The sequence below is a fragment of the Molossus molossus genome, unplaced genomic scaffold (genome assembly GCF_014108415.1).
Source record: "Molossus molossus isolate mMolMol1 unplaced genomic scaffold, mMolMol1.p scaffold_m16_p_18, whole genome shotgun sequence".
Taxonomy (NCBI): Eukaryota; Metazoa; Chordata; class Mammalia; order Chiroptera; family Molossidae; genus Molossus; species Molossus molossus.
Window position 1 is genome coordinate 62,426,834 of NW_023425353.1, and position 137,526 is coordinate 62,564,359.

The 137,526-nt window shown below is 45.0% G+C and overlaps 3 protein-coding genes and 2 non-coding genes across 7 annotated transcripts; 2 read left to right on the forward strand and 3 right to left on the reverse strand.

The window, feature by feature from the left end:
• Nucleotides 1–4,356: 4,356 nt before the first annotated feature.
• On the reverse strand, nt 4,357–4,473 carry LOC118633652. The gene has a single exon (XR_004960210.1). It is a non-coding gene; the product is annotated as a small nucleolar RNA SNORA32 (small nucleolar RNA).
• A 6,371-nt stretch (nt 4,474–10,844) lies between these two features.
• On the reverse strand, nt 10,845–58,630 carry KIF9 (kinesin family member 9). Its single transcript, XM_036267217.1, has 21 exons — nt 58,611–58,630; nt 50,802–50,899; nt 48,579–48,744; nt 46,485–46,591; nt 43,735–43,959; nt 37,449–37,532; nt 37,243–37,335; nt 36,042–36,189; nt 35,300–35,364; nt 32,789–32,866; nt 27,260–27,328; nt 26,447–26,551; nt 25,097–25,152; nt 24,240–24,330; nt 23,638–23,771; nt 21,148–21,339; nt 19,706–19,920; nt 15,442–15,618; nt 15,037–15,152; nt 14,546–14,650; nt 10,845–11,153 (listed from the first exon to the last, which is right to left on the reverse strand). The coding sequence occupies exons 2-21, from the start codon at nt 50,892–50,894 to the stop codon at nt 11,103–11,105; spliced, it is 2,370 nt and encodes a 789-aa protein (XP_036123110.1). The 5' UTR covers nt 50,895–50,899; nt 58,611–58,630; the 3' UTR covers nt 10,845–11,102.
• On the forward strand, nt 17,334–17,443 carry LOC118633700. The gene has a single exon (XR_004960243.1). It is a non-coding gene; the product is annotated as a U6 spliceosomal RNA (small nuclear RNA).
• Nucleotides 58,631–59,048: 418 nt separating the features above from the next.
• On the forward strand, nt 59,049–108,443 carry KLHL18 (kelch like family member 18). Of its 3 annotated transcripts, XM_036266632.1 has the most exons (11): nt 59,086–59,199; nt 65,779–65,883; nt 89,508–89,638; nt 92,078–92,218; nt 94,725–94,923; nt 97,937–98,097; nt 99,345–99,481; nt 100,993–101,230; nt 104,967–105,071; nt 106,604–106,715; nt 107,405–108,443. In XM_036266632.1, exons 3-11 carry the CDS (start codon nt 89,574–89,576, stop codon nt 107,789–107,791), a joined length of 1,545 nt encoding a protein of 514 aa, XP_036122525.1. In that variant the 5' UTR covers nt 59,086–59,199; nt 65,779–65,883; nt 89,508–89,573; the 3' UTR covers nt 107,792–108,443. The 3 variants fall into 3 exon arrangements, with proteins under 3 accessions (XP_036122523.1, XP_036122524.1, XP_036122525.1); XM_036266630.1 differs by lacking the exon at nt 65,779–65,883 and having other exon boundaries at nt 59,049–59,199; XM_036266631.1 differs by lacking the exon at nt 65,779–65,883 and having other exon boundaries at nt 59,049–59,199; nt 101,008–101,230.
• A 13,950-nt stretch (nt 108,444–122,393) lies between these two features.
• On the reverse strand, nt 122,394–124,878 carry LOC118633106 (15 kDa protein B-like). Its single transcript, XM_036266633.1, has 4 exons — nt 124,642–124,878; nt 123,918–124,019; nt 123,243–123,323; nt 122,394–122,714 (listed from the first exon to the last, which is right to left on the reverse strand). Exons 1-4 carry the CDS (start codon nt 124,819–124,821, stop codon nt 122,577–122,579), a joined length of 501 nt encoding a protein of 166 aa, XP_036122526.1. The 5' UTR covers nt 124,822–124,878; the 3' UTR covers nt 122,394–122,576.
• Between the last annotated feature and the right edge of the window lie 12,648 nt (nt 124,879–137,526).

Consider the following 137,526-nt stretch of genomic DNA (forward strand, 5'->3'; position numbering starts at 1 on the left):
ATAACAGACTGAACCAAAAATGTTATTTTAACAGTGGTGTCCTGGCCTGGCCAGTGTGGCTTCGTGGCTAGAGCATCCACCTGCAAAATGAAGAGTTGAGGGTTGGATTTTTGATCGGGGGCAGGTATCTCAGTTATAGGTTTGATCCCAGCCCTAATTGGGGCAGTGCAGGAGGCAACCAATCTATGTGTTTCTCCCCGCCCCTTTCCTTCTCCCTCCCACTCCCTCCTTCCCTTCCACTCTCTAAAAATCAATGGAAGAATGTTCTCAATCAAAATTACAACTAAACTACAGAACAGCCTTTATTCAAAATCACCTGAAATCAAGCTGAATGAAAGTCCTACAATGAAATTAAATAAGCCACATTGAGACTGGTAGGAGATCTTAATTCCTGGTGGAGGCACAGTCGGGCTGGTCCCACACACACGTGTGGCAGATAAAAATCAGGAGGGATACCTCGGCTGTGAAGGTCCTCCCTGAGGAGTGAGGTGTCCCCGTCTCACACCAGGCCTCCAGCTCAGGGTTCCAGTGCCAGGAAGAAAAGTCCTATAACTTCTGGCTGTAAACTGAGGGTGAAGGAGGCCGAGGCTGCTGGAGTCCCAGGCAGCTTCTCTTAGAGGGCCTGCGCACGGACTTACTCAGACCTGCCCCCTCTGAGCTCCAATGTGGAGGGGAGGCAGCTTGAAAGGCACTAGAGACATACAGAGAAGAACTGAGTTGTTTGGCATCAGGGCGAGGGCTGGAGAGGCAGCTTTCTCCTGGACAGACATGCTAGTGGGGGCCTTTGTTCCTTTGGTGAGCCCTTCCCCCATGAGGCAGGCAGACGGTGTCATATCTGGGACTCCAGCAACCTGCCTCACACTGTTTGCCCTGCCCTGCCCTGGTGATTCTCTGATGCTCTGCCCCCCAAACTCTCAGGCCCACCCAAGCTGTTCCTAGTGGCTTTACCATAAGAATGGCCTGTCTTGGCTCCTGTTTCAGATTTTCCTAAATTCTCTCCAAAAAGCAGCATCTGGCCTCAGCGAGCCCCATACCTCTCACTAAGTGGCACTAGGAACAGCCAGCCTTGGTTCACAACTTGGCTTTGCCTGGGTACCTCCAAGCCCAGCACAAGAAGTAGCCACCTGCATATCGCTTTGTAGCTTATACCTGGTGACCCTGGGTAGAACACAGGCAGTGGCTAACCTTCTCAGAGCCAGGGCACCCAGTGGACAATGTCAGACCACAGTGAAGCACCACCAGCCAACCACTTACACAAGCCACACACTCAAGGAGTGGACTCAATGGGTACCAGAGCCCTGCTGAAGTAAGTCTTGCTCTGTGTGGTGGGCCTCTGCTCAGCTAGTCTTCCAAGGTAGTCAGAGGTCAGTGGTCAATGGTCACAGCCAGTCCTTGAAGCTCATCAGCCTGAGTAAATCTCTCCCATTGACATGCCAACAGCAATCAAGACTCAATTACAACAGAAAGGTAGACAGTCCATACAAGGGGTGCACGTTGAGCATATACCTGGGGTGACCAGGGAGGTTGTGCCACCCTACAGGACACCTACTACGACAGACCACCCCAGGAAGCCTAGGAGACATAGCAACTCTACCTAATACATAGAAACAAACAAAGGGAGGCAGCCAAAATGAGGAGACAAAGAAACATGTCCCAAATGAAAGAAGAGAACAAAACTCCAAGAAAGAACTAAACGAAATGGAGATAAGCAGTCTAACAGATGCAGAGTTCAAAACACTGCTTGTAAAGATGATCAATGAACTTAGTGAGGGCCTCAAGAGCATAAAAAAGACCAGTCAGAAATGAAGGATACACAGTCAGAAATGAAGGAGGCACTAACTGAGATAATAGTAGAGTAGGCAAAGCGAAACAGCAAACCACCAATTTGTAATATAAGGAAGAACAAACACCCAATCAGAAAAGCAAAAAGAATCCAAGAAAATAAGAATAGTGTAAGGAGCCTGTGGGACAACTTCAAGCATACCAACATTGCATCATGGGGGTGCCAGAAGGAGAAGAGAGAGCACAAGAAATTGAAAACCTATTTGAAAAAATGATAAAACTTTCCTAACTTGTGTTTCCTAAACAGACACACAAGTCCTGGAAACACAGAGATTCCCAAAGAAGATGAACCCCAAGAGGCCCACACCAAGACACATCATCAAAATGCAAAAGGTTCAAGGTAAAGAGAGAATCTTAAAAGCAGCAAGAGAAAAACAGTTAATTACCTACAAGGGAACTCCCATTAGACTGTCACCTGATTTCTCAAAAGAAACTTTGGCTCAGCCACTATGGCCAGTGGTTGAACTAGAAGAAAAAGTGGATAAGTTAACCGTTATAGTGCAGCTTTTAATACACCTGAAAATAGTAGATCTTGCAGATAAGAATCAGAAGATATTGGCAACATAATTAAGAAGACTGAATTAATATATATAAAGTTGCTGAACAGTTAGAGCATTCATATCTTTTTAATGCACATGTGGAAAATTTATGACAACTGACCATATATAAATCTATATAATAATTCTCAACAAATTTCAAATGATTGAAGTGATACAGGCCATATTCTCTGACCACCATGCAATTAAGTTAGAAAAATCACTAACAAGCAGGGAAATACATTTGAATATTCAAAAGCACATTTGTAAATAACTCTTGTTTTAAAAAAAACACCAAACCATAATGGGAATCACAAAATAATTGGAATTAAATAATGAAATAACTGAAATAGCAAAATTGTAGAATATTGCTAAAGCAGTAATTAGAGGGAAATTTAGAAATTTAAATGCTTATGTTATAGGAAAAAGAAAATTAACAAATTCTATGTCTAACAAAAATAATGGACAATTTGGTGCCAATAAATTTGAAAATTCTAAGATAATACAAATTATCAAAACTGACTCAGTGAGAGATAGAAAACCTATTTGGTCCTACAACCATTAAAAAATGAGTCAGCCTTGGCTAGTGTGGCTCAGAGGTTAGAGTCTCAGCCTGTGCACTGAGGGTTGCGGGTTTGATTTCTGGTCAAGGGGACATACCTGGTTTGAAGTTTTGATTCCTGGCCCTGGTCTGGGCAAGTGCAGGAGGCAACCAGTTGATGTGCCCCTTTCACATCGATGTTTTTCTCTCTCCCTTCCTCTCCCTCCTGCTCTATCTGAACAAAAAATGGGGAAAATGTCCTCGGGTGAGGACAAAAAACAAAACAAAACAAACAAAAAAAAGAAATTGCAGAGTTTTCATAGACATTATCTTGCATGATCTTTTTAGCAGAGGTAGGCAATAACAGCTGCTGACCCCAGAGTGGTGGCACATGGAATTGTATGGGGTTCTCACACCCTGTATTCCTTTTTCAAGTAGCCGGCCACATACACTGGCCACATTCTCTATGCTCTCAGCCTCTTTGGGAGCTTTACAGATCCCTCCTCCAGCCCCTCTCACCTTCTGCAGGAGAAAGCCAGGGCATAGCCCTATAGCAGAGAGTGTTCTTCCACTCTTGCCATCTCTGCCCTTGCTATCAATCCCAAATTCAAGAACAATATTATCTATTCCATACACACTCAACTTCAGCTTCCTAATGCTTTTTAGAAATTTTTTTTCTGGACAGAGCAGATTCTCCATCAAGGAACTTGTAATACAGTTTTAAAATCAGTGTCTTACAAGCCATTTAGTTATCGATTTACAAATTATGGCTTGCTCTTGAGGTGAGCCCCTTCCCTGCATGCAAGACTCCCTCTTTTTTCTTCCAGCCTTTGGGGATATATTTCTGCAAATGGGGCCCCTTTCCTTTTATTGTTGAGCCACTGAGCTGGTAGAAATGTTATCTGCTCATAGATAGGTTGTTTTCTTAATAAAAATATTATTTCTAAATTAAATGTTATTTTTGTTAATAAAAGCAATTCAAATTTGATAGAAAAATTAATGTGTGAATATCTATGTATATGATATAATTTTCAAATGATAAGTTTTCTACAACTGCTTTTATAGAATCACAGGATTTATTTATTTTAAAGTTAATAAATTTTTATTTAAGGAATTTCACATGTTCTGAGTCCTTTCACACACTGCCTTAGTTCCTCCTGAGTTTGATTCTTAATCCCTTTTTTTGCTCAATCCCGTTCTCATTTCAGTTAGTGCTATATAACAGGAATAGAGATGATCCTGTGGTCACAAACTGTCTTGTCACTAGTAACATAGAAAGATTAGCTAGACAAAGGACATCTGCAAGACTCCAGAGATCTAAGACAGCTATGTAAAATCTCACTGATTATCATAGCTATTGCAAAATCACATATAGCTTGTGTTATATTTATATTGGACAGTGCTGATCTAGGCAATGAAAATAAGTAAGGGTTAAGAAAATGTTCCCAGTGGGCTGAATGCTACCAACATAGCAGAAAGAAAACCTAGTGGGAAAATATTCTGTGGTCATGTCCACTACAATAGAATCACAGGATTTAGATTTAAAAGGAACCTAGAGGCGTCTAAGATATTTCTTCTGGTTTCTCTCACATAGATCTTGACTGGGGCTGCCCAGACAATGCTTGCATCCTCCAGGTATTACATACCCAGTTTGCATCAAGACCATCCATTCCAGAACAGAAAACTCTTGTCCCATTTTTTCCTCCCAAAATGACAGAAAATGTTCTATTTGGACTTCTCAGATGGAATGTCCCTAGTTTCTGTGATTATTCCTTGCTTGACAGGGTTTTCAGAGCCTCTTGTGATGCCAGTCACACTCCCCTGGGGAGTTTGTCCACTTAAAACACTGCCTTTAGCCCCCAGCATGAAGTTACAAGTGTGACCTGGCAGATGTGGTCAGCAGTGGAACTACTACTTCCTTGACCCAAGACACCTGACCTCCAGTAACACTGCCCAGGATAGCACTGGGTATATTTTTAGTAGCTACTTCTGTCAATTTTTAGATTGGTCTTAAAAAGCCATCACAGTCAGAATTAATTGGAGAAAGGTAATGTCAGTCTGAATGGTGCTTTTTCAAATCCAAAATCCCACTTTGGTTGGGGTGTATGTGTGTATATGTATGTTTGCTCACCATCTATCAAATGTAATGCACATTGATATCTTTATTATTATAGTTATTGTAACTGTCATGGCAGTTTCAGTTGATTGAGGTCCTGCTGTGCACTAGACATACATTAATTCCTTCATTTCACAGAGCCCCAGGATTAATTATTGCTTTACACATTAGGAAAGGAAAGCAGGGATATTGGACAACTTGCCCAGGGTCCATGCCAGTGTGATATAGAGTCCCGATTTAAACTTGGATGTCTCGCCCGGCCAGTGTGGCTCAGTGGTTGAGCATCAACCCATGCACCAAGAGGTTGCTGGTTCAATTCCTGGTCAGGGCACATGCCCAGGTCATAAGCTAAACCCTCAGTGGGAGACATGCAGGAGGCAGCCAGTCGAAGTTCTCTCTCATCAATGTTGCTATCTTTCTCTCCCTCTCCCTCTCTCTCAAAAAAATCAATAAAGAAAAATAAATAAATAAACTTGGATGTCTCAGCCCAACACCTGTGTTCTATCCCTATATTGTATTGCCTCAGAAAAGTGCAGCCTGCTGATCAACAGTTAAGTTCAGAGTGAGACTTCCTGGGCTCATCTGTGATGGGGCACGTGGACTGGAACCTTGATGCAGTGACAGAGGAAATAGCAACAGATGTGTCTGAGCCCTTCAGATTAAAGATTATGGAAGACAGGGAGGACTATCCAGAGCTTTTTGTTCTACCTTGAATCTCAGAACTTCAGAAAAAAAACTTGGGTGCTATATTGGTTCAACCTTATCCTTTTAATTATACTGTTAAAATATATAGTAATAAAAATATTAAGACAACTTTAAAAATTTTACATTCATTGACAATCCCATTAACTCAATATAGCAACTATTTTTTCCCTTAGTTCCATTTATATATGTGAATTTGTATTCATACTGGGAAGTCCCAGGAAATAGTGGAGAACATGACTCAGAATTATCCCACCCAAGGGAGAGGAGATTAGAGTACTCATCCATCGACTCATTGGTTGAGGATTGCTCCTAAAGGTGTTAACTCCCTGGCATTTGGGCCCACTTTGCAGCACTTGAAAAAGTACATATGATTGAAAAAGCCTTTATGTAGAACGTTGCAGATGCTTTCAGGAGGAAGCCATTAGCAGGAGTTCCAAGTACCAGTCAAGGCATGATAGCTTCTGCTACAGAAGGTGACATTTAAGTAATGACTTGAAGAAAGTGAGGGAGTGGCCCCACCGGTGTGGCTCAGTGGTTGAGCGTAGACCCATGCACCAAGAGGTCGTTGGTTCGGTTTCCGGTCAGGGCACATGCCCAGGTTGTGGGCCAATCCCAGTGGGGGGGCATGCAGGAGGCAGCCAATCGATGTTCTCTCTCATCGATATTTCTATCTCTCCCTCTCCCTTCCTCTCTCTCTCAAATCAATAAAGAAAAAACATTTAAACAAAAAAAAAAAAAAAAGGGAGTGAGTCATGTGGACATCTGGGGAAGAATATTTCAGGCTGAGGGAACAGCCAGTGCAAAGGTCCTGAGGCAAGAGCTGCCTGGCATGTTTGAGGGAAACTAATAAGGCCCGTGTGACCAGAGCAGTGCACCAGGAGAAGAGTAGAGAAGAGTAAAGTCATAGGAGGCAAGATCATGTAGGGCCTAGTGAGCTGTTTTAAGGACTTGGGTTTCACTCTGAGAGAAATATGAGCCATTAAAAGTTTGACAAGAGATATGATGTGATCTAAATTACATTTCAAAAGGATCAACCAGGCTGCTGTTCTGGAAATAGACTGTAAGAGAGCAAGGACACAGTTAGGAAGCTGTTGCAATATCTAGAAAAGAAATGATAGTGGCTTAGATCAGGATAGGGGAAGTAAAAATGGTAAGAAGTAGTCAGATTTTTAATATAGTAGAAAGGTTAAATCCACGGAATTTCTTGACAGATTTGATGTAGGATGTGACAGGAAGAAAGGAGTCAAGTACAAAATTAAAGGTTTTAGCCTGAACAATTGGGCTGAGATAAAGAAGGCTGTGGATAGAACATGTTGGGGGTGAGGGCTGGGGGATGCAATTAGGCATTTAGTTCTAAACATGTTGATTTGTAGATATCTTAATAGATAATCAAGTGGAGATGCCAAGTGAGCAGCTGGCTATGCAGGATTAGAGTTCAGGAAAGCAGTATAGGCTAGATATATAAAATTGAGAGTTGGCATATGGATGATGTTTAAAGCCACAGATTGGATGAGATCACGAAGATAGTGATCTCCCTATTATCTCCTTTGTGTCTGTGATTAGATGTATCCCAGATCTTCTCTTTCTGCCCATTATGTCTCTTATCTGTGCTTTCAGTTTTCTCTCTCTTCATCCCTCCAAACTGCAATTCTTGGCAGTTACTTCAGATCTAACATCCAGGTCACTGATTCTCTCTTTTACTGTTTCTAGTCCATCATTTTAACTTTTAGAACTATATTTTCTTCATTCCTAGAAATTCTGCTTTTTAAAATATCTGTAATCTATTTTGGTACCCTTTATTATATTTGTATTATTACTTTTGTATTTATTAAAAACAAAAATATATATTGTGTAGTCTTTATTCAATAACTTGTTAACTGAAGTTCTTATAAGTCTGATCCTACTTACATTGTGCCTCCATGATAGGTTGTTTCTGCACACACACATGCACATGTACACATACGTGTGCCTGCATGTATGTGTGTGTTTACTCTTTGGAGGTAGTGTTTACTAGGTCTTTGTGGGAATGCTGTATTGCTAGATAAAGGGCAGATACAGTAGTTTTTGTTTCGTTTTGTTTTTATTCTACTAGCTATTTCAGCCTTGGACTAATTATTTTTAAAAAATTTTTTCTTTATTGATTTTAGAGAGAGAAGAAGGGAGATGGGGAAATAGAAACATCGATGAGAGAGAACATCGATTGACTGCCCCCTGCATGCCCCCCACTGGGGATTTGGCCCACAACCTGGGCATGTGCCCTGTCTAGGAATCAAACCAGCAACCTCTTTGTGCATGGGTTGATGCTCAACCCTGAGCCACACCAGCCGGGCAGCCTTGGGCTAATTTTTATGCTAAATTCCTCAGCCCGGTGGTTCCTGGACCACACAGTGTAAATTTGAATCCCAAACCTGTGCATGGTTACAAATTCTCACAGGATCTGTGACCCCTTATCCTTGGGGAAAGTTTCCTTGTTATTTCTCCATGCCAGTGGAGGAACTTTTTATAGCTCACCTCTACATCAAGGATGAAGCCTTCAGGGTGCCAACTTTATGCAGGGGTGTCCCATTTCCAACTTCCTATGGGGCATAGGTCAAAGTCTTATTTCTCATACTTACGTTGACATTAACGCTCAAGAGCAACACCACTCACACCTTTTCCCCATCCCTAGCAGCCACAGCCAGTTCATATGCAGGCCACTCTGGTTCTCAGCTCTCCAGCTGCTAACAGTTCCCTTTCATTCCTGTAAATTTAGCTTTGCACTTAAAATAATGTTAGCCCTGGACGGTTTTTCTCAGTGGTTAGAGCGTCAGCTCGAGGACCAGAGAGTCCTGGGTTCGGTTACTGCTAAAGGCACGTACCTTGGTCGTCGTTTGTCCCTGGCCTCGGTTGGGGTCGTGTGGGTGGCAAACATCTCTCTCAAGTCAATGTTTCTCTCTCTCTCTTCCTCCCTTCCTCCTTCCCACTCATTTATTGAAGATAAATGCAAAAATGTCCTCGGGTGAGGATTAAAAATATTAATAATAATAATTTTATACTAGAGGGGGCAGGATCGGGAGGAAGGTGTCAGTGGGGAGAAAAGGAGAAATATCTATAACAAAAATAAATTTAAAAAATAATTTTATACTTTAACCATTAACATCTCTTTGTAAAAGGAGTGATTTCAGATTATTTTATCTGTCTCATCATGGAATAGGAAGTCTATTCAGGGGTGATTTTGATAGATTAGCTCAGCATAAACTACTTTCTAAAACAATAGTCCCATTTGAGTGGACACATTGCCCCCTACCTCCCTGTCATGTTGGAAGTATCTGCTCCTGTGAGGAGCTTGTGTGGGAGATGATCTACTGAGCACCATTCTGGCTTATTCCTGTGGCTCTGCTCACAGATGAATACTTGTTTCAGTTTGTGCCAGAACTGACCACAGAGGCCCTATATGGTGATGAGTGAGCTAGAGACATGTGACCAACTGCCACTGCCAGCAGGTCCTAGGACTGGCTGTCCAGAAACTCTGTGGAGGGATGTCTAGCATGCCAGATGCCATTCCAGCCAGTGATGGGGAATAAAGGGAAGGGGTGTTGGTAATGCCACAAATGGTGGCCCCTACAAGATGATGTATCCCGTTTGCCATGTCCTGTTTGCTGAGATGCTCCCAAAGACCCAGGAACTCCAAACAAGTCCTGGTAAGGACAGAGGCAGTCAAAAAGAAAAATAATCAGCATCCTCTGCCCAAGACCTCAAATAGCTGGGAGGGTGAGCAGAGCCTGGGCAGACTGCCTCTTTGGCCACAATCAAAAGAAACTAAGAACTGACCAATAGGGCTGTGTGCACACCATTAGTGCTTGTCAGTGACAGTCCCCATACTTCAAAGCTGCTCTGGGAGCCTTGGCACATTACGTGTCTCTAAAACAGTGGTTCTCAACCTTCCTAATGCCACGACCCTTTAATACAGTTCCTCATGTTGTGGTGACTCCCAACCATAAAATTATTTTTGTTGCTACTTCATAACTATAATTTTGCTACTGTTAAGTCTTAGGCGACCCCTGTGAAAGGGTCATTTGACCCCCAAAGGGGTCGTGACCCACAGGTTGAGAACCACTGCTCTAAAAGCTGTTTCAAGCCCTGGTCGGTTTGGGTCAGCGGTTAGAGCATTGGCCTGCGGTCCAGAGAGACTGGGATTTGGTTCCCACTAAGGGCATGTACCTCGGTTGCAGTTTGTCCCCGGCCCTGGTTGGTCGTGTGGGTGGCAGCCACTCGATGTGTTCCTTTCACGTCGATGTTTCTCTTTCTCTCCCTCTCTCTCCCTCCCACTCTATCTGAACAAAAAATGGGAAAATGTCCTCGGGTGAGGATAAAAAATAAATAAATAAATAAATAAATAAATAAATAAATAAATAAATAAAAGCTGTTTTAAGACCATTATATATCAGTCAATGAAAGGCAAAGGGGCTGGTACACCTGAAACCAATATAAAATAATATCGAATATAAACTGTAATTGACAAAACTTTTTAAAGAGAAAGGAGTTGGACAGGAGAGAGGGCAGAGACCTCAAGGAAAGCCTCTTTGCTCTCTCCGGTCAACAAAACCCCCATCCATCTGCTCATTGATGGCTTGAAGAACATAGTCATGGGTCTTTGATTGGACTGATGCCATCCAGTTCAACTTTCCATCTGGTTCAGGTTCTGCAACCTCCTCTCCAGACAGCCTCCCACTGTGGGGCTCTTGCTGCTAACTTCATGGTAGGACTGCTCTCTTTTTAAGGCTCTTCTTATTTTGAGATAAAAATCTTCCTTTCAGCCATTTCTACCTAGCTCGGTCATCTCTGGCTGCTGAGGAAGGAGGGCCTGGCCTCCTGCCTTCTCTGGCTCAGGAATACAGAGAGGATGCTCTGAGAAAACCTGAGTCTAAGGGAGCGGTGAGAACCAGGACTCCTCAGAACCACTCACCCCCAGGATGTCCATTCAGGAAAGGAAAGAGGCTGACCAGTGGGACAAAGGCGTGCCAGGAGGAGCCTGGCTGAGCTACTTTTTCACATTCTTACTGAACACTCAGTTTTGACATCCTCCCAGAAAGGAAATAAAACAAAGTTCTTGGATAAGCACTGTAAGTCCAGACTATAAAATTATTTTTATCTTGCCCCTGCATATAAGTCAGCGAATTGAAACCAAAAGTGTTCTGTGAAGATAAGCAAGGGTGTCGTCTGAAGGATGTTCCTCCTGGAAGGCAGGCCATTGTGTGTTCTCTGAGCTGGGCCCCAGTTGTGGAGCAGACTGGTTGGAACTGTGGGCAGGTGGTTCAGCAGCTCCACTAGAGCAGGCAGGGGTTGCTGGAGTCTTGTCCTTTAAGGCACTGTCAGTGAGTCCCTACTTTCTATGTGCCTGCTGGAAGCTCATCATAGTTTTCAAGTAACTGTGCTGGACACAGGAAAGGGGAGAAAACAGGAATTGATTAGGAGGTGCAGACTTGCACTCAGAAGCCATGCAACCTACATCCACCCCATCATTACTCCTGCAAACATCATAGTTTTGGGACAAGGATCCCCTCTGACTAGCCCCAATTCTGTGAGAAATAATGTTCCATTCTTTTATCCAAAAGAACCTGTGTAAAACTTTTTAAAGGCCCTGGCCAGGTAGTTTAGTTGGTCAGCGTCATCCCAGTGCACATAGGTTGTGGGTTCAATCTCCAGTCAGGGCACATACAAGAATCAACCAATGAATGCATAAATAAGTGTAACAACAATCGACCTCTCTCTCTCTCCCTCTCTCAATAACTAAATTAAAAACATTTTTTTAATGGCAGGCATGTTTCAAGGGCCCACTTGAGTTTCTGACGAGAATTAGGTTCAAAAAGAAAAGAAAAGCGTTCTATCTCCAGAGGGGTGGGGCCCATGTACTCTGAAGGACTCTTCCTCTGCAAATTAACTACATGTTCATGAATCCTACTCTTTTAAAACACTCTTAGGCTCCCAGAAAGTAGGTGGAAAAAGTGAACAGAAACAGTGAGCAGTGAGCAAGCAAATGCTAAAAACCATTTGGAACATGTAGATGAATCCTAGATTCCCCACAAGGTTGGGGAACTAAAGCCAAAGTTCTTACATTAGCAATTTTTTTTTTATTGTGGTAAAATACATACAAAATTTACCATCTTAACCTTATTTTAAGTGGTATTAAATATATTCATAATGCTGTTTAAACATTACCACCATCCATCCCTATAACTCTTTTCAACTTGTAAATATAAATCTCTGTCCCCATTGCACAATGATTCTCCATTCCTCCCTCCCCATGACCCTAGCAACCACCACTCACTCTACTTTCTGTCTCTATGATTTTGACTATTCTAAGTACATAATATAAGTGGAATCATATAGTATTTGTCTTTTTGTAACTGGCCTATTTCACTTAGTGGCTATACCATTTAACACTCCCACAAACAGCACACAAAGGTTCCAAGTATTCCACATTCTCACCAACACTTGTTATTTCTGTTCCTTTGAGAGTAGTCATGGGTGTGAGGTGGTATTTCATTGTAGTTTTGATTTGCCTTTCCCTAATGATTTGTGATATTGAGCATCTATTTATGTGCTTATTGTCCATTTGTATGTCTTCTTTGGAGAAATATGTATTCAAGTCTTTTGACCATTTTTGAATTGGGTTTTGTTTTGGGGTTGTAGAATTTTAGGAATTCTCTATATGTTTTGGATATTAATCCCTTATCAAGTTGGAATTCTTGAAAAAGATTAAAATGGTCCTGGGTTGGTAATGCCCCATGGTTAGCTGCAAAAGCAATGCAAACACTTTTAGGAAGAAAGTAGTTTCAACTTGTGCACTCAGGACTTCAGAGCTTAAGTTCCATCAAATATGAGCTTATGGCCCAGCCAATGTGGCTCAGTGGTTGAGCATCAGCCCATGCACCAAGGGGTTCCTGGTCAGGGCACATGCCCAGGTTGTGGGCCCAATCCCCAGTGGGGGGCATGCAGGAGGCAGCCAATCAATGTTCTCTCTCATCAATGTTTCTATCTCTCTCTCCCTTTCCCTTTCTCTCTCTAAGTCAATGAAGAAAAAATATTTTAAGAAAACAAGTATGAGGTTATGATTTAAACACACACACACAATAGAAGCCACCATGAGAGAGATTCAGCAACACAGGAAACATTTTGACCTTGACATTAATCCTATATATTTTATTTGTAATAATATATGTGAAAGGTTTAAATAAATATAAAATAGAAGGTTTCAAATGCAATATATATGCACAAAAAGTTTGTGCATGGGCATGTCTCAAATAAAAAAGTGTCCAATGTAGAGAGTTCTCCTAGATACTGGGGGATAGTGAGAGAATATAATATTGACCTGTACACATGCAGATTCTCATCGAATGATTTAGAATTTAAATGTTACCTGAGACCTTGAAAGTAATTAAAGAAAATACAAGTTTGTCTAGAATATCAAGAAAGAAATTCATGGTGGTAACCATGCAAATCATTTTGGTTCACCGTTTCAATGATCTTGAAGTAACTTGTACCAGTTATAGCAAGTTTAAAATAATTTATAATAAGCAATGATATTTTTGAAGCTATTTCTCTAAAGCCAAAGATCTTTTGTCCTCTTACTCAAAATACAGGATGACCTGAACCAATTGATCAAAATTAACCTCACCAACAGTGGAACAAAGCAACAGCATGTACCTCCATTTATAGATTGTTTGTGTTACCCCAAATGATATGTTGAAGTCTTTTTTAAAAAATATATATATATTTTTTTTTCATCTTCACCAGAAGACATTTTTCTATTTTTTGTTCAGATAGAGTGGGAGGGAAAGAGAGGAAGAGAGAGAGAAACATCGACATGAAAGGGGCACATTGAGTGGCTGCCACCTGCATGACCCATCCAGGGCCGAGGACAAACTGCAACCGAGATACATGCCCTTTGCGGGAACCGAACCTGGGTCTCTCTGGACCGCAGGCTGACACTCCAACTGCTGAGCCAAACTGGCCAGGGCTAAAAAATATTTTTATTAAATTTATTGATTTTAGAGAGAGGGAGGGAGGGAGGGAGAGAGAGAGAGAAAAAGAAACATCAATTTGTTCCACTCATTTATGCATTTCATTCATAGGTTGATTCTTGTATGTACCCTGACCGGGGATCGAACCCACAACCATGACACATCAGGACAACACTCTAACCAACCGAGCTACCTGGCCAGAGCTAAGTTGAAGTCTTAATTCCCAATGCAATGGTGCAGTGGTCCCGACTTATCTGCAGGGGATGTTTTAAGACCCCCAAAGATGCCTGAAATTGCAGATAGTACTGAACCACACACACACACACATGTTGTTTTTTTTCTTTACTTAAAGGAAGCACTTTACAGCTTCTCTTTGGCAATATCCAAATTGCCAGCATCACTGCTCTTATTCTTTGAGGCCATTATTAAATAAAATAAGATGACTTGAACAGAAGCACTGTGATACCATGACAGTCAAACTGATAAAGAAAATGGCTACTAAGTGACTAACAGGTGGGTAGTGTATACAGCATGGATACACCAGACAAAGAGATGATTCACATGGGCAGGCTTAGTAATCATCAGCCCTGTCTGGGCCTGGCCATGGCCTGTGGGGCCTTTATTGGATAGCCCCAGGACTCTGGAGCTGGCAGAAGATACCCACTAACTCTGGGTGACTCGATCTCCCTGAGCTGGCATATTCCTCCTCTGCCTTTCTAAAGTGGAGAGTGTGGTCCTAGGTGTCCTACTAATGAGGTCCCTGAAGCCCTGACTTCCTGGAGACATGAACCCCCCAAGTTACCTTCTGTTCCGTCTTGACTTTGGCATTGTAGAAGGAGATGGAATCAGGGCTCTTAGGGAGCATGGTCTGCTGCAGCTGGCTGAACTTGTCCTGGTCATCTTCTCCCTAGGGGAGGCCCAACTCAGGATTCATCCTGACAAGGCTTGTGGTGGGTATTAGGGAAGCCCCTTGCTGGGTTTGCAAATTCCCACTCATGGTAGCTCACAAACTCTCAGGCCCATGTTTGCCAGAATCATCACAGACACCCTGTAACTGCCACCTGGCTAGGCTGAGTCACCCAAAAGGGTGGCAGCAGTAAGTGGTTATTATCTGTAGCCCCATCCTCGATAACTGGTCAGAGACCTGTAGCTTCCCACCTGCCTGGGCAGCCCTGAGAGAGGCTGAGAGCAGCCCATACATTGCCATGTTTGTGGGAAGAACAGAAGACAAGGGGCACTGCCTACTGCCCCATGCTCACCCATCATCCCCACCCCTGACCTTATGCCACTCACCAGAGACACAATCCTGCTGGCAGGCACCATGCCTGGCCGAATGCTGCTACCTGACTTCAGTGCTATCTGCATGTCCTCGGGGATGAAGAAGGACTCATTGTACCAGATATCAAATTCTGTAAGGAGGAGGTGAGACAGCACTGTGAGGTGTGTGGGAGTCCCTGAGGAAGGAGGTAAAGGCTGTGTGTTTGTCACAGGTTCCCCTTGCCACTTCCTGCTCCAGGGTCTCACCCTTTCCTGTCTCTGTCTCCTGCCCACAAAGTCCTGGAAACAAACATCTGAAGCCCCTGCCTGGCCCCTGGCTCTGCCAGAGAGCTTTGAAGCTGCTTCTAGAACTCGGGTGGCAGCCCTGCCCTGTTCCTCCCAGAACCTCAGATGGCCAGCCAACCATGCCAAATGGCACACCCGTGAGCAGGCGGTGGCGACACTGATCCACCAGGTGCTGGCAGTACTGGATCTCAGCCCTGAGGTCACGCAGGTCCTGATACTCTGTACGGTACTGCTTCTTGAGGTCTTTAAGCTTCAGGATCAGCAGGAATTCCTCCTCATCGATGATAATCAGCCCCTTCTTCTCATACTCTCCTGTAAGAGGATGGAAAAGGTCAGGGAATAAGGTGCCCACCTGTGGTGAGGGGAGGAAGGTGGTCCAGAAAGAGGGGAGAGTGTGGCAAGACACAAGAAAAGAAACAAGAGGAAAGGCTGGGGCACCAAATGGCGATGAGCAAAGCACAGGGATGCCAGGCTACCAGGATATGTCTCACGGGGAGAAGGAGTTCAGATCAGAGGGCTACGTTGGCATTTCTAGGATAAACAGGAGGAGTGGGCGGGATAGGGGGTAGAAATAGCCCATGCTCCACATTTTGTTTTGTTTTTTATCCTCACCCAAGGACATTTTTGCATTTATCTTCAGATAGAGTGGGAGGGAGAGAAAGAGAGAAACATCAATGTGAGAGAGACACACTGAGTGGCTGCCACCCACATGACCCCAACCGGGACGGGGACAAATTGTAACCAAGGTATGTTCCCTTAGCGGGAACCAAACCCGGGATTCTCTGGTCCACAGGCGACGCTCTAAATGCTGAGCCAAACCGGCCAGGGTTCCACATTTATTTTTATCTTAAACCCTATCAGTCAAAAATACTCAGTAGCACCTCTATTATATGGATGTTTACCTTTTTTGTAAATTATATACACAAACTGCCATCACTGGCTAGTTCCACAAGGCACTTGGGCAAGGTTTCTTATTAATAACAGTGCATGCAAATTGTCTTCTTGATTATTTGAACATTCATCAGCTACCTTCTTGTTGGAGACAACTGAACATCTAATCATATCGAATAGCTGTCAGAGGCTCCAGGAGGAGAGGAGTCAGTTTTGCTATTAGTCATCTCCTCCATTCACGGTCTCTTTGTATGGACCTTTCAGGTCTGTGAGTTCAATGAGGGTTGTTGGGTTAAGATAAAATAACATTGCCCAGCCGGTGTGGCTCAGAGGTTGAGCATCAACCCATACACCAAGAGGTCATGGGTTCAATTCGTAGTCAGGGCATGCAGGAGGCATGCAGGAGGCGGCCCATGGATGTTCTCTCTCATTGATGTTTCTATCTCTCTCTCCCTCTCCCTTCCTCTCTCTAAAATCAATAAAGAAAAAAAAAAAAAGAACATGGTCTATGGAGCCACTTGCCCAGCTGTCCACTGCCCACGGCCCCTTGAAAGCTCAGCAAAGGTGTCATGGCAACAACCCCAGAGGGGGAAACTTCCACCCTATGACCCCTGGAAAGTGAGTCTGCATGTGACTGAGGTGTGAAGCTGGGGTGCATGAGGCAGTCCCCAGGTGCTGAGGAAAACATTAGCATCTCAAATGGTGTTTCCTGAGGAAAAGTAGGACATGTTACATGTCACTGACACCATTAATGGAGAGGCAAGGACCCCCATTCAAGGTGTCAAGGTGCCTGGAGTGGTGGTTGGTCCAGAGTCACCTTCACCAGCTCCCTCGCCTTCAGTGCAGAGTGACCTGGTCTGTGTGCTTTGGGATGTCCCTGAGGTTCTCAATTGGATACACACAAATCCTTACAGAGTAGAGTCTTTACAGGACTCTGTGAGATAGGGGTATCTCTGAACATCTTGGTTACTACCCAGGGGTTCTCTGAGTATCTCCAAGAAAAAAATTTAAGATGATTTGTAATTTTTCTTTCACAAAAAACTAAATAATGTTCTAAATTTGCTGACCTTTCCAAGCTAATAAGTAGCTGTCAATCAAGGTACCCAGCAGATATTTTAAAAAATAAATTTACTTAAGTGCTCACTTCGGCAGCACATGTACTAAAAAAATTGGAATGATACAGAGAAGATTAGCATTGCCCCTGAACAAGGATGACATGCAAATTTGTGAAGCATTCCATTAAGAGAGAAAATAGCCCTGGCCAGTTTGAGCATTGGCCTGCGGTCCGGAGAGACCCGGGTTCAGTTCCCGCTAAGGGCATGTACCTCGGTTGCAGTTTGTCCCTGGCCCTGGTTGGGTTGTGCGGGTGGCAGCCACTCGATGTGTCCCTTTCACATCGATGTTTCTCTCTCTCTCTCCCTCTCTCTCTTCCTCTCTCTCCCTCTCACTCTATCTGAACTAAAAATGGAAAAATATCCTCCGGTGAGGATAAAAGAGAGAGAGAGAGAGAGAGAGAAAATAAACAAATACATTTACTTGATCTGTCCCTTCAAGATAAAGGCATTCCTTTTTAAAAAAATATATTTTATTGATTTTTTTTTTAGAGAGAGAGGAAAGGAGAGAGAGATAAAAACATCTATATGAGAGAGAAACGTCGATTGGCTGCCTTCTGCACGCCCCCCCACTGGGGATCGAGCCAGTAACACAGCCATGTGCCCTGACCAGGAATCCAACCAGGACCTCTCAGTCCATGGGACCATGCTCAATCCACTGAGCCACACTGGCTGGGTGATAAAGGCATTTCATTTCATAACAACCAATGGGAAAAAAACTGCTTTGGGCAGGAAAGAGCAAAAAAAAAATTTTTTTTGAAATCCTCACCTGAGGATACTTTTCCACTGACTTTCAGATAGAGTGGGAGGGAGGGAGAGAGAGAGAGAAACACAGACCAGCCGCCCCTGGCACAACCCCAACCAAGGCTGGGGATCAAACAGCAACCAAGACACATGCCCCCAACTGTAATCAAATCTGCGACCCCCTGGTCTGCGGGCTGATGCTCCATCCGATAAGCCAAACAAGCCAGGGCAAAAATGTTTTTTTTATACTGATAGATAAATTTTTAAATATTTAAAAATAGTTTATTTCTTTTTCATCTCATCCTTTAAAAATATCCATTTTCAGGTATGTTTAGGAGTAAATGATATATATATTATTTAAAATATGTAAGTGTTTAATAAGGGATTGTATATTCAAAGGAGATGTGGGCATAGGGGACAAAGAAGTGTTTGCTGGTCCTGTAAGGCCTTCACCCTGGAGCTTGTGGGTGGGGGCATGTCTGGTGCCACCATCATCCACATTCCCGTTTCCCAGACCCAAGGAGAGCTTTGCCCTCTGGAATAGTGTTTTGTGGTTGGTCAATAGGGTATGAGTGCAGTGGCACCAAGAACTTGGAAATAAAGTTACTCTCTGAGAAGTGAATGAGTAAAACGTACCCTGTGAGTGAGATGATCCACCTGACCTGCAGAAATAAACCAAGTGACATCTAGAGATGTCCCAGGTCATCAGTGAGCTCATTCATGAAGGCTAGTCTAGAATGGCATTGTGATTTGGCAAGGGAAAGCCCAATGACCTTTGGTGTGCCCTGTCTGAAAAAAGACAATGGGACCAAGCCAGGATGTGAACAAGAGTGTGGTGTCTGAACCACTGGCCTTCAGGTTGGGATGGCCACTAATTAAAATACAGGTTCTGGGCCCTGCTACAGATCTACTAAGTCAGAACCACTGGTTGAGGCCTGGGAACCTACACTTCATCAGCCCTCCCAGATGAGTCCTCTGCACATTTAAGCTCAAGAGTTCTTGGCCAGGGTGCAGGTGTGAGCAGTGTCTGCCATTGGGACAAGAGCACCAGGTCAGGGTAATCAGTGAGCACCCTCCCCACATGGGGGAGTTCCTGCTCTCTGAGCCTGATGGCCCCCACACCACCTGCCTTAGGAGATGAGTCTTTGCCAAGCCAGCATGGGTGTTGGGGGTTTGGCATATGGGATGGTCTTAGTGACAGTGGCCCTCTGGTATTTACATTCTCATGGCCCTCCTCAGTTCTCATGTCTTAGCCAGTACCCCCACCCAATCAGACCACTATGGGCAGTGAGGAGACCACATCAGGACCCAGGGACCTTGTGGGGGTCACCAGCCACCCCTCTACCTGGGGAAACCTCTACAAGACAAAAAGCCTATTTCTCCATGGGCAGCAGTGCATAGAGGTGGAAGGCCTAGTAACTGGGTATGAGATAAAGCAATAATGGGGGACGCACAGGAAGAGGCTGGCTGACAGGGAAGGACTCTGTGGCTTCCCTGGGCTGACTACAGACAAGTGATAACCCAGGGATGAAGGCTGCACTCCAAGGTGACCCCCATCCATCTCAGTCTTCTAGTGCCCAAGGCTGTCCCATTCAGAGCAGGATGACTTAGATTGATCCCACAGGCCCCCACCATCTTCCTGTTACATTTACCTTGCTTCTCCCGCAGGGACTTCTGGAAATTTAATGCCTCCTTGGTCATGTCCATCTCCTTCTTGATAGCATTGATGCGCTGTGTGATCTCACTGGCCCTTTTCCTCCGCTCATTCAAGATGGATTTGTTTTCTTTGAAGATGCGGTTGATCTCACTACCTCGCTCATTCTTAAAGTCCTCAAAGGCCACAGGCTTGGGGGGCGGAGTGCTGGGCCTGAAGATGGAGGGGGTTAGGGGGAGAAAGGGGGCAGCTCTCTTGGAGCCACCAGACACTTCACCTTTCTTCCCGGGGCTTTGTGAGCAGGAAGGCCAGAATTCCTGGGCACCACCTCCCCTAGACAGGAGCTAAACGGTAGGAATCAATCCCTCATCTCTGGGTTACTCAGTACACAATGGCACATGACCACTGCGGGAAATGAGGAAAGCAAGGGAATGTGTAACAAACAGAAAACAAAGCAAACCACTCACACTACCTATTGGCCACCAAATGTTCACAGGCTCAGGAAAAAAATTCTTCATGCACATCCTTGTTCATTTCAAGGGAGGGGGTAATAATTCACTTAGAGCCCTTTCCCTAATGTTGGCTATTAAGGTGTTTTTATTTATTTTTTTATCCTCACCCGAGGACATTCTTCCATTTTTTGTTCAGACAGAGCGGGAGGGAGAGAGAGGAAGAGAGATAAAGAGAGAAACATCAACGTGAAGGGGACGCGTCAAGTGGCTGTCACCTGCACGACCAACCAGGGCCGGGAACAAACTACAACCGAGGTACATGCCCTTAGTGGGAACTGAACCCGGGTCTCTCTGGACTGCAGGCCAACGCTCTAACTGCTAAGCCAAACTGGCCAGGACAAGGTGTTTTTAAAAATTGTTTTTTTGGCCCTGGCCAGTTTGGCTCAGTGGTTGAGCGTCGGCCTGCGGACCAGAGAGTCCCGGGTTCGGTTCCCGCTAGGGGCACATACCACAAAAAAATAAATAAAATTGTTTTTTTGTTGTTGTTGTTTTGCTTTTTAAATGAATGATGCAACGAACATCTTTTTTGTCTAAATCTCTGTCTATATCTCTATTTCCTCAGGAGAGATTTCTAAAAATTCAGTTACTCTCTCACCAGGGAGAGGAACTATGTGACTGGAGGAAGGGGTCTAATACCTTGAAATGTTTTTTACTTTTTGAGTACATTACTTATTCCAAAAATATGTAAATTTAATTATTAAAAGAATTGCCATTTGGAGGGTCTAAATAATTCCATAATTGTGTATCCTGGATGACTCCCGTTTGGACATGTTTTGCATGCGTATAGCCACCATGTTTCTTCTTTTTGAACTGTGCTCCTAGTCTTTGCCTATTATCCCCCTATTTTATCTGCAGGTATTCTCTACATGTGGAGGATCACACTCTGGTTTTAGATGATCTGGTGCTGGAGCTAGTGTTAGATGATCACCTGGGTGGGCGTAGTTCCTCCTTTGGAGAGTCCGAGGGAAGGGTTTCAATGTTGGAGGTCTCCCGGTCCCGCAAAAGCATGTCTTTGACATCCCCATCCTTGGAGAGTGGGGTCAGCTGGGTCTTGGAGGTGGAAATATCCACGTCCTTGCCACTCACAGGGCTACTGGCACCTTCCTTTCTTGCCGACGAGCTAGAAGGAGAAGGTAGGGAGATCCCAAGGCTCAGTCACGGGAAGGGAGGTGCCTTCCCACATGACAGGAGTGACTTTTCTCAGACCTCATACACAAGAAGCCCCATCCCACGCAGCTTCTATCTTGACCATATATGTAGGTGAAAAGACAGAGTGTGGCCCTAAGCCATGCAGATGAGGAGAAAGAGGAGAGCACCTTTCTCTTATATAAGAATAAGGGACCCTCTCTTTAGCAGTCTTGGCAGGAGACACCTGGGAAGAATGGGCCATCTCCAGGTTTGAAAGCATATGGACCTGTGGAGTGGGCCACAGGCTCTCAGGAGCATCATGATTGCTGAGGTATTAGTCACGCAGGCATCTTTGGGAAGGAGCTGCAGAGCCTCCATCCAGTGTGGGTCTATCTGTGGACCAGTGGAAAAGCAGGACATGTCTGCCTGCTGCTCTGACCAGTCCATGACCTACTCTCTCCACCTATATCAGTGCCCAGCCCAGCCCCCAGGATAGTGGCTACCCGCCCTCTCCAAGTGATGATGCACAGGTCTTCCCTCCCAGAGAAGCACATCTGAACAGGCCTGAACTAACAGGAGGATATCCCAGCTCTTTCTACTGTTTCCTCCTCTTTTGATTTTCTTGCAACAAGTGTGCTTTGGGAGAGGGGGAGTGAAGCCCAGGTCTACCTGTTATTGCACCAATTACTCAGGGGCAGAGCAGAGAGGGCTGGGTTTTAACTGCACTTCCTGGAGAGCAGGAGGAGGCCAGGGGCATCGGCAACCCCTGCTACCGGATTCTGTTATCAGTTTTGGCCTACATCCTTTTACAAGTAATAACAGTAACAATAAACTCCCATTTACTTTCCAGATACAGAGACTGCATTCACTCACTTATCCTCACAACAACCCCTGTGACTTTGATGCTATTATTATTATTCCCATTTTATTTTTTTTTAATTGTATTGATTTGAGAGACAGAGAGAAAAAAACATCAATTTGTTGTTCCACTTATTTACACATTCATTGGTTGATTCTTGTATGTGCCCTGACCAGGGATCAAACCTGCAACCTTGGCGTATTAGGAAAATGTTCTAACCAATTGAGTTACCCAGCCAGGGCTTATTATTCCCATTTTAGAGATGAGAAACTGAGGCACAGAGAGGTTCTCATGCCTTACACAAGGTGGTCCCTTGGATGAAAAAAATATAGAGAAAGCAGGTGAATGCAGGCATCACCTGCAGAACCTGTGCTCTTGTCTACCAATGCACAACACAAGCGCGGCTTAGTGAGAGTGGCTCATTAAGTGAACCTTGACCCTCTTCCCACCTTGCATACACAAGAAAGTCTTGCCTGAAAGTTGAAAGGGTTTTTGGGTGGTGTGAGTGCCAGTCAGCTGGGTCACAGAAGGACCCTATGGGGAGGTGGAGTCCCACTTGAAATAGTAGAGCACAAGGCCTGGCCGGTGTGGCTCAGTGGATTAAGCGTCATCCCATGGATTGAGAGGTTCTGGTTCAATTCCAGGTTACGGGCTCGATCCCCAGTAGGGACTGTGCAGGAGACAGCCAGTTGATGTGAGTCACATTGATTTTTCTATCTCTCCCTTCCTTGCTGTCTAAAAAATCAATAAAAACATATTTAAAAAATAAAGAGTAGAGCCCGGCCAGTGTGGCGCAATGGCCGAGCATCAACCCATGCACCAAAAGGTCACTGGTTCAATTCCCAGTCAGGGCACATGCCCAGATTGTGAGCCAAATCCCCAGTGGAGGGTGTGCAGGAGGCGGCCAGTTGATGTTCTCTCTCATCAATGTTTCTGTCTTTCTTCCCCTCTCCCTTCCTCTCTAACATCAATAAAGAAAAAAGAAATTGTTTTAAGAGTAGAGGGCAAGCCCTGGCCAGTTTGGTTCAGCAGTTGGAACACTGGCCTACGGACTGGAGAGTCCTGGGTTCAGTTCCCGCTAGGGGCACGTACCAAAAGAAAAAAAAAAAAGGAGTAAAGGGCAAGTGCCAGCCTGGCTTCTCTCTCCAACTCTACTACTCAGCAGCAGTGTAACCTTGTAAGTGACTTCCCCTCTCTGAGCCTCGATTTCCCCATCAATAAAATGGAGACATTAACTCCCAATTCATGGGGTTGCTATGCAGATGAGAGGTGACCAGCCCCAGCCTGGGCCCCACAGATGTTGCTAGTATTGGCAGCAGTGACATGCACTGTGACCAGACAGTAACTAAGACACCAGGAGAAGATTGTGTACTCCCTTTCACCAAGGAGGGCCAGGTGCTGAATGGGCAGAGCAGCAGGAAGGTCACTTACCTGAACTGCTCTTTAAATGTCTTCCTGGACTTGGGTTTCCTCCCAGGTTTGGTAGAGAAAGGGGCAACCCCAAGTCCGAAGCCTTGTCCATCAGGCTCACCCACTAGGTGACCATCAGCATCCATAAGCCCTGCCTGGATAGAAACCAGCCACAGAACCAAAAATTAGATTAAGGGTTTGGGCCCCTTGGGAACCCAAGTATACATGGGCCATAGGCTTAGGTGGGCATGTTAAGTCCACACCAAGATGTGGCTGCTGCTACTGCTGTAAGCTTCAGGCTGTCCCCAACAAATCTGTCAAATGTCCACTTTCTACATCAACTCCTCTCACTGGTCTAGTGTTTCATTCCATACCCTGAGGATCCTAAGGCCTGTTTCCCAACCCAACTCCAGGAATTAGTCTTGTTTATTACTAGCCTTGTTTCCAATTTTGGAGATCATTTTAAATCATATGTAGTTTACTCTTGCATAGGCCACCCCACACTCATCCAGGTGTTAGCTTTATCTGTTCCAACCCTAGATCGGCTTTAATGCAGGACACTTGCTGCCTCTGAAAAGAAAAATGTGACCTGAATGCTGTCAACAAGAGGCAACCGTGCTTACCTTCTGGACAGCAGAAATGGCTGCAAAGTCATTCTTATCTATGAGGGTGTACTTCCGGCGCAAAGCAGACTCCACTTCCTGTTCCTGTTGGCTTGAGAGAGAGTGAGAGAATACTTCATACCTGGGGCCATGCTGAACCCACTGGAGAAAGAACCAAGTACGTACTAGAGTTAGGAGTCATTTGGGTGTGGCCCCTTGTGAAGGAGCCAGGCCCTTACCATGAACCAGATGAGACAAAAGAAGCCCAATCTATGCCCCTGTATCCCCAATGCACACACCCATTGTCAAGCCCAAAACTCTGCAGGGCCCACCCTATGTGCCAGGCACATCTGCTCCAAGATGACTTTAATAGGACTGTAAGCCTGTTTTGGGACCATGCTTCCCTATCTGGGTTCTGTCTCTAACAGGCCCTGTGGAATCATGTGACCAGCTTCTGATACCACCTAGCAGGAGCCACCGAGGCTACAGGTACATGTGCACCCAAATAAACTACAAATACCTGCTGAAGTGGGACTGGGGGACTGGGGAGTAATCACAATGCCCTGTACTGGCCACGTTCAGGGCACCCTGTCCAGTTGATGAACCCTGGAATTATCTACTAGGAACTGCCTCCTCTGAGTAGCCCTCAAATGGAGAGCTGTCTTCTAGGCTTCCCCAGGGAAGGGAGGGGCTAGAGGATCTGAGAGCTCAGGGGCAGAGACTTTCAGGGACACCAGGGGCCTGGGTACACCCCGAGGACTCTGTTCTGGCTCCTCACACATGAGACACAGGTGGTGTGCTTGAAGGCCGCAGCCAAACCATGGGAAATGAAATGGCAGCCTGATGTACGAGTAAGGTGGGTAGGGAGGGCCCCTTACCTCAGAACCACCCGGAACTGGTTGAACACCTCCTGGATCTGTCTGAGGTTAATTATCTGGAGAGAAGAGAGCAAGGCAGAGGTTAGACCTTGGCACCATGGAATCAAGGCTGCGTCTGTGCTAGTAGAGAAGCCAAGACCTCTGGGCTAACCAGATACCATCTATCTCAAGAACAGAGCATCTACAAATAGCCTCTCAAGGATAGAGGAACACCTGATTAATAGCTTTCAAACTAAATATTTACTGAGGCAATAAAAATCACCTTTTCTAAGTGAAGATCTCTATAAAATCAAATGGCTCTAGTTCTTGAAAATACTATGAAAGATATTTTAATGAAATTTGTTGTCCTCAGTTCTCTCTTGCTTCCACAGGTTCCGTTACAAACCTTTCTGTGTGGGCACAGACACATACACACCTGTGGCTGGAAGAAGGCCATCAGCCTTCCTCTTGGCCCTATAACCCACAAGCATTACCCTTGACCATAGATCAGCATGCCCCTCAGTGGTCCCAGCTGCCCACAAAAACAGGATGCTGGCCTGCACCATAAAAACAGAATGCATAAGAAAAATTAAAAAAAACAATGCATCTTTTCCTTTGAGGGCCCTTCCCTATGTGGCTGTCTCCTCCTCCTTGGCTCACTCCAACATGGGCCCTGGGGGGCTTCTTTGTAGACAACCAGAATGAACATCATTCTTTAATGGCCAGCATCTGAGGTGCTACAGGTCATTCATCCCAATTACCTTCCCCATTATATATAGGTGAGGCTATCAAAGTACACGAGGTGGAGCATTTTGCTGAAGTCACTCAGCAAGGAGACAGCTTAGCTGGGATTCGATCCAGGGTAGCCTGGTTCCAGGGCCTGCTTGTGTCCCAGTGATGGATGTGTGTTCTAAACTGTTCAGGCTGCCCTGGCCGGTTTGGCTCAGCGGTTAGAGCGTTGGCCTGTGGTCTGGAGAGACCCGGGTTTGGTTCCCGCTAAGGGCACGTACCTCGGTTGCAGTTTGTCCCCAGCCCTGGTTGGGTCGTGTGGGTGGCAACCACTCAATGTGTCCCTTTCACGTCAATGTTTCTCTCTCTCTCTCCCTCCCACTCTATCCGAACAAAATATCAAAAAATGTTCTCAGTTGAGAATAAAAAAAACAAAGAAACTGTTCAGGCTGCTGGCCACTCTGGGGTACCCACAGCCTGGTAACCCTAAACATGGAAGCTGAGGCCTTGGTGGGTTGAAGGGACTCTGAGACCAGGGCTCCACCACCACCCACCCTATCCCCATTGGACCCATTCAGTGTAAGGTTCCAAGGCCAGCATAGCATAAGTTGGACATGGGGATCCCGAAGAGGGGCTCCTTACATCGATCTCATCCAGCGTCCCTTCCAGGTACCTCCGCACCTGGGAGTTGATCTCGGCAATCTGGATTTCATCCATGGGGTCATAGTTCACAAGGGAGCGGTTGGCCTTGGAGAATAAAGAATGTGTCCATCAGCTTGAAGCACCTGAGCCCAAGTAGGAGCAGCAGGGGACATTCTGAGTACCAAGATGGGGAGGTTGGGCACAGGTCCTGGCCACCAAGCCTGTTCCCTTTACCATCAGGTCCTGGAGAAGAGGGCCTGACTCACAGGCCAGGTGCTCCAGTCAGCAAGGGACAACTGAGTCAGTGAGGGAAGGAAGCCCGCCCATCGTGGGCCTGCCACTCCAAGCAAGGGGGTTCTACTGACAGATCCTAGGATGAGGGCCATGGAGGGAGGTGGCTGCCTGTCTTGAGGCCCCTTTGGACCATGAGCATCAACCCAGGCAGGCCACTGGAGGAGTCCTATCCTGACCCCTGGACTCCTGGCTCCTTGCTGCTACCCCTCCACACCCCCACACCCCCGTCTGCCTCACCTCCCCTGACCTTAATCCATCATGTTGTCTGCCCCTGTACCCCAACGTGCCAGGCCCCTGGTCCTTGCCCCTCATCCTCCTACCTAGTACCTGCCTCTGCTCCCTAACCATCTGACACCCTACCCACCAGGCATCCCTAGCCCCCTCCCGTCTTTTTTCCCCCCAGTCTCCCTACTTGGCACCCCTACCCATGTAGCCCCCAGTCCACCCAGTCCTCCTGCCCACCTGACCCCAGTCCCTCTAGCATTCTAGTCACCCCCAGCCCCACCTCTAGCCCCTTACCAGGCTGTCATGGATAGCTAACTCCTGCTTGAGCAGTGCCAGCTCCTTCTCCAGGTTCTTGACCATTCGCTGCCAGGAAAGCATAGTTGGTGGGGGCAGGGAGGATAGTCAGAGAAGCCACCCTGCTTCTCCCACTTGAAGCCAACAATTCCCTACCTTCTGCTCGGACCCTTTAGCCCTTCCTGGTATGCCATGGACTGTGATCTCAGCATCTGGACAATTCCCTCCCCACTGGTGACTTTTCCTCAAGTGCAATGAGTTTAGGGTCTGAGGAGCCTCAGCAGAGCACAGGCACATGTAGGGCCACCTCAAAACCCAATTCCCAGGAGCTGCCGGGATATTTCCAGTACACCAGGGTGATGGCCCTATCAATGCAGCCCCTGCCTCCAGGATGCCTTCCATGCATGTCCATACCTTTCACCCTCTTCCTGCCTAATCACTGCATAAATGTATCACCATTCCTACTGATAAGCATGTGTCACCTCTAATTTTTGACAGCTATAAACAATGCTGTAAGAACATCTTTGCCACACTGGCCAGGGCAACATGGTGTTTTGATATACATATATACAGTGAAATGATTACTACAGTCAGGGTAATTAACATATTCATCTCACCTAGTTACCATTTTTGTGTGTGGTAAGAGTATCTAATATTTACTTTCTTATTGCGTTTCCAGTATACATCACAGTATTATTATTATAGTCACCATGTTGGACATTAGATCCCCAGAACTTACTCATCTTATAACTGAGAATTTGTACCTTTTGACCAACATCTCCCCAATCCTTGACCCTGCCAGCACTCCTGGTAACCACCACTCTCCTCTCCTCTCTGAATTTGACGTTTTTAGGTCCTACATACAAGTTGGATCATGCAGTATTTTTCTTTCTGTGTCTGGCTTACTTCACTTAGCATAATGTCCTCCAGGATAATCCATGTTGTCGCAAATGTCAGGACCTAGAATTTACCTGTTTCTTATATTTATTTTATCGGTCTCTCCCAACCCCAGCAGACTGTCAGCTCTTCAAGGACAGAAATTTGAGTTTTTATTTGGACACTAATGCATCCCAAGTGCTTTAGAAAGTGCCTGGCACACAGTGAGCACTCCATAAACTTTAGGGGAATGGGTAAATGATACATTTCCAGAAACAGGATTGCTAAGTCACTTTACATTTTACCTCACTTGAGGACATTTTTCATTTTTTGTTCAGGTAGAGTGGGAGGGAGAGAAAGGAAGAGAGACAGAGAAACATCGACGTGAAAGGGACACATCGAGTGGCCACCTCCTGCACCACCCAACCAGGGCTGGGGACAAACTGCAAGTAAGACACGTGCCCTCAGCGGGAACCGAACCAGGGTCTCTCTGGACTGCAGGCCGGCGCGCTAACCACTGAGCAAAACTGGCCAGGGATACATTTTACATTTGATAGATGCTGTCTGAGTGCCTGTCCTGTAAGAGACACAGGGGCTTTATGCTGAGAACCTTCACTGTAGTTGTCACAAAATGGCCACTGGAGGGAGCCCCTGACAGCTGGATCCTGGGACCAAAGCCATGACCAGTCTATACATAGCAAGGGGTGGCAAAACCCTGGAGTCCGGGTAGCTCTGTAACAATTCAGGGCACAAAGCCTGTGTCGAAGCACATGACCAGCGTCCATCCTGGCTCCGCTCCTCTGGGCAGCACCAAGGTTGTCTCCGTCACGTGGGTTTTCTATAAGGTCAACAAGAGAGGCTTGTTGGCCAGCCCCTACTCATCCTCCCCTCCCAGCTGAGGGGCTCTCAGCTCTAGAAAATGCCTCATACTCCAGCTATGGAAAGTCTGGCTGAGCTGTTGGGTATCTCCAGCTGGATGACTCTAATGTGGCACAGGGAGCCAGGCTTAGACCTCTGGGCCAATCAGGTGATGTGGGGAAATGGGCCATCTGTTCTCCTGAGTCACCAGCGTCCATATCACACCCTGGGAACATACAAGCCACTTCCCCTAATGCCTGGCAGGTTTAATGGCCTCCACGTGCCCTATTCTACTGACTGGAGAGAAGCTGCTTGGAAAAACAGGGCTGGAGCAGTAGACTCCATGGAACAGGGTCTGGAAGCAGCTCCTGGCTGACCAACTTCCTTATAAAAATCAGGAGCATTTTCTGGATGGAATCAATACCTTAGAAACAGCACGGAGTCACAGAAGTTCCCTGATGGTCAGGTGCTTTCACCATAAATATAATGAGAACAATTCAGAGCTCTGCTTTAGTCCAGCACCAGGCTAGGAGCAGCTCAGCCTGGAAAGCTTTCCTGTTGTGACCCCATTGCAGCCTGCAGGTGTATTTCCTCTCAGCAGAATAGGATATTCCAAGTCTCTGCTGTCTGCTCCTGCCGGAGGCTCAAAACCTTTACACCACCTCACAGAACCACAGCTTGACAAAGTGGGAGGGTCACTGGAGGTCATCAGTCCCACCTCTCCCTAGATGAATACCCTGAGGCTCAGAGTCTGAGCAACTCAACTCACCACATAGAGCTGGTGGCAGAGGTGGATCAAGAACCCAGTCTTCTGCCTTACAGCCAGCCCCACCAGCCAAGGAAATTCTGCAAAAGCTATTCTACCCCCTTGAAAACAGGCAACACTACTGAAGATGGTCCTGGAAAAACCTGAGAATACTGGCTACAGCCTAGGAAAGGCAGCAACCAAAATAATTTTCCAAGTCTCTCTCAAGAACTCATGCTTATAAAGGAAAATGCTTAGTGTAAGGATTATAAACACATTCACTTTTTCTGGCATAGATATTTGGCTGTCCAGGACCAACAATGCAGATTTCAAAACATAAATTACATTAAAGAGCATGAAAGTCCTCACTGGCAGATAAACACCCAGCCAGCCAGGTTCCAAGGTGGTAATGTGATCATCTTGAGCTAAAAGAACACCAAATGATAAGAAAAATAAATAAAGCTACAGAAAAGGATAGAAAGTAATGCCATAAAACTTAGACCACCCCAAACTCTGAATTTAACAGCATGCTTCCATATTGACATCTTCTTTTTTTTTAAGAAATAAAATATTTCAGCCCTGGCCTGTGTGGCTCAGTTGGTTGAGCACTGTCCCATGCACATGCCCAGGTTGCAGGCTCAATCCCTGGTAGGGGGCATGCAGGAGGTAGCTGATCAGTGTTTCTCTCTCATCAGTGTTTCTCTCCTTCCCTTTCCTCTCTCTCTAAAATTAACAAAAACATTTTTTTAAAAGAAGTAAAACATTTCAGATAAATGTGAAGTCCCTGTGTACCCCAGTCCAAGTCCATTCCTCGAAACACTCCAGAGGAAACCTCTAGTTTCATTTTTGTCTTTTCATTAGCACACTTTTTCTTTTACTGCACACACACATATACAGATAATACCCCACTTACGATGGTTTGACTTACGATTTTTTTACTTTGGGATGGTGCAAAAGCAATACATCAGTAGAAACAAGCTAGGCTAAACTATGATGTTTGGTAGGTTAAATGCATTTTCAACTTATGATGAGTTTATCAGGATGTAACCCCATCGTCAGTCGAGGAGCATCTGTATCCATGAATGATAATCAGTATTGCTTTGCATTCCCCCCCCCCCCCCCTTGGTTAATCCTCACCCCGGATATATGTTTTTCCATTGATTTTAGATAGAGAGACATCAATGTGAGAGAGACACATTGATTGGTTGCCTCCAACCGGGGCTGGAGATTGAACTTGCAACCCAGGTACGTGCCCTTGACCGGAATTGAACCCCCGACCCTTTGGTCACCGGGCCAACGCTCTATCCATTGAGCCAAACCAGCCAGGGCAACTTTGCATATTTTTATAATTGGTGTAGATGTTAGCTGCTACCATTTAGGCCATTTCAGTCCCCACTTGAGATATGCATGCTCATAGCCCTGGCTCTGGCTCCCTCCCTCCACAACTCACTGAGCTACTCTCTTGTTAAAGGCTAAGCATCATGTTCCTAACTGTTCACTGTCACAGTAAGCACTGTGAGCACTGTCCTGTGTAAACCTCTTTATGCACATACCTGAGAACGTCTCTACATTATGTACGTAGAACTGATGTGCGGATATGTAGAAGTGAGGGGAGTGTTAGCTAACACTGAGCATTTACAGCACGACAGCACTGTGGTAAGAGGTTTCTACCTGTTATGTTATTCTTCACAACACCTTTTTGAGAGTGGATTCTGTTACTTCCCAAATTCACAAATGAGGAAACTGAGGCTTAGAAATAGTAAGTATCTTGTTTAGGCTATACAGCTGATAAAGAAAAGAGCAAGTTGCTGAACCAAGACAGCCCAGTGCAGGGGCCAGGGTTCTTAACGACTGAGCCAGTGGTTCTCAAAGTGTAGTCTCAGAACAGCAGCAGCAGCAGCACTGGGGAACTTCTAGAAATGAGAATCCTTAGGCCCCATCCCAGACTGATGCAATCAGGAACTGTGGGGATGGGTCCAGGGACCTGTGGTTCAACAAGCCCACAGGGTGATTCTGATGCCTGCTCAAATCAGAACCAGCTCCAAGCTCTGTTCCCTCCTCAACCTCCTAACCATGGGTTAGTCCCACAGATCCACAGAGACTGTCATTTTCCTTCAGGATTTAGAATCTGGAAAATTTTTTTTTTCTTCTTTATTTTAAAGAGAGAGAAAGAGAGATAGAAACATTGATGAGAGAAAACACTGATTGGCTGCTTCCTGCATGCCCCCCACTGGGGATTGGGCCCACAACCTGGGCATGTGCCCTGACCAGGAATCAAACCGGTGACCTTTTGGTGCATGGGTCAACACTCAAGCACTGAGCCACACCAGCCAGGCTAGAATCTGGAAAGTGTAATGGGTTGTCATGCGCTTAGGGCATGCATTGCTCCTGTCTGCAGTAACTTTGATTCCAGAGGCATTTTAAAGGAAAGCCAAATGATCGGTAAATGTGTTTTTACTTTATTAGATGTTGCCAAAATGTTCTCCAAAGTGGTTATATCCATTCTCTGACCAGAAATAGAGAGGTGTTCCTGTTTCAGGATACCATCATTTTGCAGTTAGAAAATTTCTAATTCTTGCTAGCCTGGGGGTGAAGTTCCACTAAGGTTTTAATTTGCATTTCTCCAATTAATGGTAATGCTAAACATTCCCTCTGATTGGTCAGTTCTGCTTGCTGAGAGGCATCACTCAGGCTGGGAGGAAGGAAGTCTGCAGTGAGCACCCAGATGAGTCTGAGAGATGATCCACACTGGTTTATCTCTGAAACAGTTAGCTTTAAGGAATTTTCATACAGAAGCCCAGAGCACTCAGAGCGGCCTAAACTCCACATGTGAACTGGGTGGAGGCCTGACCTAGCCCTTTTACCTCGGTGACAGCCCCCAAGGGGGTGTCCAGGGACTCTGAAGACTGGCCTATCCCAGAATGGAAAGGGACTGATCCAGAATTGTACCTTTAGTTGAGACAGGAAGGGAAGTCAGGCTCATGTGACTCAGGCAGCAAACCCACACATCTTCCCCACTGTGAGAGGCCTGCCCACAAGTCCCTTAGTACCTCAGCATCATACTTTTCGTTGATGGCAGGCTCAGTGGTGACCAGCTTCATCCTGCTTGCAAACCGCAGTGAAGACAGCTGAAAACATATTAGACAGACCTCTCTACTTTGGGCTATTTACTTACAAGTACAGATATTTGCAAAAACAGGTAAAAGCAGCCCACTAGAAAGAACAAATCCCTGCTTAGAGACATGATCCAAATAGGACTGCAGGGTCTCCTGGACCCATGGAGTGACGTCAGGAGGGTCTTGCCCAAGTCCCTCTAGAGGGGCAGACAGCCAGGGGTAATTATGGCAGGAGGGCCACTAGGCAGCCGTACAAGCAGGTGCTTGGGAAACAGCCCGGACACTACCCCTCTACACTGATGTTACATGAGAAGTAGATGGCTGCCTCCCTGGCAGTGGAAAGAGCCGGTGGTGGCACAAGGCCAGCCTGAGATCCCAACCGCATACCATGCTGGGCTGACTCGGAGCCCTGAAGCAGGGAAGCAGACTTGAGGAGGGATAGGACACCCAGAGTGGCCCAGAGGAATAACTGAAAGGGCTCTTCCATTGGGCTATCTGGTCATCTGGTCTGATGGTTAAGAGCTGTGCTACTGACCAACTGTGCAACCTCGGATAGGTCTTATAACCTCTCTGTAAGGTCAGGAGACCTGCCTGACAGGGTCACTGGGAGGCTTAGTGAGGAGGTGTGTAATGTGCTCTAGGCAGAACTGGTCCACACAGAGCCCTCAGGAAGAGCATTAGTACAGCTGGAGTTGCTTCTGTGTGGGATGAAATCAGACTCCCACTCCAAGCACAGCAGCAAGAGTGGCCACGACTCCCTTACTGTGGTCACTCCCACACACACAGAGTGTCAACGCATAAAGCAACATGATCCATGACAGGAACCGTTTTAAAGTTTTAAAACATTTGGAGAAGAGAATCACTAGCTTCCATACTCTCAATATGCCTTTGTCCCAAATGCTGAGTCCCTTTCAGCAGTTCCTTGGGACTCCATGGGCTCCGTTCTAGGCACAGACTTTGAGCAGTGTGGGCATGAGCTTCTGGACACAGCAGGCACTATACAGGAGTTACTTCCTGTATAGTGACTATCTCTGGGGTGCGGATAAGGGCCTTCCACTGTCTCAGAGGGCATCTTTCTCAACAAGGTTGCCAGGAGGCCCAGTGTTTATATGGCTCCTCTTGGGGCTCAGCCATGGTTTGTAATACCATGAGACCAGAAGGTTCCTGAGGCCTTCCTCTGGGAATGCTGCCTGCATGTCAGATGGTGTTCCCATCCCTGTCCTCCCAAGTCCCAGGACACCTAGCAGGAGAGCTCCCCCTAGAAGCTGGTACAATCCCTAATGCACAAAGCTGGGAGGCCCCACAAGAGCGTTTTGCTCTGTAGTGTCCCTGCAAATAACCTAAGTGGATTATCTAGATGACTGAAGTTGGCCCTAAACATCCATATTTTAAAAGAGAAATGTCTAAAGGGCACGTTCTAAACCTTATTATGATTAGTGGCCCTTCAGAGGAAACAGGGAGCCCCAGGCTGGGTACCCAGCTGTGTGGGCTCACCTATGTCACTGTCTCAGCCTGTATTAAGGCCTCTGGTTCTCATATACTTTCCCTTCCCAGGTCACCTGTGTCCTTCCACTGGGTAAATCTCCCTAAGTTATAACTCTAGTAACAGCCCTTTCCTACTCAAACCTCATGACAGCCCCAGCCACCTGCAGAACAGCCAGGCCACCAGGGTCCATCAGCCTGTGCAGTTTCTTCTACCTCTCCTTCCTGAGCTCTGCCCTGCAGTGGACAGATGTTCCACACCGTCAGGCCCACCAACTCCTCTGCCAGGAACACCGCTGCTTTCCCTCCACTAAACCAGCTCAATGTCCACCTTCCTCACCCAAGCTCAGGAAACCCCCCCCACTCCCCCACTCCCCCCACCCCCGCTGAAGGACTCCTCTGTCTGAGCCTCAGTTACTTACGGCCCTGGTGGGAAACTCCGATGCCCAAGGCCATGTATGACTCATCTCTATCAAGCTGCTCCCCACCCCCAAGCACCACTTTGCACATGGCAGATGTTTAATACCTATCAGATCATACCACCCTTATAACCATGGCCTGGAACCCAGGGTTACTTTCAAGATTTTTAAACATGTATAATTATGAAGAACAAAGAATGAGCTGTCCTCAATTCTAGCTCACAGGAGCAGCACCCCGGGGAGCATGGTCTTTACCCCTTTGGAGCTGGCTCTCAGCCTCCTCTCCTTGCATAGGTCCCCATGCCGAGCCTGCCTCCCCCTTTTGCCTCTTCCTCGACACAGCTTCTGTCCCTTGGTACTTGGTATTTGGATCCTGGCTGGACGCCCTCAGCAGTTTTAGCTTAGACTCACCCCCTGGATCCTTCCACTCTTGGCAATGTATATGGCTAGTGTGTCAGTTAAGCCAGCCAGAAGCCAGCCTCACCCAGCCCTGGCACCCACAAGGAGGGATCCCAACCTGGTTGCATTGGCTGTCTTTACATACCGTCTCTTCTAATTGGGCAGCTTCTCCATAGATGTTTGTCACAAGGACCATATTGCAATTTCCCCCTGAAGAAAGCAGAACACAGAAGGGCATGAACCATGTGGGTTTGCTGCCAAGAAATTCCTTCGAGGCTGGTGGGGGTCTGATATGAATTGAATGTTTATGTGCCCCCCAAATTCATATTTAAGTCCTAACTCCTGATGTGATGGTATTTGGAGGTGGGGCTTTTTACAAGGTAATCAAGTTTAGACGAGGTCATGAGGGTAGGGAACAGCAGAGGAGAGATGACATAGTATCCTTGGGTGAGGATTAACAACAAAAAACCCAGACACAGACTGTGTCATCAGGCCCAACGCAAAATTCTGGGGACACAAGGAAGACAAGACACAGCCCCACGACCCTCTGAGGGGGAGACTAGGGAAGATGTCATGGGAGAGGCCCTCCACCTGGGTCTTCAAAGTGGTGAAGGATTTTGTCAGCTGGTTTAGGAATGAGAGGAAATGAGAAGGTGTTCCCAGTAGAGGCAAAAGCTTAGGCAAAGGTTCTGAGGAATGAATAGCTTGACATGTTGTAGGTAAAATAAGAGGGCACTATGCTTGATTCTGCCTTTTCAGATGTGTCTGAGGTCACTGTGAAAAGGCTGCACATAAGTCCATGCCACCAGGAAAGAGCAATTCCATTATCACCAGCAGCAGATACACCAAGGCCTGTCCCTCTCCCTGTGCACCAGCCATACCCTCACCTAACGAGTCCTTCAGGGCGTGGGTGAGCTTGCACTGCCGGAAGGGGATGTGGTCCCGCTTCTGGTCCCCAAGGGCAATGATGGCCTGCTCCAGGAATGACAGCGACTTGTTGATGTAGGTGGCTTCCTTCAGGACTCGGCCCTCAGACTACAAACCAAAGGTCAGTTCTGCCTCAGATCAAGTGGAGAGGCTTCCCCGCTAAGAACACTGCAGGTCTGTGGCCAGGCCAGAGCCTCCTTCCCAGAACCCCAGGGTCTTCTCTCAGTGTCAAGGGTTTGTATTCCATCTGGGGCTAATAGTACTAATACAGGAACACCCATACAAATACTTGTGAATGCTCATGTGAATATGAATACTATGTGAATATTCATATAAATATTCATTTGAGTCACACTAATATGACTATACATATGAATATTTGTGCAGATACTTGAGCAAATAATCCTGTGAATATTTATACAAATACAAACACTCATACGAATGTACAAAGAATGCTCATCCGAATATTCTTGTGAATATTTTTCCACTTGGACACTCCTTCATACATAAAAGTAAAAAAGCCTTTAATATACATTATCTTGTTAATTAGCCAACATTCTAAGTTTTAGATAGGGGAGAGCTTATTATCCAAACAACAATCAGAGAGGTTAAAAGACTGAGTTTAACTTAGAGCTAGAAATAGAAACTGTATCTCCTTAGTCTAGGAAACTCTCTCTCTCTTTTTAAATTTGTCAATTATAGTTGATATTCAGTATTATTTTATATTAGTTTCAGGTGTATACTCTTGTGACTACTTTATACTAATACTCACTCATATAAATATTTATTTGAGATGAAATACACAAATACTCCTGTGAACACACACTCACATACGGAGAAATGCTGATCACAAGCATGGAGCATTTACTGAGCACTTACCAAGGGCCAGACACCTTGTCAAGAATTTAGGGGCCACGATCTCGTTTAAACTTTATAAAAGTCCTGTCGGGTAGGGACTCCTCTGTACTGCAGCTGTTCACCTCTGCTGATTCTGTCCCTCCAGCTCCTCAGGATCAAGCCCACATGCTCTACTGTGCCTAGTTCAGGACTGTGTTCATAATGAGGGGCAGCCCCAATGAGGGGTGGCCCACATGCATGGGCCACTATGCCAGAAACAGGGCCATGGCTTGTTGAGGAGGAACCTCTGTGCCCCCAACTTACCCCAGACTTCCCTAGCCTTTCCGAGCCTGCTAGATCCACCAAATTAATTTTGGAAGTGATGTACTTTTCATCTGATAAGGTCCGTGAATGGGCCTACAAAACATCCAAACAGAGATTAGACTGAAGCTTCACAGGGAGTCTTCTGACCGAGCAGGCCCCATGGAATTGACCACCATTCCCAGGCTATTCAAAGAGCTCGCACTTACCTCCACATAGATGGTGAAAATGCAGTGTGACCTGGATGAATTTTTGTTCATTGTGTGGGAGGCTATAATCCTGTTGGTTTCTCCCTGAAGAGGAGGAAAAATGTGGACAATATTTTGAAAAATTTAAATAATAAGGCATTTGCGTCATTTTAACTATACCAACAGCTACACAAGTGTCTCATATCACTGCAGTCTGCAGGCCTTTCAGGCAAAATCTCAATTATAAACTAGTAGAATGGGAGACAAATTGGAGTCCAGATCTGTACTTACACCCACTGCTAGGGATGTGTGAATTTGTATAGCTTTCTGAAAAGTAAAGTGGCAAGGAGAATTAAATGCCTTCAAAGTGTTCATATACAGCCCAGCCAGTGTGGCTCAGTGGTTGAGTGTCAACCCATGCACCAAGAGGTCGCCAGTTCGATTCCTGGTCAGGGCACATGCCCAGGTTGTGGGCTAAATCCCCAGTGGGGGGCATACAGGAGATAGCCAATCGATGTTCTCTCTCTCTCTCTCTCTCTCCCTCCCTTCCCCTCTCTCTAAAATCAATAAAGATAAAAAAATTTTTTAAGTGTTCATATATACTGAATTGTAATCAACCTACATATCCAACAAGTAGGGAATGATCTATCTATACAATGGAATGCTATGTAGGCAGGAAAATGTTGGCAAATAGGTTTTAATAACTGAGAGAGGCAGAATCCAAAATCATAGCAATCTGACTTGGACACCATATTAAAAGGATCAGACAGCACGACCAAATGGGATTTACTCCTGGGATGCAAGGATGATTTAACATAAGCAGGTCACTCAAAGTGATATACCACATTAACAAAATGAAGGACAAAATTCTATGATGGTACAATCTAAGGAAGGCAAAAGCATTCATAGAAGAAAGAATAAACAGGTACTGCTACCAAGATATTTATAATAGTCACTTCTTGGTTGGGGTTTATAGGTCATTTTTTTTTTTATACAGGTTTGTGCTTCCATTTTATCTTTATACAGTGAACATGTATTACTTTTAAACATTTGGGAAAAAATCCATAATTTGTGTTTAAAGGGACAGCAGGCTCTTGTCTCTCATTCACAGGATTGAGCCTTATGACCAGAATATATTTTAAAGGCGATATAGTAGAAATGGCTGTTCTTAGAGAAAAAAGGCCCCTGAGAAATGCTATGAATAAGCCCAAAGAGGTGATGCCATGGCCCCCTGGAGTGAGTAGAGCACCCAAAGAGGGGGAGAGGTCCAGAGCTGTGGAGCGTCCTGGCTGAGCCCCATGGCTACACTCTACAGCCCTCTCACTGTACCCCTGTCCTAAAACAGTGACATTCCTTTATCCTTCAGTCCCCTCTTTCTGAAGCGCCCTCTTTCCTTTCCTTCTGGTGTCTATTAAACAACCTCTGAAGGCCAGAGAAGTGCCCTTCCCTCCATGAAGATTCCTTTGCTGACTGCCCTCCCCCACACCCATCCAGGCGCCTGTCACTCCTGGGGTACAGGTCACACTGCATGTTCTGGTCAGAACAGTTTTCTCCCTCTCCCTTCTCCATCCCAAAGTGAGCTTCTTTAGGCCTCAAAATTACCCATCATCAGAGCTCAGCAAAGATGTAGCCCTAGAAGGCATCAAGGAGTGAGGAATTATTGCCACTAACAAAATGCTTAGTTCAGTTCTAAATACAAGTGCTTGAGAGAAATATCAAAAATCATGCTTCTGAACGACATCCACTGAGCACTGACTGCATGTAGGTCCTGTGATGGATGCTCAAAATGCCTGCCTTCAATTAGTGCAGCCAACAGTATGGAGCTTCCTCAAAATATAAAAAATGGAACTACCATATGACCCAGCAATTCCACCTCTGGGTATTTATAAAGTAAGTAATGAGATACAAGGTACAGCATGGTGACTACAGTACTAATACCTCGTTGCATATTTAATAGTTGCTAAGAGAGTAGATCTTAAAAGTTCTCATCACAAGTAACTGTGTGTGGTGATAGATATTAACTAGACTTATCGCGGTAGTCATTCTGCAATATATATAAACATCAAATTGTTATGTTGTACACCTAAAACTAATATAATGTTACATGTTAATTAACCTCAATTTAAAAAAAAGAAAAGAAGAAAATGCCTGATCCTATCTGAGTCTTCTAACAACCTTTTGGGATAAGGTACTATTAGTTCTCCACTTTTACAGATGAGCAAATTGAGGCTTGGAGAGATTAATAATTTGCTCAAGAGGAAGTCTTCATAGCTTCAAAGAAACCCAATTCCAAGTCCTACACCTTTTGTACTGTAACTCAGCAGCAATACAATGGACTAAGTATTCAGAAATCCTCCTATAGCAAAATACCTAAAAATGATAGAATATTTCAAATTTCCTCTGAATGCATGGCTGAGACTTCAAGAAAGTAAGGGAAGTACCCAGGGGCCAGACACAAAGCAGGAGGTGGAATCCAGAAACTGTAAGCAAGAACCAAATCTCTTACTGCCCTGAGGACACCAGTCCTTGCTGGATTTCTTGATGTTTCTCTGAATCATGAAATCAAGTTATAAAGATGGCTTAACAGATAAAGAGAACATCTCCCCTTTCCAGCAGAGTAATTTGCTCTTCACATTCTAAGGCTGATAGACCTAGAGCCACTTGTGTCCTCCCCTGACTCCCTCTGCACCCTCCCCACCAAGCCATCTGTTCCCATTCAAAGGGTGATAAAAATCTTTCTTTCTCTTCCAGAGCCAAATGCTTAAATTCCAGGGTACAGACCTTTCCCAAGAGAGGATCTGCTTACATTTCAAAACAAAAGCATGCTCTCTCTTATTCTCCCTGTCACTACCTGCCCCACCCCCAAATCTCTCTCTACCCCCACAGAAGGGAAGAGGACTAAAAGTACCAGATCCCATATAAGCGCCGAGATTCATAACTTTGGAATTCTTCTCCAGTAACACAGACACCCCCCCTACCCCCCCCTGCTGTCCCTTCTGTAAGCATATGTGACATCTGCCCTCACTGCATTGCTCTATGAGAGACTGTGTGCAGGAAACTATGCAATAAAATTACTATAGCCACTATTACCCCTGTGAGGCTCTGAGTAATAAAGACCTGATTTCTGATTCAGAGGCCTGGTGTTTCCATGTACGTGTATGTGTGTACATATACTTGCGGGGGGCGGAGGGCCCTTCACAGTTTTGGCCTCAGCACTTTGTAATCCAACCATACAGATAAAGTCAGAAAAAGGTCTGGGTCTACCCAAGGGACGGATCTGATAATCCCTGTCCCAGAAGTCTACACTCTCTGGCGAAAAAGAAATAGAGGCAAACGTGATACATAAAGTGGAGAGCAAGAAAACTATTTCAGAACAGGAATTAGCTCTGGATAAAAGAGGTAAAATAATGTCTCCAAGAATTCACAATCACAACCTCAACCAAACATGAGATTGAGCATAAGTATATACTACTTACAAGTTTTGGCAACCTTAAAATAAACATATGATTTTTAAAGAGGCTTGGATTGGTAGCCCTGACCAGTGTGATCAGTGGTTAGAGCATAGGCCCACAGACTAAAGAGTCACCGGTTCCCAGTCAAGGGCATGTACCTGGGTTGCAGGTTCAATCCTTGGCCCTGGTTAGGGCACATGTGGGAGGCAACCAATAAATGTGTCTCTCACATCGATGTTTCTCTCTCTCTTTTTCCCTCCCTCTCTTTTTCCCTCCTTCCCTCCCTCCCTTCCACTCTCTTTAAAAATCTATAAAAAAAATATCCTCAGTTGAGGATTTAAAAAAAAGAGGCTAGAATTGGTAATGTCCCCTAGGCTCCTGAAAGGGAGGAAAAAAACCTTCTCTAAAGTAATATATTCTCAACCAAAAGCCTCAAAGAAGACACACCGATAAAGCTCCAAGGAAGTACAGCTTACAATCAAATAGAAACATTGATGAGAAAGAACATCAACTGGCCGCCTCCTGCATGCCCCCCACTGGGGATCTGGCCCACAACCTGGGCATATGCCCTGACCGAAAATTGAATTGGCAACCTCTTGGTTCATGGGTCAATGCTCAACCACTGAGCCACACCAGCCAGGCATAAAAGAATATATATTTTTTTAATTTATAAAAAAATTCTTGCCCTGGCTGGTTTGGCTCAGCAGTTAGAGTGTTGGCCTACGGTCCAGAGAGGCCTGGGTTCAGTTCCCAGTAAGGGCGCGTACCTCGGTTGCAGTTTGTCTCCGGCGCGGGTGGCAGCCACTCAATGTGTCCCTTTCACACCAATGTTTCTCTCTCTCTCTTTCTCTTCCTCTCCCTCTATCTAAACAAAAAATGGAAAAAAATGTCCTTGGGTGAGGGTAAAAAAAAAAAATTCTTCACAAACTTGGACCTAACCTTAAGCCACCAAAAAAAAAAAAGAAACTACAATAAACATTATCCTTCATGGTGAGATGTTAGGAATAATAATAATGCCCCATTGTTGCCACCTGGGAGGCTCTTTCTTCACTATAGCTGCAAGGGATCCAAGTACATGACTTTTTTTCAGGTTATACTGACATATAATTTAAATACCATAAGTTTCTCTGTTTTAAGTATACAACTCAATGATTTTTAGTAAATTTACAGATTGTGTAACCATCACTACAGTCTTGATTTAGAAATGTATCACTTCAAAAAGTTTAGTCACTCCTGCTCCCTCCCCTAGACAATGGCTTATCTGCTTTTAGTCTATGTGGGCATTTCAAAGGAACAGAATCATAAAATATGTGGTCTTTTTCATTTCTTTCATTTCACATTTTTCAGTTTGAGATTCACGCATGTTGTAGCACATATCAATACTCCATTATTATTATTATTTTTTAATCCTCACCCAAGGACATTTTTCCATATTTTGTTCAGATAGAGTGGGAGAGAGGGAGAGAGAGAGAGAAACATCGATGTGAAAGAGACACATCGAGTGGTTGCCACCTGCACGACCCAACCAGGGCTGGGGACAAATTGCAACCGAGGTACGTGCCCTTAGCAGGACCTGAACCCGGATCTCTCTGGACCACAGGTCGATGCTCTAACTGCTGAGCCAAAACAGCTAGGGCAATACTCCATTATTTTTATTGCTAAATAGTTTTCCATTGTATGGATGTATAACATTTAGTTTACCCATTCATCAGTTGACGGATATTTGGTTATTCTCAGTCTTTGGCTTTATAAACAACGCTGCCATGAATATTTATGCACAAATCTTTGTGTGCATAAATGCTTTCATTTTAGGGGGATAGATTTCCAGTAGAATCGCTAGGTCCTATGGATAAAATTAATGTTTAACTTCTTGGGAATACCAAAAGTGCACCACTTTACACTTCACCAGCAATGTATACGAGTTCCAATCAATATGACTTTTAAAAGAATAACATACATTGCAGAATTTTTAAATTGATTTGTAAAAACTTTTATATACTAAGAACATTAATTTTTATTTTTTCTATACCACAAATGCCCATGATTTAATGGTAAGTGGGTAAAAAAAAAAAAAAAGAACAGTTTCAACTACATAAAGAAAAAAACTACACAGGAAAAAAGACTGGAAGGAAATAAGCCAAAATATACATTACTGTTGCAATATGTAGAAAACAAATGAGTAGCCCAGCCAGTATGGCTCAGTGGTTGAGCATCGACCCATGCACCAAGAGGTCACCGGTTCAATTCCTGGTCAGGGCCCATGCCCAGGTTGTGGGCCAAATCCCCAGTGGGAGGTGTGCAGGAGGCAGCCAATTGATGTTCTCTCGCATCGATGTTTCTATCTCTCTCTCCCTCTCTCTTCCTTTCTCTCTAAAATCAATACAGAAAAAAAAATATTAAAAAAAAAGAGAGAAATGAGTAAATTTCTTTTTTAAAAAAATCCTCACCTGAGGATACTTTTCCATTTGTCTTCAGATAGAGTGTGAAGGAGAAAGAGAGAGAAACATTGATGCGAGAGAGACACATCGATTAGTTGCCTCCTGCATGACCCTGACCATGGCCGGGGACCGAACCACAACTGAGGTGCATGACCTTGACCAGAATCGAACCCAGGACTCATTGGTCCACAGGCCAATACTCTAACTGCTGAGTCAAACCAACCAGGGCAGTAAATTTATTTTTTATTCTTATATTTTTTCAGCAATAACTGAAATTGCTAAATGAGTATATTTTAATTTTCATTCTGATTATCAAAGTAAAAAACTAAGAAGAAGAGAAGAAAAAATAAAGGAGAAGAAAGGAGGAAGAGAAGAAGGGAGGAAGGGTAGCAGAAAGGAAGAAACCCTTAGGCTCACCTCAAAAAGGAGGCTGAATGCATCCTCCTCCTGACTTGTGAGGTGGACTGACAAGCCCTTAATGAAGACTCCTTGAGAGTTTTCCACGATGGTCACTGGCGTGACTGAGGGTCCAACATAGGGCAGAGTGGACAGGAGATCAAACAGGCTCTCATTATAGATTTCCAGGTAAGAAACACGTACAGTGATGGCATGTGAGGGGCGTTCCTCAATCATCTTAAAAACCTAGATGGGAGATTGGACAGCAGTCACCAAGAGCAGAACTACAAAGACCAACTAGTGTTAGGGGAGTTCTAACCTTGGGAGGGAACATCAAGAAGTACAATAAGCCCAGCTGGTGTGGCTCAGTTGCTGAGCAACAACCCATGCACCAAAAGGTCTCCCGTAAGGGAAGATTCCTGGTCAGGGCACATGCCCAGAGTGTGGGCCTGATCCCCATTGGGGGACATGCAGGAGGCGGCCAATCAATGTTCTCTCTCATGGATTTTTCTATCTCTCCCTCTCCCTTCTTCTTCTCTCTCAAATTAATAAAGACCCCCCCTCCCAAAAAAAAAAGCCCTGGCCAGTTTGGGTCAGTGGTTAGAGCATCCACCCACAGACAAATGAGTCACGGGTTCGATTCCAGTCAAGGGCATGTACCCCAGTTGCGGTTTGTCCTCAGTCCTGGTGGGGTCATGTGGGAGGCAACCAGTTGATGTGGTTCTATCACATCAATGGTTCTGTCTCTCTCTTCTCCTTCCTCCCACTCTGAAAATAAGTAGAAAAATATTCTCAGGTGAGGAATTAAAAAAAAAAAGTACAATAAGAAAATCCTTGTCCTGTCCTGGCCGGTTTGGCTCCGCGGTTAGAGCGTCAGCCTGTGGTCCAGAGAGACCCGGGTTCGGTTCCTGCTAAGGGCGTGTACCTCAGTTGCAGTTTGTCCCCGACCCTGGTTGGTCATGCGGGTGGCAGCCACTCAATGTGTCCCTTTCACATCGATGTTTCTCTCTCTCTCTCTTCCTCTCTCTCCCTCCCACTCTACCTGAACAAAAAATGGAAAAATGACCTCAGGTGAGGATAAAAAGAAAAAGAAAACAAAAAATATAGTCTAGTTGGTGTGATGGCTGGTTGGCTAATACTCGCACAGTGCCAAGAAGTAGAGGCATGATGAAAAGATTCTGGAGTGAAGATCTCTTGTTTTATGGGGTCTCACCAGATATAAGCCTCTTTCACATCCATGACTTAATTCCATCCTCACAACTCCCTGTGACTGAAGCAGGGCAGGGCAATACCCATCTGTGGGAAGCTCCATGCAATGAAATGATTCATCACTCAGCTAGTAAGGGAAGATGCAAAGTCAGAACTCAGCCTTCTCAACTCCTAATGCCCTCCCTGGTATTTATCAGCACGTGACTTTGGACTGGTGTTTCCCCCTCTCTGAACCCTAATTTTTTTTTATCTGTCAAATGGGGAGTTGGGCTAGATTATCCTCGAGGTCCAATCTTGCTCTAACAGTCTAGATCTTTGCTGTCCAATATGGCAGACACTAGCCACAGGTGGCTGCTGAGCACTCAAAATATGGCTAGTGCAGACGAGAAAATGAATTTTAAATCTTATTGAATTTCAGTGAATTGAAATTGAAATTTAAAAACTGATACTAAATTCAGTTATTCGTAATTCTTCAAGTATGCTGGGAACAACTTGATTTATAAATCTATTTTATCAACTGTGAATTTTATTAAATCTAAATACAGATCAAGTGTTTCTGATTAATATTTAGCATCTAAATTGAAATGTGTTATAAGTATAAAATACATATTAGACTTCAAAGACTCAGTATGAGAAAAAGAATGTAAAATACCTCAATAATTTTCATATTGATTGTATGTAGAAATGATATTTTGGATATACTGGGTTAAATAAAATATATTATTAAAAATTAATTTCACCTGTTTCATCTTTTTAAATGTGGCTACTGGAAAACTCAAAATTGCATATGTGACTTACATTATATTTTTATTGGGCAGCACTAGGCTAGACTAGACTACTGACGTTTAAGATTCTGAGATACTGAAGTTCTGATAGATTATTAAGAATATTGCTTCAAAAATCAGAGCATGGATGGTTCCCATACCAGAGGGATAGCTACACTTCTTACAGAACAAGGATATAAAAGCTCAAGATGCTTTTGGGGAAAAGCCCTTTGCCTCCTATATCCAGAGGGTCCACACAGAACCGAGGCTAGCAAACCCCAAAGGAAGGCCCTTCCATCCTGTCTTCAATCGTGCTTCCCTGAGCCCCAGGGAGAACTCAGGCCTGAGAGCTGCTGCCCTGCTCTGCTTCCTCCCGTGGCTCTTCCTGGGGCTGTGTGGTGGAAGCCAGAGCAGGCCAGTAAGGAAGTTCTGCAGGGTCCATACCCCCTCATTAAAACCAGGAAGGAACATGATTCAGACTTCCAAATCCTCAATTTCAGGTCACAGACCATAGCAGCAGTAAGGAGCCAGTCAGCATGTCCCACTCCCTCTTTTACAAATGAGGAAGCAGGCTCAGCATGGGCGTGGGCCAGAGTCTGAAACCTGAACTCCTGGTTTCCTGAGGCCTCTGACACACTGACATACACACCCACCCCACCACGTGCATCCTGTCTTCCCTAAAGGCTGCAGCTCCTTTGCAGCTTGACCCAACTGTCTCCAGCAGCTGGCCTTGGGTCGGCAGCATCTATGGTAGAGAGGGGACTTGTGTGGCATCACACCCGCGGGCCCACTCTCTACCTGCTGTAGGGCTCGAGGGAGAATTCCCCGGTGCTGGTAATTCTCAGTTGTCCCCGTCATGGTGTATGTTTTTCCAGCTCCCGTTTGCCCATAACACATGATGGTGCCTGCAAATTTCAAAATATGACTTGGTGACATCCAGGAAAATAGCTCTAAGGACAGCTCTCCCATCCCCTGAATGTCCAGTGCCAACAGGATCCTGGCATGAAGTTGGCCATCACGAGCAGCCAGATACCAGGAATTCCTGCCACAGAGTGAGTGGGCAGGGAAGTAGGGACATAAATGGTCAAAACAGACAGCTGCTCTGAATCTGCAGTCCATATAGTGCTCTACTATTCTCTCTATCAAGAGATATGACCCCAGGGCTTTTGAAGAGAGCAGAGAATCCCAGGGAACAGAGGAACGGGGACTTTTCCTAGAAAGATGAGGAAAGATTAAGAGTATTGAACTCCAGCCCTTCTTTAGCCAGGTCATAAAATTCCAGGGGCCCAGGGTTAGGCCTCCCTGGGGGGCTGGCCAGGCAGAAGGCAAGGGCTTTGGAAATCCCCAGGAAGAGATGGGAATGGGAAAGGCATTTCCTGTTAATGATAAGAATTCTTTATAAACTGCAAGTTCCCATAGGACCAAACAGGGCTGCCAGTTGGTCCCATGCCACTTCCAAAAACAGACCACCATGACCAGGTCCTGATCTGGTGCCCTCTCTGGGAAAACTTTCACTTGCACCTTTCACATCCTGTAGGTCTGCCATCACCACCAGGCTCCAGGGCACAAGCCACTGCAGTCATCCTGGGCTCTGGTTCCCATGTGCTCTTCCTCCTGGTTTGGGCAGCCTGAGCCAGACCTCATCCCAAAGGCTGCTTCTGGGCGTTGACACAGAAAACCTGCCTGGTTAATGTTGTGCCATGGGAACCAGTGGGTTTGCCTTTGCCAGGTGGATGCTCTAGTTCCTGAGACTGGTAGATTTTTATCAATTACAAGGGGCCTTAATTCAGACTTTGAGCTATAAGTCAGAAAGAGTATATTAACTCAACACAAATTTAAGGAAGGAGTCACTTCAGTTGGGATTCAGAATCCATTTGTTGTTCCTCAGCATCTGGGGCCCAAGATTTTTAATCTCCCTGGGCCTTAGTTCCTCTACCTCCTCAGGACCACAGCCCCTCAGGGTCAATGAGGACCACACCTATGTTATCATAGGGAGTGTTTACAGTGTTTGAGCATCTAGGCTCAAGGGACTTTTTTTTCATCTTTTATTTATTGACTTTAGAGAGAGGGAAAGGGAAAAAGAAATATCGATTTGTTGTTCTACTTATTTATGCATTCATTGGTTGCTTCTTGTATGTGCCCTGACCGGGGATCAAACCTGTAACCTTGGCATATTGGGGATGACAATCTAACCAGTCAGGTCTCAAGGGACTTTAAACAGACCTAAAAGTTGCAAACAGGAAACATTCTAGCCAGCAGCCACCAAATGGGCCAAGTCTACAAAATGTGATATATTCTAAGGGTTTTTGAATCTTTTGAATAATTTCAAACATATCAGAGGGAAGGGGGTGGGAGGAGGTAGAAGAGGGTAATGGGGAAAGAAGAAAAAAGATCTTAAAACAATCTTACACTGAACAAGACTGTAAAAGTTTCCTAATAAAGCTGTTTAAGAAATTAAACTCTACTCATGTTTTTAGTGGTGTATTTACATATAATTCTATACTAGAATATAAACAGTATATTGTGCTGATAGAATGAATGGAAATAACTCCTAGCAGGTAGCTTAAATAAAAATGTTTGGACGCCATCAAATTCATCATAAGGGCATTATCTTTAAAACAAGTATTTGAGTTATTTGAAACAGGATAATAGTTGAATCCCCATGAATGATAGAGAGCCAGAGTCATTCCTATGAAGTTAGGGTCCAGGACACTGGAACAAACCATGACCATAATGTCACCAAGCAAATATCAAGAACATGAAGACAGACAAATAAGCAAACAAAAGTTAGTAAATGAGGTTATATTTTATTTTATTCACCATAATACTTGCACCTCTTCCTCCACGAGGGGCTCCACGGGTTCTTAAATAAAAGTTAATTAACTAAATTACCATTATAGCCATTGAGGGCCTGAGAAACCACTTCCTTCGCAACTGTCTCATAAACCAAGTCTTGGGAGGCATCATGGAGAACTCCATCCAGCTTGAATGACCAGTCTGTCTGCTGGTTATTGACAACTCCTCTACGAGTATCTTTTTTTAAGTGAATGTCAATGGTCTAGGAAAAGAATGGGAGAGAGGGAGAAAGAGGGAGAGACGGAGATAAATTGATATTTGTTAGGAAACTAGTATAAAAAAAAACCTCAAGAATGGCTGAGGCCTGATCTGGAGGAAAAAGAGGAAGTGAACCTTAGGAAGAACAGCGACTCCCACGTATGGGCTCATATTCCAGATTTCTTTGGAATGGGAGAAGGAAGCTCCAACAGGGGGGGCCCCACAACCCCGAAGCTGGCAGAGTCAGGAGACTGGAGCACTCACCAGTTTCAGCTTATCTCTCTCTAGTTTATAGGGTGACGTCTTGGCTCCCTCATCTATGACATGGAATTAAGCACATTTATCATGTTCTTTTTTTTGTTAATCCTCATTGGAGGATATTTTTCCATTGATTTTTAGGTAGAGTGGAAGGGAGAGAGGGAGAGAAAAGGATACACATCAGTGTGAGAGAGACACATCAACTGGCCTGACTGGGGCTGGGGATTGAACTTGCAACCCAGGTACATGCCCTTGACCGGGAATCGAACCCACAACCCTTTGGTCTGCGGGCCAACGCTCTAACCACTGAGTCAAACTGGCCAGGGCTGTCATGTTCTTATTAAACCAGCTTTAGCACAGGGAGGCCTTGGATCAGGCCATAGAGAACAGTGGGCTTGGGTGACAGCACTGGGCTAGCTCTCCATCTGTCTCTCTGGTCACGGGTGGTGAGGTCTCCCTCAGCATTGTGTTGAGCACCTACTCCCACAGACATGCTATGGCCAATGTGAGTAATGATGAAATACAGCTACAGAAAAGGCTCTCTGGTCTTGTCAGACACAGTTACTCACTGGTATAAGAGTAAAGCAAGGGTGCCTACCTACTTGTAATCAGCTGATTTCTTGATGCAAATGTATGTTAAAAATTTGTTTTAGATTTTTAGATCCCTCCATAGCAAGCCACTGTGGCAGCAGCTATTTTAGGAACATATTGGGTTAGGACAATGGTAGAGTCCATTCTTCACAATGAGGACTTCTGATACAGACTCTCATGGGAATCTTATACTGGCTGCCCTAAACCAGAAGCCAAGACAGGGCCACACACAGAAAAAGTAAGATCAAGAGAGAGAGGCTTGGCCCTGGCCGGTTTGGCTCAGCGGTTAGAGCGCCGGCTTGCGGTCCAGAGAGACCCAGGTTCAGTTCCCGCTAAGGGCATGTACTTCGGTTGCAGTTTGTCCCCGGCCCTGGTTGGTCGTGCGGGTGGCAGCCACTTGATGTGTCCCTTCACATCGATGTTTCTCTCTCTCTCTCTCCCTCTCTCTCCCCTCTCCCTCCCACTCTATCTGTACAAAAAATGGAAAAATATCCTCGGGTGAGGATAAAAAAAAAAAAGAGAGAGAGAGAGGCTTGGTCCATTCGCACATGAAATTGCTCTGTGCTTCTGTGTTCACTGAAACTATGTCAAGCAGAATGCTCTGCATGTAAACTTGTTTCCAACTGCTAGGACTTCCAAAGTTTAGGCAGTTTGACCTTGAATTCTTTCCTTAAAGAACATCTCAATGCAGCCCACAATAGATGCACAAATGTTTCCTGAATGAAAACATCCAACACTCTCAAGCTGGCCTAAGCCTGTCACAGGCTTCAAAAAGGTTCTCAGACACTGGTGAAGACATGGGGTTGGATAAATCTTTCCAGTTCTCTTGATAAAGAGTTTCTCCCACTACTTTGGAAAGTTAAACAGTAATCAACTTGAGATATTCTTATTGTACCCCCTGCAGGAGATTATGTAACAGAAGATCTGATCACCAGAAAGTTTTATGAGTATGGGCAAATGTCAGTTTTTCTGTGTCAGATACAAGGATAAAGGTAAACTTACTAACCAAAAAGACAATTAAAAATGGGAGTTTCATAAGTTTCCTCATCAACAGCATTGCAGGGGAATGGTTTGGACTTGAAGGACTCTAGAGTCCATCTGAACTTTTACCAGTTCTGTTTTGGTCCTTAAAAGGTTGTTTGGAAATGGTCACTCTAGCGAGGTGGGACAGAGAAAGGCCCAGACAGGTGAAGGCAAACACATTGCACTTACTTTGTCGTCATCTCCATATCTGATCATTTCATGAGCAAAGTCATCAGTGGGTTTGACACGGACAAACGCATGAACTTTTTTCCTAGCACTCATTTTAGCTAAAAAGAAGAAAATAGCAAAATTTTCAGTAGTCACCTTCAAATGACATTAGAGGGAAGGTGTTGTCCACTGAGTAAATGAGAAAGGAGTGATGTCCAGTCCATGATTTCCTATCCCACTGGGAGCCAGTCCTCTTTTCTACCCTTAGTATTTCGGTGTTCTACCCATAGGATACTGCTCAACAAGTTGTACACTTCCTACTTTACAGGTTACCTCCACATTTTCCACCAACCACCCCCATAACGCTCCCTTTAGTGCCCTAATCTTAGATGTGGTTTCTAGAAATGCTCTGCATCTGAGTCCACTTATGCTTTGCCTCATTCATTATATTTTCATTGAAAATACTTACTATGAAAAGCCTTAAACTAATTATTTTCTTCATTAACACATCTTACTTCACATACAGCACCTTCTCCTCTACCTCCATCAAATAAACTTAGATCAGAAAAAAGATTCCCAAGAAGTATGTTTAATCTAGCCCATATTCAGATATTCTTTCTTCTCTAGCACTTCATTGAAACAAAAATCACAGATAGTCCCCTTTCCTCTTCTCCTAAAACCTATGTTCTCATCATTTTATTTCAGGTAGAAACATAGATGTGTGTATTCCTTCATCTATACAATCAAAAATAATTACCATGAATATTAAAATGCTAAAGTAAACATTTGATGTAGCTTCATGGAATAGGATGAATAGAATGCTTATAGATATAAGTGATAGGGAGGCAATTTAGGTACATTACCTTCCTATTATGTAGAGTTATCCTATAATGGAAAAGACTTTCTCAAGGTAAAGACCATAAACACCATTAACAGTAAAGCAAACTCAAGAAATACTACAAAAGGGGAGAGTTAACTGATCTCTAAGATCCTGTCCAAATAAAGTATAAACATTTTTTTTGCTTTTATTTTTTTCCTTATTGATTTTAGAGAGAGAAGAAGTGAGAGGGAGAGAGAGATAGAAACATCGATGAGAGAGAACATCAATTGGTTGTCTCCTACATGCCCCCCACTGGGAATCGGGCCCACAACCCTGGCATGTGTCCTGACTGGCAACCTATTGGTGTATGGGTTGATGCTCAACCACTGAACCACACTGGCCGGACTGAAGTATAAACATTTTTAAAAGCTGAATTGTACAACCCTCCCAATGATAACTAAGAAATCTCATCTTCATTGTCAAAATATACTAGGCCCTCTCCTGACAGTGTCTGCATAAAGTATTTAATACTAATTAGACAGTAAATTTTGGTTCTAGCATTGACATAGAGCGGCAAAGTAAAAGGGTTATTAAAAAGAAGTAATAATTGCACATATTTTTATTCCTTTAAGGGGAACGTAAAACCATCAGTTCTTTTTTTTTTTTTTTTTTTGTATGTGCCCCTAGCGGGAACCGAACCCAAGACTCTCTGATCCACAGGCCGATGCTCCAACCGCTGAGCAAAACCAGCCAGGGCAAACAATCAGTTATTTCAGTGCCTCTTATACACTGATGACAACAGACTAAATATTGAGAGGAAATGTCAAGAACTCTAGAAAAGCTAAGTAAAAACCTATCTCTAATTATCAATTGTACTAAATCTAGTTAAGTCATATTAGAAAATAAGATAAAGGTCTAGCAAAATATACAAAATAACCTTATTGTTTAAAATTATTGGGAAAATTAACATAATACTATTTTATTTATTTATTTTTTTATTATTATTATTTTTTTATCCTCACCCGAGGACATTTTTTCCATTTTTTGCTCAGGTAGAGTGGGAGGGAGAGAGATGAACAGAGAGAGAGAGAGAGAAACATCGATGCGAAAGGGACACATCGAGTGGCTGCCACCCGCACAACCCACCAGGGCCGGGGACAAACTGCAACCGAGGTACGCGCCCTTAGCGGAAACCGAACCCGGGTCTCTCCGGACCGCAGGCCGACGCTCTAACCGCTGAGCCAAACCGGCCAGGGCAACATAATACTATTTTAAATTATTCCAAGATTTTAAAATTGTTCCAAAATTTTACATATAAAATTTTCTAAAACCAATCTAATATTTTTTTCTTTTTCCTTTTTAAAAATAATTTGAATATCATCAAGTAGTTTATGGTCAAGTAGTCCTAAGACTGGGCTCTGAAATTTCAATAATTTCACCTTTTGGAACCATAAATATAAAGAAGGAATGCTAACAACTCATTTAGAGTTAATGCTCCACATGTACAAAACAACCTGAACACAGCCAAGGCTGGAGGAGGATGTGTGAGGCCCCATGTGCTCCTCTCTCAATCTCCCTGTCAGGTTGAATCAGTTCAATCAGAAAGGAGCCATTTCCCCCCAAAATAACCTGTACTTTCATGGGGCAGGAGAGAGGAGTTGAGGGTAAAGAAAATTCCTGGTTACTTTTGAAAAAGACAGCCAACAAAGGAATTTACTGAATATATAAAGAGTTAGAAAAACATTAGGCATGATCTGGCTGGGTTGGCTCAGCAGTTAGAGAGAGTTAGAGAGTCGGCCCATGGACCAAAGTGTTGGTTTGATTCCCAGCCCTGGTTGGGGTCCTGTGGGAGGCAACCAATTGATGTATCTCTCTCACATCAATGTTTCTCTCTCCCTCCCCCTCCCTCCCACTCTATCTGAAGATAAATGGAAAAATATCCTCTGTTGAGGATTAAAAAATATATATGTATGTGTATGTATATGTATATATATGTATGTATGTATGTATGTATTAATGTTCCTCCATACTTCTAGGTACAACTTGTGGTGACCACCCACTTGATTTCCTCTTATAATTATATTAACTTTCAGGTGGCATTAAGTATCTATAGAAGCAAGTTATATAAATACAGGCCCCGCCTTTTCTGTTTAGTGTCAATGATGTGTACATAAAATTCTAACCCCAGTTACAGATCCTTCGAATGTCAAATCAAATAAGCAAACATGTTACTTTCATTTTTGTCTATTGTAGAGTGTGTCCAACCTCCTACATTCCTCAAGTGATGACTGCATGGAAGTCTTTTCCACCATGGGATCATTCAGACCTTTTCATTTTAATTTTTGTTTAAAAATATTTAGAGGGAGAGGGAGAGAAAAACATTGATGTGAGAGTGGAAACATCGATAGGCTATCCCCTGCGTGGCCCCTACCAGGGACGGACCCCGAAACCCAGGCATGTGCCCTGACTGGGAATCAAACCAGCAACTTTTTGTTTGTTTGTTTGTTTTATCCTCACCCAAGGACATTTTTCCATATTTTGTTCAGATAGAGTGGGAGGGAGAGAGAGAGAGAAACATCAACGTGAAAGAAACACATCAAGTGGTTACCACCCACACGACCCAACCAGGGCCGGGGACAAACTGCAACCCCGGTACGTGCCCTTAGCGGGAACCGAACCCGAGTCTCTCCGGACCGCAGGCTGATGCTCTAACCGCTGAGCCAAACCGGCCAGGGCCAAACCAGCAACCTTTTGGTGCATAGAACAACACCCAACCGAGCTACACCAGCCAGGGCTAGACCTTTTAATTTTTAGAAATGGATATGAAAGGTATTCAGGTGAACAAAGATAATGGCTTGTTCAATTCCAGTCCTGAAATCTCTCTCTGCAAAACTGACCTTTAGAAACAAAAAGCCACAAATAGCTCTAACAAGAATCCCAAATTGAGGAAACTGAAGAGAACGTCTCCTCTCCAAGTTCACTTTGATCTAGGCTATTGGGAAGTTGAGTGGAGGGATGTTTTTTTTTGTTTTTTTTTTTATCCTCACCCGAGGATATTCTCCATTTTTTGTACAGATAGAGTGGGAGGGAGAGAGAGGAAGGAGAGAGAGAGAGAAACATCGACGTGAAGGGACACATCGAGTGGCTGCCACCCGCACGACCAACCAGGGCCAGGGACAAACTGCAACCGAAGTACGCGCCCTTAGCGGGAACCGAACCCGGGTCTCTCCGGACCGCAGGCCGACGCTCTAACCGCTGAGCCAAACCGGCCAGGGCAACATAATACTATTTTAAATTATTCCAAGATTTTAAAATTGTTCCAAAATTTTACATATAAAATTTTCTAAAACCAATCTAATATTTTTTTCTTTTTCCTTTTTAAAAATAATTTGAATATCATCAAGTAGTTTATGGTCAAGTAGTCCTAAGACTGGGCTCTGAAATTTCAATAATTTCACCTTTTGGAACCATAAATATAAAGAAGGAATGCTAACAACTCATTTAGAGTTAATGCTCCACATGTACAAAACAACCTGAACACAGCCAAGGCTGGAGGAGGATGTGTGAGGCCCCATGTGCTCCTCTCTCAATCTCCCTGTCAGGTTGAATCAGTTCAATCAGAAAGGAGCCATTTCCCCCCAAAATAACCTGTACTTTCATGGGGCAGGAGAGAGGAGTTGAGGGTAAAGAAAATTCCTGGTTACTTTTGAAAAAGACAGCCAACAAAGGAATTTACTGAATATATAAAGAGTTAGAAAAACATTAGGCATGATCTGGCTGGGTTGGCTCAGCAGTTAGAGAGAGTTAGAGAGTCGGCCCATGGACCAAAGTGTTGGTTTGATTCCCAGCCCTGGTTGGGGTCCTGTGGGAGGCAACCAATTGATGTATCTCTCTCACATCAATGTTTCTCTCTCCCTCCCCCTCCCTCCCACTCTATCTGAAGATAAATGGAAAAATATCCTCTGTTGAGGATTAAAAAATATATATGTATGTGTATGTATATGTATATATATGTATGTATGTATGTATGTATTAATGTTCCTCCATACTTCTAGGTACAACTTGTGGTGACCACCCACTTGATTTCCTCTTATAATTATATTAACTTTCAGGTGGCATTAAGTATCTATAGAAGCAAGTTATATAAATACAGGCCCCGCCTTTTCTGTTTAGTGTCAATGATGTGTACATAAAATTCTAACCCCAGTTACAGATCCTTCGAATGTCAAATCAAATAAGCAAACATGTTACTTTCATTTTTGTCTATTGTAGAGTGTGTCCAACCTCCTACATTCCTCAAGTGATGACTGCATGGAAGTCTTTTCCACCATGGGATCATTCAGACCTTTTCATTTTAATTTTTGTTTAAAAATATTTAGAGGGAGAGGGAGAGAGAAACATTGATGTGAGAGTGGAAACATCGATAGGCTATCCCCTGCGTGGCCCCTACCAGGGACGGACCCCGAAACCCAGGCATGTGCCCTGACTGGGAATCAAACCAGCAACTTTTTGTTTGTTTGTTTGTTTTATCCTCACCCAAGGACATTTTTCCATATTTTGTTCAGATAGAGTGGGAGGGAGAGAGAGAGAGAAACATCAACGTGAAAGAAACACATCAAGTGGTTACCACCCACACGACCCAACCAGGGCCGGGGACAAACTGCAACCCCGGTACGTGCCCTTAGCGGGAACCGAACCCGAGTCTCTCCGGACCGCAGGCTGATGCTCTAACCGCTGAGCCAAACCGGCCAGGGCCAAACCAGCAACCTTTTGGTGCATAGAACAACACCCAACCGAGCTACACCAGCCAGGGCTAGACCTTTTAATTTTTAGAAATGGATATGAAAGGTATTCAGGTGAACAAAGATAATGGCTTGTTCAATTCCAGTCCTGAAATCTCTCTCTGCAAAACTGACCTTTAGAAACAAAAAGCCACAAATAGCTCTAACAAGAATCCCAAATTGAGGAAACTGAAGAGAACGTCTCCTCTCCAAGTTCACTTTGATCTAGGCTATTGGGAAGTTGAGTGGAGGGATGTTTTTTGTTTTTTTTGTTTTTGTTTTTTTTTTATCCTCACCCGAGGATATTCTCCATTTTTTGTACAGATAGAGTGGGAGGGAGAGAGAGGAAGGAGAGAGAGAGAGAAACATCGACGTGAAGGGACACATCGAGTGGCTGCCACCCGCACGACCAACCAGGGCCAGGGACAAACTGCAACCGAAGTACGCGCCCTTAGCGGGAACCGAACCCGGGTCTCTCCGGACCGCAGGCCGACGCTCTAACCGCTGAGCCAAACCGGCCAGGGCAGTGGAGGGATGTTTTTTGACTCCAGCAAACACCCTCAATCTGTAAGGCTCTGGGAACCATTCCCTGTGCCAGTGTGAGGGTCCATCCTCCTGCCCAGAGTGCCCCCTAAAAGTTACCATGAAGTAGGGCAGCCTCTGGGGGTAGGTGCCCATGCCTCCCTCCTGGCGGTCCCCACCCACTGACAGCACAAGAGCAGCACAGGCCAGCTCCAAGCATCACCTTCCCCTCAGAGCCTGTCCCTTCTCTGTCGTGCAATTTGCCAACATGCACATGCACATGCACATGCAGTCACCCATTCTGTGCTGCTCAGGTCCTCCCCATGCTCACACACATGGCTCCAGGCATGCCAGAGGCCATACCCAACAGAGGCAAGCCTTCTCTATTTACTACTTCCCTCCTGGGAGTCTGCTACTCAGCAGCCTCTCAATACCCAGACATTTGGGGACCCCATGCCATCTTGCACTTACTGAAATAATGCTTGTTACTGTTCTTATGCTGCATCATTTGAGTAGGTTTCAGCTCCCAAATTTAATTTCAAGCTGCTTGAGGGTTAGGACTGTGTCTTTTTATCTCTTTTGAATCCCCCCTCAATGTACATAACAGTGCCCAGCACTGAGCAGGTGCTCAAGAAATGGTGGTTGGTGGTGATGGTCATGGTTGGAAGTCAGAGGGTTGCTGAATCTCCATATGTGGGTCCATCTTCGGTCACTACTGAGAGAGTCCCAAGGAGCATATAATGTCACTCTACTCCTACACTACCCCCTAAGTCCACAGCCCTTCTAGGAGGACACTTGGTTTCCAAGCACCACTTTCAAGAAGCTATGTTCAGCCCATTCACCACGCCCTCCCTTTTAGTAGGGTCCTTCTCCCTCAGGTCCTTGTGGCGAATGCCACTCTCTCTGGGGTACTACCCTTAGATATTTCTGGTGTAAATAAGTACACCTCTGAGTGGCCACCAGGAAACCTCCCTGCTGTAGAGGCTCGCGGTTTCCTCGTTTGTTTTAGGGGTGGGAATGAACAGAATACCACTAAGCATCTGGAGGCTCGATAAAAGGAGAGGGAGCATATGCTGGGACGATGGGCCCTAGGCGGGTCCCTATCTTCCAGCAGTTCCTGCCCAGACCAGGGGCTCTCATGGGAAACCCTCATAGCCACCAGAGCGGCAGCAGCATCTGAACTGCCCCCAAACAGGGTCCAAACGCACCCAGCCTTGTGCTAAACAAAAGACTGGGATCCAGGCAGAACCAGCCTTTTTCCTTTTTCTCACCCAACATGCCTGACCCCTATGTGGGGTCTGGAAAGCAGTGGGCCTTAGAACCATTCCTGTCCTTCTCTAGAGCAGCTTTATCATCTGTAAAGCAAAGGACTCGGACTGGAGATCCTGAAGCCCCTCAAGTTCGAAAACCGTTTAGTGTTTCAAAGACCTCTGGCCCCTCGCCTGCGCCCTCTGAACCTTGGGCGCGACGTTGGACCCTCGTGGGTACTGAGAACATTAGAGTCAAAGACCCTAAGCCGCAGCCAGGCTGAAAGAGCCCCCATGGTCCCGCGCCCTCCTCCGCCCGGGTTTCATAGACCAGGGAGCCAAGCTGGGGAACTCCCGGGTGGAGCGGTGCTCGGATCCCAGCAGCTTCCCGCCGCCCGGGCGCACACCCTCTCTCCGACCTCTCTTCACCCGACCCCGGCGGCGCGTGGCCCCAGCTCACCGCTCCAGAGGCTGCAGCCCTCCCGCAGGACGACCACTGCAACTGCTGCGACGGAAATCCCGCGCGCGCTGCAGCCTGGCTGTGTACAAAGTCACCATGACAACGGGACGCTTCCGGAGGTTCCGGAAGTGTCGAGATGATGGCGGAAATGAAGTCTGCAGTCTTCTGTTAAGATCAGGGCAGAATCGGGAAAACGTGAGAGAGACTGTTGATTCTAGGAAAAATGCGGCAACTGCAGGCGCGAGACCAGGGTCGAGACAGCAAGGGAACGAAGGCAGCGCATGAGCCAGGAAGCGGGGCAGCAGGGCTTCCGGCGCACAGCGTCTCTAACTACGGCGGCCGCGCAGGCCCGGCTAATCTCAGGCCTGCGCCGGAGCTGTCGTAGGCGCGCCTCCGCGCCCCGCCCTGCTGAGTTTAGAGCCGGCCGGCCAAGCCTGCGCAGTCGCGGTGGCGGGCGAAGATGGTGGAGGACGGCGCGGAGGAGCTGGAGGATCTGGTGCACTTCTCCGTGTCCGAGTTGCCTAGTCGCGGCTACGGCGTCATGGAGGAGATCCGGCGGCAGGGCAAGCTGTGCGACGTGACGCTCAAGGTACGGGTGGCTGGGCAGCGCGGGGCTGAAGGAAGAGGGACCGACTGGGGAGGAAAGAGGGGCGGGGCTGATAAGGGAAGCGAGGTCTCCGAGCAGAGTGGTGGGGAAAGGAGGTTTGAGGGAGATCGTGTCCGGCAGAGAGGAGTGGCGAGTGGGAGAGGAGGGTTACGGCTGAGTGGGGAGAGGGACTGGCGTAGCCTCCCAGCCCCTAGAAGAAAAGGCTGAGAGGAGCACCGCTGAGGCCCGCAAAATGGGAGACATTGGGGTGCCCGGCTCCCTTTTCTGTCACAGATAGGAGAAAATGGACTTGCAGCCCCTCCACGGAAGAAGGGGTGGTGGCCATCTCTACATTCTGATAGGCACCACTGAAGCACCTGCTGTTGTCTCCACAGACATTCCCCTCTGCTCCTCGAAGTTAGCTGTGTTGTAGAGGCGCAGGCTTTTCCTTCGCGGTCATTGCTTGCCCTTGACTGTGAAATTACCACCTTGTCCCTTAAGAACTTTTAAAATCGGATTTGCAAATCTTTTGGGGGCAGACAGTTACTCTGCCCGACAATGGGAGGTACACCTCAACCACCATCATTGCAAAAGTCACAGAAAATGGGCTGAGGGGCAGCGTGGAGCGGGATCCCGCCACCGCTGGTTCCCTGCTGGCATTCTGGGCGCGAGAGCCAGCCTTCCTGCTGTGCTTTGCACTTATTCCTGCTGGAGAGCATGCTGGCTGCTCCCGGGCCAAGCCGCTGAGCCATGTGGATCCCTCCAGGTGGGGTGATGCTGCTGCAAGCTGCATTCCCTGTTGGGCTTTCTCTGGAAAGCTCTCAGCATCTGTGGAGGACCCCATGTAAAAGCAAAATAACACTATACAACTATACAAAGCTGTTTTTCGCTCTTGTTATTTTCTACAGGGTTAAGGAATCCCCCCCCCCCCCCCATATTTGAGTCAGACTTCTGGAGACTGTAGAGTGGCTAAGTGTGGCTTTGGAGATTTAAGGATTTGGATTAAAATCTTAGTTGTAACCTTGGCCAAGTTACTTAATTTTTCTAAGCACCAGTTTTCCAAATGCAAAAACAGAGATGATTCCTAATTATCAGTATTAGTGCGAGAATTAAATGAGAACATCTGTAGTGTCTTTGCATAATGCCTGGCATAAGTTTCTCATCACTCTAAATGTTATAGAACAGAAAGAGTTCGGCCACCCAGCGCTAGCAGAGCCAAACGCTAAACACCGAGAATTGCAGTGGAAAAATATTGGCTATTTTATTGAATGGCACCATCCAGGAGAACAGGAAGCTAATGCTCAAAAGCCCAAACTTCCCCATGGCCTGTAGGTTACAGATTATATAGGACAAAGTCACAAGGCACCATGGGTTAGGGTGACTGTGTGCAGACTTTCACTTATTTCCCCTGAATGGTGCCACTCCCTTGTATTCAGTGATGCCCTGGTTACCCAAGTCTGGAGTCTTTAGTTTATCCTGTCCAGAGAATAAAACTCCAGTTTTCAGCTGGGGCAGTGACAGAGCAGTTACTTGCCTGGTGGGGGGGACTAGTCCTGCCTGTTTTCAGGCTTCCTTAATGCTCAAACCTCGAGAGAAACCTGTGTGTCTCCAAAAATGGAGTTTGGGAGGGGTTTCTGCAATGACTGGTCATCTGCAGCACTCAGTATACTCCATCTAAGTCAGTTATTACTCATTTGTCTGCTTTTCATCTTCCAAAATTTGGTGACATTTTTAACTAATCTCTCTCTCGTTCCGCCTCTTTTTCTTTGAGAGCCTTGCTATTCCTTGACTGTCAGTCTGAGAGGTAGTATGTATAGCAGACTCGAACCTGACCGCCTAGGTTTGAACCCTGGCTCTGCCACTTATTGGCTGTGAGAACTTGGGCAAGTTCTTTAAATGCTGGTGATTCAATTCCTTCATCTGTAAAATGGGGATCATCACCTACCTGATAAAAGTGTTAAGGTTTTGCTCTGGCTGGTTGCTCAGTGGTTAGAGCATCAGCCCTCCAACCGAAGGGTCTCGGGTTTAATTCCTGGTCAAGGGTATATATCTGAGTTGCAGGTTCGATCCCTAGTCCCGGTCAGGATCGTGTGGGAGGCAACCAATGATCCCCCACACACACACTCTATCTAGAAATCAATGGCAAAATGTCCTTGGGTGAGGATTAACAACAACAAAAAAAGAATCAACCAATAAATACATAAATAAATGGAATAAAAGAATTGATGTTTCTCTCTCCTCCCTCTTCCTCTCCCCCTCTCTTTCTCTCAAATCAATAAATACAGCCCTGGCCGGTTTGGCTCAGTGGTTAGAGTGTCGGCCTGTGGTCTAGAGAGACCTAGGTTCGGTTCCCGCTAAGGGCATCTACCTCGGTTGCAGTTTGTCCCCGGCCCTGGTTGGTCGTGCAGGTGGCAGCCATTTGACACATCCCTTTCACGTTGATGTTTCTCTCTCTCCCTTCTCTCTCCCTCCCACTCTATCTGAACAAAAAATGGAAAAATGTCCTCAAGTGAGGATTAAAAAAATAAATACAAAAAAATGTTTTAAAGTGTTGAGGTTTCCATTAGTTAATACACTTGAAAAATCATGTGGTAAATGCTCAGTAATTGTAGATATTTAAGGATAATAACTTATGGGGTTTCTAGAGGGAGTGAAGATAAATGTGTATGTTCAGCCTGCCATTTTGAACTTGTTTCAGCTTCTGATGAATTCAAGATAATTTTATTTAAACATAATGTTCATTGCCTTAAAAGAGTTTGCAAACCATTGTTCTACTTCAGTGGCTTGCATTTTTTAAAAAATATTTTTCCTTTATTGATTTTAGAGAAAGAGAAAGGAAGAGGGAGAGAGAGATAGAAACATTGTTGAGAGTGAATATTGACTGACCGCCTCCTGCATGCCCCCCACTGGGGATTGGGCCAACAACCTGGGCATGTGCCCTGACCAGGAATCAAACTGGTGACCTCTTGGTGCATTGAGCCACACTGGCTGGGCTCAGTGGCCTGCATTTTACAGATGAGGACCCAAGCATAGAAGAAGAAGGGACTTGTCCAAGGTCACAGATTAAAGTAGGCAGAGCTAGGACTAAAGACTAGACTCCTGGTCTCCGTATTTTAGGTCAAGTATTTTTCATGCTCTCCCATTGCCTTTTCTGTTACTGACAGTGACTCAAACGATTTCAGCTGCTACTATGTGTATTAATCTACCTCAGGTAGTAACATGTCATTCATAACATTTCATCTTTTCTGTCTTTCTGAGTTTTAAAGAGAGTGTGAAAGTCAGCATTAGCAGGCATGCCACAGTCTCAAACTTGACTGTCAACTCTTGACCTTAATTTCCTTTTTGGAAATATTTGAATTTAAATTCCTTGGGTGCCTGTTGGATAATTAAATAGAAGCATAACAAAAAAGGATACTACACTGGATTTTTTAAAAGTCACATTCTATATCTATGGTGACTTGACCCTCTTTGAAAAATTAAAGCAATGAACCTTCTCCCCAGAAAAATGCACATACTTAGATATGTGCAAAATTTTGCATTCAGTCTTGAGAGCAGTTCCCCTGAAGCCCATTTTTGGATCTTGGGTCATGAATCCAACTGAGTAGTATTCTATCAGAAAAAGCCCATTGTCCTCCTTGGGAAGTCATTTTTTATTTAATTTTATTTTTTAATCCTCACCCGAGGACATTTTTGCATTTATTTTCAGATAGAGCGGGAGGGAGAGAAGGAGGAAGAGAGAGAAAGAGAAACATTCATGCGAGAGAGACACATTGAGTGGTTGCCACTCACACAACCCCAACTGGGGCCAGGGACAAACTACAACTGAAGTACGTGCCCTTAGCAGGAACCAAACCCAGGACTCACTGGTCCGCAGGCTGAGGCTCTTATCCCTGAGCCAAACCGGCCAGGGCAGGGAAGTCATTTTATCTTAAAGTTTAGGAAGATAGTAGTGTAAGCCTCTTGGCAACCTATAGCATAAGGCTTGGTCAGGGTAGAAAGGCTTGCATCTCCGGAGGCTCTCATCACCTCCTTCCAACAGTCAGGTTCATGTCTTTTCTCTGGGCCACCTGGAGCCCAGTGCTCAGACCACATCTGTCAGGTTCATCTGGGTCCAGCAAGTTGGGTAGACTTCCAGATTCAATGAGTGTTCTCCACAACTTCTTTTTTTTTTCTCAGATGGAGTAGGAGGGAGAGAGAGAACAAGAGAGAGAGAGAGAAACATTGATGTGAAAGGGACACAAGTGGCTGCCACCCACACAATCCAACCATGGCCGGGGACAAACTGCAACCGTGGTACATGCCCTTAGTGGAAACCGAACCCAGGTCTCTCTGGACCGCAGGCTGATGCTCCAACCACTGAGCCAAACCGGCCAGGGCGCCACAACTTCTTATTTATGAAATCTAGATCCACCAAATTCATTATTTTTATTCTTCCCTCACCTCACTCACTTCTTTCTTTTTCTTAATCTGTGAGAGCAGAATGGGGTCACCAAACCTGCATACTATGTGCTGACCCAGATGCTTAGGAGAAAGGAGCGGCGCGCGCGCACACACACACACACACACACTTTGTTTTGCAATCACTGATCTGCTGCTATCAATCTTCCTAGAATTTCTCAAAGTCCCTTGCTGAGGCTTTGAATCCAGATTTGAGAATTTAACCTCCAGAAGGAAATGTCTTTTTCATGGGTGAAGGCACAGTATTAAGATACTTCCTTTTGACCCACTATATCCATGTACACAATTTTCACTGAAATCGGCTTCAAGCCATACATTTGTTTCGGGAATCTTGCCTAATTTGTCACACTAATTTTGTGATGGAAGAGTAGGTGGAGAAGGGTATCAGGAAGTGTTGGATGAGAATGAGGACTTGTTGATGCATGCCATTTTTATGTTATGTGTAATGCAGTGAGCAAACACCGGTATAATTATAGAGCTAGAATAATAATATTAAAAGGAGCCTTGGAGGTCCAGTATCAAAGCCATTTCTTTCACAGATGAAAAAACCCTGAAGCTTAAAGATATTAAGGGATTGCCCGAGGCAAAAAGCTAAATTACCTGTGCTCCAACACAGCTGTTTGTTAGTGGAAGCAATGGTTTTATGTTCTCTGTGGGATTTCTCACCTGCCCTACTGATGGCATGAAGCAGACCAAGGAACAAACACCATCTGCACCATGAGTCATCCCTGAGCATGGAGGGCAGTGATGTTTATGTCCAGATGCAACACCATTCTTGATGCAGGACAGAAGAAAGATGAAGGCTTTTCTGCTAGTCTTCTGGACATACTGAATTTTTAATTCTTTTGATTTTGAAATTAAACAATATTGGAAAATGTGTGCTTCTGAATATAGTTCATTTCTAGGGTTTTCTACTGACTGTTTTCAGGTACTGGTGTTCATTTTCAGCCTTGCCTGTTTGTAACAAGCAGTTAGAACTGAAAGGAAGAACATGCTCTTTGAGAGGACATGTGCACTTGTGATATCAATTCACATGCACCAAAAAGTCAGTTTTGCTCTCTTTCTTCTTCAAGTTATGTTGTGGGTAATGCTGTTGAATTTGGACATTGATTAGATGAATGAGGGCTTGATGCTGCCTCACATGTGGGTGAGGAGAGAGAATTGGAAGAATCTTGGAAAATCAGTTTTCAACCAAGCAATCTTCATGAGGTTCACCCTGAGACTTCGGGAGCTTGGCTGGCTGGCTCAGTAGTTTAAGAAGCCTGTTTCTGGAGATACTTCTTACTTCAGGTGGTTTCTTTATTATTTTGTACGAGACTCCATTGTTCATCTTGTAGCTGGTTGATGGAAAATGAGACCATGTTGTTTTTCTAAAGGCGTGTTCCCTGCCCCTCCTAAATTACAAGCATGGCATCTACTTTCCTACTTTTATTTGTTGAGTGTTGCCACTCCCATTGCCTTCTTGATATGGTACCAGCTGGCTTCCCCCACATTTGTTTAGTAAGGCCTTTTCTACCCAAACAACTGATCACATCACCACTTGTTTCCAGTTGGGGAGAATAAACCAATATGTGTGACCCAGGAGTTGGCAAGCATTTTCTGTAAAGAGCCAGATAGTAAATATTTTAGGATTTGTGGGTCATACAGTTTCAGTTGCAGTTACTCAGCTCTGGTGTTGTAGCACCAAAGCAGCTGTACGTGATACATACACGAATGGTTATGGCTATGTTCTAGTAAAATTTTATTTACAAAAACAGACATGGCCATATTCATTAGTTGTAATTGGCTGACCCCTGTTGTATACTGATATGACCTTTGTAAAGATTTTTGGAGTAGGTTACACTTTATTGTCCTAGTGTATACTTCTTCAGTTTCAACACAGAATCTAGAAATTGGAAGCATCTCTTGTTAAAGAATACAGATGAACCAGAAATGAAGAACTTTTTTTTTTCCCAGCTCACAGCAGGTGATCATGGAACTATCCTGGTTGGTGACTGAATAACTGACGTAGGAGAAGTTATCGTTAAGATTTGCATCTGATCTCTAAAGTCTTGTAGGTCTGCTGGAACTTGAAACAGGCTGTTTCCAAAGCATTAACTAAAGATACCATGCTCCCTTTCTCAGTTGAAGCTGAGGATACTTAGCTGTTTGCAGAATGGCAGGCCAGAGGAGACCGTGATGGCTCCTGTGTTCCGGTGGACCTGACCAGCTGTGTTCAGGGCCGTGAAGGTAAGGGCCAGAGTTTGGGCTCTTAGCAGGCAAAGTAGATCAATATTACAAATATGGCTCAATATGTCTGGGCAGAGTGTGCTGCATATCTGATCAGAACACAAAAATGCTTTCAGAAAATAAGCTCAGGAACAGATATTTGTAAACCTATATTCATAGTGGCTTTATTCACAATAGCCAAAAGATGGAAGCAACCCAAGGGTGCATTGATGGTTGAGTGTAGTACATTTTGTTCCATATATACAGTGGAATATTATTCAGCCTTAAAAAGGAAGGAAATTCTGACACGTGCTATAACCCGGAAGAACCTAAAAGATATTGTGCTAAATAAAATAAGCCAGTCACAAAAGGACAAATATTGTATAATTCCACTTAAAAGAAGTAACAAGAATAGTCAAATATTTACAGAAAGAAAGTAGACTGGTCATTGCTTACAAGCAAGGATGGGGAATTTCTGGCCCACGGGCCACATCAAGCCCAGGAAATCAGTACCAGCTAACATCGCACGCCTTGCCAAATTAGCCTGAACAAATAGAGCAGGCTAAGTTGATAATTTTTATGGGCCGGGAATGATGTTATAATATCCAAATGACCCTTGGCAGAAAAAAAGTTCCCCACCCATGGCTTAGGGGCTAGAGAAGTTAGGAATGGGGAAATTTGTGTTTAATGGGTACAGAGTTTCAGTTTGAGAAGATGAAAAAGTTTTGGAGATGGATGGTGGTAATGGTTGCACAACAATATGAATATACTTAATGTCACTGAACTATACACTTAAAAATGGTTAAAATGGCCCTGGCTAGTTTGGCTCAGTGGTTAGAGCGTTGGCCTGCAGTCTGTAGAGAGCCAGGTTCGGTTCCCGCTAAGGGCACGTACCTCTGTTGCAGTTTGTCCGCGGCCCTGATTGGGTTGTGTGGGTGGCAACCACTCAATGTGTCCCTTTCACATTGATGTTTCTCTCTCTCTCTCTCTCTCTCTCTCTCTCTCTCTCTCCCTCCCTCCCTCCCTCCCTCCCTCCCTCCCACTCTATCTGGACAAAATATGGAAAAATGTCCTTGGGTGAGGATTAAAAAAAAATGGTTAAAATGGCCCTGATTGGGTGGCTCAGTTGGTGGGATCATTGTCCCGGACACCAAAAGGTTGCAGGTTCAATTTCCAGTCAGGTCACATACCTAAGTTGCAGGTTTGATACCTGGTTGGGCTGGGTACGGGAGGCAGCTGATTCGATGTTTCTGTCTCATATTGCTGTTTCTCTCTCTCCCTTCCTGTCTCTGTAAAAAAAAAAAAAATCAGTGAACATATCCTCGGATGAGGATTTTAAAAAATGGTTAAAATGGTAAAGTTTATGTTAGGTATGTTTTACCACAATGAAAAAAAGAAAGAGAGAGCCCTGGCCAGTGTGGCTCAGTTGGTTGGGCATTGGCCTGTGCATGGAAAGGTTGCTGGTTTGATTCCTGGTTGGGGCACATACCTGGATTTCAGGTTCGATCCCCAATAGGAGGTGTGCAGGAGGCAGCTGATTGATGTTTCCATCTCACAACAATGTTCCTCTCTTTACCTTTTCCTTCCTCTCTCTCTCTAAAAAATCAACAAAAAAGAAAAGAGAGAGAGCACACACACTAATAAGCTCAAGAAGAGTTGCTACTGGGTGAGATTGCTGATAATGTTTTGTGACTGTGGAGACACTGGGAACAGAATCTGTCTCTCTCTAAATCCCCTGATCAGAAATGTTTGATATTAAGGAATAATCTTTCCTGTTCTTTAGCTTTTGTAATATGCCATCTCAGCTGTTAAGAGCCAAATTTTATTGGCTCATTCCAATAGTTGCACTTCAGATGGTCACGTAAAAGGAATAGACTTCTAATAGATACATATTTAAGTGGTGCACTCAAGCCATAAGCTTATTTTTACTGTGCCGATTTATAAAATCGAAATGTCATGTAACCTTGACAGAGCTATCCTGAGGACTGCTCACATGTTTTCCAAGTAAAGGTTTGCTGGCGTAGTCTACAAATTGCAAATGGCTTTCAGGTCTATATTTCCACCCTTATTTTGCTCCTAAATACTAGACCTACATTTTCTTTCTTTTTTTAAATTTTTTATCCTCACTTGAGGACATTTTTCCATTTTTTGTTCAGGTAGAGTAGGAGGCAGGGAGAGGAAGAGAGAGAAACATCGACGTGAAAGGGACACATCGATCGAGTGGCTGCCACCCTCACGACCAACCAGGGCCAACGACAAACTGCAACCGAGGTACGCGCCCTTAGCGGGAACCGAACCTGGGTCTCTCTGGATCGCAGGCCGACGCTCTAACCGCTGAGCCAAACCAGCCAGGGCTAGACCTACATTTTCATTTGTCCTGTTGATCCTCATACTCATTGTGTCTAAAATGAAGCCCTTTTTCCTTTCTAAACCATTTCTTCTTTTGTTCTCTTTGTGTGAGGTTGGCACACCATCCATCCAGTCATGTAGGACTAAAATTCTGGACTTGGCTTTGGCTTATGCTCTCTTTTAGGTGTATTTTGTGGCATTAATCACTATAATAATTGCATAATTATGTATAGTATTTTAACTCAATGAGTACAGGGGCTGTGACTAAATCATTTACTGAGGTGTTTACATAATAGGTGCTCAGTAAACCACTGTCCTAATTTAGACACTCTTCACCTTTTACCTAAGCCAGAATTTTGTGTTTTAACTTTAGTGACACTCCGAGAGAATTCTTACCCTTTAGGGAATGAACCTGTGCAGCTAATGATTATTTTTCTTCTGTCTCAGCTCTGATCATGTCATTCTGCTCTGAGTGGCCTCTCATTTCATTCTCATTCAGCATTGTGCTCAGGGCTCTAGACTGTGTCAGTGCCTTCCATGTGCCAATCACTGTTCTAAGAGCTGGGGACACAGCAGTGAGAAGAGTAAGCAAAGCCTCTGTGAGGGTGAGCTTATATCCCAGTGGGACAGGGGGCTGGCAGACAACAAAAAGTAAAATTAAACCCTGGCCAGTTTGCTCAGTGGTTAGAGCGTCAGCCCGTGGACCAAAAAGTCTCGGGTTCAATTCCAGTCAAGGGCGCATACCTCGGTTGCAGTTCGATCCCCAGCCCTGCTTGGGGTCGTGCAGGAGGCAACCAATCGATGTGTCTCTCTCACATCGATGATTGTCTCTCTCCTTCCTTTCCTCCCTCCCATTCTCTTTGAAAATCAATGGAAAAATATCCTTGGGTGAGGATTTAAAAAAATAAAATAAAAACTGATATAAAATGTCTAGTGGTGATAAGTGCTATGAAGAAAAATAAGGTGGAATAAGGGGACTGGGAGTGCTCTTTTTGTTAGAGGGACTAGAGCCAGCCTCGCTGAGTAGAGCAGAGTGAAGTGAGTAAGTAATCCATGAGCAGATCTGAAAGAAGAGTTTTCTAGAGCCCTGAGTCAGGAACATACTTGGTATTTTGGGGGAACAGCAAGCTGCTGGTGTGATAAGAACAGAGTGACCTAGGAGAAAAGTGGAAGGACCTGAGGTTGGAGAGGGAGGACCCCAAGCCCAACTTAGTTCCTTGCATGGTACAGTATGACTCATTAAATACTTGTTGAAAGTGAATGAATGAATAAATGTAGACAGTAATTATTCATTTATTTATTTATGAATGCCGATCAGGACAGAGTGTTAGGGGTACGCCTAAGAAAGGATACATTTTTCCCTAGTTCGTGAAGAGAGCACAGAATTTCACCTGCACCTTCCCCTGCTTCTCCCAGTCGGGAGATTATGCTAACAGGCAGAGGAAGAAAGACCAATTTGGCTTGTCCTTTAAAAAAAATTTTTTTTAATCCTCACCTGATATTTTTCCATTTATCTTCAGAGAGAGAGAGAGAGAAACACCAATGTGAGAGAGACACATCGACTGGCTGCCTTCTGCATGACCAGAGCCAGAGCCAGGGACCGAAACGCAATTGAGGTATGAGTCCTTGACCAGAATTGAACCCTCGACAATTTGGTCCACGGGCCAATGTTCTAACCACTGAGCAAACTGGCTAGGGCTTGGCTTATTCTTGAAGGAACTTCTGTTATTCTGCATCACAGAGAAAATAGAGGTTGGAAACTTGTCAGGGAGGCAGGAAGTAGAGCAGAGCTACTCAGCTCTTCGTGGTTTAAAATTTTTTAAATTATCATTATTGATTATTTTAGAGAGAGAGAGGAAGCGGGAGAGAGAGAGATAGAAACATCAATGTGCGAGAGATACATTGGTCCACTGCCTCCTGCATGCCCCCCACTGGGGATCGAGTTCTCAACCTGGCATGTGCCCTGACCAGGAATCAAACCAGGACCTCTTAGTCCATGGTCCGATGCTCAGTCCACTGAGCCACACTGGCCAGGCAGCTCATGGTGATTTTAAAAGGTGCTCCTCCCCACGTAAGGTAAAGCTTGTCTTTTCCCCCCATGTTCATACCATACGCTATCACTTTAAGTCATCAAGATGTCTAGGGAGAGCCTGGGTGGGGGTGGGGGTGCAGTAATGGCAGGTGGTGACTGGTTTTCAGTAGAATTAAAGGAAGGACTGCTGATTTAACTGAATCTCTGATTATTCTAAGCTGCTCACAGAAATCCATCACCGCCATCTGTGAGACGTAAGAGGGAGAAGCTTAAGGATTTCCTATTGGTGCTGACTGCCACTCCTGGTTGACTTTTCTAGGACTGCCAGCTATGTTCTTGATATTCAGGGTCCTCCAGACTTGGCCCCTCTCTGCCTTTCTCCCCTGGTTGCCCATAGTTTCCTCCTGCTGGCTCTCTCTTCATGACCTATGTTCTCCAGTTCCTGGGCCTTTGCTCTAGTATTCCTTTGGCTTGGAGTATCTGCTCACATCTGCCAGCAGAATCCTACCCACGCTTCAAGGTTCCTTTCATATTTCTTTTCCTTAAGGGGAGAGAAATGGCTAAATACTCCTTCCTCTGTCTCCTAGGGCACTTTGCTCTGTTCAGCACTGTCTTGTGGTCACAAATTTGTACTCCTGTCTCCCTGCCAAGCTGTATGTTTATGTTAGGCAGAGACCTGTACCATCTTCTTTCTTTTGCCCTGCTTTGTCACCATGGAGGGTTGTTGTGTGAACCCCCATCTCTCTGAAGACCATCTTCTCATATCCCTCCAGGTGCTGTTACTTTCTCCCTCTTCTGTTATACCTTTACCCCTCCCCACCAATTACTTATTGTCATTGTACCAATAGCATCAGCACTGCCTGAGAACCTGTTGGAAATGCAGACTCCCACGCCCCACCTCAGACCTACTGAACTAGAATCTGGTGGCTCTTCCACCCTGTGCCCAGGAAGGTTTGAGGAGCATTACCTTAACACTTTACTTCTCCTCCCCATACCATACTGAACAGAGTGTAGATGTGCTTGAGTGTTTTTCTCTCCATGTTGTGTTTCCGAAGCATATGAGCATCTGTCTAGCACAGTTGTTGGCATGTGTCAGGTGCTGAGAAATGTTTGCTGAATTACCCTAAAGGGTCCTTGGCATTATGTTTGAGATGCTCCTTCAGTCAACATGTGCCTGGTGCTTTGCTAGGTGCATGAGGCTCCCTGCTATGAGTGGGAGCCATCCCCTCTCTCTGGCTTGTAAAGATCGGTGAGGGAGATAGATACCAATCAATTAATTATGAGACAAGGCAGAGTGTGATAAATTCTATAACTGCACAGGTATTACCAGAGGCCTAAGGGAACACCAAAGAAATGGCAGTTATTTCCAGATAAGAGGATTTGTGGTGTTATGGAGAGGATGATTTTTGATGAATACCTTGCAGGATGAATAGAACTTTGACACACAGACTCCGTGGGAAGAGGCAGTCTAGGCCGGGGAGAGCCTGTTCAAGGGCCCAGGCGTGAAAGTCTACCTACAGAATGTTTCTTGAGCAAGGAAGACATGGAGGTGGAAGGTGGAAGGTGTGATTGGGGAGGTGGGTTGGATGTAGACTGAACTTCAGTTCTAGTGGTGAGGAGTCTGGACTGGTAAGAAACATCTGCAAGTCACATGCTGTTGGTATGTACAGTCAGGTTTTCAGTGGTTTCTGTGGATTCTGCCCTCCTGTCTCCCTCTTCTCTCGCAGTCTACCTTGCTGGACATGGGTGGGAGGCAGGGGAAAGGTTTGGAAGAGGTGGGGCAGGCCTGAATATCTTAGCTGACTCTTTATGTGGGATCATAGCCCCAGGTCTTTTTTTTTTCCTCTCTATTTTATTTTATTTTTTATTTTATTTTATTTTATTTTTCCATCACCATTTATCAGGCCTTTTTTTAAAAACCCTTACCTGAGGATATTTTTTTATTTATCTTCAGATAGAATGGGAGGGAGGGAGAGAGAGAAACATTGATGTGAGAGGGACACATCCACTGGTTGCTTCCCGCACAACCTGACCAGGGCCGGGGACTGAACCGCAACCGAGGTACATGCCCTTGACTGGAATTGAACCCACTACTCAATGGTCCAATGCTCTAACCACTGAGCAAACCAGCCAGGGCTTTTTTTTTTTTTTTTTTTTAATGCTAGATGGTCAGCCACTTTCTGCCTCACTCAGTAGAGGGTTTCAGACAGTGTGCTTTAAAATGCCATCAAAACCCCAGACTGAACCCAGTGTGTTTTATTATACTTGTCTATTTTCCAGTGCCATGGTTTCATGAGGACTAATAATTTCTGCTTATGGTGGGGTGAACAAGCATCCCTCTGCCCATGTTCTGGGCTGCCGGGCAGGCCATCGAGCATTCAAGACAAAAGGCACATTTCTTCCCCCATTTCCTTACCCTCCTCCCTGTTAGAAATGTACCTGTACGAGGCAGCTGTAGTGTGGCTTATTTAGAGTTGGGAATGCACTGTCATGTTAGCCTGGAAGTCAAGCCTTCCACTGTCTCTAAGCTTTATCATCTTTTTCTTGAGCCTTTTACTTCAGCTAACTGAATTTTCAGATTAGGTTAGACAGTAACATTCCTTATGCTTTACTCAAGGGTCAGTGCCTTCCTCCTACCAGCTCCACCAGTCCTAAGTCAGAAGTCAAGGTTAAAAAGAAGAGATGAGACTCACTGGATGTATTTGTTGTTTGTATCTCAGGGGAAGGACTGAGAGCTACCTTTTAGATGAAAATTGGCTTTAGAAGTTAGGAAGTGCACTTGAGAATGAGGCACTGTGTTAAGTGCTAGGACACAGCCTTTCTTTTTTGTGGAAAGAACATTCAGTCTGGATGGGGAGACATTCACTAGGGACCATATAATGCATGCTATACGTGTGCAGGCGGCTAGCACCAGGTGCTACAGGAAGGGGAGTTCTGACTGCCTGGAAATCCCTTAGAGGACACATTTGAGCTGGATCTTCAAAGATGAGTAATTCACTGGGCAGAAAAATAAGGGATTAGGTTCCAAGCAGAGGTCAGTATAAGTCTTCCCATTTTACAGTAGATAAAGTTGAGGGCTTTACTTAATTTGCAAGTAAAACTAACTCATTTATATTATACATTTGCAAATATTTTTCCCAGTCTGTAGATGTCTTTCAATTCTTTTAACAGGGTCTTTCACAGAACAAAAACTTGTGATTTAGTCTTATTTATCTTTTTTTTTTATGGATTATATGTACTTTTGGTCTCATGTCTAAGAACTCTTCACCAAGCCCTAGATCCTAAAGATTTTTTCCTCTGTTTTCTTCTAAAAGTTCTTTATTTTTAAGTTTTATGTTTAAAAATCTATAATCCATTTTGAGTTAATTTGTGTGTGTAAACTGAGGTGTAGGTGGAAGTTGTGGTTTTTTTTTTAACTACAGATTTTTTAAACTACTTGCCCTGGCCGATTTGGCTCAGCAGTTGGCAGATTTGGCTCGGCCTGTAGTCCAGAGAGACCCGGGTTCGGTTCCCACTAAGGGCACGTACCTTGATTGCAGTTTGTCCCCGGCCCTGGTTGGTCGTGTGGGTGGCAGCCACTCGATGTGTCCCTTTCATGTCGATGTTTCTTACTCTCTCTCTCCCTCCCACTCTATCTGAACAAAAAGTGGAAAAAGATGTCCTCAGGTGAGGATTTAAAACAAAAAAAAACAAAAAACTACAGATATTCAGTTGCCTTGCCCTGGTTGTTTATGATGAATCACTGTCGAATTTTGTCAAATGTTTTTCTACATCAATTGAGAGGATCCTGTGACTTCTCTTTTCTTTACTTAGCTTGTTAATATGGTAGATTACATTGATTGATGTTTTTAATATTGAACCTGCCTTGGATCTCCGGAGTAAATTCTACTTTTCCCCTTTTTTTAAACTTATCTTTATTGTTGAATGTATTACAGATGTTCTCCCTTTTTTCCCCCATTGACCTCCTCCTCCCTACCCCCATCTCCCTCCTGTCTTCCCCACACTATTGTCTGTGTCCATTGGTTATGCATATATGCATATAAGTTCTTTGATTTATCTCTTCCCGCCCTCTTTCCCCCTTTCCCTTTGAGGTTCTTCAGTTTAACAGCCAATTTGTACTTCTTAATCCCTTCACCTTTCTCTTTCTTTTAAAAAAATTTTTTTTTCTTTATTGATTTTTAGAGAGAGGAAGGGAGAGGGAGAAAGAGATAGAAACTTCGATGAGAGAGAACATCGATTGGCCGCCTCCTGCATGCCCCCAAGTGGGGATTGGGCCCACAATTTGGGCATGTGTCCTGACCAGGAATCGAACCAGCGACCTCTTGTTGCATGGGTTGACACTCAACCACTGAGCCACACCGGCTGGACTGTCCTTTCTTTCTCGTGTGAAAAGTCCTGAGGAAGGGTCTAATTGGTAGGGCTTAGTCATGTGTTGGATAGTGTGGTTGGAGTGAAGATAGAAGTTCCCAGAAGAAGATCAGGAGCTGAATGAGGCCACCATTAGTTTCAACCCATTGATTAAGGCCAAGAAGGAAGATTTCTCTTTTCTAAATTCTTGCAGGCCTGAGAGCTGACCTGAGATAGAGTCTATAGCTAGTCATATATTTTTCGAAGTTTTTTTTCTTCATTGATATTTAGAGAGAGAGGAAGAGAGAGAGAGAGAGAGAGAGAGAGAGAGAAACATCCATGTGAGAGTAGAACATCGATCCTCTGCCTCCTGCACACCCCTTACTGAGGATGGAGCCTGAAAGCCAGGCGTGTGCCCTGACAAGGAATCAAACCAGCAACCTTTTGCTGTACAGGACAATGCCCAACCAATGAGCCACACCAGCCAGAGCTGGAAGGTTTTTAGTGGCATGTGTTGAAGCTACAAGTGTTCTCTGTTACCTTCAGGTAACAAACTAGTTTATTAATAGATCATCATTATAATATTATAGATAAATGATAGTATATTATTATAACATTATTAATATATAGTTAATAGCTAATTTATATTATGCAGCTATATAGATATAATTCTAGTTAATAATAAATAATAATAGACTATTGGTGTAATAACGCTCAAATATTATGGTTAGTTGAAGATGTACTGTACCTATTTATATATGTAAGAAAAACTTGAAGGAAATAAGTAGAAAATCACAGTGCCTCCACCTCAGTCTCTGATATCTTTTCTAAATTTATTCTTTTCTTTTCTAGATTTAACCAAGAGAACCTACAGTCCATTTTGACTATAACCTTTAGTGAAGCTGCCTTTTTTTTTTTTTTTTCTGTGGGTTTAATTTATTTCATAGGAACTTGTTGAGTTTTTGGGTTACTGTTGAAGACAGAGTTGGTATTTTGATTTCAGTGAATATTTACTAAGCTATTTAAATGATGTACAAGATCCTATTATCCTCAAGGAGTTTGAAGTCCACTGGAGTAGGTAAAAACAGAAAAAAGTACAGCCCCTGAGACTGAGGCTTCATATCTCAAACATGGAAGAGCCTTAACATATCTGACATCTGAATCAGATTTTGGTTGGGAGTGGAGAGCTGGGCTGATCTGGCCTTGTGCTTAGTGGTTGCTAAGTAAGTTGGAGGATTGGTTGTTATCTGGGGTAGGAAGGTGGATGCTTCAAGGCATCTCCATGCAGCCTACCTCTATGTTTTTGATGGACAAGGATGCATTATTTGTTGAGGCTAATTAGCATCTAAACTCCATGGTGGGGGGAGGAATGGAGAAAGAGATAATAATTGTGTAACTATGATTAAGAAACTGAAGTTTAAAAAGCATATTGGTGGTGGCAGGCCCAGACAGGCCATTAATGGCTTCAACATGAATGCCTGTATTGCAGGCTTAGCTCATTTCCCTTTTAAAAGGAGTGTTTTGTAAAAGACACTGTTTATCTCAGTGTTGAATTCTATAAGAATGTACAGTTCTTACTATTGCAGTACAGTGAGTCTGTGAATACCAGCAGAAAATCAGGTGTGATGTGGGCTAGGGTGGGATGGGGGTTGGGGGTCTTAGATAAGTGATCAGCATCTTCTTTCTAGAGAGTGTGTTCACACCACTTGTCATTTGTTTCCTTTGACTCTAGAGCGGAGGTCAACACATTTTTTTGATCAAGGGGCGGGTAGTAAATATTTTTTTCCTTTTTTTTAGGGAGAGAGGAAGGGTGTGGAGGGAGGGAGGGAGAGAGAGAGAGAGAGAAAGCTTCCATGTGAGAGAGAAACATTGGTCTGTTGCTCTTCCCTTATGCACCCTGAGCATCAAACCCAAAACCTGGGTATGTGCCCAGATCGGGAATCGAACCGGCAACCTCTTGGTACACAGGGCAATGCTTAACCAACTGAACCACACTGGCCAGGGCCAGTATTTTTGTCTGAGGGTTATTGGTCACTGTTCCAGCTACCCAACTTTGCCATTGTATGGACATGTCTGTGTTCTAATACTTTGTATATGGACACTGAAATTTGGATTTCATGTAATTTTCACATGTCATGAAATACATCTTTTGATTTTTTTCCGAACCATATAAAAATGTAAAAACACTTAGCTTATGGGTTGTACAAAAACCAGAGGCAGTCCAGATTTTGGCCCACAGACCATAGTTTGCTGACCCCTTTTCTAAAGATCTTAAAAATAACTTCTATATATTATCCAGCCGATGTGGCTCAGTGGATTGAGCACTGGCCTATGGACTGAGAGGTCCTGGTTCGATTCCTGGTCAGGGTGCATGCCCAGGTTGCAGGCTTGATTCCCAGCAGGGGGTGTGCAGGAGGCAGCCGATCGAGGTATCTCTGTCACATCGATGTTTCTATCTCTGTCCCTTTTTCTCTAAAAATCAATAAAAATACTTAAAAATAAAAATAATTAAAAAGTAACCTCTATAAAGTTCTAAATTTGAGGACATTTTCTTTAACAAACAGTATATAGCACTTGATATATGTCATGCACTGTAAATTTCTTTATTGATTCTAGAGAGAGAGGAGGGGTGAAGGAGAGAGAAACAGAAACATCGACGAGAGAGAACATTGTTGGCCGTTTCCTGCATGCCCCCCACTAGGGATTGGCCCACAACCTGGGTATGTGCCCTGACCAGGAATCAAACCGGCAACCTCTTGGTGCATGGGTCGATGCTCAACCACTGAGCTACACCAGCCGGGCTCATGCACTGTTTTATGTACCTTACAGATGTTAGTTAATTTCATCCTTAGAATACTATTTACCTAATTTTGCAAATGTGTAAATTGAGGCACAGAGAGGTTAAGTAACTAGTCCAGGGTCACAGCTAATAAATGGCAGAGAACCTAGGTTTGAACCCAGGTAATTTAGCTCCATAGTACCTATTCTTACTACCACAATATGTGATCTCTCTTTAAAAATTTATAATTATTGACTTTCTAACCTAAAGAAATTTTAGAGATTAATTCATCTCTACTCCGTTTCCATTATAGACTTATTCTTACACACCAGCTTCATAGCCTTTATGATTCAAATTTGTGCTCAGTAAAATTATGGATTACTACTTATTATGCACTTTCAGCATCTCTTGTGACTGCCTAAAAGCTTATTAGTCTTAAGCTCCACTGATTTCAAGGGTAATCTGTCTGCATAGGCTGGGCACTTAACTGTTCACTTACTGTTTTACTTTTGTTAATTGTGAGCTCCTTGAAGGTAGGAGCAATAGTATTGAAATGTTTTCCATCAGAAAGAAATCTATTCTGGTCATCTTTTGCTTTCTTTGGGAAGACCTGTCTCAGGTTACTTCCAGCTCAGATTTTGCCCTCCTGTTTTTCCTGCTTGAGTAAGCAGCAAGTTGAATCTTGAGCCACACTTGCCTGTGATAGGGAATAGAATGTGTGGTGTCATACGACACTATCTCTGTTGATCCAAACATACCACCAGGGCAGGGCTAGAAATGGAGTTTTCCAGTCTTTCCAAGGAAAAATGGGAAGCTCAGGGGTGTGTGTGTGTGTGTGTGTGTGTGTGTGTGTGTGTGTGTGAGACAATGTCAAAACTTTAGGCAATAAGGTGCTCAGGATTTCTGATTCCTTTTGCTTAGTTACAGCCTTAGACTTTACTAAACAGGAGGGACCTCAGAGAACCTCCAGTGCGAGGATTTATGTGCCACAAGGGTTATTTCAAGGGGCCCCAAATCCACATGTGCACCAATCTGTGGGCCAGATAAATTATATATTTTACATGTATGTACAGTTACTTTTTTTTTAATCCTCACCTGAGGATATTTTTTTATTCATCCTCAGAGTGGGAGAGAGGGAGATAAAGAGAAAGAAACATCAATGCGAAAAGGACATTCAACTGGTTGCCTCCTGCACAACCCTGACCAGGGCCAGGGACAAACTGCAACTGAGGTACGTGCCCTTGGTCAGAATTGAACTCGCGACTCATTGGTCCATGGACTGATGCTCTAACCTCTGAGCCGTATGGGCCAGGGCTGTACAGTTATGTAGATGTTATCATGATCAAAAGGAAAAGCTCTACTGAATTTGTGTTAGGCTCTTATTAAAACAACTATTACCTGTTGAGAAACCACATCCAATTCAAGCCCCTCATTTACAGATGAAAAAACAAGCTTGGGGTGAAGGGGAAGAGATTTGCCTGGTTCATATAAAAGCTGGAAGCTGGATCAGTTTGTATGTGCCATGTAGCTGTGTCTCCCCTGGGGTAGACACAGATGAAGAGATTGGCACGTACTTTGACTTTAAATGCTGTTTTGTTCTTTCTAATATCATCTAATAGAGTGGTTTATTACGATAATGTTTACCAGTATTTATAGTGTATCTCTTGAGAATCTCACTTTATTTATTTATTTGTTTATTTATTTCTATATTCCTTGCCCTGCCCCCCTAAGTAAAATTCTGTGTTCTGATTTGGAAACCTGAAGCATGGTAAAATTGGGCAACTTGCTTATATCTGTAATAGAGCTGGCACTAAAAATCTGTTTTCATCTCTGGACCAGGGTTCTATTAATCAGACTGAACTTGTGAGGATTTTAGTTCTTTATTTTTTTTATTTTTTAATTCCTCACCTGAGGATATTTTTCTACTTATTATCAGATAGAGTGGGAGGGATGGAGAGAGAGACAGAGACAGAGAGAAATGTCGATGTGATAGAACCACATTGACTGGTTGCCTCCTGCACGACCCGACCAGGGCCAGGGACAAACTGCAACCAAGGTATGTACCCTTGACCGGAATCGAGCCTGCGACTCATTGGTCTGTGGGCCGATGCTCTAACCGCTGAGCCCAATGGGCCAGGGCCAGTTCTTTTTTTTTTTAATTTTTTTCTTTATTAATTTTAGAGAGGGAGATGGAAACATTGATGAGAGAGAACATCGATCTGCTGCCTCCTGCATGTCCCCAACTGGAGATCAGGCCCACAACCTGGGCATGTGCTCTGACCAGGAATCGAACCAGTGACCTCTTGGTGAATGGATCTACGCTCAACCACTGAGCCACATCAGCTGGGCAGGGCCAGATCTTTATACCTTAGTCTTTTACAATGGTTACGCTCAGCTGTGTGCACAAAACTTTTTTTTTTAAATCCTCACCCGAAAATAGGTTCATTGATTTTAGAGAGAGAGTAAGGGGGTGGAAGGAGAAACAGAGAAACATCTATTGGTTGCCTCTCGTATACACCCCAACTGGGGACCAAACCTACAACCTAGGTATATGCCTTGACTGGGAATCAAATCCGCAGCCTTTTGGTTTTTGGGATGGTGCTCCAACCAACTGAGCAACACAGGTCAGAGCATAATAAAATTTGTGAAATCTCTGCTAAGTGCCTGATACTGTGCTAGGTGTTTTCACATGTAGTATATATCACTCATTTAATGTAATGAGGCCATTCTGAGGCCCCTCTCAGAAAAAGCTAAAGACTCCTATCTGCTCCAAAGCCCATTCATGCAGTCATTTATTTATTCTTCTGTTCCCCATTACAGAGCGCCTCTGTCAGGTGTGTGAATGTGCTCTTGAGTTATATCCCATTGGTGGCCAAGCTGGGATAAATCACAGATCCATCCCTCCAAACAAGACCCACAAGTGGCAACATCAGCTTGGGCTGCACAGGACAACACTTTTTTCCCATTGAAACTTCAGGAATTTGGAGTGACCCTGGTGATTTGGTCAAATAATGTTCATATCAACCATTCTCCTATACCTTTATGTTTGATCTTCAAAACACTTGAGAAATCAGATGAATGGGAATGACCTGATTTTACAAGTTGGGAAGGCCGTCTGAGATAATATAGCCAGTTCGGGCCTTGGACTTTAGAGGTCATGCCACCCTGCCTGTCTGGTGGCAGTGTGTACCCGCACTGCTCTTGCCCTCTTTCTACCTCCAGCCATTTATCTCCCTGCTTCTCTTCTTAGGTCCTCTCTTCCTTCTCTGTCTCCTTTGCAGACTCATCCCCTACTAGGTTCTTTAAATGTTGGACTTCCTCAAAGCTGTCTTTTACCTTCTTTGCACTCTGAGCTGTCCTTTAGTGATCTCTTCCTTATCTCTACTGTGATGACTCACAGAAGTGTTGGTTGAGCTTAGACTCATCTCTGTGTTCTAGACTTATTCATCTACTTCTTTTTTTTTTTTTATCCTCACCCAAGGACATTTTTCCATTTTTTGTTCAGATAGAGTGGGAAGGGGAGAGAGAGAGAGAGAGAGAGAGAGAGAGAGAGAGAGAGACATCGACGTGAAAGGGACACATCGAGTAGCTGCCACCTGCACAACCCAACCAGGGCCTGGGACAAACTGCAACCAAGGTACATGCCCTTAGCAGGAACCGAACCCGGGTCTCAGTGGTTAGAGCATCGGCCTGCGGTCCAGAGAAACCCGGGTTCGGTTCCTGCTAAGGGCGCGTGCCTCGGTTGCAGTTTGTCCCTGGCCCTGGTTGGTCGTGAGGGTGGTAGCCACTCGATGTGTCCCTTTCACGTCGATGTTTCTCTGTCTCTCTCTCCCTCTCTCTCTCTCCCACTCTGTCTGAACAAAAAGTGGAAAAATATCCTCGGATGAGGAAAAAAAAAAAAGACATAGTTTACAATATTAGATTTATCAGTAATAAAAAAATATTTTTATTTCCCATTTGCTTTGTAACTTTTTAAAAAATTAAACATTTGATTTTGAAATAACTGTAGATTCCCCTGCAGTTATGAACCCTCTGTTCCTGTTGGTTTGGTTTCCGCAGTGGTAATATGTTGCAGAACTAGGGTACTCTATAACAGCTAGGATAATTACATTGATATAATCTACCACTCTTATTCAGATTTTCCCAGTTTTACTTGTATTCTCTTGTGTATTTAATGTGCTATAATTCTGTCATGTGTGTAGGTTTTTTATTTTTAATTTTAAAAATTTCTCAATTGGTTGAGAACTTGAGCTGAGAGAAGGGGTGTTATTTACTGAATCCCTATCAAACTTAACCAGTAAACAACTCAAGCATAATCCCCGCCCCCTACATAATAGCTGTTTAACTTTTGGGTAAGTTACCTAACTTCTAAATCTTGGTTTATTCATCTATAAAATAGAATTCACAATAGCTACTTAATGCAGAGGACTAAAGTTAAAAAATATGTATAATGGGTACTTAGCAAAAGGAGCGCAGTAAATGATTGGCTCATTTTTATTAAGTGATATTTTAAAAACTGATATTACAAATGAGAGTATTTGGCCCAGCTGGTGTGGCTTGGTGGATTGAGCACAGTCCCATGGACTGAGAGGTCCTGGTTCCATTCCCAGTCGGGGTACATGCCCTGGTTGCAGGCTTGATCTCCAGTAGGAGGTGTCCAAGAGGCAGACAATCCATGTTTCTCTCTCACATCAATATTTCTATCTCTCTCTCCCTTCCTCTCTCTCTAAAAAGTCAATAAAAACATATTTAAAAAAAAACAAATGAGAGTACTTGGTGTTTTTTTAATTTTTTTTTAAAGAAGTTTTATTGATTTTTAGAGAGAACAGAAGAGGGAGGGAAAGAGAGAGAGTGCAACATCATTGTGTGAGAGGGAAACATCTGTTGGCTGCCTCCTGCATGCCTCCTACCAAGGACAGAACCCAAAACCCTAGTCATGTGCCCTGACCAGGAATCGAACCAGCAACCCTTCAGTGTATAGGATGAGGCCCAACCAACTGAGCCATACTGGCCAGGGCCATTTGGTGTTTTTAAAGCTTTTCACAAAAATACAGGATTCCTGCCCAGCCAGTGTGGCTCAGTGGTTGAGCATCAACCCTTGCACCAAGAGGTCACCGGTTCGATTCCTGGTCAGGGCACATGCCCAGGTTGTGGGCCCAGTACCCAGTGGCGGGCATGCCGGAGGCGGCCAATCGATATTCTCTCTCGTTGATGTTTTTATCTCTCTCTCCCTCTCCCTTCCTCTCTCTGTCTAAAATCAATAACTAAAAAAAAAACCACTTTTTAAAAATATATAGGATTTCAGGATTGTAGGATTGAAAGATCCCTTAATAGTCTTAGAACCAGTGAAGGACTCTCATTCTTTAAACTAAAATCTGCTTTCCTGTAACTTCTAGATCTACCCTCATCCATGCACTAGGCCTGCTGGGATTCGAGACAACTGTTGTATTCCCCGCTAAAGTATCTTTTCCAAACTAACTATCCTTTAGCTGTTCCTCATAAGAGGAATAGCTTTCCCTCTCCCATCTTGGTCTCCCTCTTTCTAGATAAAAACAAATGTGTTGTTCCCCTTAACTGAACACAGAATTCAGATGTAATCTGGCTACCACATCCCAAGTTAGGCCTGTCTTCCTTTTAGCTAAGCTTTTTTGGAAATCAGGTCACCCAGTTCATTACAGCACATACAGCTTGTCCTTTTGTATTTTTTTTTCTACTTTCTAGATGAAAAATAAATGCATAGCAGTTGAATACAGCAAATTGAACACACACTCTAACATCTATTCCCTCCTGTAATCCCATTAAAATGATAGTGTGGGGGAGAAAAGATATCAGCAAATGAGCAATCAGTGGAATGTGTGATGAATTTAGTGGGCCAGAGGAACTGAAAGTGCCTGCTCGGGGAGAAACTACGAAGAAAGGGGGTTTGTAATGTGGAATCCTGGAATAGCTCCAGAATTGAAGAAACCAAATACTGAAAACAGGAAGATTAGTTGAAAGTCTGTGTGAAAAGCAATTAGATATCTACAATCCCTCCCCCACACTCTCAGGAAACAGGGATTTTAGTCTTAGAAATTGAAACAGAGGCACACGAATCATAGAAGAATAGAATTTGGAGCAAAACTGAAAATAAAGCCTTAAAGGAAAAGTTCTAAATAGTGAATGGTAGGACCATTTCCCTCTCTCACCCAGTTCCCAGAATATCTACATGTAGTCACTCCCTTGCAAGAGACCGGAAGATAACTCTCTGATAAAATTAGCCCCAGAGAGAACATTCTAAAGAATCTACTACTTCTAGGAGTTCTCAATAAAAATGGCAGATTCTTGCCTGATCACCCTAATGTGAAGTCCACAAGTTGACAAGCCTAGCCCCCCCCCCTCCCCACAGCTTTCAAACAGCTTCTAAAGTATAGCAGATAACTAAAACATCACGAGACATTTAAGGAAAGCCTCTAACATAAAAGACAGAGACCAAAACCAAGGGGGGAGAAAAGAACTCTGAAGAAACAGTAAAAGCAGGGAGGAGGACAAGATAATTTTTTTTTTTTTTTTTATCCTCACCCGAGGACATTTTTCCATTTTTTGTTCAGGTAGAGTGGGAGGGAGAGAGAGAAACAGAGAGAGAGAGAAACATCGATGTGAAAGGGACACATCGAGTGGCTGCCACCCGCACAACCGACCAGGGCCGGGGACAAACTGCAACCGAGGTACGTGCCCTTAGCGGGAACCAAACCCGGGTCTCTCAGGACCACAGGCCGATGCTCTAACTGCTGAACCAAACTGGCCAGGGCAGGACAAGATAATTTAACTATAATATCTTAAGAGAGCTTAGAGAAAATATTGCATTCATGAAATATGAACAAGATTTTATTTAAAAAGAAAAAGAAATCGCCCTGGCCAGTTTGGCTCAGCAGTTAGAGCATCGGCCTCCAGTCCAGAGAGACCTGGATTCAGTTCTCGCTAAGGGCGCGTACCTCAGTTGCAGTTTGTCTCCGGCCCTGGTTGGGTCGTGTGGGTGGCAGCCACTCGATGTATTCCTTTCATGTCGATGTCTCTCTCTCTCTCTTCCTCTCCTTCCCTCCCGCTCTATCTGAACAAAAAATGAAAAATGTCCTTGGGTGAGGATTAAAAAGAAAAAGAAACCTTCAGAAAATAAGAAAATATTTTAAAATATGAGCCCAGCCTGTGTGGCTCAGAGGTTGAGCATCAACCCATGCACCAAGAGGTTGCTGGTTTATTCCCAGTCAGGCACATGCCCAGGTTGTGGGCCTGATCCTCAGTGGGGGGCATGCAGGAGGAGGCCAGTTGATGTTCTCTCTCATCAATATTTCTCTCTCTCTACCTCTCCCTTCCTCTCTCTCTAAAATCAATAATGGAAAAAAAATTTGTTTTAAAGATGATAGCCAAAGCTACAATAAAGACATATTGGAAGACAAAGTTGAAGAAGATTCCTGGAACATAGACCAAATGAAAAAGAAAAATAGGGGAGAACCAATTAAAAAAAAAAAAAAAAAAGAGGATTGTCCCAAGAGGTCCAATACCTATCTAAAGGGAATTTTGGAAGAGAAAAAATATGTATTAGAGAGGAAGAAATGATCAAATAAATGGTATGAAAAGGTATTTTCAGAACTATAATAATGTCTATAGATTGATACCTTACAATAAATAAAAGAAAAGCAATACCAAGGTATAGCCCTTGGGAGATTTCAGAACTCTGCGAATAAACAGAAGGTCCTAAAAGTTTCTAAAAAGAACAGTCACGTATTTAGTGTTCAAAATGGCATTATATTTCTCAAGAGCAACAGGAAGACAATGGAACAGTACCCTCAAATAAAAAATATTTATTCCTAACTTAGAATTCTATAGACTGCTAAACTGTCACTTGAGTTTAAGGATGATAAAGACATTTTCAGGCACATTGAGCATATGTCCTATGATATTGTGATATAAATATATATTTGGTTTTTGTCCCCAGTTACTGGCACAGAGCTCCTAAAACTTGTAATTTCTTGAGTTGTAGGGGCGATAAGAGCATCTTTTGTTATAATATTTGGTTTTTGTTTCTAGTTCCTGACACAAGAACTTCTAAAACCCTTGGAATTTTCTGAGTGATAGGATGAGGGGAACAGTTAACCATATCTGAGTTTATGTTAATGAGGCAACTCTGGGCACTTAGATGCTTCTGGATGAGTCGGGGCTTGTTGGCAGAGGAACCAACCATGTGATTAGAGGGTTGGGACTTTTAGTCTAACCCCTCTTCCTCTGGGGACTGGGGGGAGCTAGAGATTGAGCTAATCACCAATGACCAATGATTTTATTATTCATGCCTACACAGTGGAATCTTTATAAACCTTCTAAACAGTGGGGTTCAGAGAGCTTCCAGGTTGATGAACATGTCCACATGCGGGGAGAGTGGTGCATTCCAGTTCCACGGGAACACAAGCTCCTGTGCATGGGACTATTCTAGACCTCGCCCTATGTACCTCTTCATCTGGCTGTTCTTTTGTATCCTTTATAGTAGTACCCTTTAAAATAAACCAGCAATAGTAAACTGTTTCCCTGAGTTCTGTAAGCCATTCTAACAAATGATCAAACCTGAGGTGTGGATTGTGGGTGACCCCCCCACCGATTTTATGGTCAGAAGTATGTGTGGCGCAGACTTGCAATCTGAAGTAGGGGCAGTCTTGTGGGACCAGAGCCCTTAACCTTGGGATCTAGGCTAATACTAGATAGATAGTGTCAGATTTTAATTAAATTGTAGGACACCATTAGTGTCTGGAGAGTTTGAGAATTAGTTTGTGTGAGAAAAATACCCACACATTTGGTTTCAGAAGAACTGTGAGTCAAAACAGTTTATAGTATACCCTTTCTTAGAACATTCTACCAAAAGACACTGCTGACCAGGACAAGGGAATAAATAAGGAAGGGAACAAATGGGATCTGGGAAACGGGTTCCAGTATAGGTAAGGTGAAAGGAATTCCCAGAAGGACAGAGCTCCAATAGCATTTCTGAAGACAAATAGGATACCTAATTAAACATATTAAAGGGAGTTTTAGCCCTGGCCAGTTTGGCTCAGCAGTTAGAGCGTCAGCCTGCGGACCAGAGAGGCCCGGGTTCATTTCCCGCTAAAGGCACGTACATCAGTTGCAGTTTGTCCCCAGCCACAGTTGGGGTCGCGTGAGTGGCAACCATTCAATGTGTCTCCCTCACGTAGATCTTTCTCTCTTTCTTCTTCCCTCTCTCCCTTCTGCTCTATCAAGATAAATGCAAAAATGTCCTCAGGTGAGGATAAATAAATAAATAAATAAATAAAAAATAAAGGGAGTTTTATACTTTTTTATTTTCTCCAGGGACAATAAATAATTATACAAAAAATTAAATGTCCTCATAGTACATACATCATGGCTTGACTACAAATAATATTTATGTAAACCTAATAATGTAACTCTTAATATTTAACCAAAATTTGACATAATTATATTGAAAGATAAAGTGGAGTAGTATGAAGAGAGTATCAGAACAACATCTTAACCTTCCACTATAAGAACTAAACAGAGCCCTGGCCGGTTTGGCTCTGCGGTTAGAGCGTCAGCCCACGTACCAGAGAGTCCCAGGTTCAGTTCCTGCTAAGGGCACTTACCTCAGTTGCAGTTTGTCCCCGGCCTCGGTTGGAGTTGTGTGGGTGGCAACCATTCGATGTGTCTCTCTCACGTCGATGTTTCTCTCTCTCTCTTCCCCCTTCTCTCCTTCCCACTGTGTCTGAAGATGAATGCAAAACGTCCTCGGGTGAGGATTAAAAAAAAAAGAAAAAGGAACTAAATAAATAATGTAATAGTTATTTACTTTTTGCTGCATAACAAATTACCCCAAAGCTAGTGACTTAAAATAGCAAATATTTATTTTTACCTCAGTTTCTGTGGGTCAGGAATTCAGAAACAGCTTAGAAATCACTCGCAGTTGCAGTCCAGGGTTGCTGTCATGTGAAGGCTTGACCGGGGCTGAGCTCATCCAGGGCTCTTCATACGGTCCTCTTCTCAGGAAGGTGTTACCTGGCTTGCCCGGAGCAGTTGATCTAGGAGAGACCCTAAGAGGATTTCGCAGTGCCTTTTAAGACCCAGCCTTGAATGTGACTTGCCATCATTGCTATATTCCCAGTCACACAGACCAACCCGGAGATATTGTGGGAGAGAACCACACTAGAGTGTGAATACCAGGAGGCAGGGATTGTTGGGGGTTCTTTGGAGACCAGATACCACAAGTAATAACTAAAAGTGAAAATTCAAGCCCTGGCCGGTTTGGCTCAGCGGTTGGAGCATCCGCCTGCGGTCCGGAGAGACCCTGGTTTGGTTCCCGCTAAGGGCGCGTACCTCGGTTGCAGTTTGTCCCCGACCCTGGTTGGTCGTGCGGGTGGCAGCCACTCCATGTGTCCCTTTCACATCGATGTTTCCCTCTCTCTCTCTCTCCCTCCCACTCTATCTGTACAAAAAAATGGAAAGATGTCCTCAGGTGAGGATAAAAAAAAAAGAAAATTCAAGAAGTAATGTTATAGGCATATTACTTAGAAAGGTAGAAATACATAGCAGAAGAAAGAGGTTGCCCCTGGGAGCGGGAAACAGGGAACCAGAAACTGATGGTTTTCATTATTAGCCTTGTAGAGCAACTTTAAGAAATATTTGTATGTATTACTGTGATTTTTTTTTTTAATTATGAAAAAAAACCCAAAGCACGCAGTCATTTAGTGTCCCCAACACCAGTAGTAGAGGAACACGTGGATTATATGAGATGCTCACAGAATCTGAATCTGATAAGGATTCTTTGTTATTTGAAAGATTGTGTATGTGATCATGAGGGATGGTTCATGGATAATAAACCTAAAGGTCAGTGAAAAAGAGGACATAGTGGCAGAACCTGAGCTAGAATCCTTGAATAAAGTGACACAGAGATGAGGTGAGCATCAAGCAGTGAGATAGATGCATTTCATTAATGTGAAACTTGGTGAAGGGGAAAAAAGACTTGCTCTTTCTGAAGAGTAGACAGTTCTTAAGTAGAAATGTTCATGCAGCTTGGAGCTATAAATGGCAAAGTTTATCAAGGGAATATCCATTTGGCAGATAGTTGGAAGGCATTTTATAGAACTCCCTAGGCTAACAATGTGTTGGTGAGGGTTTGATACAAATTGGAGGTTGCCTCTGTCGTCGTGAGAGCTGTGAGTCTGAGCCCTGGGGACCACACAGAGCACCAGCCAGGCCTCTGACTGGCTGCTGCCAGGGTCATTTTCCTAAGAGGAACTCTGGGCTCCTTGTGCTGTACTACAGCCTGGTTGGTACCTAAGGACCTCCCTATCCCCAACTTTTGTGTCCACTATGCCTGCTCTGTCGTTGATCCCCACATGCACCCCCCCCCAACCCCCATTCAAGTTTGGTCTCGTTTCTTCTCATCATTTCCTGTCACTATGTATTTACTGTTCTTGAGGAACCTACTGTTAGGGCTTCAAGGTTCTTGGCCAGTTTGTCTGTTTTATCTGCCTTCTAATAAAACTGGGATCAGGATTAAGTGTTAGAGAAATCAGGTCTTGGAGTTGATGAAGGAGTCCGGAGGGGTGCAGTGAGGACAGCCATATAAGTAAAACTACTACTTAGAGCACTCAGACTTACTTTTTTTTTTTTTATCCTCACCTGAGGACATTTTTTTCCATTTTTTGTTCAGATAGAGTGGGAGGGAGAGAGAGAGGAAGACAGAGAGAGAGAGAGAGAGAGAGAGAGAGAAACATCAACGTGAAAGGGATGCATCGAGTGGCTGCCACCTGCACGGCCAACCAGGGCCGGGGACAAACTGCAACCGAGGTACGCGCCCTTAGCGGGAACCGAACCCGGGTCTCTCTGGACCGCAGGCCAATGCTCTAACTGCTGAGCCAAACCGGCCAGGGCCAGGCCTACATTTTTTAACCATTTTAAAATGTCTCGTTTACTTTCTACTGTAACTGAATTGAAAATAGTTGAGGGTCTTCCTGATAAGCGTCTGTCATGTAACAGAATGTGGTGCCATTCCAGGGAGGGGTGGATTATCCTGTGGAGAGGACAGATTGGGTCTTTGTATTTCCATTCCTTAATATCTCTCTTTGTATTTTACTTTGCCCACAGATTGGGGACCACAAATTCAGTGCTCACCGGATCGTCTTAGCAGCCTCCATCCCGTATTTCCACGCGATGTTTACAAATGACATGATGGAGTGCAAGCAGGATGAGATTGTAATGCAAGGAATGGACCCAAGGTACCAAACTCCTCCATTAGGTTTCACAGGCTGCTTCCAGGTGCAGTTTCTGCCTTGTGCCTAATGCCACTTAGGGGCCCACAGCAGGACACAGTATCTATAGCACAGGTCCATGCACATAGTGATTAGTAAACAAAGTCAGAATCAGCTGGTGGCCTGAGACAGGGTTAAAATGAAGAGTTTTGATGTGTCTTTATGCTTTTAGAGTATACATTTAATAGAAACTAGAGTCCAAGATATGTTTTTTAGCTAGGGCAGGTACAAAGGTGGTGGTATATGATTCTCTGCACTTTCTTTTCCTAGCCTGGCAAAATTTTTCTTCAAATAAGTGTCTCCTCATTAGTCTAGAGCAATGTTGTCCATTAGAACTTTCTGTAGTGATGGAAATGTTCTATTTGTCCTCTCCAGAATGGTAGCCACTAGTCACATGTACCCATGAGCACTTGAAATGTGACTAGTGGGACTGAGGAACTGAATTTTAAATTGCATTTAATTTCAATGTAATTTTAAATACCTACCTGTAGCTAATGCTATTATATGGGGCAACACTAGTCTAGAATGTAGCAGAAATTGTGGTTATTTGATGGATAAGAATATTGAAGCCCAAGGAGGTCAGGCTCAAAGATGATCCCGTCTAAACATCTTTCAACCAAGACAGCCCTTCATAAAAAAAAATAGTATTGGCTTCAAATGTTGATAGTGCCATGGTTGAAAAATTCTTCCCAAGAGTAATTTTAGGGACAGGCGGCAGTGTCATAACCCCTGAAATCACATCATTTAGGCACTTATTTTAAGTTGTCCTTATATTTAGAGTTGCATAGTACTAGATTCTCTTCATGGAAATACCTTCCTGACTTCTGTCTAAAGACTTTATATAAACATATTCCATAGTATGCCTTTTTGGACCTTGAAAGGAAAAAGGCATGTTTATATCACTTAAAAGGTTTTGCTGCAAATCTATGAACTGCAGCTGTATGTTTATAACCTAGACTGTATCCAGGGATTCCCTACACACCTACTATGTGCTGGGCATTGTTCTGGGGTCTAGGAATGAACTGCAAACATGACACATAAGGTGACACAGGGCAATGACATTCTTGTGGGGGAGAGACAATAAACAAACCAGTGACTAAAACACTAGCCAGTAACCTGTCACTCGTTGCCTAATCTCACAGTGGTGAAAACTCAGGTGAAAGGAGTTTGGAAACTGCAGTACCCCCTGGATGTTTGAAGGTGATCGGCCTCAGTACATGGAGAGGATTTATACAGCCCACAGCAAGGCAGAAGTCTCAGGCTAGGTAGTGGTTAGGAAAGACACAGAAGTGGGTCTCAAGGGCAGTTAGTTGTACACTCTCTTCTCCGGAGTTGGTGTCTGAAGGAGCATACTAATCACCATGCCCAGTCCAGGTGCTTCCTTTAACAGAGGCAGACCGAGCACCTGTGATGGGTGCTGAGGCTGCACTGAGGTATAAAGCAGAAAGCACCTCTGTTGTGCTAACTTTCTAGTAGTGGGGATCTGGTCATAAATAGGATACACACGTGGTATGGCTAGAAAGTGAAAATGATTTCAAAAAGGAAAGCATAATAAAGGTTAGCAAATAATGGTGGGGTCTGTGCTATTTCAGGGTGATCAGGGAAGGCCTCTGTGATGAGGTGACATTTGAGCCAAGACCTTAATTGAAGTGAGGGAGTGAGCCATCTGGGGGAAGAGCCCTCCAAACAGAGGGAGCAGCCAGTACAAAGGCCCTGAGGTGAGAGTGTGTTCAGCATGTTGGAATAGAGTGAGGGGAAACAGAGTGGAAGGTGATAAGGTCAGAGATGGAGAGGAGCCAGACCACATATGGTCCTATAGACAGAATTTGGATTTCATTCTCAATGTGAATTGGAAGGGAGAAAACATGTTGGAAATCTCCTTCTGGAAATTTATCCCAAAGAACTGATAATCCAAAACCATTACTTATAATGGCATTAAGGTAGAACTAGCTATTATGCCTACCAATTAAGGAAATGAGCATATTTACTGTATAGCAGCCACTAAAAACAATAAACATGAAGGCAGTATAGCAGCATGGTAAAGGGCCTCATAAGTATTATATTTCTACAGTTTATGCATGGAGTCAAATAGGGTCTGAAAATGAACCTAGAATGACCACCATTGATTGACTCATTCAGTAGTGATACTGTGGGTAGTTGCTTTCTCTTTTTAGAATTTTCTGTTACAAAATTATTTGGGCAATAAAGATAAGAAGTAGAACAAGTCTGGCTATGGTGAAGTAATTATTCCATTCAAATAGGTTCTCAAAAGGCATGGATGAAACAGATTTTAGAGTGGGGCCCATCCATTTCCCAGGTAGTAATGTCAGCTTACTTAGGGCCAAGTCTTTTGTGGGTCAAGACCCATCTCTAAAGAGCATCTTTCATCTTTCCTCTCTCCTGTAGCGCCTTGGAGGCTCTCATCAACTTTGCCTACAATGGCCACCTTGCCATTGACCAGCAAAATGTCCAGTCATTGCTGATGGGGGCGAGCTTTCTGCAGCTGCAGAGCATCAAAGATGCCTGCTGCACATTCCTCCGAGAACGGTGAGGTGATGTGGTGGGCTTGGCCTGTGGTGGGAGCATGACTATTTAATCTCTGGAACCCCTGCCAGTTTGCTGAGTCTTTGGGGGCACATAGAATGTAGAGAAAGGAGTATGCTGGGAAGATACTCAGCACAAATGACCTTTCTTGAAATCAGTATCAGGCAGTGCCCAGTTCTTTGGGTTGAACCTAAGGAACAAGATTTATGAAGCCCTGCCTGACTTGTACCTCTTCTTCTGGTCCTCTCTCTCCAATCTGACCAGCTGCTAATTTAGCTGGCTGGTCTCCATAAACTGATTTATTCTGTGCTCCCTAACTTTTTCACAGACATCCTTTTTTTTGGTTTAGATCCTTCCTCCTCCTTGAATTTCTTGGTTTGTTTTTCCTTTCAACTCTTAATTTTTTTTTTTTAATTGATTTTGGAAAGAGAGGAAGGAAAAAGGGGGAGAGAGAAACGTCAATGAGAGTGAACATTGATTGGCTGCCTTCTGCATGCCCCCCACTGGGGACTGGGCCCACAACCTAGGCATGTGCCCTGACTGGGAATTGAACCGGTGACCTCTTGGTGTATGGGTCAATGCTCAACTGCTGAGCCACACCAGCCGGGCTCCCTTCAGCTCTTTAAGAACCCACCTAAATCTCACCTCCTGGAATTCTCTGTCCCCCTGAGTCCCCTAGGAACAGTCATTATATGCTCTTTTAGGGTAAGGACCATGGATTTACCCCGACCTATGCCCAGCACCTTTTGATGACTGAGCAGATAAGAAGTCTCCTCCTCCTCCCCTTCAAGAGTCAGGCTATAAGGTAAAAGCTGCCTTTTAACCACTAGAGGCTTGGACATGAGGATTGGTGCTGGGCTATACACAGGCAGGGAGAAATCAGAACAGCGAGTACTCATTTCTCTGCCTGGTCTCCACTTGAGTACTCTGACCACCAGGTCTCTGGTCTGAAGACCAGCATTCCTCCCACTTCAGACCTGCCATTCTGAACCTCATCCCCTCTTACAGCTGACCTCTCCCTCTCCCACTCTACCAGTCCAATTCACTTAGCAGCTCTGTGGATGCTGCCTGCTATCCATATGCTGCCCATATGGTGCTCACGGACATCACTGAGCACTGCTCTGTGTGCAGCTAGTCTTAGTAACTATGGTAATGATGCTTAACACACAGGGGTTGCTCGCCTGGGTGTGGGGTGAGTGGGTTCATCATGAGGTAGGTGGTCGTGTTCCAGGTTTTGCAGATGGAGACCCTGTAGTCTCAGAGCCTGGCTTGATCCTGCCCTGGGATGCCTTCTGGGGCAGGCTGGAGGGATGCATGTGGGAGTGTGGGGCATATACCGTCTTTCCTACTCATCTGTAAGCTTCTTAAGGACACAGACTAGACTCATCTCTGTCTTCCCACAGAACTTGGAGAATGATGAAGTAGGCACTCTGGAAAGGATTAAGTTGGCCACTCTCACAGGGGGCAACAGCTCCACCTAGGGGCTTTGGAAGTCATCACTGTCAACACTGGCTCCAGGCTCTGTTACAAAGTGGTGTCACTTAAAAGATGCTTAGAAAAATATTTTTAGACCAGTGCGCTTTATCATGCCCCAATGATATAGCCTTCTTAGTTTCTCTGAGCCTCAGTTTTCTACCTAAAAATGAGAGCAATTACTACTTTGCAATGTTGTTAAAAAGATTCTGGAGAGCCCTGGCCAATGTAGCTCAGTTAGTTGGTCACCATCCAGTGCACCGAAAGGTTGCTGATTCATTTCCCGGTCAGGGCTCATGCCCAGGTTGCAGGCTCTATCTCTGATAGGGGGTATGCAGAAGGCAGCTGATCGATGTCTCACTCTGACATTGATGATTCTCTCTACCTCTCTCTTCCTCTCTCTCTAAAAATTAATTTTTTAAAAACTTTAAATATTCTTGAGAATATGTATAAAAGATAAAAGGCCTGGCAAAGTATTTGCCTCACTGATGGTGTGAAATAAGTGATAGCAGCCTAGATGTTGTCTCTGGAGGTCGAAACAATTAGAACCATAGAGCCTCTTTCTGTGTAAAAATAGAAAAAGTATAAGGGTCCCCATTATCTCTCCTTGGAGTTTAAGCTCTCATTCTACACTTTCGGTGCCTTCCTGGTGACCAGAGGTGGATGCTCAACCAAGAATGTGGGCAGCCAAAGGAAAACAAACAGGTTTTCCAGTATGTGTTCTTTTTCCTCCTCTTCTTGTGAGAGCTACTTCCCAGGGCTTCCCAGAGAGCACATCCCACATAGATGCACAGAATACCAGGCCCAAGAGGCAGAACCTGTGAGAATAATCTGTCTTAATTTTATGCTTTTACAAGTTGAGTCCAAGAGACACAACTGATGTCACACAGGGAGTTTCTTCAAAGTTGAGGACAAAGTTTAGGGGGGTTTTTGTTGTTTTTCTATGGCTCTATCCAGAATCAACCTGAGAATGATCAAAGATAACCTTTCTTCTTCTAAACTTTTTTTTTCTTTTCATTTTTTTCTTATATAAAAGGCTTCACCCAAAAAATTGCCTGGGTGTGCGCCAGTTTGCTGAGACAATGATGTGCGCTGTGCTGTATGATGCGGCCAACAGCTTCGTCCACCAGCACTTTGTGGAGGTGTCCATGTCGGAGGAATTCTTGGCCCTGCCCTTGGAGGATGTGCTGGAGCTGGTGTCTCGGGATGAGCTGAATGTCAAAACTGAGGAGCAGGTCTGTAGGGCACAGTGGCAGGCAGTCTGCCCATGACATCAGGGCTATTACTCTTTCTTTTTTTTTAATCCTCACCTGAGGATATTTTTCCATTTATCTTCAGATAGAGTGGAAGAGAGAGAGAGAGACATCGATGTGAGAGAGACACAATTGGTTGCCTCCTGCACGACCCCATCAGGGCCAGGGACCGAACTGCAACTGAGGTATATACATGCCCTTGACCAGAATCGAACCTGAGACTCTCTGGTCCGTGGGGCGGGGCTGCTACTTTTTCAAATCTTTACTTTCTTTCATATTTTTAACAAAATGAAGACCATAATGTATATGCAGTTATTTATTATGGGTTTGTTTTATTATATCATAGCATTTTTCACAAAAACTTTATACATTTTAGTGTCTAAATATTACATTTTTTTTATCAACTCTGCTTCCCTTATTTTTGTATGTTCGGGTTATTTCTAGTATTATTAGAAATAACACAGTGGTGAACTAGAAATACGTATAGATAACTTTTTGAAAGAGTTTTTTTTCTAAAGGAGAGCAGAGCCTTGGGGCAGTTGCAGGGTGAGGGGGAGGGACATGAAATCAAGAGGGGTTTGTTTTGTTAAAATGAGAGAAATTACAGTGTAATTTGACTGCTGGTGGGAATTTTCCAAAAGAGAAGGAAGAAATGGTAGGAAAAAAGAGAGAGTAATTGCTGGATAGATGTCCTGGGGCGGGTAAAAAGGGATGTATCTCGGGTCCAAGGGGTGTGTATTTGATAGGAGTGCAGGCCGTTCGGTGCACTCCCAGATGCAGGGGAGGGGCAGGGTGGGAAGGGAGAGGCTTGTAGATTCTACTCAGTCTTTTCTGACTGTTTCAGCTGAGAGTAAGGATGAAGGAGTGTTAGGAATTTGAGGAGACATAAATAGGCATGAATTCAGCCTTTAGGAGAAGGGGAGAGGAAATGGACGATGCTGGGGAAATGGAGAGGGCTGAGAGGAAGTGGGGCCTGATGAGATTAGCAGTAACAAATTTAAAGCAAACTAATTGGCTCTGCTGTGCATTTTCTGTCAGCCCTATATGCTGGTGCAGGTGCAGAGTAGGGGGTGAGTGGAACTTAAAGAGGTGGATTTCACCAGAGTAGAGATTTTTTTCCAGGTAAGTGTGATTAAGGGAGATAAGTTCATAGCATGAGAATTGAGGGCACCTTCATAATAATCCATGGAGACCATGTATGAGAGAGAGGTGAGCAAATAGGCTGGGGTGGGGTAGACTTGAGAGGGAGGTTGGGGGAGAAAGAGCCATGTCAAAGGCTAATTGACATTCATTACTAAGCTGTAAGGATTGGAGGTGGTGGTTAGGTATTAGTGTACTTAACATAATGAAAGAGGTGAAGCTATTGGCAAAGTGAGGTGTGAGTGGCCATAGAGGACAAAGAAAACATCTTGGGCTGGTCAAGAAAAGCTTAAATGAGAGTGTAGGGTGCCAGTAGCCAGAGAGGACCAAAGGGCTATCCTTTCTATTCAACAAAGATGATGTGGTGCAAGTTGTCTTAAATTGTATTTTATTTTATTTTTTTTTAATCCTCATCCGAGGACATTTTTCCATTTTTTGTACAGACAGTGTGGGAGGGAGAGAGAGGAAGAGAGAGAGAGGAAAACATCGATGTGAAAGGGACACATCGAGTGGCTGCCACCCGCACGACCAACCAGGGCCGGGGACAAACTGCAACTGAGGTACATGGCCTTAGCGGGAACCGAACCCGGATCTCTCCGGACCGCAGGTGGACGCTCTAACCGCTGAGCCAAACCAGCCAGGGCACAAGTTATCTTATAAGAGTGGTGAGCAAATGTTACTTTGAGCAGAGGGTGGCAAGGCTGGGCAATGAAGGGTGTGGAATGGGGGGTAAAAATATGGACCTGGCCCTGCAGGCACTGGGAGCACCACTGTGGCAAGGCCTCTGCCCATTCGGTTAGTTGGGAAGTCTAACCAGTCTACGGCAGAGCAGCTTGGGATATTTGAAGTCAACAGTCCTGGCCTGTGCTTCAGCAGGAGCCCCAGACCCCAGGAGGCAAGCCGTTGGGACGTTAGTCCCAACTCATCTCCTTTCCTTAATGTCGAAAGAGCCTTCACCTCTGAATCTTAGTGAGCAGTAGAAAGTGGATCTTGAGCTCAGCAGTGTGGGCACTCGCTCATCCCAAGAGCAAGAAATATGATCTGGGCTGCTCACATTTATTGGAGTGATACATCTATAATGGCTCGAGGGTTTCAATGAGAGATATACCTGTGGCTGGAACCATTAGGAAAGGCTTCTTTCTTTTCTTCACCCGAGGATATTTTTCCATACATCTTCAGACAGAGTGGGAGGGAGGGAGAAAGAAACATCGACGTGAGAGGGACACATCGACTGGTTGCCTCCCTCACGACCCTGACCAGGGCTGGGGACAAACCGCAACCGAGGTGCATGCCCTTGACTGGAATCGAACCCACGACTCATTGGTCCGCAGGCCGATTCTCTACTGCTGAGCCATACCGGCCATGGCAGGAAGGTTTCTTGAGAACGTGGATCTTGAGCCAGACATTAAAGGAAGGGGAACGGGTTTAGATGAAGAGGAGGAGATGAGGGGAAATTCTAGGCGAAGGAACAGTGTGAACAGGGCAACCAGCCAGCCTGGTGGAGGGTGATGAAGGGAATTTAGGAATACCATTCAGGAGCAGTAAAAAAGAAGCTAAACAGGGATTTTGTTGCAATGGAGAAAGGAGTAAGTTACCATTGACAGGTTTTTTTTAGGAAGTCATGATGAAAGCCAAGAAATGTTATAGTAACTTAAGCTTGCGTTTAGGGATCGGATCAACTGGGGTAGCTGGGGAAGTAGAAAGAAAACTGGATTCACGAGACAAGTAGGAAAGATTGAGTGACCCAGCAACTGCCTCAGTAGAGGGAGTGGAAGGCCTTAGGTTGGGGTGTTCAGGGATGGCGCCTCTGACTGGGAGGATTTGCTGCCAAAGCTTCCCCTCTCTGTCTTGGCAGGTCTTTGAAGCCGCATTGGCGTGGGTCAGATACGACCGGGAGCAGAGGGGCCCCTGCCTGCCTGAGCTGCTGTCCAATATCCGTCTGCCCCTCTGCCGGCCCCAGTTCCTGTCAGACCGAGTGCAGCAGGATGACTTGGTGCGTTGCTGCCACAAATGCAGGTGAGCAAGGGTGGGACTGCACAGCATGCTGCCAAGGGTCTAGGCAGAGAAGAGAACTTGGCCACTTAGGAGGGATTTGGAGTGGTCAGTCTTAACTCATAGCACATGGATAGATCTGCCTTCTGTCTAGAACCTGGAAGAGCCTGAGTCTCATACCTTGGGGAGAGAAATGTGCAGTATGGGAGTACCAAGGCGGAAGGACTTCCTCTGTTAAGTTATCTGAGGATTTTGTAGCATCTCCATCCATTGAGCTATTTATGAACCTACAGACCTGTGTATTGGCTACCCTGACCTTATCCACACCACCAGCTGACTTAGGGGTGACTTCCTGGGGCTCCTCACCCTCTTCAGTAAATGTTAGTCAGTGTTCTGTTCTCGGATGGGTTTGGGCCTGCATCTACAGTGATGGGCAAGGGGGGACATGTGTACCAGCACATGAAACTTTTACCCAGAGTAAGTCAGTGACAACATGGCCAGCAGAGCTGCCAAACAGCTCAGAAGATAGTACTGGGGGGTCATCATAAAAGTAGAGCAGCAGAGAAAAATGCTTATCCTCCTTCAGATACTGTCATTCACAGCTGGTTCTGGAGGAAGTCAGTGGCTTGGTGCAAAAAGAATGAAGATGTGTGTCAGGTAGGGGTGGAGGTGTGCCTGGAGGTAGCTCGGACCCTGTGATACATAGTTTCAAGGGTGCTGTTGAGGAGTTTGAGCTTTATTCTGTACACAGTGGATAGCCATCAAAGGTTCTTAGGAAAACAGCTTGGACTATACTGTGAATGATGGAATGGAAGGGTGGGGCTGGAGGCAGGGAAATCCAACAGCAGCAGTTGGCATTCTAGGTGAGAGGTGATTAATTGCAGGGTGTGAGCCAGAAGGATGGAAAGGAAGAGCTGGGCCTGAGTGGTTACAGGAAACAGGCTGCTTTTAGAACCTCCCCAAAGCCAGCTATTTTAGCCACCACCCTGTTTTTCTCCTGCCAGGTATGTGCCTGTTAGAAGATATTTGCTCTGATTACATTAGCCAACGTGGGCTCAGGTTGTCTTGCTCCCCCAATTTTGAGCACATCTTGATAGTTGTGTATGGTTTCTCCTGAATTCAGCTGGGTTCTTTGAGACCAAACCTTCCCAGAAGGTTTCTCTTCCCAGGTTCCCCCTGCAGTTGGAGGTGGGGGAGCCAGGCTTGGAAATGCAAATGTGGACCATATTGGGAGGATACCTCCTGTCCTAGCATCTTGCACTTTATTTCAGGGACCTGGTAGATGAAGCAAAGGACTATCACCTCATGCCAGAACGCCGGCCCCACCTGCCACCTTTCCGAACTCGCCCTCGCTGCTGCACGTCCATTGCTGGGCTTATCTATGCTGTAGGAGGCCTCAACTCAGCAGGTACCTTGCAACTCCCCCTTTGCAGACCCTGTCTTGGACTCTGTGGATAAGGAAGCACCAAACAACCTAGACTGAATCTCTGGTTCCTCTCCTTGTGTGTCACCACCTCTTGCCCATCTCGATTTTATTTAGTTGTTCTGCAGTTAGAGCATATCTGGTATTAATACCATTTAATCAGAATGTTGGAACTAAAGAGGCCTTTAAAATCTTTGAGGCCTAGCCCCCTTACCCTACAGATGGGGAAATTGAGGCCCAGAGAACTTCCACCATGTTCACACAAGTTGGTTTTGGCAGAGCAAGGACTAGAACTTGGGTCCTGACTCCTGAGCCAGCACTCTTTCCCTAATATCACATTGGCTATGGGATGGGCTCAGCCCTGGATAGGATATAGTTAGAGACCCGACTCTGTTACCAGGCTGATCACATTTGGTCACATGGATCCCGGGGTTAGATTGCAAGAATGTCACCATAAGAAGGATGATTCTCCAAATATACAGTGTCTGCCACTATCAACAACACTTGTTACTCTTTACCTCTTAGCTCCTGTGATACACATACACTTTACCATCCAGGTGCTATTGGCAGCTCTTGTGTTATACAGTCAGGTTTTCAAGGAAGCTTCATGGAGCCCCCTGCCCTCCTGTGCCCAGGCACCAGTGCAGGGCAGTACAGATTTAGTAAAGAGAGCAATATGGACACTAGAATCCTGGCAGTACGGTGGCACAGGGAGTTGTCATGTCTGGTGTGGAGGCCAGGCCTTTTCACAGTGTCAGTCCAGGTTTGTGGGAGGTGGGGAGTTGGTGGGCAGTCCTGGCAGTTTTATTTTCAGTTGAAAGTTAATGAGAGGTGAGACTAGTTAGTCTATGACCTCTAAGTCCTCAACTAGTAACCTTAGTAACCTGTAGTATGGCAGGTGCTAAGTGCCCAGAGCAGAATAAAATAGGGAAGGGAAATGTTTTATTTAATTTATTTGATCCTCACAAAAACCTGATAAAAGGGTAGTTGGAATCATGACTACTGTTTACTGAGCACTTAGTATTCTAGAACTATCTAAGGTGATTTACATATTATATCACTTAACCTCACAGCAACTCTGCCATAGAGATTATCTTCATTTTACCCATGAGATCAGAGGATAGGAATACAAAGCAACTTGCCCGGGGTCAGGGCTAGCAAGTGAAATAGGCATTGGAACCCACGACCTTCCCTGTGGGTATGCCTCCTGCATTGGGGAAATAGTGTATCCATCTGCTTTCATCTTTGGCTTTAAGCAGGTGGAGTACCTCATTGCAACTTAAAATTCCCCTCTAGAAAGTAAATGCCTCCCATCTGATTCTGATTTTCCTTCAAGAATTAAGTTTGAGATTTTCATGGCTGAAATGTCTTAGTGGGCCCTTCTGGCTTGAGAAATCCTGTGGGAAGAGCTGATAGAATCAAGTTAAACATCCATATAATCAGTACCCAACAGCTGTGATCTAAACGAGTGGTCTCATTTGTTTAAATTTGAGTAGCAAATTTTTATGCAGGTGATTCCCTGAATGTGGTGGAAGTGTTCGACCCCATCGCCAATAGCTGGGAGAAGTGCCATCCCATGACAACAGCCCGCAGCCGCGTTGGTGTGGCTGTAGTGAACGGGCTTCTCTATGCCATCGGGGGCTATGACGGCCAGCTCCGGCTGAGCACTGTGGAGGTCTACAACCCAGAGACGGACACGTGGACCAGAGTGGGGAGCATGAACAGCAAGAGAAGGTATTCTGGAAGCCATTTGTGCAGTCTGAGCATACACACTGGGCATCTGGGGAGCACCATGCTAGACAGGAAGGGCACATAATAAAATATGAGCTCTGGCCTGGGGGTTTCCTGCAGCCAGGCCAGCCATGCTGGCTCCTCCAGATGGGAGCGAGCCCTCATCTGCTTAATGTAAAATACCTGCCTTGTCCTTTGAGAAACTCGGGGAGATGAGTGATAGACGAGTGATAGACGTGTGGAAGTTGTATTATTATTTAAATGCCAGATGAGGCTTGAAAATTTGTATTATGGAAGGTTCGATGAGGGAAAGAGACTGGACTGTCTGAAAGATTTCAGGGAAGAGGTGGAATTCAAGTTGAAACTGGAAGAATAAGGAGTGATAAGAGGAAATCTTTCCCCCAGGACCCCTGCCAGGCATGTGCTTTCACTAGCTGGGAGCATATGAACCATAGCAAAGTTCTCTCCTCAGGACCATGCCCTGGGCATGAGCATAGAGGTGTGGTGAGGTGGACCAAGTTTATATGTCTCTTTATTTTTTTTAATAAATATTTTCTTTTTTAAAAAAATGTTTATTAATTTTTTAGAGAGAGAGGGAAAGAAAGAAATATCAACATTGATGTGAGAGGGAAACATTGATTGGCTGCCTCCTATACATGCCCCAACCAGAGATCAAACCCACAATCTAGATATGTGCCCTGACCGGGAGTCAAACCTGCAACGCTTTGGTGTACGGGACAACACTTTAGTCAACTGAACCATCCGGCCAGGGCAAGTTTACATCTCTTAACACACCCCTCCATCACTGCTTGCCTGCTCACATTTCCTGAATGAGAAGTGGGATTACAGGACAGCCAAATAATGCCCCATTTAACCTTTTTAGTGCCAAAGTGACAGGTGGCATCTTTTCTTCTGTCAGATGTGTGTGGAGTATTTATATCAGTGGTTCTCAACCTTCCTAATGCCGTGACCCTTTAATACAGTTCCTCATGTTGTATGTGGGCATATCTGCGTGTGGGCGCACCTGCCTGGAGATGGATAGAGAAGCCGTGTCTCGGTTTCTAAGACCATCGGAAATATGTGTTTTCCGATGGTCTTAGGCGACCCCTGTGAAAGGGTCGTTCGACCCCCAAAGGAGTCGCGACCCACAGGTTGAGAACCACTGATTTACATGGTTGGGCAGTGGGAGCTTTGGAGTGGGAGGGTGGAATCGGACAGGTTCTTGACTCTTCTGCCCACGGTGGTTTCAAATGGAACCTTGATGTTTCTCTCCCAGGACTGACAGAGGAGGGGAAAGGCCTCTACCCATTTAACCAGAATCACTCTTCGTTTATCACTTTTACATATTGAGCTTCTTTAACCTTTGCCCGACTTTAGGGGAAAAAATTACATAAATTTCTTTTGAAAGGGGCAGTTTGAAAACCACTGGGCCAATTGCTCTTTAAGGGCCTACCTAAATATTTGCCTCACAGACCACTTTGTCTGGCCATGCTCTCTGGGTTCTCTACTTGTAAGATCATTTAACCACACGAAAAGATCAAGTGACTGTGTGTGTGTGTGGTGAGGAAGAAGGGTCAGTGTGGAAGTCCTTTGCCGCATGAAAGCATCACAGCCATGGTACACATGTTCCACCTTCATCGGTGTTGGTGTTAGTATGTGGCCTCAAGCCAGAGGAACCTGCCTTTGTACCAAAGAGACCAGATTCACAAAGGGTCACAGCAGGTTTATTTTGGAAGATAAAAATATGTATGCCCGAGCCAGGTGGCTCAGTTGTTTGAAGCGTCATCTAATCCACCAAAAGGTTATGGATTCAATTCATAGTCAGGGCACATACCTGGGTTGTGGGTTTGATCCCCGGCCCTGGTCCCTGGTCCGGGTCATGTAGGAGGCAGCCAATCAAGGTGTCTCTCATATCAATGTGTCTCTCCCCCTTCCTCTTTCTCTTAAAAAAGTCAATTAAAAAATTGTATTCTTGGGTGAGGATTAAAAGTATATGTATATGTATATGTATATGTATATGTATATGTATATGTATATGTATATGTATATGTATATGTAAGATCTGCTCAGCCCAAAGCAGTGGGCAAATGCTTTCATGGTTCTTTCCCCCCACCATTGCCACCTCAGGACTTCCTTCCCTCTGCACTCCTTGGATACTTTGCAGCTTTCTGTGGCCTCAAATGACTCATTGCTCCATATTCCCTACTATGGCTGCCTTTTTTGCTTTGACTGCAGTCAGTTCTTCCTTGTTTGTCTGCTCTGGGCTACTTCCTAGCTTTACTGTCATGGGGTTTGGAGAGTCGCCTGGGAGGAAAGTCCTCCCTAGCTATGGTTAATGCCCTGTTATTAGGAGTGTGGGTCCAGCTCCATTTCATCCCCTTTAAATTACAGGCTACCTTAAAATGTTCTCAGTCACTTCCCTCCTGACATCCCACACGGCTCTCTGTCTTGCCAATTGGTGACAAGCTCCTTTCTGCCATCATTCCTTCCCCTCTCCAGTTTTCCAGGCTGCTTCCAGGGAACTCCATCTCATGGATGATTCCAGTCCACGCCAGTCAGAAGAGATCTCTTCACACTCGTCTTTCCCACTTAGTTGATAGTTAATCTCACATAGTTGTGTGGCACCTCTTAATTCTTTCTCATAGTTTTGTTGAACTTCTGTGTTGTTACTTGTGTCCATTTCTAAAATGAGAGTGAAGGTCTAGTGAATTCGTGATCTTCCCACAGTCCTTGCCTAAGGCAAGTTTTTTTCCTCTTTCAGGCTGGTTCAGGGAGTCTGTTACCACAACCCTCAAAGGGACATAGCGTAGATAGTTTGATTTGCTCTGTACATTTGAAAGGTGGCAGTAAGCAGGGTATATTTAATTTTCCTGTTTGTTAGACACTCAGACTTGTTTACAGTCTTCTCCAGCTTCAGGTTTGAAAACAGTGAACCTGGCAGTTTGGCATTCATGTAGAGGCATGTGTAGAGCAGAAGACTACATGGTTACGCCAGACCCCGGGGTCTTTGGTATTAGGAGAGCTTGGCATGGTGAACAGTGTGGGAGTGGGGCTTGTCTCATTTAAGTCTGAGCATGCCTTTCTCTGGGCAGCTAGGGAGAGTAGCCCAGCCCATCAGTCCAGTGAAGATGGTGCTACTTCCTAGTAGGGTGTGGTGAGTGTGGAGAGTAGCACGCGTAGAGTACCTGCCATGTGTAAGTACACAACTGTAGGAGCTGCTACATCACCCACTGAGACAAATTAGGGCCATGCAGGGCCGTGCATATAATAAAAAGACACTTGTCGAACTTTATAGTGAATTGAACGGGAGAATCATGGTAACACACCAAACATGTTGAGGGCCTATATGTACAAAACACCATATAAAACACTGTCGTGATTACACTGATGAAGTGTGGGATCAGAAGAGAGTAATTGTTACTGAGGGATCAGGGTGGCTTTTTGAGGAGGAGAGCGAGGAATATGACCAGAGCCTTAAAGGTAAATTAGACCATGAGCACAGCAAGGTGGAGAATTCGCATGTGAGACACATTGAGGATAGAGAAGAGTAGGGAGGGGAGAAAACCTCAGTCGGGAATGAGAGAACATCCCGTAAATTTTACACCTTTACTTAACCACATCCTGGGATTTAGGTTCGTTCTAGGAAGAGGCAGTTGATGGTTAGGGTATTTCTCAGTGAGCCTGAAGGTTGCCTGGGAAACCTGAGGCCCATCTGGGATAACAGCTCTGTCTGTTTCAGTGCCATGGGGACGGTTGTGCTGGACGGGCAGATCTACGTCTGTGGAGGCTATGATGGTAACTCTTCTCTCAACTCTGTGGAGACCTACTCACCTGAGACGGACAAGTAAGGACTCTGTCTCCCCCAGGGCACCTGGGTCTTGCTGAACAGAGAAGATAAAAAATTAAAACTGCAGTTTTTAAATCAGGCTTCTTGAAGATGGAGTGTATCTTATCTTTTTAGCCCTTGTAGTTCCTTTCATATTATAGGCATTTAATAACCTTTGGTTAAATGAATGAGTAAAATTTAAGAACAAATAGTCTTCATTGACACTGGAAACTGAGCTAAACCAGCCCATTGTAATGGAAATGCAGGTGAGAGGATAAGGAATGGATGAACAGCACTTTCCAAAATGGGCAGGATATGCTTTGAAAAAAATAAGTTACATGCTCAAATAATCAAATAAGTTGGAAACATCTGTCTGTACCACTAGAGTTCTTATCTTTCCATAATGCAATATTAACATTTTAAAGTCTGGAAATTCTGTGGTAAAAAAAACCTATTTAACCTCATTTTATATAACACCTAGCCCATCTTGTGGAATTATTTTGTGGAACACTCTTTGGAAAACAAGGTTAGCCTCAATTTTTTATTTCAGTATTTGAATTATCTCATGTTGTATAACAAAATATAAGCACATTAGTAGAATGGATTCATTAGAGTGCTTTTAAGGCAATATTCCATTCATTTAACCAATTCTTATCTATCAGGCAGCAAGCAGGGTGTCTAAGATTGTTAAGTAGCACCCAGTCTACTGGGCCATGGGCGCGTTACAATTATCCTACCCTGGGGGGCTGTGTCTGGCATCCTTGGGCACAGTGTAAGGAATAGTTGGGGTAGAGGCTGGATTAGACCCATCATTGATAGTGGTGATGCTCATTTAAGCAGGGAGATAGCAAGAAGAGAGTCTCGGAGATAAGACAGTGTCTGGTGTGATTGGGGAGCAGATGCAGCTGGTGCGTGGCAGGGCACGAAGCTGGAGAGTAGACCAGAACCAAGTGGTAAAGAACCACATAGGGAACTTGGACTCTGCCTTCAAGGAAATAGTGAGGAGCCACTGGAGGGATGTGCTGCTCAGGGTCCAAAGGGGAATGGTCTGAATGCCAGGCCACCTGTATGGGGGCTGTTGCAGTAGTCCAGGTGAGAGGCCAGAGCCAGGGGTGGGGACAAGCAATGACTAGGAGGCAAACCGGTGGGGAATTATGGACCACAAGAATGTTGAGGATGAAGGAGAAGAGGCCATAAAAATGCTGAGTTTACAAGTACGGCACCTAGGTAGCTGGTGGTCCCATTAACAAAATTGAGGAGTACTGGGGAGGAGCAGATCTGTAAGAGAGGCCTTGTTTGGGACATGCTGATTTGAGTGCCCCAGAGAGGAGCAGAGAAGACCAGCTGTGGGTCTGAAGCTGAGGAAGAGGCCGCAGTTACGCAGTTAGAGAACACTGCCCGTAGGTGGTGGGACAGGTGGTTAAGAGGTAGGAACGGTGCCAGGACAAGAGGGAACATAGAGTAGTGCTCCCAAATCTTTCTGAGCTGTCTTGGGAGGTCAGGGACACCGGATCTCATGGCTCCCCTTCTACTTTGGCTCTTTCCTGAAGGTGGACAGTGGTGACCCCGATGAGCTCAAATCGCAGTGCTGCTGGGGTCACAGTCTTTGAGGGCAGGATATATGTGTCGGGCGGCCACGACGGTCTGCAGATCTTCAACAGCGTAAGTCTGGGCTGCTACTGGGCTAGGAGCGCCTACTCCTTCCATCTTTGAGAGCTATTTGGAAAGGCAGTTCTCTGAGAAAGACGTTAGCCTTCCCATTGCTGGGTAAGGCATCACCTAGTGAGTTTTTGGGTCATCTGCTGCAAGCTCTGAAATTCTTCTGAGAATGGGAACCAGTGTGCACTGGGGAGGTAGAGTGTAGCCATCCCACCCCCTTTAGTTCTCCTTTAAATGCTGCATGAGACCTGGTGAGAGTTCTGCCCAAAGTAAGGTCAATTATAGACAGAGTGTAACTTTGCAGAAAACTGTGTCTTCTGCATAATTTGTTTGAAATAAAAATCTTAGCAGCCATTCACTGGTGGTTGGTTCCCTAGCATCCATCAACGCTGTGGTGGAACACACTCGGGACTGATTTCAGGAGACCTGCCCTCATCTAGCTCTGCCAGTGTACAGCAGAGCAGCCTTGGGCAAGTCCTTCGTTTGGTTCCTTAAATACAAACAGAAGGGGTCGGATTAGGCTCTTTCACCTGTCCCTGTACACCCAAGAGCAGGTGTGCAGCTGAGGAAACAGTGTCAGAGCCAGAGCACATGCTGGCAGAGCTCTCCATCCCTGGGCCACTGTGCCTCACGAGGCCACCCGTGGACTGAGCCTTGGCTCTGACTGTCCTGTGCCTCTCTCCATGCTGCAGGTGGAGCACTACAACCACCACACGGCCAGCTGGCACCCAGCAGCTGGCATGCTCAACAAGCGCTGCCGGCACGGAGCCGCCTCTCTGGGGAGCAAGATGTTTGTCTGTGGGGGCTACGATGGCTCTGGCTTCCTCAGCATCGCTGAAATGTACAGCTCTGTAGCAGACCAGTGGTGCCTGATTGTCCCCATGCACACGCGCCGGAGTCGCGTCTCCCTAGTGGCCAGCTGTGGGCGCCTCTACGCTGTGGGGGGCTATGATGGACAGTCGAACCTCAGCTCGGTGGAGATGTATGACCCAGAGACGGACTGCTGGACTTTTATGGCCCCCATGGCGTGTCATGAGGGAGGGGTTGGTGTGGGCTGTATTCCTCTCCTCACCATCTAAGGCGGAGGATGGGATGTGGTGGGGTAGGGATCTGGTACAAACATAGGCACTTCCTTCCAGGGACAGTCCCTCTTGGGAGAGGCAGTAGACCAAAAGACACAGTGAAATGTGAGCTCGCCTGAGGTACAGTTTTTCCAGGTGCTTAAGTCCTCCCTCACTGTGCTGCCCTGTGACTTTCAGGTCTAGGTCATCAAGATGCACAGCATGGGACAGAAGCCCCTCTGGGTCCCACAGCTGGTGACACACGACTGCTTTGCTGGTCCACACATGCACAGGCTCCATCCAAGCCCAGCTCCCATCTGCCACAGCTCTGTGCCACACCTGGGCAGAAGGCCTTCCATCTGACACTCCTCACCTGCTGTTCTCCAACTACGCAGTGGCCAAGCCTGTTGGAAGTGGGTGTGGCCGGGAGAGGACGGCACTCCCAGTGTTCTCACTGCCTGGACGAGGCGGCCTCCACGGGTGCTTGATTGCACACGGGCACTCCTTCCATCCTAGGATGCAGAGGCTTTTGTCCTGTCTCTGGATAAGGAGGGAGGACAGAAGCTTTTCTCGTTTCTCATTTTGGGATTTCAGTGAGGACTTTTTCATCTTATTCCGGAGAAACAGAAGAAAAAAAGATACTTGAAAGAAACTGAAGGAAATTTAAAGAAACACTTGAAAGAAACTGGAAAGAAGAATACTTTAAGTAAACATTTTTTGCAAGAAGAAAGTGTTAAAAAAAAAAAGAGAGAGAGAGACTAAAAGGAAATAATGTGTTTAAATAGAAAACCACCCAACATGTAAAGGGTGGTGACCGCTCCCACATTCGGATCCCAGGGTCCTGAGGCCTCGCGTAGCACTTGGGATTCCCTCTGAGCCCCAGCGTGTCTGGAATCAGTACACTTGACTGGTCCTGTAGCAAGGTGCTCATGGGGTTTGTCTTCACACCATCATCAGAGGACTTTTTTAACCATAGGCATAGTGAGTCGGCTGAATTACTGCCGCTCTTCCAGCTGGTTGCTGGAGACTCCAGGTGCCCTTGTGGTTACCGCTCACTGCCACCAGGCTCTCATTCTGACTCCCCACCCCCACTTTTATTCCTTTCTTGTTGACCATTGGGAAACAATAGGTCTAGCTGGACCCTCACTTGCCCATCTATCATTCTTACATAGCTGTGCTCGTTGTGATGCTTCTAGGGCACATCGACTATTTGTACCTCTAGAGCCTAACCAAGGATTTGGTCTTTCCACCAGCCATGGGCTGGCTTGGTCCAGTAACCTTGTCTGTCCTGCCAGTCCACTGCTCCTCCATCCACTCGCCAATTCCAGGAGCCTGGCCTCCCTCCAGCCTTCAGCAGACTGATCAGTAAGGTGGACCTTTACATTCAATCAAAGCTGGCTTTATGTTATAAAGAACTAATGGCCTAAGAAATCTCTTGCTGCTGCAAAGAACAGATTTTATATTTCTTCCTCTGATCTTAGCAATTGACCTCTTGAAGATTTTCCATGTTCCTTCCTTCTCCTCCCTGGATGGGACCTTTATGTAGCACAGCAGGACTCGAACAGGAGGACACCTTGTGTTACCAGTGCACTGGGCAGTGGCGCTGTCCTTCAACTGCCGCTGCCAAAATCTGGTGCCTATAATGCTTCCAGGAAGACTGAAAGAGGGTACAATTATTTTAATGCAAGACTGGGTTTTGGTTCCCGTCTCCACCTAGATGGTCTCCTGACCATTGCTGCCTGCCTGGGGTAGCCTGGAAGCCTGTTCAGAAGGGCACAATGTGGAGCCTGAGACGTCTTCCACCCTAGGAATGTGAGGTTTACCAGGGTGTGCAATCGCCATATATCCAGAGGGAAGTACCTTTGTTACCTGCCACTTAGGCACTGGGCCTCTGTTACAAGCACTTGAAAATGATTTTTTTTAATGACTCAACAGTCTGACATAGTTTAGCCTATAGCTCCTCATGAAGGAGCTCTGACATTCCTCATTCACTCTTGGTTTGCCTGCAGAGCTAGACTCGAAGGAAATTGGGTCTGCATTTCCTGGTAGGGAGGAGTGTGTCAGTACTCATCTAATTACAGTAAGCCCCCTTCTTTTGTGAATTTGAAGCAGCACTGATGAGCCTGGATTGTGAAGGTATTAAGAATCAGTCAGTGGGCTGAATGGGCCTCACCAGATCCTTAGGATGCTGGCCCGGATTCTGCCACTGGGGATGGCAGGTCATTTTCTCATGATATGCTGCTCTTGTAATGGCCTTCGTATGTCCACTCCCACCTCCTGGTGTAAAAGTTACACTGCTGCACCTAAGAACGTTTCCAAATAAAGATGAAGCTGGTGCTTGGATCTGGGCTCTGAGAACAAGTGTACAAACACCGTTTTTACACTCTTCACAATCAGTCCCTCAGTCTGATGGTGAATGTTTGCAAATAGCTGGTCTGGCCCTTGGGTGTTGGCGCCTTCCCAATAGCACTGTGAAAAGAAGAGACATCACCCAAGGATGTTGTGAAAGGGTGTGACAAGGTAGGACAGATTCTGTGCTCAGTGGGCCTTGGGGTCTAACCCAGCTCTGAGCAGAGGACTGTGACCTTCTCTGTCCTTGGGCATTTCCCCTTAAATAACACATGGGTTTCATCTGAGATCAAAGCCAAGATGGGAGCTGAAGAACCAGCCTTCTGACTTGGCCACAAAGATGTGAGTAGGTAGAAATTCTGCTCCTTCCCCCTCCATATATTGTTTCCCAGAAAATCGTATTCCCTTTTATTTATAGAACGCATGTCTTTTGTGTTAAGAAACCAAAGAGAAATAAAGAATACACTTTTAATATCCTCTTGCCCTTTCCTGATTTATTTTTTAAATACATATTAGAAGTAAATATTTTTATTGTAATTCAGTGAAAAAATATACTGAACAAAGTAAAAATATGTTTGTGAAAATAAGGAAAAGGCCAGATATAGCAAAAGTAGTCTTTGGAGAGACATGTATGTATTTTATAAGAATGTGTTCTGATGGAAAATATGCAGAGGACTTCAATAGCCTGTTGCATATTTGCTCCTGTCCAGATCTCCATTTCTCTTGGATTTCCCCTTTTCTTCACTCACTCATCAAACTCCAGAGTCCCCTGATAGAGTGTGTCTGGCCTGCTGACTGCCGGAACCACAGTCTCCAGCTCTTTTTATACTCTAGGCCAGAGGTGCTTAACCTTGGTGCACATCAGGCACTGGAAAATTACTTTATTTATTTATTTGTTTGTTTGTTTGTTTGTTTGTTTGTTTGTTTATTTTATTGGGGAGACACTGGTTATTAAAATTCTATCATACATCATCTGTACATTGTATTGTGTTCACCACCCCAAGTCAAGTCTCCTTCCATCACCATTTGTCTCCCCTTTACCCTCTCCTACTTCATCAGAAAGTTCGCAAACGATAGAGAACCATAGAGGGATCATTCATAGATCCCTCCCCAGAGCCCAATTCCCTAGGGCTAGAGTGCAGCTCAAACACTGGTGGAGGCAAGTTTCTATGTGAGAGCTAGATTCCTATGTTTCCTTTTCCCTTCTCCAAACACGGCTACATTCCAGATCTGCCTTTCTGAAATTACATCCTGGTGACTGGTTTGTGGCTATTAAGAAACTCTTCAGTCATACTTTTCCAAAAATCAGCTTATGGTCAGGTTCATCCACTGGGTAATGATTACACTCAGATGTCAACTTTATGCGTTCAGTTTTTGGAAGCATATGCCAGTCCCACATACACCCCACCAGCACATGTTCCGCACATAAACACTCTATTGATTCTCACTTGATCTTCTTGGGAGTCCCTATAGAGTATGTAGTGTGGCTCATGTTGGCATAAAGAAACTGCATCAGACCACCACCCACCCACCAAAAAAAAAAAGAGAAAAACAGAAACTGCATCAGAAGGGCCGAGTAACTGACCTGGTTCAACTAACTGGTAGTACTGTCAAGAACCGAGATCGGATCTCCACACTCAGTCAAGTTCACCTGAGGAGAGCAGTCTTCCGAAGCAGCTGATCGCCCACCCTCTGTGCCCAGTGTGTGGCGGTCTGCTGCCCAGTACTGTGATGAACTTTGGCAGCGAGAGAAAGCCAAGAAGCCATGTGTAGATTATAAAAGGCACCTTTGTGCCAAAACGGGCAGCGGGGTTATCTTTGGGCTCTGTGTTATGGGAGAAAGAGCAAATGCCTAAAAAGTAATAATAACAGCCCTTTCCATGTAACCGACACCCCTTGCTCAGAACCAAGGAACCCATAGGTGAGGAGTGGGCTGGTGAACTTTGCTACACGTGTCTGCTTGACTTCCATTTCGTTTCTTGTTCTTTTGGACTCTGCTTCACATAAGCAGCAGAGCCCCCTCCTCTTTACCCCAAAGGTGAACACTACTGGTTTTTACTGCTGCTCATGATAATATAACATTACACTGCTAAAAAATGACAAGGGAATTGTACAGCTTTCATAAACATTATCTCAGATTTAACCGCTTCCAGTCTCATCTCATGAGAGATGTTCTCTTTAACGGAGCTCAGTTCCCTCTTTATCTTTTTCTAGGTTTGCAGTTCAGCATAAAAAACGGCTTCATACATGGCTCTTAGGCCACCGTGACCTGGCACTTCTTCCCACTCAGCCTCCCTGAAACAACCCTTCAGAACAGCATCTCCGGTGGGTCTTGGGCCCCTCCTCTGTGCTTGTCCTTGACTATCTCAGCAGAGCGATGGCCTGTTTGCTCGTTCTTTGCGGTAGATAGTGAGCTCCTTGAGAGTCTCCATTACTGTGCACTCAGCATCAGGCACAAAGAAGAGCCGCAATAACTTTTTCTAACTTGAGGACAGTCAGGTAATGTACATCCACATTCAAAGTTTGATTCCTCATACGTCCCTAGTCTTCCTCTGTTTTGCATCACTGATTTCTTAAGAGTTTTACCGAATTATAATTTACATTCCTTAATATCCACCCATTTTAAGTGTGCAATGCAATGGGTTTCAATAAATGTACAGAGTTGTGTGACCATTACCACTATCCCATTTTGCAATATTTTCATTCTGAAAAGTTCTCTCTTCCCTCCTGCTCTTGTGAAGTTAATTATTCTCAGGAAACCACTATTTTGCTTTCTGTCCCTAGATTTGCCTATTCTGGACATTTCATATAAATGGAATCATACACTATGTGGTCTTTTGTATCAGGCTTCTTTTTTTAGAATATTTTTTAGTTTCTTCCATGTTGGAGAATGTTACCAGTAGCTTGTTTTTTTTATTGTCCTGAATAGTTTTCTATCGTGTGGATATATCATTCTATGTTTATCTATTTTTTGTCCATTAATTGATGGATATTTAGATTGTTTCCAGTTTAGGGCTATCATGAATAATACTGCTATCATGTACAAGTTTCTTTTGAGAAATCAGCTGACAGCCTTATGGGAATTCCCTTGTAGGTAACTAGCTGCCTTTCTTTTGATGCTTTTAAGATTCTCTCTTTGTCTTGACCTTTTGCATTTTGATGATGATGTGTTTTGGTGTGGGCCTCTTGGGGTTCATCTTCTTTGGGACTCTCTGTGCTTCCTGGACTTGTATGTCTGTTTCTTTCACCAAGTTAGGGAAGTTTTCTGCCACTATTGTTTCAAACAGGTTTTCGATTTCCTGTTCTCGCTCTTCTCCTTCTGGCACCTCCAAGATGTGAATGTTGGCATGCTTGAAGTTGTCCCAGAGGCTCCTTACACTATCCTCATTTTCTTGGATTCTTTTTGCTGTTCTGATTGGGCGTTTTTTGCTTCCTTATATTCCAAATCGATAGTTTGCTTCTTGGATTTACGTACTCTACTACTGAATCTGTGTAAATTATTCTTTATTTCAGTTAATGCCTCCTTCATTTCTGACTGTGCATCCATCATTTCTGACTGGTCCTTTTTTATGCTCTTGAGGCCCTCACTAAGTTCACTGAGGTTCTCACTGAGTTCATTGAGCATCCTTCTAAGCAGTATTTTGAACTCAGCATTTGTTAGGTTGCTTATCTCCATTTCGCTTAGTTCTCTTCTTGGGGTTTTGTTCTGTTCTTTCATTTGGGACCTGTTTCTTTGTCTCCTCATTTTGGCTGCCTCCCTGTGTTTGTTTCTATGTATTACTTAACACGAGGTATGGGGCTAGCTGAGACCAGATGCTGCTTGTTTGAAAGAACTTAGGAAAAACCTGAAGCAGGATCCAAGACAGGCCAATCCTATGGTTAATCAAGTGGCAACAGCTTGGGTGGGCCTGAAAGTTGGGTGGGGCGGGGCCTCAGGGAATCACCAGGGCAGGGCAACCAGTGTGAGCCAGGTTGCTGGAGTCCCAGATATGGTGGCTGTCTGCCGCCCCAGGGAAGGGCTCACCAAAGCAACAAAGGCCTCTGATAGCACGTTTGTCCCGGGGAAATCCCCCTCTCCAGCCCTCGCTCCAGTGCCAAACAGCTCAGTTCTTCCCTGTATGACTCTGGTGCCCCTCGAGCTGCCTCCCCTCCAAGCTTAGAGGGAGAGAGTCCGATAAGTCCGTGCGCAGGCCCTTTAAGGAGCTGCCTGGGTTTCCAGCTGCATCAGCTTCCCTGAGCCTCAGTTCCTGCTGGTTTTTCCAGCCAGAAGTTATGGGAACTTCTCTTCCTGGCACTGGAACCCTGAGCAGGGTGCCTGGTGTGGGACAGGGACCCCTCAGTCCTCAGGAAGGACCTTCCCAGCCGAGGTGTCCTCCTGATTTTTATCTGCCACACGTGGGTGTTAGACCAGCCCATCCGCCTCCGCCCTCCTACCAGTCTGGATGTGGCTGCTGCTTTAATTCTGTAGTTGTAGGACTTCCATTCAGCTTGAATTCAGGCGGTTTTGAATGATGGTTGTTCTGTAGTTTAGTTGTAACTTTGATGTGGTTGTGGGAGGACGCGATACTGTGTTTACCTACGCCACCATCTTGACCAGAAGTCTCTTATTTTCTTTTCTTTCTTTCTTTTTTATCCTCACCCAAGGACATTTTTGCATTTATCTTCAGATAGACTAGGAGGGAGAGAGAGAGAGAGAGAAACATCAGTATGAGAGAGACACATCGACTGGTTGCCACCCACATGACCCCAACCGGGGCCGGGGACAAACTGCAACCAAGGTACGTGCCCTTAGCAGGAACCGAACCCAGGTCTCTCTAGTCTGTGGGCCAATGCTCTAACCACTGAGCAAACTGGCTAGAGCTCGTTTCATTTTCTTAATGGTGTCTTTTGAATTGTAGAAGTTTTAAATTTTTGAAATGTAGTTTATTAATTAACTATTTTATGGATCATGCTGTTAGTGTCATATCTTAAGAAGTTTTTGCCCAAACCAAGGCCCTGAAGAAATTCTTTTAGAGGTCTTATAGTTTTAGTTCTTATATAGATGCATGATCCATTTTGAGTTAATTTTTTTAAATGCATCTTTTTGGGCATGGATATCCATTTGTCTCAGCACATTTCTTGTAAAGACTGTCTCTTTCTCCAGTGAATTGCTTTGGTACGTTTGTTGAAATCAGTTGACCATAAATATAAGTTTATTTCTAGACTCTCAATTCTATTTCATTGATCTTCTATGCCTGTCTATGAGCCAATATCTCACTGATTGTTTGGTATTGATTTCTCCAACTCTGAAGTAAGTCTTAAAATTGGATAATTTTAAGTCCAGACTTTGTTCTTTTTCAAAATTCTTTTGATTATTTTAGGTGCATTGCACTCCCATATAACTTTTATGATCAGCTTGTTTATACAGAAGCACCTTCTGGGATTTAAATAGACATTGTGTTGAATTTATAGATGAATTTGGGGAGATTTGCCATTTCAAAATATGAAGTCTTCCAATGCATGAACACAGAATGCTTGCCATTTGTTTAGATCTTCCTTGATTTCTCTCACCAATATTTTGTTATTTTCAGTGTACAAGTCTTGCAATTCTTGTTAAAATGCTCCTGAATATTTTATGCTATTATGGATGGAATTGCTTACTTGCTTTTATTTTCAGAGGTTTTTGGTGCTAGTGTATAGAAATGACATTGGTTTTTGTTGTTGTTTTTGGTACATTGATCTTGTATATTGTGATCTTGCTTAACTTATTTATTTTTATCTTTTTAAAAAATTGTGTATGTGTGTGTTCCTTGGGATTCTCTACAAACATGATACGTCATCTTTAAATAAAGATAGTTTTACTTTTTCCTTTCCAATCTGGATGCCTTTAATTTTTTTCCTGCTTTATTGCACTGGCTAGAACCTCCAGTACAGTGTTGTGTAGAAGTGGCAAAAAATGGACATTCTTGCCTTTTTCTCAATCTTAGGGAGGAAGACATTCAGTCCTTCATCATCAAATATGTTAAGTTGTGGGTTTTTCATCAGTGAGCTTCTTTAACTTTGTTTCATTTTTTAAAATAGATTTTTATTGAGTTTTTGGGTAGTGAGGAAGGGAGAGGCCGAGAGAGATAGAAACATCAATGAGAGCGAAGCATCTGTCGGCTGCCCCCTGCACATCCCATACTGGGGATTAAGCCCGTAAACTGGGCATGTGCCCTGACCTGGCGGGAATCAAACCAGCAACCTCTCAGTGAATGGGACATTGCTCAGTCCACTGAGCATACCGGCTGGGCTCATTTTATTCTTTTATTTTTTTAATTTTTGCAACTTGTTTTTATTGGCTAATAGACCTTTTTCATATTAGTGCACATAGATCTGCTTTGTCCTACCTATTTTTTTTAATCCTCACCCAAGGATATTTTTTCCAAAAAAATAAATGGAAGACACACACACACACACACACACACACACACACACAGAAATATTGATGTGAGAGAGACACATTGACTTGCTGCCTCCCGCATGACCCCCTACCAGGGAATGAACCGCAAACGAGGCATGTGCCCTTGGCCAGAATTGAACCCGCGACTCTTGTGCGCAAGCCGACACTCTAACCGCTGAGCCAAACCAACCAGGGAAGATCTGTTTTATTCTTTTTTTTTTTATTCCCCCCAGGAGAATTTTCTTTTTCTTTTTTATTGATTTTAGAGAGGAAGGGAGAGGGAGAGAGAGATAGAAACATCAATGAGAGAGAATATCGATTGGCCCCCTCCTGCATGCCCCCCACTGGGGATCGGGCCCACAGTCTGAGCATGTGCCCTAACTGGAAACCGAACCTTCGACTTCTTGGTGCATGGGTCAACACTCAACCACTGAGTCACACTGGCTGGGCTGCTTTATCCTTTTAAATAACTGTGTGAGCCCTGGCCAATTTGGCTTAGCGGTTAGAACATCAAGCCCTGGGCCAAAGTGTCTCAGGTTTGATTCCCAATCAAAGGCATGTACCTGGGTTGCAGGTTTGATCCCTGGCCCTGATCTGGGTCTTGCAGGAAGCAACCAATCAATGTGTGTCTCTCACACTGATGTTTCACTCTCTCTCTCCCCCTCCTGCCCCACCCTCCTTCCCTTCCATTCTATCTTTAAAAAAAAAAAAAACCAATGGAAAAATATCCTCAGGTAAGGATTAACAAACAAATAAATAGCTATGCGATATTTCATTGAGTGGAGGTAGATGTGCTATAATTTAACCAGTTCCCTCTTGATGAGGATCTTTGTTTCCAGTTTTTGTTACTATAGCCAGTGCTGCTGTGAACATCTCTATACATGTTTTTGGTTGAGTCAGTATTTTCACTTAGGTTTCAAGATGAGGAACCCCTGAGGTAAAGGGCACAATGACCATTTAAAATTTTGATAGCCCAGCCGATGTGGTTCAGTGGATTAAGCATCATCCCATGGACTGAGAGGTCCAGGTTTGATTCCTGGCCAGGACACACACCCGGGTTGCAGGCTCGATCCCCATTAAGGAGCGTGCAGGAGGCAGCCAATCAATGTTTCTCTCTCATTGATGTTTCTCTCTCTCTAAAAAATCAATAAAAACATATTTTAAATAAATAAATGTTGATAGATGGTAAAAGATTAGACCATGTAGCACTGCCACCTACATTTACCCTATTTCCCACACCAAGCATTCCTATTTCAAACATCTGATTAGTGAAAAATAGCATCTTATTTTCATTTGTGTTTATTTTGCTTGTGGAATTAAGCATCTTTTAATATTTACTGGCCATTTACATTTCTCCTGTGAATTGTGTGTTTTGGATTGTTGGGTTTCTTTTGTTTTTGCTTTTTTTATTTTTAAAAAGCTTACTGAATATTTCTGTTGAAGATATTTTTCCCCAGTTTTTTTACTTTGTGGGTGTTGTCCCTTTTTGTGCATTAAAACCCATATTTTTATGCTGTCAGATTTATCAATGCTTTTTTTTCTTATGGTTTTTTAATTTCCTAATTCTAAGATTCTAGAAGTATTACTCATGTTTTATTTTAGTACTGATGGTTTCATTTTATGTATTCAATCTTTGTCCTTCTAGTATTTACTTTGATTAAGGGAGTGAAGATAGGGATCCATCTTTATATTATTTTACTTTTTATACCACTTTTTTTTTTTGTCCTTACCCGAGGACATTTTTGCATTTATCTTCAGATAGAGCAGGAGGGAGAGAGAGGGGAAGAGAGAGAGGAAGACAGAGAGGAAGACAGAGAGAGAAACATCGACATGAGAGAAACACATCAAGTGGTTGCCATCCACACAACCCCAACCTGGGCCGGGGACACACTGCAACTAGGGTAAGTGCCCCTAGTGGGAACCAAACCCAGGACTCTCTGGTCCACAGGTCGACGCTCTAACCATTGGGCCAAACCGGCCAGGGCTTATACCACTTTTGAATAATCTAGTCTTCCTACTAGTTAAAAAGCCACCTTTATTTATTTTTATTGTTGAAAGTATTAATGCCCTGGCCAGTTTGGCTCAGCGGTTAAAGCGTCGGCCTGCGGTACAGAGAGACCCGGGTTCGGTTCCCGCTGAGGGCACGTACTTCGGTTGCAGTTTGTCCCCGGCCCTGGTTGGTCGTGCGGGTGGCAGCCACTCGATGTGTCCCTTCACGTCGATGTTTCTCTCTCTCTCTCCCTTCCTCTCTCTCCCTCCCACTCTATCTGTACAAAAAATGGAAAAATATCCTCAGGGTGAGGATAAAAAAAAAAAAAAAAGAAAGTATTACAGATGTCCCCCTTTTTTCCCTATAAAGCCACCTTTATTATATGACAAATTCTTATAGGTATTTTAAGTTTATTTCTCAGCCCTGTTCTCTGCCATTGATTTGACTTAATACCCACGTACTAACTAGGACCAGAGTTCTAATTACTTGATATTTTTAAAATATCTGATAAAGCAAGACCATTCATTCTAATTCCTCTTAGAATTTTTCTAATAGTTCTTATTTAATTAAAATGTACTTGATTTTTTGCCCGGTTGGTGTGGCTCACTGGTTGAGCATTGACCCATGTACCAAGAGATCGCAGTTAGATTCCCAGTCAGGGCACATGCCCAAGTTGTGGGCCAGATCCCCAGTGGGGAGCCTGTTGGGGGCATGCAGGAGGCGGCTAATCGATGTTCTCTCTCATCGATGTTTCCATCTCTCCCTTCTCTCTCTAAAATCAATAAAGAAAAAAAATTTTTTTATTTTATTTTTTTTAATTTTTTTTTTTATCCTCACTCGAGGACATTTTTCCATTTTTTGTTCAGGTAGAGTGGGAGGGAGAGAGAGGAACAGAGAGAGAGAGAAACATCGATGTGAAAGGAACACATCGAGTGGCTGCCACCCGTACAACCGACCAGGGCCGGGGACAAACTGCAACCGAGGTACGTGCCCTTAGCGGGAACCGAACCCGAGTCTCTCAGGACCGCAGGCCGACGCTCTAACCGCTGAGCCAAACCGGCCAGGGCAAAAAAATTTTTTAATAAAAATAAAATAATTCTTTAAATGTTTTTATTCCTCACCTGAGGATATTTTTCCATTTATCATCAGACAGAGTGAGAGGGAGGGAGAGAGAAAGAGACAGACAGAAACACTGATGTGATAGAGCCACATCAACTGGTTGCCTCCTGCATGACCTGACCAGGCCTGGGGATGAACCACAACCGAGGTATGTGCCCTTAACCGGAATCGAACCTGCGACTCATTGGTCGGCAGGCAGATGCTCAAACCACTGAGCCAAACCGGCCAGGGCTAAAAATAAAATTTACTTGATTTTTTTACATACAGAAGAGTACACAACTGGTAAGAGTTACACTGAATGAATTACCACAAAGGGAACATCTCAATCATATATCTACTACCCAGATTAAAATGTTACTAACATTCCAAAACACCTGATCTCCCATTTTGGGCCTCCTATTTTTTTTTTTTTTTTTTGTTATGTGCCCCTAGTGGGAACCAAACCTGGGACTCTCTGGTGCACAGGCTGACGCTCCAACCGCTGAGCCAAACTGACTAGGGCTTGTACCTCCTATTGATCGGTACCACCTCCCTCCTCCTCAGAAGTAATCACTAGCCTTACTTTGGATACAACAGATTATTTTGCCAATTTTGAACTTTGTATACAATTAATTATACATTATAGTTCCTTCTATGTCTACCTTCTGTTCAGCATTGTGAGATTCACCCACATTTTGGGTAGCGGTATGTTCATTGTTAGGGCTGTGCAGTATTCCACTGTGTTGCTATCTACTTTATCCTTTCTACTGGTGATGGTCATTTAGAATTTTTTCAGTATTTGGTTATTATGAATAAAGCTGCAATGAATATTCTTGTGTATGTCTCTTTGCACTATGTATACATTTTTTATAAAAGAAGAACTACTGGGTCATAAGTGTTTATTTACCTTTAGCAGATAATGCCAAACTCTTTTTCAAAATTATTGTACCACATTCTATTCTCATGAGTAGTATGTGGGAGTTCATTTGATATATATCCTCACCAACAGTTGGTATAATCATTTAAATCTGAACCATTATGATGTATGTGTCATGTTATCTTATTGTTTTGTTTTGTTTTTCCTGGTATCTTTTCTCTTTTATGTCTATATGTATTTATTTTAACCTTCACCTGAGGATATTTTTCCATTGATTTTCAGATAGAGTGGGAGGGAGGGAGAGAGAGAGAAGAGATACATTTATGAGAGAGAGACACATCAATTGGCTGCCTCCTGCAGAACCCTGAAGAGGGATAGATTGAACTGCAACTGAGGTATGTGCCCTTGACCTTTGGTCTGTGGGCGGATGCTCCACCCACTGAGGCAAACTGGCCAGGGCTCTTTTCTCTCTCTTTTTTTTTTCATGAGGGAAAGAGGGAGGAAGAGAGAGAGAAACATCGGATGATGAGAGAGATACATTGACTGGTTGCCACCCACATGACCCCAACCAGGGCCAGGGACAAACTGAAACCTTAGCGGGAACCAAACCTGGGACTCTCCGGTCTGTGGGCCGACGCTCTAACTGCTGAGCCAAACCGGCCAGGGCTCTTTTCTCTTTTTTAAAATATCATTTTGTATTAGTTTCAGGTATACAGCATAGTGTTTAGAAAATGAAGTCTCACTCTATCCTTAGTTTGTTGAGTTTTTGTCATGAATGGGTGTTAGATGTTGTCAAATACTTTTCCTGCATCTATTGAGATGATCGAGTGGTTTTTGTCCTTTAACTTGTTAATATGGTATCTAACATTAATTGACGTTCAAGATGTTGATCCAACGTTGCATTCCTGGGATAAATCCCACTAATCATGGTGTATAGTCCTTTTTATGTTGCTGGATGTGGTTTGCTAACATTGTGTTGTTGTTTTTTTTGTTTTTGTTTTTTAGCCTCACCGAGGACATTTTTGCGTTTATCTTCAGATAAGCGGGAGGGAGAGAGGAAGGAAGAGAGAGAGAAACATCATTGTGAGAGACACATTGACTGGTTGCCACCCACACGACCCCAACCGGGGCCAGAGACAAACTGCAACCAAGGTAGGTGCCTTTAGCAGGAACCGAACCTGGGACTCTGGTCCACAGGCCGACACTCGAACCACTGAGCCAAACCAGGCAGGGCATAACATTTTGTTAAGTATTTTTGCATCCATCGTCACTGGAAATATTTTCTGTAGTTTCTTTTCTTGTGATGTCTTTGGCTGGTAATACTGGCCTCATGGAATGAGTAAAGTGTTTTCTACTACTCGACTTATGAAATACTTTGTGAAGGATTGGTATTATTTTTAAAATATTTGATAGAATTCACCAGCGAAGCCATCTGTGTCTTTTATTGGAGGAAAAAAGATTTTAAATTTCTGATTCAATTTCTTCGCTTGCTTGGGGGCTTCGTGAATGTGGGCACCTGCTTCTCTTAGGGGGTTAGACTTTTGTGGTTGTAAGGAATCGGGGGCGCCGCCGAATAAAACAGAGAAGAGACTGGAGAACCAATCAGCTGAATAAACAGGGATCAGGCTTTATTGAGTACACTCCGGGCGGGTTCACAGACTCCGGGGGTCAGGAGTCCGAGAAGCCGCGCTCAATGTAGGGGCTCGTGTCTTTTATATCTGCCTGTTGTAGCTGGAATTTGTCCCTTAGGGTTTGGCCCTGCGGGGGCTATGCATGGAGCCTCTGGAATGTGAATAGATAAGAGCAGGATGGGAGTTAATCTACAAGCTCGAGGCAGGCCGTTCAGGGTGGGAGACAAGGCTGAGCAAGGTGACAATGGTCGAGCACTTTGCCTGGCGCCAGTCCCCCAGGCCAACGGACAGCGGTTAAGGACATTCTTGCCCCATCAAATGAGATTAAGACTACCAAAGTGAGCCTGATCTGTGTCCTTACAGACAACAGAGGGAGTGGACGGGTGGGAAGAGGAGCTTGTGGTAGGGGTACGGGGCCTCCCCTTCCTTCTGCAGCTCTAGAAATTCCTCAGGATATTGGAGATGATGTCGAACTTGGCTTTCTCGTACATGTCTCTGACCACAGGTGGCAGCTTGGAGCTGTCAATCTCCGAAGTGGCTGCCTCCGGGGATGTAGACCGCTTCTCCCTCAGGACCTGCAGAAGTGATGCTGCCATCACTCTCATCACCCTCACTGATTGTCACACCCCCATTCCTGTCCTGCCTATGGACCTTCTCTCCAGGTGGGGATGAAGAGACAGAGGCCCTGGCAGCAATGTCAGTCATGGGTCTGGAGGTGGTCCCCAATCAGGCCCTTCCCCTCGGAGCCCAGAGGGTCTGGGCAAGCCTGGACTTTGGGACCCACATCCACCCTGGCTATTCCACTCACTCGCCAGGAGGCTCCACCTCTGGTTTCAGTTTTCCCAAACATGGAATGGGGAGGAGGGTCAGTTTACAAGGAGTCTCTTGGACCCAGAGCAGAACCGGTGTCCTGCCTGAGAAGGCAGAATGCCTCTCCCAGAACCCCCAAGCCCCGACCACCAAGCTCTCCTCCCCTCCCCTCCCCTCCCCTCCTGCCAAATGACCCACTGTCCCGTCAAGATCCCTCCTGAGAGCTTGCACTGAGGAAGGCTTGATTGGCCCCAGTCTCCAGACGAGGAAACTCGCCCAAGCCAATGGCTCACCTCTTGGCGGCCTGGGCAGTCGACCGTCAGGACACGGAAACGCCTCAGCCTCAAGAAGAAACCCGTGCAGTTCCGCTCCTCCTGCAAGGCGGCGACACAGGCTGGAAGCGGTCCACTGCCCCAAGACCTGCCTCCCGAGCTAGAGGTGCTGGCTGAGGAGTACCCCAGGCCCCCCCAGAAAGGGCCACCGCTGGGAAGGACCCAAGTGGACTTGATGCACACCCATCAAGGTAAAAGCTGTTGTTGTCAGTTACTCAGTGGGAATAAGCATCGTTAAATTAGCATGTTGGGAGAGAGCCCTGTTTAAAATATGTACATACATAAAAAGGACACAGAAGAGGACACACCCATGATTGTCTGTCCCTGGGTAGTGGGGTTATGGGAGATTTTTACCTTATTTTATTTTGCTTCTCCACAGTTTGTTAATTTGCTATCATAAAATGTTACTTTTATAATTTTTTATATCTAAGGTGCATTATAATCCCACTTTTTTCTATCTAGTATTTTTAGCCTGTGTTGCTTTCATTGTAAAGATTGAGAATAATTTAAAGTAAGAAAAAGCAATAGGGAAAAATTGTTGTTTTTTCCCCAAAAAGCTTCTACAGTGAAACCTCCCACGGCCAGGTGAAGTGGGTGGAGGCAAACACACAGCCTCCCCTGGGCTGGGACACTCACCCCACCATCCCTGAAGGCGCACTCCTGGGGTTGTCGCTGCCTTCCTGAAAGGCACACCGTCTCTTTGATCCTGAAGTTGAGCAGTGTCCTGGTGGTGGAGTTCTAGGAAGCAGGAGAGCCCCTGATCACCTCCCTTCCGCAGAGTGCAGCAAAGGCACAGTGAGCTAGCTCGCAGTTACAGGTTGGAAGGCGCTGGGCTGAGGTCTGCACTTTCCACCAAAACCAGGGGCCTCTTAAGTGGCCTCAGCAGAGGTTTAAGGTGTGCGGAGCTTTTGGAAACCAGCCAAAGGATGCACTTCACAGCTATCGACCTTGAGGGGTCACTTCCCATTTTTGCCCCTCAATTTCGGCCAACTGCCAGAAGAGAGGAAAGGGGGCAGGAAGGGGACATTGGAGGCCCCTGGGAAGGCTCTGGTGAGACCAGTCCCTTTCCTGTCTGTCCTCTGAAACATTCCTTCAAGCCCAGGGCCCGAGTGCAGGACAGATTCCCAGACTCCACCTTTCATGCCTGGGTAAAGCCCCACATTTCCCAGCTCGGCAGCTGTCAGGCCAGAGATGACAATCTCTTACCTTCCAGCGGGAGAAACATCGTAATAATAACAATAGCTTATCTTAACCGAGCACTCTGGCCTTGTGCCAGGCACTCTCTCCTGCCTGCCACCCTCACAGGCTGCTACAAGGCAGGTGTTCCCAGCTTCCCTGGCTTGGGGCCATGGACACTCACCGAGCTAGGCGGGGGGACAGCTTCCAGCAAACCAAAGAGGGGCTGTCCTTGTCGCCCATAGTTGAAGAACTGCAAGGCCTGGGTGACAAGCTTCTCATAATAACTCTGACGGCGTTGGGCCACACAGGCCACTGCTGCCAAGCCTACCACCAGCACGAGTGCCCTCCAAGCCCCTGCCATTGTTCCTTCTCTGATCCACTGCCACTTACTGCCCCTTTTAGGTGCTCCTTGGGCTGCCGTGCCTAAGGGCTTCTGGCGACATACAGGGCTGGTGCCTTCCTGAAAGGGGCCTCTCCTTTCCTTTGCCAGACATCCACTGTTGGCCAATGTTCTGAAATACCGTTGGCTAAGAAGCAGGTAGGTTTGGGCAACAGGTCAGGGCCTAGGAGTGAGGTGAGAGCCATGAGCTGGGGACAGGAGACCTGTGTGATGTTGGGCAAGACACTTCACTCTGGGCCTCAGTGTCCACACCTGTGCCACAAGGAGACCACCTCCAGTTCTGACAGTCCAGAACTCTGTGCCATCTCTGCCTGGTTATTCTGGTTTGATCCCAAACAACCTTGCAGAACGTGAATTCTGATTATAACAGTTCCTCAGCCAAGTGCACGAAGAGATGGTCCAATCCGAAGCTGTGCTCAGATTGACATCCACAGTGTTACATACATTCTATAAATTAGTTGTCAGCCTTTAAAAATCTGGATGCCTAACTTTGAAAAAAATCCTAAGATATGACAATCCATGGCATTAGTCCCTCATGGCTGTGACAGCAGCAGCCTCTCCAGGGAGGACCTCAGTGCCCACCACCTTCCGGCTGCTCCCTGCAGACAAGGCTGGGAGGCTGTCCAGACAGGATGGGGTAAAGATTCCTGGGACAGGCAGCCCCAGCAGCGACTTAGAAGGGGATCAGCAAGGGCCGTGCCATCTTCCAAGGGTTCTCTTTTTCCCTTGGCTCTTTCATTACTGGGAATCTGCCTATTAACTTTCCAGCCCATCCTTGGCTGTGGGGCTCCTGTTCTCCTGAAGAAGACTCAGAAACAGGGGAGGAAGAAAGCTACTACTAAAGCCCACCCATGGGGAAACTAAGGCACAGAGCAACTCATGATACTTCCTCCTAAGGGTAGCTCTGGGAAGGGCAGAGCTAGAAGTGGGGAGAGGAAGCAGAGGATGGAGCAGTCCTTCACAAGCCCAACAGGTCCTCGAAGGCCCACGTCTCATTTTAAAATCCATGCAGGCATACTCTGGCTGGTGTAGCTCAGCAGTTAGACTGAAGGGTCTCCGGTTCGATTCCCAGTCAAGGGCACATACCTGGGTTGCAGGTTCGACCCCCAACCCTGGTCAGCGTCATGCAGGAGGCAACCAATTGATGTCTCACATCAATGTTTCTCTCTCTCCCTCCTTCCCTTCCACTCTATCTAAAGGTCAGTGGAGGCCCTGGCCGGTTTGGCTTAGCAGTTGGAGCATCGGCCTGTGGAGCAGAGAGTCCCGGGTTCGGTTCCTGCTAGGGGCACATACCCCTCCCCCCCAAAATAAATCAATGGAGGTCCTGGCCAGTTTTGCTCAGTGGTTGGAGCATCATCCCCGGGACCAAAGAGTTGTGGGTTTAATTCTGGTCAAGGACACATACCTCAGTTGCAGTTCAATCCCCAGTCCTGGCTGGGGTCATGCAGGAGGCAGCCATGTGTCTCTCTCATGTCAATGTTTCTCTCTCTCTCTCTCTCTCTCTTCCCCCCTCTCTCTATCTCTCCCTCCCTCCCTCCCTCCTTCTTTCCCACCTTCCCTTCCTCCCTCTCACTCTGTCTGAAGATCAGTGGAAGAAATATCCTTGGGTGAGGATGAAAAAATAAATAAATGAAAAGATATCCTCGGGTGAGGATTAACAAAAGAAAATAAATAGCCCAGCTGGTGTGGCTCAGTGGATTGAGTGCTATCCCATGGACTGAGAGGTCCTGGTTCGATTCCCAGTCAGGACACATGCCCAGGTTGCAGGCTCGATCCCCAATAGGGGGCATGCAGGAGGCAGCTGATTGATATATTTCTCACACCAATGTTTCTATTTCTCTCTAAAAAATCAATAAAAACATATTTTTAAAAAAGAAAATAAATACATGTATTTACTTAAAAAAAAAATTCATGCAGGCATGATGTATAATGGTGAAAAACTAGAAACAACCTAAATATGCTTCAAGAGGAAGTCATTTAGAGTAATCGTGGCATGTCCACCCATGGAATACTGCTACCACTTATTGGAGTATGGACTCTTATCAGTGGGTGACTGTTTATCATAGGTTCTCAGCTAAGGAATGAGGTTATACTGCAGCTGGTCTTGGGTCCATTGTAGGCACACAGGGAGTGTGAATACAAAAGGTGGTGGGTGCACGCTGTGCGGGTCTCTGCAGCAGTTAAGCAGTGGTTCTCTACTGGGGTGATTGTATAAAACTCATCTTTTTAAAGTGTACAAGTCAGAACATTTACATCACCCCAAAAAGAAGCCTTGTGCCCATTAGCAGTCACTCCCTCTTTTCCCCTCCCCACTAATCTGTTTCCTATCTTTATGGATTTGCCTATTCTGGACATTTCATATAAATGGAATAATACACTATGTGTCATTTTGTGTCTGGATTCATTTACTTAGCATGTTTTCAAGGTTCATTCATGTTGTGGCATGTATCGGTACGTCATTCTTTTTTTTTTTTGGTACTTCATTTTTTTTATGGCTGAATAATGTTCCATTGTATGGATATACCACATTTTATTTATCCATTCATCAATTGATAAACAAAAATGAGTCATCTCCACGTTTTTGCTATTATGAATGTAATTATGAATGTTCACATACAAGTTTTTGCATGGACATATGTTTTCAGTTATCTTGGAAATATATATAAATATGTATACATACTTAACAGCTGATAGCTCAATTGATATTTCTTTTCAAATTTAAACCTTTGGATTTATAATTATTCATAGTGTGTATACAATTTTTGGGACACCGTGTGTGTGTGTGTGTGTGTGTGTGTGTGTGTGTGTATGAATAGAATTTCTGGGTCATATGGTAACACTATGTTTGTATTTGAGGCATTGCCAAACTGTTTTACCAAAGAGCCTATGCCATTTTATATCCCCACCAGCAATCTGTGAGGGCTCCACTATCCACACCCTTGCCATCACTTGCTATTGTCTCTTTTTATTTTTATTTATTTATTTATTTTCTTTATTGATTTTAGAGAGAGAGGAAGGGAGAGGGAGAGAGAGATAGAAACATCGATGAGAGAGAACATCGATTGGCCACCTCCTGCAGGCCCCCCACTGGGGATTTGGCCCACAACTGGGCATGTGTCCTGACTGGGAATTGAACTGGCAACCTCTTGGTACATGGGTCGATGCTCACTGAGCACACTGGCCAGGCGTAAATCTTTTTTTTCAATCCTCACCTGAGGACATTTTTCGATATTTTGTTCAGATAGAGTGAGAGGGAGAGAGAGAGAGAGAAACATCGACATGAAAGGGACACATAAAGTGGTTGCCACCTGCACGACCCAACCGGGGCCAGGGACAAACTGCAACTGAGGTACGTGCCCTTAGCAGGAACCGAACCCGGGTCTCTCTGGACCGCAGGCTGACGCTCTAACTGCTGAGCCAAACCAGCCAGGGCACAAGGATATGTTTTATGTTTATTTTTATTTTTGAGAGAGAGAGAGAGAGCCATTAATTGGCCACTTCCTGTATGTGCCCCGACTGGAGATGAAACCTACAACCTTTTGGTGTACAGGACAGTGCTCCAACCAATGGAACCACCCAGCCAGGGCCTTTGGGGAAATGTCTACTCAGGGGCTTCGTGCGTTTTCAAATTGGGTTATTTGTCCTTGTATTGTTGAGTTGTCCACAACTCTTGACATTAAAATGTTTTAAATTTCCATTGTGGGGAAAATAACTTTAGTCCACTAAAACCAAAGATTTAGATGCTGTAGAGTATTGTTTGGGGACTTTGCAGACTCCCATTCCACAGCTCCCACCAGGTTGAGAAGCTCAGATTGTCCGCAGGATTGACAGGTGAGGAAAATTAGGCCTGGAAAAGTTAGGAAACTGTTCAATTGCACAGCTGAGTCCTATGTAGAATGATGAGGAACTAGGTAGGAAGCTTTACCTGGAAAAGAGGAACAAGGAGACCTTGATTCCCTGCTCTGTCCCTGAAAGGCTGCCACAAGCAAGAGGACCAGATTCTTATGGCCTTAGGATGGAACCAGGACCAAAGATAGGACTATTAAGGGGAGACGTGTCAACAGAAAAGGCCTGACAACAGCTAGAGTCCAGCATGGCAGAGGGGGCCTGGGAGACAATGAACTGAGTCTGGACAACCATTTGGCAGGGAAGTTATAGGAGACTAGTGGCCATTTGATGCCTGGCCTCTCCAGCATTCATTTTCTCTACTCCTTCTCCCATCCAATCAGGCCCAATTTCCCTTTGAGGATCTGGGAGAGGAACACTTGCGTCTAAGCCAGCCAGTGACTTCTATCTCCCCACTACCAGTGGTGACTGGTTCAGGGTGTGCATGTGATTAAGCTTGTGTATTTAGAATTCATCTCAGAACTTTTAGTGGGAATGCCAGGCACTTTCTGTCTTCCTTCCTGGAAATAACCAATAAAGTGTGACTAGATGTGACAAAGAAGACATTTTGAGATGTGAGGCACGCCCCTTAGATCACCACAGAAGGCAGAGATGAGAGAAAGAAATGAATCCTTATGACATCACTGAGCTGCTGGATCACACCTTGCCTGAAGGTGGAAGGCATCTGGAGGTTACTGTTTAAGCTAGTTTGAATAGACTTTTCTGTTACTTGCAACATGATGTTGTTACCAATGTAGGATTCAGGCATCCAATAGAAAGAAGTGGGGACAGACCATGTAGCCTTTATGATCTCATCACACGATAAGACTCGATAACATCTGAAGTTTGAGGTTGGAAAGGAGTAGTCAGGCCTGGGAACTCAAGGATGAGGCTCTGAAGTTGAAGAAAGTGAGGTGGGGTTTTTTTGACAGACTTTACAGAGTATGAGTTCAAAAGGTCAAGCTCTGGCCCTGGCCAGTTTGGCTCAGCGGTTAGAGCGTCGACCTGCGGTCCGGAGAGACCCGGGTTCGGTTCCCGCTAAGGGCACGTACTTCGGTTGCAGTTTGTCCCCGGCCCTGGTTGGTCGTGCGGGTGGCAGCCACTCGATGTGTCCCTTCACGTCGATGTTTCTCTCTCTCTCCCTTCCTCTCTCTCCCTCCCACTCTATCTGTACAAAAAATGGAAATATATCCTCGGGTGAGGATTAAAAAAAAAAAAAAAAAAAAGGTCAAGCTCTGTTATAGCTTGTTACAAAAAGCCTTCAATGTGTGCTTGATAATTGACCCAGAGCAGCTTCAGGGTACAACTGTGGGAGCCCTGGCCTCAACTCCAGAGTCCCATAGATCTGGGTTCAAATCTTACCTCTGCCACTGCCCCACTGGTTCTTAGTCTCTCTGGGATGGGATTCGGTGTCCTCACATGCAAAGCAGAGATAACAGCTCTTACCTTGTAACAGTGGGGAAATGATTAAAGCTAATGTGAGTGGAGGACCTGGGCCAGCAGGTGAGGCAGAGGAAGACTCAGGTGTGGTGCTTTTAGGGCAGTGAGGCTCAGGATGCAGCTGAGGCTGTTAGCAACCACAGAGCTCTTACCCCTCTAGGCTCTGAGCAGGAGGTGGCCATTAACCTGATTCTGCAAATGAGGACGCTCAGGTACTAGGAGGTTAAGAACTGGGTCCAGGCACAGAGATGGTAAGTCGGGGTGCTGGGCTACCACACGAGGGTAGTGGCAGCCACAATGCTGCTCTGCCCTCAGCAGGGGCCTGCGGGTCTGGTCCAGTTCTGCTGCAGCTCGGCTGCAGAGGGCAAGGGCAGGATTCCCAGCATCCAGCAGGAGGTTTCTCCAAGACCCACCCTGCATGTGACTTGACCCTGGGACTTGAGTTTGGGGCAGGGGGTGGGTGAGGCTCTGGAGGGCAGCTGGAGGACCTGGAGGATTCAGGGAACAGGAAGAAGACATGGGGGTGGGAGGACCTCCACCTGCAGGAGGCATGAGCTCCCCTTCAGGTGAGCGGTTCACACCACAATGCTTTGCTCAGCCAGCAGCACAGGCAGCTGAGGCCCACGGCTCCTCCTGGATGCCTCCATAGCTTCCACGTCTCTGAGAAGATGCTTGCAGCAAAAAGCTTTCACAAAGGCGGGAGGATTGTGAAGAAAGAAGCCCAGTGGGTCCTTAGGCAAGCCTCTGCCCTTCTTGGGCCTCAGCTTACCTCTTGCTCAAATGGAGAAGTCAGGAGCGAGGCAGAAATACAGGACCCTTAGTCCTTGCCCAAGTGGGGTGGACAAAGTGACTGTGGCCCCACTGGTCCCATGAGGACACACAATGTTCTGAAATCAGCAATGTGGACACAAGTTGACCCACTACCCACAGACACAGAGACACTGGCTAAGAAGGCCCTGGCATCTGGGAGTCCCACAGTTGACCCTAACCCTGACCTCGAATGTATGGCAACCCCTAAGGGGGCTACCAGTCTCCAGGCTCTCACCACAGAGTCCAGGATGTCTCAGAGTTCTGCCATGTTTGGCTGTGCTGTTGCTCACTGCCTGGAACCAGGCAATCCAGGAGGGTGTACTTGGGCAATCTCGAAGGCCCCATCTACTCTAGAGGCCTTCCCTTTCAGCAGCCTGAACTAGGCAGTTTGGCCTACGCGGGGGAGGGATAAATCCTCCATTGCTTTCTCTCCATTCACAGACACTACGGGGTGCCCCACTACCAAGAATTAAACCTTGTTCTGAACAACAACAAAAACCCATAATTTCGAATCTGTTGGGCTTTTGTGCAGCTAATGGGACCCCAGGCTGTAGCCTTGGCACCATCTGCTGGCCAAGCAATGCCTGAGAGCTGGGGAGGGGTTTTGGTTTCCTGTATGGGCCTCAGAGACCCCTGACCTTCTTGCACTTGCAAACTTGTTACGCTGGAGCCTTTTCTAGAGCGAAAGTAACCAGTGCTCCAAGGGTTCTTAGAGGGCCCCGGGTGCTCTGGAGGGAGGAACAGCACCGATCACTGAACAGCTCTCTCACTGGGGCGAAGGGTCGGGGTGGCAGGCCTGCCTGAGTCCTCTGTCCAAGTTCCAGGTGCCCAGTGGCAAGGGGTGGGGTAGAATGGGGAGTGGCTGGGAGGGAAGGGGTACAGTGAAGACCCTTCTGCCTGGCTCCCAGAATGCCAGGTAAGACCAGGAGAGCCTCCTCATTCCCTTCTCCCCTCTTCCTTCCTCTGCCACACCAGACCTCTGACTCTCCTTCAGCATCTACGTGGTGTTTTGGACAGCCTCTTTCCCTCTCCATGCCTGTTTTCCCACCTGTAATGCAATGATTCTGGATTGTCATCCAAGGAAGGTGGCAGCCGAGGAGGGCTCCAAGGTTCCTGTTTGGGCAGCTATGACCGTTTTTTCTGGACACAGCTCCTGGTGCTTGTGGGCAGTCCTTCCAGGGCACACAGACACCCAGCAGTGAGGTACAAGGGGCATGTGGCGTCAATCCCACTCATACTGCCAAAGTTTTCCGGCGGTGGCACCGATCACAGCCCATTGGCAGTGGATGAGCATTCCTATCGCGCCATGTCCTCACCATCAACTATCTTGATGAGTACAAAGTAGACTTTTGTCGTGGTTTGGGTTTGCATTTTTCCCTGCTTATTGGTAAGGCTGAACATCTTTCCATGTGTTTTTGGTTGTTCCTGTACTTTTCCATACAAGACACGTGCCCATTTTTCTTTTTTTATCCTCACCCGAGAATATATATATATATATATATATACACATATTTATGTGTGTGTGTGTGTATTTACATTTATCTTCAGATAGAGCAGGAGGGAGAGGGAGAAGGAGAGAGAGAGAAACATCAAAGTGAGAGAGACACATTGATTGGTTGCCATCTGCACAACCTCAACCAGGGCTGGGGACGAACTGCAACTGACGTATGTGCCCTTAACAGGAATTGAACCCAGGACTCCCTAGTCAGTGGGCCAACGCTCTAACCGGCCAGGGTCCCATTTTTCTATTGGGTTGTTTGTCTTGACAACTCATGAGAGTTCTTTACGTATTCTAGATGGTAATCCTTTGTTGGTTAAGTGTCACAAATATTTTCTCCCAATTTGGTCTTGTCTTTCTACTTTCTTTATAATACCCTATTTTTCTTCTTTTTTTTCATATAATTTCAGGCTTACTTAGAAAAGCTGCAAAAAGTAATACAAAGAATTCCTTTATAATCTTTACCCAAATTCTCCAAATGTTAACATTGTACCATATTTGCATCTTCCTCTCCCTCTGTCCACACACACACACACACACACACACATACACAGTGTATAGGTAACACTCACTCTGCCTCAGCTACTCTGGCCTCCTTGCTGTTCTTCATGCTGCCAGGCAGCCTTGTTTCACAGCCTTTGCATTTGCTAGTCTCTTGTTCTAGAACACTCTTCCCCTCACTATGACCCTTGTTTGCTCCTTCACCTCCTTCAGGTCTCTGCTCAAATAGTATCTTGTCAGTAAAGCATTCCATGATCACCCGATATAAAAGATATAAAATTGCAAATGTCCCCTTTCTCATATTACCACCCTCCTTTTTCTCTTACTATAGGTAGCAGTTATGCCATCTAATTTACCCTATCTTTTTTTTTTTTCATCCTCACCTGAGGACACTTTCCCATTTTTTTTGTTCAGATAAAGTGGAAGGGAGAGAGAGGAAGAGAGAGAAAGAAACATCAACGCGGAAGGAACACATCGAGTGGCTGCCACCCGCATGACCCAACCAGGGCTGGGGACAAACTGCAACATAGGTACATGCCCTTAGCGGGAACCAAAGCCGGGTCTCTTGGGACCACAGGCCGAAGCTCCAACCGCTGAGCCAAACCGGCCAGGGCTACCCCATCTTCTTTATTGTGCTGATGTCTGTCTCCCCTCACCGACTGGGACCTCATACGGGCAGAGATCTTGCCCTGCTTTGTTCAACAGCACCTAGAACAGTGCAGAGGGCAGAGCTGAATAAATATTTGTTGAATAACGAACTGGGAGGGAGAAGACCCAGTCTTCTTCTATTCACTTGCTGGAAGACTTGAGTGGTCCACTCCCTAGTCTATTCCTCAGTGTCCACATTGGTGTGTCTCTGAGGCCCTTCCAGCTCTGCCAAGTGTCACAGTGGGGACTGTCTTGAGAAAGAGGTGAACTAACCTGGCTGAGTGGGTGTTTGCTGCCCCCTTGTGATGGGGCCTATGCTTCCCCAAACTCCCAACTGTGTGTCTCTGAGAAAATATGTGCACTAGGAGGGTACCCCTGACCCCAGATTCCTTTCTGCTGTCTCACCTCCAATGACCCCACTGCCTCAGCATTCAGGACCCCCTCCTCATAGGGCCTCTTGGTCTTAGAGCCTCTCACACTAATTGCTCTTCATGTCACTGTAACCCTGTGGTATGGGCTAAATTGTGTGGCCCCCCAAATTCCTATGTACAACTCCTAAGCCCCAGCACCTCAGAATGTGACTGTATTTGTAGATAGAATCTTTATTTTTATTTTTCCTTTATTGATTTCAGAGAGAGAGGAAGTGAGAGGGAGAGAGAGATAGAAACATTGATGAGAACATGGATTGGCCACCTCCTGCATGCACCCCACTGGGGATTGGGCCCACAACCTGGGCATGTGTCCTGACCGGGAATTGAACCAGCGACTTTTGGTGCATGGGTCGATGCTCAACCACTGAGCCACACCGGCCGGACTGTGGACAGACTCTTTAAAGAGGTGATTAAATTGCCCTTGCTGGTTTGGCTCAGTGATTAGAGCATCAGCCTGCAGACCAGAGAGTCCCGGGTTCGGTTACCGCTAAGGGCACGTACCTCAGTTGCAGTTTGTCCCCAGCCCCGGTTGGGGTCGTGTGGGTGGCAACCACTCGGTGTGCCTCTCTCAGGACGATGTTTCCCTCTCTCTCTTCCTCCCTCTCTCCCTCCCTCTCTATCTTAAGATAAATGCAAAAGAGTCCTCGGGTGAGGATAAAAAAAGAAAATAAACATGAGATCATGAGGGTGGGCCCTAATCTAATATGACTGGTGTCCTTACAAGAAGAGATTAGTACATAGATATGCACAGATGGAAAGCCATGTAAAGACACAGACAAAGATACTCATTTATAAACCAAGGAGTCAGCCCTGGCCGGTTTGGTTCAGCGGTTAGAGCGTCGGCCTGCGGTCCTGAGAGACCCGGGTTCGGTTCCCGCTAAGGGGACGTACCTCGGTTGCAGTTTGTCCCCGGCCCTGGTCGGTTGTGCGGGTGGCAGCCACTCGATGTGTCCCTTTCACATCGATGTTTCTCTCTCTCTCTGTTCCTCCCTCTCCCTCCCACTCTACCTGAACAAAAAATGGAAAAATGTCCTCGGGTGAGGATAAAAAACAAAACAAAAAAAAAACAAGGAGTCAGGCCTCAAGAAACCAACATGGTGGCACCTTGATCTCAGACTTGTGGCCTCCAGAATGGTGAGAAAATGATTTTCTGTTGTTTAAGCCACTCAGCTGTGATACTTTGTTATGGCAGCCCTAGCAAATTAACATAGCATGGTACTCACAGGGTATATGTCTGTTGTAGTTCAACCCCAGGAACACCAAGTGGGGCTGAAGTGGTCCCATTCTATAAAACACAAGGGAAGCTCTAACAAGCTCAGGAGGTAGGGACCCATCCGGATTCCTTTGAATCCTGGAGACTGGCTAGAGTCCCCTTTTGCACCTGCAGCCCCCCAACCCCCAACCTGGAACACCTGCCTCTGTAGGATCTCCCTGTCTTGCAAGGCTCAACTAGGGCTTTCTACTCCTCCCCTGTCCCTTCCTTCCTAACTGTTCCAGCCCATAGTGACCTGCAGCTGCTTAATCTTGACCTCTTGCTGGCTTCATGCTTGGGGCCTGGGCTCTGTGTGTCCTGTGGCCAAACTGCTTCCTGTGGTTGCCTGCTTCCCTGGTCCCACATCCTAGATCTTTCTTTTCCATACTCAGTAATGCTGTGCTATAGTCTCCCATGCCTACCCTGCTCTGATCCCAGCTGCTATGCCTAGGTCCAGCAACTCCCTATGGCTGGCTTTATGCTCCTGCATTACATCCACTATAAATTATTGGGGCAATTTTCTCCTCTTCCTCATGGTTAGGATTTTTTTTTTAATCATCACCTGAGGACATTTTTTTTTTTTTTTTTCATTTATTTTCAGATAGAGTGGGAGGGATAAAGGGAGGAAGAAAGAGAGCAACATCAATGTGAGAGAGACACATCGACTGGTTGCCACCCACACAACCCCAACTGGGGCCAGGGACAAACTGCAACTGAGGTACGTGCCCTTAGTGGGAACCAAACCCTGGACTCTCTGGTCTGCAGGCCGATGCTCTAACCGCTGAGCCAAACTGGCCAGGGCATGGTTGGGATTTCTTTTATCCTCACCCAAGGACATTTTTGCATTTATCTTCAGACAGAGCAGGAGGGAGAGGTGGGAAGAGAGAGAGAGAGAAACATTGATGTGAGAGAGACACATCCAGTGGCTGCCACCCACACAACCCCAACTGGGGCCAGAGGTATGTGCCTTTAGCAGGAACTGAACCCAGGACTCTCTGGTCCATGGGCCGATGCTCAAACCGCTGAGCCAAACTGGCCAGGGCCATGGTTGGATTTAAAAGAAAAATTTAATTCTCACCTGAGGATATTTTTTTTATTGCTTTCAGAGAGAAAGGAAGGGGGGGCAGGGGGGGGAGAGAAACATCAATGTAAGAGAGAAACATCAATCTATTGTCTCCAGTACCCACCCCTACTGGAGATCAAACCCGCAACCTGAATGTGCCCTGACTGGGAATTGAACCTGCGACCCTTTGGTGTATGGGATGACGCTCCAATCACTGAACCACACCTGCTAGGGGCTTCATGGTGGGATTTTTTAGGGCATGGGCCTCATTCTCAATTTCTCCACCTCTGACCAGGTAACCTTAAGATGGTCCTCCAGAAACAAGCTCTTTTAAGACACTGGTCAATTTTTCACTTTCCTTAAAAAAATTTTTATTTATTTATTTTATCCTCACCCGAGGACATTTTTCCATTTTTTGTTAAGATAGAGTGGGGGGAGGGGGGGTGGGAGAAACATCAACGTGAAAGGGACACATCGAGTGGCTGCCACTCACACAACCCAACCAGGGTTGTGGACAAACTGCAACCGAGGTACATGCCCTTAGCGGGAACCGAACCCGGGTCTCTCTGGACCGCAGGCCAACGCTCTAACCACTGAGCCAAACCAGCCAGGGCCACTTTCCTTAAGAAATTTGAGAGTGTGTATGTGTGTGTGTGTGTGTGTATCTGCAAGGTCTTGCACTTTCTTTTAAAAAATATTTTTATTGTGGTAAAATATACCTAATACATAGTTTACCATTTTAATCTTTTTTTTTTAATCCTCACCCGAGGACATTTTTCCATTTTTTATTCAGATAGAGCGGGAGGGAGAGAGAGGTAGAGAGAGAGAGAGAAACATCGATGTGAAGGGACACATCGAGTGGCTGCCACCCGCACGACTAACCAGGGCCGGGTAGGTACGTGCCCTTAGTGGGAACCGAACCCGGGTCTCTCTGTACCGCAGGCCGATGCTCCAACCGCTGAGCCAAACCGGCCAGGGCCCATTTTAATCATTTTTAAATGCACAGTTTAGTGGCATTAAGTGTATTCACATTGTTGTGCAACCATCACCACCACCATCTCTAAGAATTTTTTATCATTCCATACTAAAATTTTACATCCATTATACACTAACTCCCCATTCCCCCCTATTCCCAGCC

Bases quoted from the DNA above. Each gene is read 5' to 3' on its own strand.
- KIF9 (XM_036267217.1), bottom strand. From the start codon at position 50,894: ATGAGTGCTAGGAAAAAAGTTCATGCGTTTGTCCGTGTCAAACCCACT. The intron at 15,619-19,705 runs GTAAATGTAACA...ATCCTCTTACAG, and splicing joins GTCCCTGCGGGAGAAGCAAG to GAGAGTATGAGAAGAAGGGG. The intron at 11,154-14,545 runs GTAACTTGGGGG...TCCTGTGTCCAG, and splicing joins AAGTCAAGACGGAACAGAAG to CACAGTTACTTGAAAACTAT.
- LOC118633106 (XM_036266633.1), bottom strand. From the start codon at position 124,821: ATGGCAGGGGCTTGGAGGGCACTCGTGCTGGTGGTAGGCTTGGCAGCA. The intron at 124,020-124,641 runs GTGAGTGTCCAT...CCTGCTTCCTAG, and splicing joins CTGTCCCCCCGCCTAGCTCG to AACTCCACCACCAGGACACT. The intron at 123,324-123,917 runs GTGAGTGTCCCA...GCCGCCTTGCAG, and splicing joins GCGCCTTCAGGGATGGTGGG to GAGGAGCGGAACTGCACGGG.
- KLHL18 (XM_036266630.1), top strand. From the start codon at position 59,071: ATGGTGGAGGACGGCGCGGAGGAGCTGGAGGATCTGGTGCACTTCTCC. The intron at 99,482-100,992 runs GTACCTTGCAAC...AAATTTGAGTAG, and splicing joins AGGAGGCCTCAACTCAGCAG to CAAATTTTTATGCAGGTGAT. The intron at 105,072-106,603 runs GTAAGGACTCTG...TCTTTCCTGAAG, and splicing joins TACTCACCTGAGACGGACAA to GTGGACAGTGGTGACCCCGA.